A 142,377-nucleotide genomic window follows, 5' to 3' on the forward strand; every position below is an offset into this window, starting at 1 on the left:
TAGCATAGTGCCAAAATGCCGCCTTCTCCTTTCAGTTGTGTACTTAGTTTAAAGCTGAATAAATGAATTGTTTGTAAGATCTGTGCGCGCATGGTGTCTTGTTTTTCAGGGGAGAGTTTCTTCAAGATAAGCCTTTTCACCTGAGGATATATATGAAGGGGGGAAAGCTGTTAGCCCTACTGTGTATCAAATTGGTCCCTAGTAGAAAACATGCTTCCTAGAAAACACAGTTGGCTTCATTTAATACTCATACATACATTTTCTTTTAGAGCTCTGGAGCCTCTGTTTCTGGAAACAGCCAAATATCAAGATCTTGGGTTACCTTGAGCTTTTTCTATTTGTTACCAGCAGAAAATTGAGGCTACAAAACAGACCGTTGGTCCTAGAAATAAGGCACTGCCTGAACATGTTTGGGTTAAATTAGGAGGAGAGGCTATATGTAAGCAAACAATAAACGAAAGAAGTCGTAGTCAAATACATCCCTTGGACACCAGTGTACGGCGCAAACCTCTTGGTGATATTCAGAATGTGTGTGATACCCAACATGCTGGCCCAGCTCATAGCACTTGGCAAGCAACAGAACCAACCTAGAGCACACAAAGTGGAACTCAAGGTGGTGTCTCTCAGCGTCGGGAGAGACATAACCGGATGGAAAGAGACAGAAGTCGCAGAATCAGTATTTGTTGCGATGAACATGTCACCTGTCTGTTTCCAGTTGTGCAGCACATATCTCCGGGAACTTGTTTTTCCACTGGGCAGCGTCTTCTGCTCTGCAAAAAGCTAATAATTGAGTTGAGCCTAAAAAGGGATGCAATCTGGAGTTGTTTCTAAACCCTTGCAACTTCTTCCTTTTCCAGGACAGTGTATAAATGTGAAGCTCAGTGGTAGATCAGCTGCAACATGGCGGAAGGGATATGCATGGCTTGGGAAAAGTGGGTTTTCTCCCTGTCTCACAACAATAAAACTATAATAGTTGTGCAGTAGAACTTGTGCACATCCATTGAAGCTGATTTAGGACAGGTAAAGGGACCCCTGGCCATTAGGTCCAGTCGCAGACGACTCTGGGGTTGCAGTGCTCATCTCGCTTTACTGGCCGAGGGAGCCGGTGTACAGCTTCCGGGTCATATGGCCAGCATGACTAAGCCGCTTCTGGCGAACCAGAGCAGCTCACGGAAATGCCGTTTACCTTCCTGCTGGAGTGGTACCTATTTATCTACTTGCACTTTGATGTGCTTTCGAACTACTAGGTTGGCAGGAGCTGGGACTGAGCATTGGGAGCTCAACCCGTCGCGGGGATTCGAACCGCCAACCTTCTAAGCGGCAATCCCTAGGCTCAGTGGTTTAGACCACAGCAGCACCCAAGTCCCTAAGGACAGGTAAAAGCACATAGTTAAACTTTGGAACTCACTCCCACAGGAGGCAATGGTGGCCACCAACTTGATTGGCTTTGGAGGAAAAGTGGGCTAATTCATGGGAGGTAAAGGCTAACCCTGGCTATGAACCATGACGGTTATGCTTCTGCATACCAGTTGCTGGAAGCTGCTGTTCAAGTGCCAAAAGTGCAGTTGAAGCCAAGAGGACTCAGGGCGGCAAATCTCTTGGCTTAGCCAGGCTGGCATGGGAAGGGAGGGGTGAAGGGAAGAGGCTTACCTAGGCTCCTTTGCATCCTTGGCAAGGGGCTGTATCAGTGGCACCCCAGTCCCTTGCACCCTTGGCAATCACCGGCTCGCTCTGTCTTCCTTTGCGATTTTTGTGCACCCCCAGGCTCTGCGCCCATGGCAGGCCAACCTGACCAACGCCTAGGGATGCCCCCAGTCAAGGGTCTCCTGTCGCTAAATTTACTGTGTCTGAAAACCAAGACCACTGAAGTCAAAGGGGGAGCACTGGCAGAACCGCTGCCTTCTGTTTTGACCTTTCTCATGGCTCTCAGAAGCATTGCCGTGGCAAGAAATATGCGTAGGAGACCCCCCGGCCAGTTGAGAGTCGAAAGTGCCCACCCCCTGTCCCCTTGTGTCATAGGTACAGTGGTACCTCAGGTTACATACGCTTCAGGTTACGGACTCCACTAACCCAGAAATAGTACCTCGGGTTAAGAACTTTGCTTCAGGATGAGAACAGAAATTGTACTCCGGCGGCAGCGGGAGGCCCCATTAGCTAAAATGGCGCTTCAGGTTAAGCACGGACCTCCGGAACGAATTAAGTACTTAACCCGAGGTACCACTGTACTTGGAATACAACCTCTTCAACTTGTCCTGGACGGAAGTGAACAGGTCTTGGACTCATGTTCTGAACCTGTTTATGAGCAGCAGAAATGTGGGACAAAGACCCCACTATTTCTCGCCCTGTTACTTGGGTTTCACAGTACTTTCTCCGTAGAACACCTGTGTGCCTGCAATTCGGCACAGGGGCACAAATGATTCTCATTTGCTTCCCTTCAAAGGTCTGACCCCAGGTGCCACCAGAACCTGGGCAGGTGGCAGGGCCAGCTCTCAGTAACTATCCAGGCCTTCTCTCCCCCTTTCATGTTCTTGTCCAGTACTTGGGAGTTATAAAGGTAAAGGTAAAGGGACCCCTGACCATTAGGTCCAGTCGTGACAGACTCTGGGGTTGCAGCGCTCATCTCGCTTTATTGGCTGAGGGAGCCGGCGTACAGCTTCCAGGTCATGTGGCCAGCATGACTAAGCCGCTTCTGGCGAACCAGAGCAGCGCACGGAAACACCATTTACCTTCCCGCCGGAGTGGTACCTATTTATCTACTTGCAATATGACATGCTTTCGAACTGCTAGGTTGGCAGGAGCAGGAACCGAGCAACGGGAGCTCACCCCGTTGTGGGGATTTGAACCGCCGACCTTCTGATCGGCAAGTCCTAGGCTCTGTAGCCATCCTTAAAGATTTTCCACCCTGACTCAAACCCAGCCTCCTGGGGCACCTGAGGATGCCCATTGCAGCCAGAGGAGCATCCCAGAGGACAACCTGCTCAAGAGGAGCCCTCGGGAGCCTTCAATTTGGCTTCAGCTGCCTAGAGCTCAAACCTGCTGATGGATTTATTTGCATTTACACATCCCACCTTTTTCTCCCAGCAGCAGCAGGGGGCGGGGGGGATCTGCACAGGCTTCTCTCCCCTTCCTCCTCCTGCATCTCCCCCACAAACGTCAAAAACAAATCAGCGATGATGCGTGAGCGGCCTGAATCTCTGCTTTGGCGAAACCGGGTACCAAAAAGCCAAAGCGGCTCTTGGTAAGCAAAAGGCGCCTCCCTACGCGCCTAGGGCAGCCCGAAGCGTTTCTCACTCGGATACAAAAGCGTCGCTTCTGCTTGCCCCGGGTCTATTTAGAAAAGAAATGCGAGTGAAAGAGAAAGAGCGCGTCGCTTCCTCCCAGCCTCTAGCTCAGATGCGCAATCGCTGCGCTGCGTGCCGCGCGTGCGGCTCCGGTGCAGCCGCGCGCACTCCCGCCGAGGTGTGTGTGCGCGCGCGCGCGCTGCCCTCCCTTCCCCTCCCGGCCCTTGTTTTTGGGGTCGTGCGCGAGAGCGGAGGCGGGGTGGGCAAGATCCCTCGGGGGCTGCGCGGCGAGCAAACCGGAGGACCCCCCACCCCTGGCCAGGAGCCGCCGTTGCGCATTTGGAGAGCCCCAGCAAAGCGCGCGCCGCCAACCGGGCAGCATCGTGTGCGGGCTTCGCGGTGGCGGCGGCGGCGACACCCCCTCCCTCCTTTCCCATCTCTCTCTCTCTCCATCCCCCCCCCCCTCCAATGCACAAGCGAGGTCCGTCCTCTCCCGCACGTCGGCGATGACTTCAGCGTCCGCCCGCCGCCTCCGGAGCTGCCCTGGGCAGCCCATCCGGGAGAAGGTGCTCCCCGCTCCCTGCGCGCCGAGGCACAAGGCGAGCGGCGCCCGCTGCTTCCCCGGAGCCGGCGCTGGGTAAGGAGACGCTGCCTGGGGTTGGTGGGTAGGGCGGAAGGTGGGTCGCCCTGGGCGCGCTTCGTGCGTCCTGGCCAGGAGGGATGGCGGGCGATGGCCTCGGCCTCCGCTCTGGCCCGAAGCGCACAGGGCTCTCCTCTCCAACCGGACCCTCAAGGCGCATCCCGGCGCGTAATGGCGCCACGGAGCGGCTGGGAGCGTCGGTGGGGTGGGATTCGCTTCTCCCTGTCGGGGGGCTTTGGAAGGGGTTTGGCGGACTCGGGATGAGGATCCGTTTGTTATGAGAATGATAACAGGATGAATGGCAGAACCGCGAGTGGGCAAGAGGGTCGTTGCGCAGAGGGGGCCCCCATGGAGAACAAGGTACTGGTCTTGGTGGGCCTTTGGCCTGATCCAGCCCGGCTCTTCTTACAGTCTGGAGGTAGTTCTTATTCAATTCTACCCCCACCCCCAAAAGGAATCTGTGCCGCAGGAACTGGCTTAGTCTCTGGAGGCAAGCAGGTTGGGTCAGGCCTAAAGAGCTTGGGGTACAGCTCCATTTTTCCAGCGCTGCACTCTTTTCCTTAGGGATGTTATCTCAGGACACCTGCTTAACTCTTTTGAGGTCACCTGTTAGAAGCTGCCTTGGGCCTCCTTGAATGGCCATGTCTGCACTAAAGCAGTCTCATCGGCGCCAGGTTACCAAATCGGCAGAGTAGGCACTAAACTACGGGCCCCATGTCGTTTTGGGGCCCCAAGACAACAGATCTAAATAATATTGATTTAATCTTGAAAGAAAATTATGGTCAAGTATTAGGGGACACGGGTGGCGCTGTGGTCTAAACCACTGAGCCACTTGGGCTTGCTGATCAGAAGGTCGGTGGTTCGAATCCCCGCGACGGGGTGAGTTCCTGTTGCTCGGTCCCTGCTCCTGCCTACCTAGCAGTTCGAAAGCACGTCAAATTGCAAGTAGATAAATACGTACCGCTCTGGTGGGAAGGTAAACGGCGTTTCTGTGCGCTGCTCTGGTTCGCCAGAAACGGCTTAGTCATGCTGGCCGCATGACCCGGAAGCTGTATGCTGGCTCCCTCGGCCAATAAAGCGAGATGAGCGCCACGACCCCAGAGTCGGCCATGACTGGACCTAATGGTCAGGGGTCCCTTTACCTTTTTATTAGGAGATAATTTGCATGGTGCCTCCCGGAGATTTGAACTGCCTAGGGGCCTCCACAGGGCTTAATACGGCACTTGAGTACACAGCTGTTTAAAATGTGGCCTTCTTGGGTTTTCTAATCTGGCCCTCAGAACTTCCCCCACCCAAATGCTTTTGCCTGACTGCACTGTGTCCTTGCACTCCAACAATTATCAAATTTGTTCCTGGATAGGGCAGTTTGGCACTGCAGGTGCAGGAAAAACAACACAGGAGGCAGCAGGCGCTGTGATCCTCCAGCGGTTTGACTTCACCCCCAGAGGCCCACTCCAACAACAGCAAAAAAATCCCCTTGCGGAGCCTCAATTCTCAGAGTTCCCTGGGAAGAAGGATTGATTCTTAAACCATTCTGGGAATATTAGCCCCGTGAGAGAACAGGGGTCTCTTAACACCTCTCAGCACCTTTAACAAACTACAGTTCCCACGGTTTCCTTGTGGGGAGCCACATCTCTTTAAAGAATTTGCTTCTTTAAATGTAAGATGGGGCCAAACTCTTCACTGTAGATGCTGGGAACTGAAACAGGGACTTTAACGATCTTATTCCCTCCCCTTAATGTACAGAAACAATCTTTAATGCTGAACAGTGGTTCCTTCCGCCCTGCCCCCAGAATTAAATAATCAGCAGTCAAAACATTGGGTGTGAACTGTCCGTATTTGATTTTCTTTAACCAGCAAGATACATATGTTACATCAAAAACGTAACAGAGCAGTTCACATAATAGCACAGAATACTGGTTTTAAAGAATAGTGATAAATACAGGCTTTAAAAACAGCCAAAAAAGATACTATTTAAATATAGATAACACCTCTCTCTGTGTTAAAGCAGCAGTTGAGAGCAAATCAAGTTTCAATACAATTACTCTGTGAGATCTTCTGCAGATTTAGAGTGATCGAGTTGGCAGACATAGTTTCCTCTTCATAGCACATCATGGCTGTTAAAAGTACACAGGACAAGACTTGAAGGCCCGATATTAGCTATCCAGTGTCTGTTGACTTACATTTGGACGGGCGTGTGTTTCTGCTTATACAAACAGGCTTCACCCACCATGGACTTCAAGCTTCTAATGGGAGGCGATTGATTCTGAGGTGCCGGAACCGCAGAGCGTTGCTTCCTGTGAGGATGAACCTGACGGGCTGGGCTGAGGCGAAGTGGACAGACCGCTCCAATTCCTCTGCACAGCCACCACCGCCACACCCTCGGGGCAGCAATGACACCTTTTCCTTCCAAGGAGACCTCCAAGACATCATCCACACAGCCACCTTGGTGACATGCACCTTCCTGTTGGCCGTCATCTTCTGCCTGGGCTCCTACGGCAACCTCATCGTCTTCCTGTCCTTCTTCGACCCGGCCTTCCGGAAGTTCCGCACCAACTTTGACTTCATGATCCTCAACCTGTCCTTCTGTGACCTCTTCATCTGCGGAGTGACCGCCCCCATGTTCACCTTCGCCCTGTTCCTGGACTCGGCGGCGGGCATCCCTGACGCTTTCTGCTTCACCTTCCACCTCACCAGCTCCGGTTTCATCATCATGTCCCTCAAGACGGTGGCCGTCATCGCTCTTCACCGGCTCCGCATGGTCTTGGGCAAGCAGCCCAACCGGACGGCCTCTTTCCCTTGCACCCTTTTGCTCACCTTGGCCTTGTGGTCCATGAGCTTCACCCTCGCGACCCTGGCCACCATGAGGACCCAGAAATCCCGCCTCTGCCTCCCCATCTCCAGCCTGGTCATCGGCGAGGGCAAGGTGGTCCCTTACCTGTACGTCATCGACTTCATCTGCTGCGTGGCGGTGGTTTCCGTCTCCTACATCATGATAGCCCAGGCCTTGAGGAAGAACGCCCAGGTGCGTAAATGTCCCCCCATCATCACAGTTGATGCATCCAGGCCTCCGCCGTTGATCGGACCCCTTGCTGCTGGGTGCGCTGACGGCGTGCAGTGCGCCGTGCCCGCCCTCTACAGAAACCAAAACTACAACAAGCTGCAGCACATCCAAACCCACGCGTACACAAAGAACCTCAGCCAGCTGCCTGCAACTGCGGCCAGCAAGTTCCAGCTGGTGTCGACCGTGAACTTGTCGACAGCCAAGGACTCGAAGGCCGTGGTGACGTGTGTCGTCATTGTCCTCTCAGTGTTAGTCTGCTGCCTGCCTCTCGGCATCTCCCTGGTGCAGGACGTTCTGTCCCGGAACAGCGGCTTCATCCTCTACCAGTTCGAACTGTGTGGGTTCACCCTCATCTTCTTCAAGTCCGGGCTGAACCCTTTCATATATTCCCGGAACAGCGCAGGGCTGAGGAGGAGGGTCCTTTGGTGCCTCCAGTACTTCGCCCTCGTCTTCTGCTGCTGCAAGCAGAAGACGCGGCTCCGCGCCGTGGGCAAAGGGAGCCTGGAGGCCAACCGCAACAAGTCGTCCCACCACGAGACCAACTCCGCTTACATGCTGTCTCCGAAGCCTCAGAAGAAGTTTGTGGACCAGGCCTGCGGCCCGAGTCACTCCAAGGAGAGCATGCTGAGCCCAAAGGCTTCCGCCGGCCGCCAGCATTACGGGGCCCAGAGTAGCTCTACCCCTATGAACACTCGCATCGAACCTTATTACAGCATCTATAACAGCTGCCCTTCCCAGGAGGTGAGCACTCCCAACAGCCTGCAGCCCACAAACTCTCCCTTTGGATTCGCCAACTCCTACATTGCCATGCACTATCACGCGATGACGGACGTAGTGAGGGATTTCGACAGTACTTCTGCTAAGCAGATACCAGTTCCCTCGGTGTAGCTACCAGGAGCTGAGACTCTTTAACTTTCGACCGCAATGGCGGCCGACCTTTTTCTTTGTGTGTGTGTCTGTCCGTGCGGCAAATATGCCCCCACGGGTCATCCGAAGCATGATATCGTGCCCCTCTCGTACGCATCGCAGCAGGGATAGCCGTGGACTACAACTCCCATCCACACTGGCCAGGATGATGGGAGTTGTAGTCAAGCAACAACTGGAGCGTGCCAGGGTGGCTCTAAGGCATTTTTGCCTTCAGTCTGCTGAGCAGCTGGCGCATGAAGGGGCAGGAGTAGCTAGGCCTCAGCCAGGCTTCTGAGCTCTCCTGTCCTGGCCTGCTTCTGATATTTGGTTTCGCAGGTTGGCCACATGTTTTCCTACTATCTCTCTAGTTCTCTTTCCCCCCAACTTTCAAGATTTCTGGTTACTAGTCCCCAAGGCTCAGTGGGTCTTATACCCCCCACCCTGCCCAAAGTATTCCCTCCACCACCCTCAAACACAATACTGCTTTTTCTGTCAAAACAGCTGCCAACCACGAAATCACCTGTGGCAACTCTTCTTTAAGACTGGACCGGGTATCGTGTTTCCGTTTTTGTGTGTGTGTGGTATCCCCATGAAAGTGCACGGTTTTAAGCATTGACAGAGCTTTCTAAAAGTTTCTACTCTGAATTGTGTGTATATATATATATATATATATATATATATATATATATATATTACTAGTTTGATGCGGAACCTTGCTTTTCTATTTACAGTGGTACCTCGCAAGACGAATGCCTCGCAAGATGAAAGAGTTTTTTGTTTTTTGAGTTCCTTCGCAAGACGAATTTCCCTTTGGGCTTGCTTCGCAAGATGAAAACGTCTTGCGCCTTTTTCTTAAAACCGCCAATGCATTCCTATGGGAAACTGTCAATGCATTTCCTATGGGAAACCGTGCTTCGCAAGACGAAAAATTCACAAGACAGAAGAACTCGCAGAACGAATTAATTTCGTCTTGCGAGGCACCACTGTATTTATTGAAGAGTGTTTAATTGTGCTGGTTGGCAGAGCATGTGGAGTGGCAAACCCTATCCCCAAACCAGGATTGGGACCAAGACCGAGAGGGCTTTCAGCATCCTCTCCATCAGTGGACCCTCTACTGCTGATGCCTGTTCTGGACCTCCTTTTAATTTAATTCCCCCCCCCCCAGTGCAGTGGGCTTCCCAACTGTGGCAGCAACCATATCACTTCCTTCCCCCCATCCGATAGTCTCTGTGTTAACCCAACTTCTGGGGTATTGTGGGAGGGGGTGGCGGAATGGGACACCCAAGATCAGGCATAAGCAAACTCTGCCCTCCAGATGTTTTTGGCCTACAACTCCCATGATCCTTAGCTAACAGGACCAGTGGTCAGGGAGGATGGGAATTGTAGTCCCAAAACATCTGGAGGGCTGAGTTTGCCTATGCCTGCCCAAGGTGGTGGCTGGAAGCTGCTCAGCACTACCATCGTAATTATTATTATTATTTAATTAAAAGTTGTCAGAAGGTGGGCTCCTCAGAGTGTCAGGGCCATAGCTTCTGTGAAAGGATACAGCCCATGCGCCGAATCCTATCCTATCCCCAGTTGTATATATATACTCTGTCAGGACCAGAGTTTATTTTACGGTTTTGCTTCGCTGCGTTTCGAAAGAATTTCGAAAGCTACATGCACTGGGGGAACTTTACAGAAAGTGTTTTTAAATCCTTGGGTTTACTGCTAACAAGAAATGTCAACTTTTATGTATGTTGAGGACATGAGATGCCTTCTTCTCAGGCAAGATCTGCGTCAGTCTTGTAAATAATTCCAAGTTACTAGTCCACAGCGTTTTTGTGTTCGCTGATTTGTCCGAAACCTTAGCTCATTTTGATTCATGAATGACATGAAAGGCAACCACACTTATGATTTTTTGTCACTGGCGACAAAGCACATGGCTATTTACAAGCCCTTTTTAAACTATCTCTCTGCACCTTCACCCCTTCTAATATAGGCCTGTTCTCACCCTCCACTCAGAACAGTCTCTGGGAGTTGTGTTACTTTGGCAGAGCGTTCAATCCCACCTCTTAGCAACGCAACTGTAGCATATGAGGAATTCTGCTTGCTTGTTATAACTCTAGATATGGTGAGGGGTTGGGCACACACATGCAATTTTAAACTCTTGCAAATCACGGAGGCTAGAAAATAACCAAACTCCCTTCCTGCCCTCTCCCCTCCCCCCATTAAAATTTGAGATTTCAGGGGCCCAATTTCCACACTTCCCATTGTTGCATATTGTAAATGCTCTTTGCAAGAGCCAAATCTCTTCTTATTACATGATTATATGTGTCTTTTGCAATAAGTGTCTCATAATTGCGGACCAATTGTATTAGGCAAGCATCAGTGCTTATAAAATTACCATTCTAGAAAAAATATAAAGGACTGATTTAATTTTAAAAATTTTTTTGCTAGATGATCGTTGGCACCGTATGACCTAACACAAGCAAAACTGAGTACAGTATGTGAATGATGGTTGTGCAGAATCTGTTAGGGAAGTAATAATTTGCTAAAACATTTCACGTTAGTCATTTTCTCATTCCCAAAACGTTAGAGGAAGAACCTTGCTGTTAGCCCTTGTGTTTCTTTGGTATTTTAGGGTGTGTGTATTTTTATATATATAAAAATAATCTCACATGCTGTCATGATTATAAAGGGATATCTAAGGATACGGATCAAACTTTTCCTTCTATTCTGTGCCAATTCATACTTAATGTGTTCTCCTACAATAAAGGAGTCTCCGTGTTCTGTGATGTTTCGATCAACCCCCGATATTGTTTGTGGTTTGTCTTTTTAAAATGATGGTTTAATAATAATAATAATAATAATAATAATAATAATTTATTTATACCCCACCAATCTGGCTGGGTTTCCAAAGTGAGCCACCGACCGTGACTGGGTACGCATTCCTATTTACTTTGCTTTGCTCCCTGTGCTGGTTTCAGAAGTCAGTATTGGCCACAATACACATCTATCCTGTGGTTTCTTGAGAATTGCAGTGTTTCGATATGTTTCCCACCGCCAGCAACCAGCTGCGATGCAATTTGAAAGCATAAGCCACACGGAAGACATCCATGCCCCCTCTTTCCACCCTCTGGTGTGGGCAGGCAGCGGCTGACTTGGAAACCCACCCACAAGCCATACTGATCTATATCATAGTAAAGGTAAAGGTAAAGGTAAAGGTACCCCTGACAGTTAAGTCCAGTCACGGATGACTCTGGGGTTGTGGCGCTCATCTCACTCTATAGGCCGAGGGAGCTGGCGTTTGTCCACAGACAGCTTCCGGGTCATGTGACCAGCCTGACTAAGCCGCTTCTGGCGAACCAGAGCAGTGCATGGAAATGCCGTTTACCTTCCCACCAGAGCGGTACCTATTTATCTACTTGCACTTTGATGTGCTTTCGAACTGCTAGGTTGGCAGGAGCAGAGACCGAGCAACGGGAGCTCACTCCGTAATGGGGATTCAAACCACCGACCTTCTGATTGGCAAGTCCTAGGCTCTGTGGTTTATCATAATAACCATGTGCAAATATGATTTGAAATGCAGTTGTGGGTGTGTGTGGAATGACCCTGCTGTGTTTTAAGCCAGTTATGTGAACACCGGCTGAGTTAATGGACAAAGGCGGTATTTACCGTATTTTTTGCTCTATAAGACTCACTTTTTCCCTCCTAAAAAGTAAGGGGAAATGTGTGTGCGTCTTATGGAGCGAATGCAGGCTGTGCAGCTATCACAGAAGCCAGAACAGCAAGAGGGATTGCTGCTTTCACTGCGCAGCGATCCCTCTTGCTGTTCTGGCTTCTGAGATTCAGAATATTTTTTTTCTCCTCCAAAAACTAGGTGCGTCTTGTGTTCTGGTGCGTCTTATAGACCGAAAAATACTGTATTTCTTTCCCAAGATTGCTACACCGCTTGGTTCAAAACCCAAACCAAAGACCTCTAAGCGGCTTACAAAGATTGAACTGGAGGAATTGCTGGTTCTCAGCTCAGCCTCTTTCTTTCAGTGAGGTGGTAAAAACAACAACAACCAAGCTATTTTCTGGGTTGTACCTTTTCCGACCTCTTCAGGTGAGGGCTCACAGGACTGAACTCCCAACAAATCATCCACACACAGAGAAAACTTCTAGCCTATTTGCCTCCCTGATATTTGCCTCCCTGATATACTCCCTGACATCCACCAGGGTATGGTGGAATGTTCTATCGTGAGTCCCTTTTCTGTCCAGTACTGTCCAGACACCCATTTTACCTCCTCCATCAGTTGTTTCTGAGAACTAGGCCACTTGCCTTCGATGGGGGATGATCTGTGCCAAGACATACATTTGCCGACCAAGTTTGTCCCCCACCCGTTTGTAGTCTGCATTTGCAAGCCGACATTACAAAAGATCTTAGCTGTACACTGAAATAAATAACCAGAACATGCATGTACATTGGTCCGCAGGGACGCACAAGTACCCAGTAGCCAAGGTTACCATTGATTTGGGATAATGCTTCTGATTAATTTGGCATAGTGCAGAAGAGTCCTCTAAAAAGCAGCATGTTTTTGTTTTTATATCTCACGAAAGCCTCTCTGCCCACTGTCCCTGTTCTAATAACTAGGACCAGGTGATCTATTGACATATCATCCCAAACTGGTCCATATCGTGATACTGGTTTCGTAATTTTTGACCTGGCAATATATTGCGAAACAGTGTGTGTGCCTGTGCTATGCAAAAATCACAATGTGAGGAAAACCCACGAAGCCAGCTAATGCCTCTATATAGCTCCATCCCTATTTCAGACATTGTGATGTATCAGTGTATCGCGATGTTTAGCTGATGATATATTGTGATGTTGAAAACCAGATACTGCCCAGCCCTACTAATAACTGTCATAGGAAAATCTTCCAGGCTCACTTGAATTGCCAAACAAATACACCAGCCAAAACTATAGGAGCAAAACAGCAGCTTGTAGGCCTGATCTTTATAAACAAGACTTCTAGCCACCATACGGAAGAAGCAGGAAGAAGCCTAGAACAAAGGATCGCTCCTTTTTTCTATAAGTTTCCCTTTTTATTCACAACACCCTTAGTGAAGATACATACATCATATATACATCACAACTATGTCATAATCTGGGAGGGGTCTTCTGGCAGAAACCTGATCTTCAGGTTTGCCCCCATCCCTCCTGAAACATACTCGGACTTGAGTGCTGATTTCATGCTTTTTATTTCAGCTCATGGTAAACACTGAGTGAGTGCTTCCCCCCAAAACCTCTGGCTATATATGCATTATTTACACAATGGGTCCCATGTGATTGGCTGATTCAACTCCCCTCCTGGAGCCTGATTGGACTGTTCCTACAGGCCAATCAGGTTGCTGATTCTCTTCCTCCTGGAGCCAGATTGGGCGGCTCTTGCAGACCAATCAGGTTGCTGATTCACTTCCTCCTGGAGCCAGATTGGGCGGCTCCTGCAGACCAATCAGGTTGCTGATTCACTTCCTTCTGGAGTTGGATTGGATGGCTCCTGCAGACCAATCAGGTTGCGGCCTTCTAGGATCCTACCTGCCTATTGTTCTAGGATCCAAGCTCCGTACATTACACCTCCCTTGACTTCCACTTCACACCCATTAAGTGGAGTATGTACATGTTACTGTTATCCAGGTCCAGTTAAGCCCACCCTTTTGTCTTGACCAAGCTCCTAATAAACAAGGTTGGGTTTCCTATTGTTTCTGGAATGGCTACCTGTCTGGCACTCAAGGGCCAGGATGCTAGCGATTATCACCCTGGCAAGGACACTGCTGAGTACCTGGTCTCAGCGTTCAGGGATTATGGCTGCCCCTGCCCATGTCCCAGGCTCCACACATGGTAGCCATTTCCTTCCCGAGCAGAACAAAGTTGGAACGACGCAAATCCTATATGGGAGCAATTTTATATGGCTTTCTAAATGTTTCCCCATTTGCAGGAGTGTTGGTTTTGGTAGACGGTGTGTGTGTGTATATGATGTCCGCAGGATGGACAACCCCTCCCCCCAGGAAAAAACCTTTCCATAAATTCCGGTAACACAACAAAATGTTTAAACACTTGGCTGCCATTTGATAGTATTTGATCAAGTCTTTTTCTTAGCAACAGCCCCAAGCCAACATCTCAGTGTTCACCAGTCCAGAAATGTTTGTGTTCCTCATCCATGCACCCTGAATTTCCCACATACCTCCTCTGCTTCCTAGCACAGCCCATTTTCCTCCGTCAAAGCCATCGGCTCGTTTGTCGTTTTCAGAACAGCGGTCAGCTGGCTCCAGAAGAGCTTTTGTTTGTGTTCCACCTGGCTCCACTTCAAGTAGGTTTTCCTTTTCAGCAGCTTCCGGAGCTTGCTGAATTTCTGCAGGATGCTGTTGGGCGGCAGGTCTTCCAGCACAACCATAATGAGAGAGTCCTCGTTTTCGCTAAGGACCCGATGTTTGGCAAAGAACAGCTCATACTGGCACCAGCAACTGTTGACGAAGCTGGTCGACAACACAAAGAGAACTTTGTGGCTGTTCTCAATGCAGTGGAAAATGTTCCTAACAACCGGGTGCCCTGGTGTGAAGTCTCTCTCATGGTAACATACTCTAAACTCGAGGGCTTCCAGTTTTTCCAGCAGGGTCTCTTTAGCCCACAGCGCATCGTTTTCGCTGTATGAGATAAATGCGTCATACACTTTGTGTTCTGGCCTCTTCTTATATTGTTTCCTTTTCGCCATGCACCAGTACCATGCCATCTTAATGTACCAGACGCCGTCAAAACGCCAGCAAAGGCCTGTTAAGAGGGACATTGTCAAGATGGCCGCACAAGCCGTAATTGCCATTTGAAGTCTGAGAGAACAACGCAGCATCGTTAGGTTGCTGTTTTCAACCGAAAGGCCCTGTTTCTTGAGAGGAAAGCGGCACAAAAGCTCCTCTTGGCCGTTTATCTGCAATTGCCGGCTCGCAAGGTACGTGTTCGCAAACCAATATAAGTCACAGTTGCAGAAGAAATGTTTCCCTTGAAGGGTTAAGACGTTCAGGTTCGTCAACCGGCCAAAGGTCTCTTCCATAATAACGGCGATGGCATTGTTGCTTATGTCCAACTCGAGCAAAGATTCGGGGAGAGACCTCAGCTGCAAAAAAGAGATCTTGTTTCCTGACAGATTCAGATATTTGAGTTCCGGCAGAAATACTCATAGAATCATAGAATCATAGAGTTGGAAGAGACCACAAGGGCCATCGAGTCCAACCCCCTGCCAAGCAGGAAACACCATCAGAGCACTCCTGACATATGGTTGTCAAGCCTCTGCTTAAAGACCTCCAAAGAAGGAGACTCCACCACACTCCTTGGCAGCAAATTCCACTGTCAAACAGCTCTTACTGTCAGGAAGTTCTTCCTCGTGTTTAGGTGGAATCTTCTTTCTTGTAGTTTGGATCTATTGCTCCGTGTCCGCTTCTCTGGAGCAGCAGAAAACAACCTTTCTCCCTCCTCTATATGACATCCTTTTATATATTTGAACATGGCTATCATATCACCCCTTAACCTCCTCTTCTCCAGGCTAAACATGCCCAGCTCCCTTAGCAGTTCCTCATAAGGCATCGTTTCCAGGCCTTTGACCATTTTGGTTGCCCTCCTCTGGACACGTTCCAGTTTGTCAGTGTCCTTCTTGAACTGTGGTGCCCAGAACTGGACACAGTACTCCAGGTGAGGTCTGACCAGAGCAGAATACAGTGGCACTATTACTTCCCTTGATCTAGATGCTATACTCCTATTGATGCAGCCCAGAATTGCATTGGCTTTTTTAGCTGCCGCGTCACACTGTTGGCTCATGTCAAGTTTGTTGTCAACCAAGACTCCTAGATCCTTTTCACACTCCCATGTGGTCCTGCAGTTCTGTAATTAAATTGTGGCTTGCATCGAGGCTGGTGAGGTGGTGAGAATGGTTTAGATTCAGATGCGTTATGAGGTTTCTAGAAACATTAAGGAATTCCAGCTCTTGCGGAGCCCTGCATAAATGGAACATGGGTATTTGATTCTTACTGATATCCAGTTCTTTTAAGGAGTCTGGAAGATACCCAGGTGGAAGATCCTTTATTTTATTGCTTGGAATCTTAAGCACTGTCAAATTAGGGAAGATGTTAAGATTAGCTATCTCTTGGATGTTACTGTTGCTTAAATCTAGGTTCTGCAATGAAGTTGGCAGCTGGGGAAAACCATGCATGGGGTTGTTGCTCAGGTCTAGAAAGAGAAGCTTTCTCATGGTGTTTGCAAACCATTCTGGAAGTTCTACAATGGAGCAGTTTGACATTACGAGACGCCTCGCTTCCACGGGGAGGCCTTCGATGGGGCTGCGTTGTGGGAAATTGACAATCGACAAGCTTTCTATTCTGGTTTCTGGTATAGGCTTGAGGAGAGACGTCAGCGTTTCAGGGTTGTATATAAAATGGTTTCCTTGAACATCCATCTCTTCTATATGAAAGTAAGTTCTGGCAAACTCGCGTGGTATTTGGTTAATGCGTGTGAAGGACAAATCAAGGCCTTTGAGACTTGAAGGGAGGCAGATGCTTTTCAAAGTGGTAAGAGGGTTGTGGCTGAGATTTAAGAACAACAGCTCGCTGTGCTTTAAGTCACACCTGTTGGGTACAAGCACACCTGACACAGTTGTTACCGGAAAAATCCGAGGGCTCCCTTGGACAAAAAGTAAAGACACCAACCAGAGTAAATTGGAGCAAATCAGCAGCCTGTAGGCTTGGCCTTTATTGTACTGTTGCAGCAGGGTGTTCCCCTCACTCGCAGGAGAGAGGAAAGACACAGAAAAATGGTGTGCAAGACCTTATAAAAACTTTTGAAATTCCCCTCCTCTAGGTCAAGCCCACCCCCAGAAACATCCTGCATACATTACAGAAAGGAGGGGTTGAGGGAGGAGTTGTGGTGGTAACCTGAGTGTCCTGTCACCTGGCTGGTTCCCCTCTACCCCTCCCCATGAGTCATTCTCCAAAGACAAAAGGTAGTCGCAGTTTCCTGCCCCCTGAGGGGGAATCCAATCACTGTTCTTTTGTTATAGTCCATGTTGAATCCACTGGTGTATGCAGGGTTGATGGTCTTCTGTCTGAGACCATCAGGGTTGGCATAGCAACTGGGCAGGGCTCCTGTGGATGTGCTGCTATGCTCAAGGGATTATGGTGGCCTGTATCAAACCTTCCCCATTTTGTAGTCCTTCCTTCATGGAGTAAAATAAAAGTGGAACAGTGCAAATCTGATGTTTGGTTGATTTTCTATGAATTTATAACAGAAGTGTAGCGTATGTAGTGTGTGAGTGTGAGTGTGTGTGAAGTCTGTACAAACTGAATGGGGGGGGGTTCCTGCTACACAGTTATGCTGTTGTAACTCACGTCGATGGACTGAACGTTCTCCATTTTCAGGAGCAGTGAAAGCAGGCTCCCTAAATCCATTTGCAGTTTGTTGTGACTGGCATTCAGCTCTACAACCTTTCCCAACGTTGTGTTGCAATGCCTAGGATCCATTTCCCTCCTCAGATCATCCTCAGACAGGTTTCTGTCAGATAGATCAAACACCCCACTCACCGGATTGCCACAACCTGCAGACATCCTCAGCGCAGAAGGTGGAAATACTGTTCCGGTCTCACCTTGTCTTTCATAACCCAGAACAGTCCTTTTTAGTATCTAATGGACATTTAGAAGACGACTAGGTCCTTTGTGCTTCTCTGCTGGATAAAGAGACCCCACGGTGCCCCATAAGGATGGGTCAGTTTGTGGAGAATTCACCATTTCATTCATTTGTGAGAACTTAGGGAGTGGCATTTCTTGTGGTGGGCTGTTAAGTAAAACTTTGAAACTCTGATCGCTTTGAGGATATAAACCTTGAATATTGGGGCCTTCTGCTTTCCTTCCTGCAATTTTTTTCAGAAAGCTGTGTGAGAAGTTATGGCCTCTTGTTGGAGTTTGTAATTCAGAGTGAGTTGCAGAGTAATTATCTGAGGGTTTGGAGACATAGACCTTGTCTGGAAGCTGAAATCCACCTTCTCCAACACAGAAAAGAATAGAAATACAGAAATACAGTTTCCTGGTGAAGATTCCCATCCTGGAGAAGAGGAAACAACAATAAGTGTTATGATCTAATATTTTATTTCATTAAAAGTTTGATTGTTCTTTATTCTGCGCAAAGTATAGTTTTAGATACATTTGCACAATTCCTCACATTGGGAGTAACATTTACTTATGGAAAATTAAACTAAAAATTATAAGGGGGCAAATGTAATAGAAATAACAGTATTTTTATCCTGTTTAACCCCTCCACTCAAAGCAGTTAGTAATGTACAACAAATGTAAAAGAATTGGGCCACACCTTGTTGTTTGCATACCCTTGAACATTTCTCGAATGAAAATAGGGATGTTCTGTTCAACTATAATTAATTAATTATGATTATGCCCCACCCATCTGATAAGAGTTGCCCCCACCACTCTGGGCAGCTTCCAACATATATAAGAACATAAGAAAACAATAAACATTTAAAAAAACTTCCCTACACAGGGCAGCCTTCTGATGTCTTCTAAAGGTTGTAAAGTTTATTATTTCCTTGGCTTGGGGGTCAGATAACTCCATACCCTCCAACATTTCTCTGATGATAATAGGGACGTCCTAATAATAATAATAGGGACGTGGATGGCACTGTGGGTTAAACCACAGAGGCTAGGACTTGCCGATCAGAAGGTCAGCAGTTCGAATCCTCGCAACGGGGTGAGCTCCCATTACTGGGTCCTTGCTCCTGCCAACCTAGCAGTTTGAAAGCATGTCAAAGTGCAAGTAGATAAATAGGTACCATTCCGGCGGGAAGGTAAACGGTGTTTCCGTGTGCTGCTCTGGTTCACCAGAAGAGACTTGGTCATGCTGGCCACATGACCCGGAAGCTGTACGCCGGCTCCCTCAGCCAATAAAGCGAAATGAGCACCGCAAGCCCAGAGTCAGCCACAACTGGACCTAATGGTCAGGGGTCCCTTTACCTTTAAGGAAATCTTTTTGGGGATCATTCTGGGATGAAATCAGAAACCGGGATGGCTTCTGTCAATCTGGGACTGCCCCTGGAAAACAGGGACACAGAGGATCTGTTTTTGCTTCCCACGGCGGCCAACCAGATGTCTCTGGGAACCCTACAAACAAGCTGTGAGGCAAAGAGCTCTCCTGTCTTGCTTTTCACTGGCAGAACAAAGGTAAAGAATCTAAGCCCACATTTTTGCTTGTGGGATACTGCCGCTCAGTGCTCCCTGCCCCCCAAGGGGGGTACTCAAGAGCACATTACCGGCACCTCTTTTTGTGGTTGTTAAAAAGAGTGGCACTTACTGTAACAACTTCATGGTGAGTACTGGCACCTATTAGCGCTGCTGCCACAGGAAAAGGCTGTTTTTAAAGTCAGCCGATGTAGACTCAGTGGATTTTCTAAAATCTATATATAGCCTGTTGAATTCGACTTGTTGGACACTCCTAACATATGTCCAGATTGCAGCTCTCTGTATCTTCCTCTGAATCGTTGGCAGCCGCTGCAAACATCATATGACACGTGAAGAAATTTGCAATCCACTAGGCCCCAAAATGTGGGACTTGGGTGGTGCTGTGGGTTAAACCACAGAAACTCGGACTTGCCGATCAGAAGGTCGGCGGTTCGAATCCCCGTGACGGGGTGAGCTCCTGTTGCTCGGTCCCTGCTCCTGCCAACCTAGCAGTTCGAAAACCCAAAACTACAAGTAGATAAATAGGTACCGCTCTGGCGGGAAGGTAAATGGCGTTTCCGTGTGCTGCTCTGGTTCGCCAGAAGTGGCTTAGTCATGCTGGCCACATGACCTGGAAGCTGTATGCCGGCTCCCTCGGCCAATAAAGCGAGATGAGCGCCGCAACCCCGGAGTCGGCCACGACTGGACCTAATGATTAAGGGTCCCTTTACCTTTACCTTTAGGCCCCAAAATGTATTTATGTCATTGGGTTTATATCCCAGCTGTTTCTCCAAGGAGCAAAAAGTGCCATGTATGGTTCTCCTCTGTCCTCATTTCCTTCCCACAACAGCTATGAGTTAGGTTATGTTGAGAGGCAGTGACTGGCCGAAGTTGACCTAGTGAGCTCCATAGTCAAGTGGGGATTTCAACCCTGGTCTCCCAGGTCCTATCCTGACACCCTCACCAGTTGATGGAGGCAGGGTCTGTCTCTACAGTCAATATTAAGGGTGAAGCAGCTGCTGCTGAAGCCTTCTTTGGTATCCACAAGGGCCAGGATGGAGAGCTTGTGGTCCTTTAGAAGTTGTTTGGCTCCAACTCCTCTCATCCCATTGGCCAGGAGTTGGAAAGTCCAACACAGGTAAGCTCCGCTGCGGAAAATCGATCACATGACATGGCGCGCACACATACTTTGAATGACAATGCCCAACTTTTCGGGGGGCAGCCCCCTCAAATATTTTATTGGGCGACCAAGGTCCAAGACAATCGGCCCCAGGCTAACCACCCCTGCTCCAGGGGAAGGAAAGACAGAGAAATATGCAACAAAGAGGAAGATGGCAAGACAGGGACAGATCTCACAACCACATCTCACAACCATCCTCCAACTTTGAATAATAAAGAATAAGAATAAGAATAAGAATAAGAATAAAGTAATAAGAATAAATTGTCCAGTAGCACCTTAGAGACCAACTAAGTTTGTTCTGGGTATAAGCTTTCGTGTGCAGGCACACTTCTTCAGATACACTGAAACAGAAGTCACCAGACCCTTATATATAGTGGGAGGGTGGGGTGGGTTTTTTTCTCAGGATAGCAGGAGATGGGTGATTGACTCAATGGGTATGGTAAACCTGTTGACGACTGTTAATGACTGCAATTAGTCCAACAGGAAAAAGCAAGGGATGGTATGCAGATGACCAAAAATAGCTTTAGCGTATCACCCATCTCTCAGTACCCTTCTGAGAAAAACCCCACCCTAGCCTCCCACTAGGGTCTGGTGTAGGGGTCAACAAACTTTTTCAGCAGGGGGCCAGTCCACTGTCCCTCAGACCTCGAGGGGGGCCGGACGATATTTTGAAAAAAAAAACCATGAATGAATTCCTATGCCCCACAAATAACCCAGAGATGCATTTTAAATAAAAGGACACATCCTACTCATGTAAAAACACGCTGATTCCTGCACCGTTTGTGGACCAGATTGAGAAAGTGATTGGGCCGCATCCGGCCCCCAGGCCTTAGTTTGCCTACCCATGGTTTGGCGACATCTGTTTCAGTGTATCTGAAGAAGTGTGCATGCACATGAAAGCTTATACCCAGAACAAACTTAGTTGGTCCCTGGGATGCTACTGAACAATTTTTATTTATTTCGACTGCGTCAGACCAAAATGGCTACCTACCTGAATCGATAATCATGCTATTATTCATAGCCCGCCCGTCTTGCTGGGTTGCCCCAGCCACTCCTTGTCCTGAAGAGCACTTACCTGTTCATCCTTTTTGTTGTGAAAGTGGAAATCTACACTTGGAAGCAGCCTGCTCCTGCAGCCCCAACTGCAGCCCCACTGAGATTGCCTTTGCTGAGCTCTATCCCATCACTTTATCCTGCGCAGATTCTGTCGGCTAAGGAGGAAGTGTGTGGCTATGACACAGGAAAAGAGTTTTATGTCATGAACAAGGAAGTCCGAATATAGAGCGGAGAGTCCCTAAGGATGGAGGCTCATGTAACTGGAAGACAGTCAGTGACCCTACTGCTCAGGGCTTTTCTTATAGGAAAAAAGAGGTGTCAGTACTGCGTACCGTTGAGTACCTAAAGTAAAGGTAAAGGGACCCCTGACCATTAGGTCCAGTCGTGGCCGACTCTGGGGTTGCGGCGCTCATCTCGCTTTATTGGCCAAGGGAGCCGGCGTACAGCTTCCAGGTCATGTGGCCAGCATAACTAAGCCGCTTCTGGTGAACCAGAGCAGCGCACGGAAACACCGTTTACCTTCCCGCTGGAGTGGTACCTATTTATCTACTTGCACTTTGATGTGCTTTCAAACTGCTAGGTTGGCAGGGGCAAGGACCGAGCAACAGGATCTCACCCCGTCGCGGGGATTCGAACCGCCAACCTTCTGATCGGCAAGTCCTAGGCTCTGTGGTTTAACCCACAGCACCACCCGCGTCCCTTTTTTGAGTACCTACCCCCTAGGGGAAAAAATCACTGCTACTGCTCAGTCAGTAAACACATGAGACGTAACAGGCTGTGTTCTTAGATAAATAAGATGCACTATTCATAGTATCAAATTGTAAATTTCAACAGAAGTAACTCATAAAGTTCAACAAACGAACAAAGCAGAAGACCCAGTGGATCAGATCATTCTCTAGTCAGTTCATGCATAAGGTACATCCATGTAATGGTGTCCATTCCATCTGTCTGTTCATAAAGTCCAAACCATCCACATGAAAGGTTGTTACAGTTCTGCAGAATCCTTTCACAAAGTCTAAGACAAGGATTTCCGGAATATTGGCCTTGTTTCGCCGTCCTGGGCTTCATCAGTAGTTAAAGCTCATGTGTGATATTACAGGACAGCTTATGGCATAGCAGTAGCTACTGCTACTGCTCAGTCTGTGGCTACCATCCCTGACAGTGATCATCTACCTGTTGGAAACAGAAGTCTCTGAATTCCCAGTTGCCATGTTGCAAAAGTGGGGAAGAGTGCTGCTGTGTTCAGGTGTTGCTTGGGGGCGGCTTATAGACCTATGGCTGGCCATTGTGAGAACACGATGATGGAGTAGTAGGTTCAGCCTGAGCCAGTAGGACTCTTCTTATGTTCTTAGCCCCCGAGCAAATGGAAATGCGAGAGGGAAGGCCAGTAGCATCCCAGATGTTCCCTTCCCATCTTCTCTGATCATTAACTGTGCTAGCTGAGGCTGATGGGACCTGGAGACCAACATCTGGAAGGTCACGTTCCCATCCAATTATTTCCCCTGCAAATGGCCCTGAACAACCCCTGCAAAAACACCGAATCAGACCTCCTCCAGTTCATGGATGTTAACGCTGACAAGTGACTCTCCAGGGTTTCAGGTAGCAATTTCTCCCTGCTCTACCTGGAGACGCCAAGTACCGAATCTGGGATCTTCTGCAGACAAGGCAGATGCTCTACCACTGAGCTACAGCCCTTTCCAAATACAGATTATGGGAGGAACGCAACATCGCTGTAAAACAGGGCTTCCCAAGCTTGGGTCTCCAGTTGTTTTTGGACCACAACTCCCATCATCTCTAGCTAGCAGTGGTCAGGGATGATGGGAACTGTAGTCCCCAAAACAGCTGGAGACCCAAGTTTGGGAAACCCTGCTCTAAAAGAAAATGTTCTGTCAATGCAAACAACTTGGTGTGCCTGGTCTCACCTCCTCCTTGCACATTGTTCTGGTTCTCTTGACCCCCCCTCCCCAAGTCGATTTGGGGTCGTGGGTGGTGGTGGGAGCTCCATTACTAGCAGGAGCCCTCGTACTGGTACATGCCAGCAGAATTATTTAAGTTGGATCCAGCCCAGGGAGACAAGCCTCATCAAGTGCATCTTTTCCACCAATTTAATCAACATTTGTGCACACATAAAATCACGGATTTTGGGCTTCGTTATAGCAGCACTGCTGCTGTTATGATACAGTTGGTTTGTAGTTCCAAGAGTTCCCCTAGGCAGCTCTTCCACCATCGCCATGGGACTTCAAGGGTTCTTATCAACAGTAACCTTTTTGCTAGAACTCAGTTAAAGGTTATGAGATATCGTTTGCATCATCCCTCAAGTCATGTGTTAGTGTTTCTATTTTAGCCCGCTTGTGATGGAGACATCTTTTAAGGAAGTGGTTTCTCCGAGTAGCAGGTTCCCTCAAGCACTTATCTGCAGGCACCGGGAAGTTTGTGGTCCCACCATCCCACAGAAGTAATGGTGCAATACGACTGTAGCAAAGCTCGATTTGTCCCAGAATACCATCACCATTAAATTGACGCTGAATCATATGGGTGTTCCTTTCATACATCATAGGTGTGGGTGTGAGGGAAAGTCTTATAAAGTGGGAAATCCAAGTTTGCATGATGAACTGTAAGAGACCCACTATGTGTTTGTGAACATTATTATTTTACTTGAACAGGCTTGAGGCCTAGGACTTTGGTGCAGACATTGGGCTCCTTGCCTGCACAGTGAGGTGAGCTGTTCTGCCTATGACAGCCTCATAAGCTAATGCCAAACTTTTAGCCATCTCTCCTAAGGTAAGTGTGTGAAGACTTGGGGAGTTGTTTTTTTTAGAAAAGGCCATTTTGATTGAGGTGGGTTTCCTGGGTGCAGAGGTACGCTAGCAGATAAGAAGAAGAAGAAGAAGAAGAAGAGTTTGGATTTGATATCCCGCCTTTCACTCCCTTTAAGGAGTCTCAAAGTGGCTAACATTCTCCTTTCCCTTCCTCCCCCACAACAAACACTCTGTGAGGTGAGTGGGGCTGAGAGACTTCAGAGAAGTGTGACTGGCCCAAGGTCACCCAGCAGCTGCATGTGGAGGAGCGGAGACGCGAACCCGGTTCCCCAGATTACAAGACTACCGCTCTCAACCACTACACCACACTGGCTGCCACATCAATGAAGGAATTGCTCTAGAGAGCAGCACCTTTCGTAGAATCAGCTGGGACCATGGAGGTCCTCTAGTCCAACCCTCCAATGCAGGAATTTTTCACTCCACTTGGGGCTTGAACCCCCAACCCCCGAGATTAAGTGTTTGGGAGCAGCCGCCAAGACCACATAACACCGGTCTTGAAAGACCTACATTGGCTGCCAGTATGTTTCTGAGCACAATTCAAAGTGTTGGTGCTGACCTTTGAAGCCCTAAACGGCCTCTGCCAAGTATACCTGAAGGAGCGTCTCTACCACCATCGTTCTACCTGGACACTGAGGTCCAGCGCTGAGCGCCTTCTGGCGGTTCCCTCCCCGCGAGAAGCCAAGTTACAGGAAACCAGGCAGAGGGCCTTCTCGGTGGTGGCACCCACCCTGTGGAACACCGTCCAACCAGATGTCAAAGAGAAAAACAACTACCAGACTTTTAGAAGACATCTGAAGGCAACCCCGTTTAGGGAAGCTTTTAATGTTTGATGCATTACTGTATTTTAATATTGAGTTGGAAGCCGCCCAGAGTGGCTGGGGAAACCCAGCCAGATGGGCGGGGTATAAATAATAATAATCATCATCTCATTGTAGTCAGTGTAGTGTAGTGGTTAATAGCGGTGGTCTCGTAATCTGCTGAACCGGGTTCACTTCTCCGCTCCTCCACATGCAGCTGCTGGGTGACCTTGGGCCAGTCACACTTCTTTGAAGTCTCTCAGCCCCACTCACCTTGCAGAGTGTTTGTTGTGGGGGAGGAAGGGAGAGAATGTTAGCCGCTTTGAGACTCCTTCGGGTAGTGATAAAGCGGGATATCAAATCCAAACTCTTCTTCTTCTCATGCTCTACCTAAGAAGCTGTTCCTATTTGTTAAGCGATTCAAGGTCTGCTTAGGCAGTGGTAGAATTCTTGCTGAGAGACGACACTCTGCAGAAGTTTATTGATGGTGGCAGGCTTTGGTGAGCTAGCACACCAAGGCATGGGGTAGAATCACAGAACTGTGGAGTTGGAAGAGACCAGAAGGGTCCAAACCCCTGTAATATAGGAATCTTCTGCCCAACGTGAGGCAAAAGGAATGCTGGGAGAGGTATAATACTCCAACAGCACCCAGAGGGCTACAGGCTCTCCACTCATCACACAGCACCCTCCCAGCAAAGGTCCACACGGGTGATCAGTCCACATTGTATAATTCGCCGCCCTCAAAAGCAGGATGGCTCTATACCTATGCAAGGAATGCTCAACACCGTTCATCTCCCCACCTCTTTTAGGAACAGGGCATATACTCTGCATGCAGGTGTACCGGGTGGCAAAGCAGACAAAGGGACAGGGCAGGAGAACCCAATATTTCTATTTAAAACCAAAACAAAAAAATTCGCAGGGACTCAGAGCTCCACACACAGGCCCACCTCCCAGTCATTCAATGGTTGGAGAACACACAGGCTCACCCGCTTGGTGGTTTGACAAGACTGAAGGGAAGCAAGCAGACTTACAGGTACTTCCCTGATAGCTCAAGATGGGGAGGAAGGCGACCTTAAGAGGACAGGTGTTACCAGGTACATGTCATCTGAGGCAAGCATCCTCTGGCAAAGCGCGCTGCTCAATGGCTAAACGGAACAGGTTTAACACTCTCTCTGCCTTTGGGCCCAAGATATAAGCTCCAGGGTAGCTTGCTTTCATTTCAAAGCTCACACACGTACTTCCAACCACAGAGCGGTGGCGATGGCAGGGTGACCAGCCTGTGGCTCATTTGCTCCAGTTGGGAAGGAACCCGGCTCTGCTTGGTCTCCTACCCTCCCTCCTGAACTGGGTGCTTTCCCATTTTGAGTTGAAAGACATCAGTGCACCTTAACGGCTGAGTCCAGGAGACCCAGCCCTGAAGGAGCCCTTTTTCTGAAGCTGGGCGTTTCCTGAAACAAGCAGAGAGGCTGCAACAGGTGTTCTGATGTGTGTGAGGTTGAGTCCGTGTTTTAACAGGACAAAAAAAACAACCACCCCCACTGCCTTCCTAGGCCAACAGCTCCCCCACCTTGTCAGATGGCAGGCGGAGAGGTGCAGAGCTTGCGTTCCTCCGCCAAGTGAAGGAATGTCATAATAGGCTACATGATTTGATAGAGGCCGCTGGGAAACTCTTCTGCAGCAGCCAGGATTTGCATTTGGTAATCGTTTGAGCAGAAACCGCGGCTTGGCTTACTCATGTTAGAAACAGCAGTTTACTTGCGTTTCCCAGAAGATTAAGGGTAGAAGATGTTCCCAGCTTCATTCTCATCCCCCTTCCAGGGAATTGGGGAACCACTCTTTCCTTGAGAGTGACAATTTCTCCACTTGAACAGACACTGCAACGCCTTAGGGGGGAAAAGCAGACTCTGCTCCACATTACAGGGCAACTGAAAAAGTTCTTCAAGATAAGGTATTCTTTTTTTTAATTTTTAAAAGTTTATCAATAGCCTCTTATATACATATAATATTCACAAAGTGGTTCATGATAGTAGCTCTTTGCTGGTGAGGTCTTTCCGGTCCTTCTCCTTGCCGTTGGTTCAGAGTGGAGTGTCCCAGTGGTGTGCTCCTTCGTCGGCTTTCAAGGCCCCGAACTTTTAAGGAATCCCACGTGCTATTATTAGCTAGGCACTGAAAGCATTCCGTTTTCATCTGCTGTATCCAAAATTTTACAGATAACTGGCGATTCCACCTGAAGGGAGAAATACACACACAAAACAATGAGGATAAGCATCAGATGGGAGGAAGAAAACAACATCAAACCTACCTTCTATGACAGAACGGATTACAAAGCGCTTGAGTCATGGCATATGTTGGAAAACTGACCCAATATTGACAGAAGGCGAAGAAGAAATAATGGCAGGTACTCAGTTTATCAAAAAATGAGGAGGGTTACATTTTGGAATGATGATGTGCAGGATAATGGCCAGCCATTTGCTTTACTAACAGCCAGCATACAGAACTTCAACTGCAGGGAATAATGATTGCAAGCAGACAATTTATGGGCGCTATTTTAATGTAAGATGTGTCTTCGCTTTTAGAATTTGGAATGAACAAATGCCTAAAAAAGAAAGAGGAAGTTCTACAGTCTCTTGCAGCTTATGGTTCTGAGCACTTTTAAGTTCCTTGGAGCAGAGACACGTATGTTATTTTATTTCAATTTTATGGCAGACCATAACATTATATTCCATAGAAACATCTGTAGAAGCCAGAATGACGCTATGCAGATACCAGCTATAAAGATGAAAGACTGTTATCACCTGGGGACAGGGCAACCCTAAACTTTCCCCCGTATAAGAACAAACAGCTGCCATCCTTTCCTGTAGGAAAAAGGCAAGTCCAGCACCAGAAAATGAAATGAAATCTGTCCACAGCTCTGGCAGGATGTGGGTTTCACACTAATTTAGCAGGACCTCAAAAGGCACGGCATTCTCCTTGAGCTCCACTCAGGGTCCTTGCAATGTTTGGAATTAGGTTTGCTAATGTGCTTTATACACACTCTCTTCTGTGGCAGGCCTTTGGGCAGCAACGAGGCAAGCAGCCTTACCCAAAGCCCTTTGCACGCTCGTCATTATTACTGAGCATTTATCTCACAATGCCAACCCAGCACAAAATTATTTCCCTTTCCTATACCAGAGTTGGGAGGGGTTCGGATTTTTAGATCTTCAAAGGAATCCAGACTTCCAAGCCTTTCATAAGAAAACAAAACGTTAAAAGGTATGGCCCAACCAAAACTTGCATTTTCTTGTGCATCTCTCTCCACTGGCAGATCCAGAGGTGGCTTCCATAATAAATAAATAATAATAATAATAGTAATAATAATAATAATAATAATAATTTTTATTTATATCCCGCCCTCCCCAGCCGAAGCCGGGCTCAGGGCGGCTAACAACACTAAAATAGTGCAACATTATAAAACATTATAAAAAATTAATTAAGATCAAATTCAAAATTGATGGCAACCATAAACTAAAGTTTTGTAAAGATTGCCAAAGGAGGGAGTCAGGCTGCACCCTGACCAAAGGCCTGGTGGAACAGCTCTGTCTTGCAGGCCCTGCGGAAAGATGTCAAGATGTCATGAGCAGAAAGTGGAGGGGAGAGGCAATTTTGGCCCATTCCCTCTTCTCTCAGGAGCCCCTTGTGTCTCCCCATTGCCACTGTTTCAAAGAGTCCACTAACGTTTTGGAGAAGATTTTTCTTTTCTCAGTGGCAGGGGGTGGGGAGAGCGGAACAAAAATCATTGAGTCCCGTCAGGGGGAAAGGCAGGGTATAAATAAATATAATGAAGAACCTTATTTCATCTGAAACACCCCACTAGATCTGCACACACCTCTCTCCCATTTAAAGAAGTAAGGCCTTCCAAGTCTTTAACTTTTGGTTGGGTTGTGCCCAATGTTCTTAGCATTTGAAAAAACCAAAACCATTTTCTCTCAACTTTTGCCCAACCGAAAAGACAGAGAGGACATTTGCATCTCAAAACCTAAGCCTGCCTTTCAACTCTCCCAGCGTGAGGTCTAATCAGAACGTTCCTGACAAAAACATTACTCCTGCCAACAGATTTCTCATTATTTCTATCATCAGAATAACCTCGACTCTTGAACCCTTTCTCAAGCACGAAGGCTACTGGGCTTAGCATCGCATGAGGTGAAGAGAATCTGAATCGAAAACAGCAGCATCTTAGCGAGCCTCTCTGCTGATTTTGAAATGCAAAGTGCCTTTAAAGACCACTCCGGCGCCCTTGAAGAAGGGCACAGAAAATGGCTTTAATGAGCTCTCTTAGATCAATCTGGAGCCATTATCTTCCAATTAGGCCTATAAATAAAAGCTCTTGGAAAACAGCGAGTCCAGAACTGAGGGTCTGTCTCATAGGTAGGATCAGTACACTGCCCCAATATGCACTTTAGAAAGGCTCGCCACTGGGTCCTGAAGGAAGATTTTGTAGAAAATAAAATGCTCGTCTCACAGATGGAGGGGAAACTGAAATCTCTGTTTCAAAGCTTCCATGTTTTCTGTAAGTGAAATGCACTTTTCTGCAGAGAAAAAAGTGTCTTCCTAGAGGTCAGCGGGGCTAGCAGCAAGGTCAGAAATACATACCCCGAGGACGTACTGACAGGAGTGAGGCTCCAGCATGTAGACAGTGACTGCGTGAGGAGAATCAGATTCTTTGCACCTTAAGACAGAAATAGATGTTAGTGGGAGACTGGCACCTAGAGAACAATGGCTGCTTAACAGACTAATGCCCAGTGCCAAGGATGTGCCAAGTCTGTGAAGAAACCCTAAAGGCGGTGCAAGGCTTGGGTGAAATACCGGCACGATGTCACACTTCTGTGTGACATTTCCTGGTGTTGGTATATGAATGTATCGGTTTAAGCCAGGGGCCGGTAATTTTTTTTAGCCATGGGCTGGTCCACTGTCCCTCAGACCTTGTGGCGGGCTGGAGAGGCAGCATGGGCGGGGGGGGGGGGGGGTAGAAGAGACGATGGGGGCTAGTAGTCCTCCTCCCCACCCCCAGCGCTTACCTCCCAGGGGCTGCCGCTGCCACCACCACTGCTGCTTCTTGTGGGTAGACCAGTATAAAGTAAGCAGCACATAAGTGGCACACAAAACACTAAAAAACCATTCTACGTTCTAAATCTTATATTAATAATCCAAAAATTGAGAGAGCCATGTACAAGATCTACTACAGAAGCCACAAACAGAAACTCATTAAAATTGTGTCCAAAAGGAAGATTCAGTCTTTAAAGGTTCCTTTAGCCAGGCTCTTGTAGATATCAACAAAGGTAAGTTGGATCAAACAGAGTGTCGGCGATGTTACGCTCAAGGGTTAGATATCAAGGAGGATAAGTTTGATCAAACGAGTGTCAGTAATTTTACGCACAGGAGTTAGACAGGGTGTGCTGCTTATGTGCTGCTTACTTTATACTGGTCTACTACGAGAATTGGCAGCCTAGGTTCATTTCTTCAGAGCTTCTCGTAGGTAGGCAGAGAGATCTTGTCCACTCTGCTCTCTGACCCACAGGGCGGCGGCGGACGGAAGATGAGCAGTGTGAAAGGGCTGGCTCTGGAGAGGGGCTGCTTAAAATGGCGCTCAGCCAGCCCCCTTCCTCCTCTAGGCAGGGTAGGTAGAAGCCAGGAGGAGGGAGGGAGGAGCAGCCACTGCGGTGTGTGTGTGGAATGGAATGGTGCAGGGGAAAAAATGGCACAGCTCGAATGAACAGAATTCTCATGCCGATCCACAGACAGTCAGTACGCGGGCCGGATCCTGAAAGCAATTGGGCCTGATCCGGCCCGTGGACCTTAGTTTGCCGACCCCTGGTTTAAGCAGAGATAGGCAGATACGTAAAAGTTGATGGGTTGGGGATGCTGTGAAGCCAGCAGAGCAGGCATAGAGAAACACACACAGAAGCTTGTTTCTCCAGGAAAACACAAGGCAGGGATGGACACTTAGCAGACACTAGACTGCTCAGTTAGGGTTCACTATCTAGTGAAGATGGCTGAGATTTTTATCACTCTGAGCAGCAGACATGGCATTCTCTAGCAAAAGTGCTTCTGAGCGCGGAGTTATCTGAAGCGGGGAAATAATTAAAATCCCTTGCAGAGCAGAGGCAAACCTTTGGGCATACTTAAAGAAGATCTCAGGATTGTGCCCAGTTAGTAAAGATACAGTCATGCAGTTCCTTAAAAGTACAGCTGGATACATTTTTAGAGCTTTCCATTAGGTCAAAGCATATAAATCAAGTCAGCCTGGAACAGGATAATTTTTAAGGGGGCCAACTCACTTCAATTTCACTGTCACCTGTCGAGGTTTGTCAGTCAAGTCACAAAGATCTCCGTTTCCGTAGTAGTGAGACACCATTCTGCCGGAAAGTCCCAAAATTAGAGCTTGGTCAGTTAAAACGTTAAGAGCTCAAGTCAACTCACTACTTGGTACCTATGCAAGTATTACAACGCGCCCAAGCAAAAATAACAAAAAGGGCTGAATTTTGTGTGCTCCCTTCTGGAATTTGACGCTTGCACAATGTCCAACACTTGAAGGCATTTTTCTTCTGAGCTTGGAAATACCAAAGGAACTCAAAAATCAGTAAATCCCCCCCCCCCCCCGTTTTACCCTTACAACAAACTGTTAAGGCGGATCTGGATGGGAAATAATGACCAGCCAAATGATCACAAAGGGATCAGAATCTCGGTCTCCCAAGCGCAGGAGTGTGGAACATTTCTGGTTCCACGGGCCAGGTCCTTCAAACCAAATAGCAGGCAGCAAGACATTACTAAAGGGCAGTTCCCCCCGCCTTGCTTTCAAAGGGGGAAAAAAAGCCTTCCTGTTAGCTTTGCTGTCTGCTACATTCCTACAGAGAGCCCTCTCACACACCTGGACCAAGCAGGATTGCCATGGTGTTGCATCAGGTGATTCAGGAAGGGGATTCCTAGCGCTGGGTTTGGATGTGTGCAAGAACTCCCCACAGAGAGCTTGTGATGGCATCCAGACCAAGCAGGATCACCTTCCTGTTGCTGTGGCGTCTTTTTGTGTGTGTGTGGGGGGGGGGCAGATGCTGTTTGAAACATCTTGTACTTCTCCTTTAACTGTGTAGGCAGTGGTAGCAGGGGGATGGAGAAGACTCTCCGCTCTACCCTGCTGCTGCCACTGGCTTGCTGGCTTAAAGGAGAAGCACCAGCTGCTTCAAAAAGAGCTTTTGCAAAGGGCTTTAATCCTCACTCATCAGAGGATGAGCAGAGATTAAATTCTGCCTTGGCTGTACAGTCTTGTTCCCTACTGGGAACAGGGTGAACAGCCAGTGCAGGATTAAATCACATCCTCCCAAGCATAATAAAATAAAATAATAATAATAATAAATAAGTAAATAAATTATTTGTACCCCGCCCATCTGGCTGGGTTTCCCCAGCCACTCTGGGCGGCTCCCAAAAGAATATTAATAATAATTTAAAAAGCGGTAAAATATCAAACATTAAAAGCTTCCCTAAAGAGGGCTGCCTTCAGATGTCTTCTAAAAGTCAGTCAGTTTTTTATTTCCTTGACATCTGATGGGAGGGTGTTCCACAGGGCGGGCACCACTACCAAGAAGGCCCTTTGCCAGCTGAGAAACAGGTGGAGTGCTCTGTAAAAAAATGGCATCGCGGCAGGGCTTCTTATAAAGTAGATGGGTCCTCTCCTCACACCTTTTTAGGCCTGCTGGCCCAGTGAAGGGGAGTCTGGACTTTTAAAAAGCATGGGATGGATTCAAGATTTTAATTTCAAGACTAAGGCTGGACACAGTAAGCATTGGTGACTTGGAAAGCAATTCTGCTATGTAACTGATTTTAAGGACAAACTGCAATGATGAGGCAAGCCCCATCTTAGAGGTTTTATCTGAAAACCAACTCAGGCATACTTCACTGTTTGCAGACCATCGTCTTTGAGGTGATATGCTCTGGCCACATTTTTTTGCGCCCACTGAAGGTGTTCTTCCTTGTTCCACGTGCCCACAACTATGGTCGTCTTGGCATTATCTTTATCCTGAAAGAGGACAACAATTCTCCTTGTTACTGAGACGAAAATGATACAAAGAGCCCCTTTCTTCTTGCACGATCCGCTATTTTAAATGTTTTATTCTTTGTCATGATTTCCGAGACTCAAATGGGTAAGATTTGTTTGATATGTGCTGAATCTGTATAATGGCAAGTGGCTATATTATAAGAAGTGAACTTGGTTCACTCAAACTCATAAATCCTTCAAGAAGCAATATTCATGCTCTCAGGAAAGAAACTCCACTGAAATAGCCTGATACTGCAAAACTACTTAAAAAAATATAAAATGTGATTTTGCAATGTTTAACAAGACAGTGAATAAAAACATAACTATTAGAGATGAAATTCACCTAATGGAGGCTTGTCCATAGGCACAATTGCTGATGGCTTTCTATAGAGAAGGGAACTTAAATTCACAGTCAGATAAAAGGTAAAGGGACCCCTGACCATTAGGTCCAGTCGTGGCCGACTCTGGGGTTTCGGCGCTCATCTCACTTTATTGGCCGAGGGAGCCGGCGTACAGCTTCCGGGTCATGTGGCCAGCATGACCAAGCCGCTTCTGGCGAACCAGAGCAGTGCACGGAAATGCCGTTTACCTTCCCGCCGGAGCGGTACCTATTTATCTACTTGCACTTTGACGCGCTTTCGAACTGCTAGGTTGGCAGGAGCAGGGACCGAGCAACGGGAGCTCACCCCGTCACGGGGATTCAAACCGCCGACCTTCTGCTCGGCAAGCCCTAGGCTCTGCGATTTAACCCACAGCGCCACCTGCGTCCCTTTCACAGTCAGATAGCCACAAATAAATAAGAGAACGTGCAGCAGAATCTTCTCCTGCCAAGTCCCATTAAAATGAATGGGAGCTGTGTGAGGGCACTTCTGCATTTCTCCAGTTAAGCTGCCCTACACATTTCATGTCAGCAGCTTTCCAAGGCTCCAGATGGAAGTCTTTTCACACTAGAGTTGGAGGAGTTGGGGAACTTCTGCTTGCACAGCATGTGATCAACTACTGAGCTACAGCCCTTCTCCAGAGCTGCTTGCAAATAATAAATAAATAAATAAATAAATAAATAATAATAATTGTCCAATTGCATCCAAATGCAGATGAAAACTTGCTCCTTGATCCCAGGAGCTATCATCAAAAGTAGTAATAATAATAATAATAATAATAATAATAATAATAATAATAATTTATTTGTACCCTGCCCATCTGGCTGGGTTTCCCCAGCCACTCTGGGCGGCTTCCAACAATGATTAAAAATACATTAAAATGTCACACATTTAAAACTTCCCTGAACACAACTTCCTTCTGCATAGCATGAGACCATTACAGGGTCAGAGCTAGAACAGGGTGTTTTGCAACCTGAGTGCCATTATAGGAAGACTTCCTATGTGTGCATCACATGCAAAAAGCAGACTAGCTTCAGTTCTGACCATTTGGGGTTTTAGGGCTGTCGTGAAATGCCTGACAATCACAAGCATATCGTGAAACGTTTTCTGCCCCAATATCACTGAACTTGGGGATGGCACTGTGAAGCAAAGAGGGTGATCTGGAGCTGCATCTCAGTGGTAAAGCTTTCCCCAGATTCGGTCTCCGTCATCTCCCAATAGGGGAGGGAAAGGCTCTTGTCTGCAGCCTTCGAGAACCACTCCCAGTCAGTGCACAACACTGAGCTAGATGAGCCAGAGGTTCAGTGGCACAGGGCAGCTTCCCTTGTTCATGTGTTTGTTTAGCACAGGAATGGGGAAACTTTCATTACAGTCATACCTTGGGTTACAGACGCTTCAGGTTGTGCGTTTTCGGGTTGTGCACTACGCTGAAGCCCGAAGTACCGGAACAGGTTACTTCCGGGTTTCGGTGCTCGAATATGCGCAGAAGCACTAAATTGCGCTTTTCACATGTGCAGAGGCGCCGAATCGTGACCCGCACGTGTGCACACGTGGCGCTGCAGGTTGTAAACGTGCCTCCCACACGGATCACGTTCGCAACCCGAGCATCCACTGTATTTCTTGGACTAAGGAAGAAACATGCAGGAAAGTGATGGATTGAAGAGGAAGAGGAAGATGGGTGAGAGGCAGGACAGAGAGGATCTCCTAGGGAGGGAGACTGGGGGAAGAGGCGGAAGCTCCCAGGTGACAGCTAGGAGGGTTCACGCTTCTGCATGTGGAATAAAGGTTAAGATTAAATTTTCAGAGTGGGCTCTGCAATTTCCTCCTGTTCTTCTCTTCATTTCCTTCCTTTCTTTATTCTTCTTTTTTTTCTTTTCTAGATTAGTGTGATTTTTATTTTATGTTGAAAACTATTAAGAAAAAATGATTTTAAAAAGGAATGGGGAAACTTTCCAGCCCAGTGGGCCATATCTTTATGTCTCCCCCACTTCAAATGTTGGCAGGTGGGTGGGACCACAACCTGTCAATCACCTGAAGTCACAACGCTGTCATGTGACAGAGATCTTTCAAAGTCCCTTGCACAATGCTTTCTAAGCGCTGACCACCAGCTGGTTGGAAGCACTGTGCAAAGCACCTTGCAACTAGGGCTGGGCGATATATCGTCCAAAACTGGTTCAAAGTCCGTATCGTGATATCGGTTTCATAATTTTGACCTGGCAATATATTGCAAATCATGATGTGTGTGTGTGTGTGTGTGAACACAAAAATCACAATGTGGGGAAAACCGTGAATCCAGCCAATGTCTCTACATAGCTCCATACGTATTTCAGACATTGCAAAATCTCAGTATACAGTGGTACCCCCGGTTGCGGACGGGATCAGTTTCGGAGCTCCAGTCAGATCCTGAGGTTTCCGCAACCGGAGGGACCACTTCTGCACACAGTAGAGCACTTCTGGGTTTGTCGCTTATGCATCCTGAAGTTTACATAGGCAGAGGGATACGTGAGCGGAGGTAGGACTGTATTGCGATGCTTAGTCAGTGATATATCGCGATGTAGAAAACCAGATATTGCCCAGCCCTAGTTGCAATGCATTCAGATCAAAATGATCAGACAACAGCCAAGGTTGCTAGGCTTATCAAAGGTGCAATGAGATTAAGGGCCACTATCTGAACAATAATCTTGGTCATTTGATTGTCCTTTTTACCCACTGTTGTTTTTTTAATTGTATATATTGCTTGTTTTATGTTGCTATGGTCGTTGGCTAATGCGAATACAGTTTATCTATCTACTTGCAATGCATGCCCTCAGTGCTTCCCAAATGCCAAACACATCCAGCTGGTAGTTGGGCACTTGGGAAAAGACTGCGCGGTGAGGCTTGGCAGGCAGCGCTTTTTAGCCTAGCCCTGCTTTTCCTTGCCCTCACGTGCAAGGCAGGTGGGCATGGGTCTGCCCAAAATGTCCTGGTGGGCTGCAAGTTCCCCAAACCCCTTTGCACAGCGCCCTAATAAAACACAGCAGCAGAAGCAAAGGCGCCAATGAATTTTACTAACTCTGCAGCCCTGCTTTCAAGAACTTTTCTGTGCGGCAGCAAATTTGATGTTAAAAAGCTGTATGTGGCCACCTAGTGGCAGAATCTTCCAATGGCTGTTTCTACGCACCTTGTGATACTGATGCACATACTTGCCATAGCAGAATTCATACCTCCACCAGCCAACACCCTAGGAAGAAGAGAAGGCAATAAAACTCAAGCAATCCAAGTTGCTTCCAGCAAACATGACACCCATCCAGGTTTTTTAAAAAAGCGAACACAAGTCAATGTATGTTTCTAAGCCTCAGATCTCCGTACAAAGGCTAGATATAACATGAGAGCGCGGTTAGGAGTTTTGAGACTGGGGTGGGGAGCAGGTACACTTCCAAGGTCCAAGCTGAGACCCACACTCTTTACTGCTCTGCTTTGCTTAACATTTGTAGGAAGACAAAATACAAAAGTTAACAGGACTGGGGTTCTGGGTGGAATCAAGAGAAATAATGGGAGGGAGAAGGCAAAACACACGTGTGAAGTAGAGCCCAGTAATAATAATAATAATAATAATAATAATAATAATAATAATAATAATTTATTATTTGTACCCCGCCCATCTGGCTGGGTTTCCCCAGCCACTCTGGGCGGCTTCCAACAAAGATGAAAAATACACTAAAATGTCACATATTAAAAACTTCCCTGAACAGGGCTGCCTTCAGATGTCTTCTGAATGTCAGGTAGCTGTTTATCGCTTTGACATCTGATGGGAGGGCGTTCCACAGGGCAGACGCCACTACCGAGAAGGCCCTCTGCCTGGTTCCCTGTAACTTGGCCTCTCGCAGTGAGGGAACCGCCAGAAGGCCCTCTGAGCTGGACCTCAGTGTCCGGGCAGAACGATGGAGGTGGAGACGCTCCTTCAGATATATTGGACGGAGGCCGTTTAGGGCTTTAAAGGTCAGCACCAACACTTTGAATTGTGCATAGAATTGATTCCTCACCCCATGAAAGCAGTAAGACCCGCTAAGGAACTCTTTTATGAGCTGATCATCGGTCAGTTTGGAAATGTGTGTCGTTCCAACCGTTAACAGATGTGGCGTTCCGACGGCAACTGGCTTGTGGAAGGAGGAAAACTTCTCTTCCTTTGCTGAATTCACTTCTTCCTGAAATTAAAATATGTGCAGATTTAGATGGTACTGGGCATTTGATTTTAGAGAGGATAACCCTCTTAGTCTGCTACAGAACGCAAAGAAAGAGTCACATTCTATGTCAAGGATTAATGGATGTATTGTGACGTGCACTAATGTGCACACACGGTCAAATGCAGGCTGAATACTGCATGCTCACTGACCCTCAGTTGGCAGATTCACACGCTTCACACATATCACACAGGTAAGGGGGGAGGGAAGGTAACACAGTGTGGCCAAAAAGCCACAACCATGTGAGACGTGCGGCTTGTGAGACTTCTAAACCAATCTCAAATGTATGTGAGAATAGCACAGCAGCCTTAAATTGTTGCGGTAGCTGGTGATCACACAATTCTTCTAGCTTTAATAGACTGATTGAATAGCTGCAGCATGAAAGACACTACTGGTTGCTGAATGAGGTTAAGATAGTCAGAGCAGAACTGGGCAACCTGTTTGGCGGGGGGTGGGGAGAGAAAGCAGGCCACCACTTTCGGGCCACTGAAATCCCAGCATGAATTTTGTGTAGCAGAATTCCCCAGCAGCAGTCAAGCCTTGCCATCCAGAAAGGGTCGATTAATAGTGGGATTTTCCACCCTTGTGTCATCAGCAATACGCCTCTGGGCTCCTACCTCCTTGCCTCTTCTATAAGGCGGCTTCATCATTTCTTGTTGCTGCTGGTGCTCCTGCTCCAGCTGCTCCAGTTTTTGCAAGTTGTGGGGCTTAAGTGGGGCTCCTGGCAGCGACTGGCAAAATATGTCATTCACGGGGGACGCTCTGAACCTGTGCAAACAACAGCGAACTTTTATCATGGGGCGGTTCACGCACAGCCCCCGCACGAAAGGTTTTGTGGCCCCAATATAGCATATACTAAGAAAATCAAAACTGTTTTAAAAAAGAAATTTAACTGATCCACCATTGTGATGCCATTACGCTAAAAGGCTCTGTGCCTGCAAGTTTTTCCAAAAAATAAATAAATCTAAAAGATCATTTTTACTTCCTGGTTCACACTAATATTAGAAAGCTCATATCTACACCAGGTTTCTGGGGACAGAATTACACATTACACCAAACATAGGGTTGCCACTGTAAACAGAACCCCATGTCAAGTTTTTTCCCTCTCTCTCATTATAGGTAGGAGCTCTTGGGTCATAATGTCAACACCCTGTGTATTTTTCTGTACTTGCACCCAGGATGTGGAACTGAGGCAAAGAAGCACAGCAGGTGAATATATTGCAATGCTGATAGGTTATCCAACATTTTTACAGGGGAAGAGATAATCTAATACAGAAATGCCGCTTCTGGTAGCCAGCCTGTCTCAGGTAACATAACTCACTTAATGTCACACTAGAACATGGTTTAGTTCAATAATACAAGATAGGATGAGCTAAGAGAGCCATGGACCCGTACGCTAACCTCTGCCTTAGCCGTATTTACTTTTGATTTCTCTTTGATTTTGTGTAAATCAGGAATTGCGCCTTATAACAGACAGTGGTCATTTTCGGAACAAGCCAACTTCCAACAGAGGCTTCTGAAGCTGGCTGATTGCACTAATGAGAGTTGGCTATAAATCACAATCCCTGGCTTGCACACAAAACACAAGCAGAGATTCAGCGTAAATGAATAAAATTGCAGCTGCAGGACTCGCTTCGGCTGCACAGGAGAGGAGAGTGCATGAGTCCAAGGTTTGTTCCAGCCTCTGCATGATTTAGCATGATGTACAAATTTGTGTGATGTTCAGCCTGGAACCTCCCTTACGTTAACAGATGAAAGTTCTGTGAGGAGAGTGAATGAAAGGGAACTCTTCAGAAAATATTGTTCCAGGTGGCTACTAGAAGGCCTGACCTGGCCTGAATTCCTTACCTGTATTTAGGATGACTGCATAAGAGAGGGGTCAAAATGACCACTTCATATTCGCATGTAGTAACTTCAGCCACTGAAAGGATTTCATGCTTGGCTTCAGGATGGCAGACATACATGACGGAACTTGATCTGGGCAGGTTTTGCCTCAGGGTACAAGGCGTGCCATTTCCCATCCCAATGGGATAATATGGGGTCATCTGCCCTTCTATATTTTTCATAGGAATCTATATTAGCAAAATAAAATAAGGAAAATGGAAGTATTACTTTGGGTGGCTACTAAGTTTGCTTAAATGCGAATTCTTCTTTAGCATGTCTACTTTGCATTCAGTGGATTTTCTGCTCTGCAGCCGTGGTAGAAACTATCTCGCAGGGGGGGAAAAACAAAAGACAACCTAATCTGGCAATGCAGTGTATAGCATCAGGGCTAATAAAAACAGTCGCTTTCCCTTAATAGAAACAGACTTGAATCATACAATATTATCTGCAAGAAAAGGAAGAACACATCAACTTCAAAAAGAGACAGGGAGCTTCAACAATCTAGACCAGCCTTTTCTGGGGCTGATGAGGAGCTTCAGACCCAAACATCTCAATGGCATTAGCTTGCTGAAGGCTGATCTAGATACAGATATGAATTAAACTGATCACGGAGCAGGAGAGCAAAGGCAACCTTTTCCTACTTGCCTCTTTTGCGCTGTCTTTCTCATTTTCCTTCTCTTCTTGCTCTGGAATACATTTCAAGCAGGACAAGAATCACATTTTAGTCACAGTTTGCTATATAGAAACCAATACAGAGCCAGGAAGCAAATCTGCTGAAACAAAGATTCTGTATCTCAACAGACCTTTCACTCTCTGGATATAAATCTGACTTAAGAATCCAGTATTGACTGACAGATCCGACACTGCCATTCAAATATAAGCTACATGCCAGCCTGTGAATACTGAACAGCATGAATGAGGAAGGGGGACATTTTCAGGCAAGATTTAAAGGAGGACTTGGTTTCTCCATGTTGGGGTTATTTTCAGTCTCAGATGGTAGGAAAATAGCCCCGTGTTTGAAGTGCCATGACCTGTGCAGATATAACAGAAGAGTTTCTTGCTCAATCCCTATAAACCCAGCGGCAAGCGGAACTGCACCCAACTGCACTTAAGCTGCCTTTGAACTTGACTTACATGAATGGCTTGGACAAGATGTTTGACCATGCTCTATAATAGGGGGAGGGGGATAGAAAGCACACAGAGGTCAAATCTGTGTAGTCTTAAATCCCAAAAAGTGAGAGCTGAGCATTGTATGTGCTATGTGTGCTTAGGCTCTTCTCAAACTTCACACTGAATGTTTGGATGGTGCTGATTGTTGGTGAGCAATGGGGTAAATTACACAGTGCTTTCCCTAGCGAGTTGAGTGAATGGATGGCATCTTCTTCCTGACCACTGAAATTTAAAGGCAAAATAACAAACCTGGATCAAGTATCGGGCTCTTGTGTAGCACGTTCCCAAGAAAGTATTCCTGAATATTTATTTTCTACACAAAAAGAGAGAGAAAAGACATACATCTTCACTTTTTTGTTTTACAACAACCGTTTCTCTTCCAATGCTTCAATCGTTGTCACAATAACAAAACAATAAAAACGTTTTAAAAAACAATAAAAAAGCTTTATTTTACCCTTGAGGACCAAAGTTTTAATGAGACATACCTGCCCAGTTTCCTTCTCTTCATGATACTGACGAATGTGTTTGCCGTGACAAACTTCATAAGTCCAATAGGATTCAATCTAAAGAGATATATATTTGGCATTAACTGGCACACACAGTACAGGCAAATCTATTTTTTAAAAAACAAAGCAGCAGCCCAAGTGAAATGACAATCATGAGAGGTGATTATTTATTATAGCTTCACAGCAAAAGCATTTCGTTTTTTTGCATGTTTGGGGTATATATATATATATATATATATATATATATATATATGGTGATGTCAACATTGTTTTAATGTAACGAAGGAAGTCTTTATGTAAGGGAAATGTCAACCAACCGGTTTTGTCAAAGTCGACAACCACGGAATGAGCTTCAGTGCAATGCCTTTAACATTCCCACTGCAATCTGTGGATCATGCAGAGAACTGAAACCAACTCCAGCCCTTCCTATATAAACTTTGGTCTCCATTAAGTTGCATTATGAGCAGTGGCCTCGCTACTTCAGACCATGCCGGAAGTCCTTTAGATAATCCTTGGTTACTAAACGGTACTCAAGGCTGTTCTTGCGATAAGGGAACACGTCAACAAAATGGATGGGTAAGAATATTTAGATTTGCAGCCTGCCCTCCCTTCAAGGACTCAGGACATGTTGAAATGTGTTGCGTTTCCATTGCAAGCAAATGAAAAGAGAAAGGAAAAAGTAGCTGCAAGATGTAATCGGAGACTCTGTTTGAGACGGAAATTTCTCAGGTATCTATGGAATTCACTCCAGGTTAGCCCTTGGTTCTTGAGCTCGGGTTGGTGTGATGCAGCGCCCCACGGCTGCTTAACATCGCCATAATCTATCAGTGCCCCGAATTAAATGAGCTGGTCTAATGAACTCTTTCAGTTCCAAAGGACATAGGCAGACACGCTACACAACACATTTCCCACCCTGTATTCATTCAGTTAACAGGCATCAGTTGGAATTATTCAAAAACAATAATTTCCATTTTAAAGTCACAATTGTGTCCATGGTTGGGCATCCATAACGCCCACTAACTTACAGGAAAATTTGGCGCCAGACAGAAACAGCAATGTGTCTGTGTGGTGCTGGTGGGTTTACTGGAAATAAAACATGCGCTTCTACTGAGCTTATCTACTCTATAGCATATATAGTTGTCAGGGAACTGCCATCAGTGCCGGAGGGAGAGAGCAAAATCCAGAGGGATTCCGGAGAGCGTCCCGGGATTGGGAGAGACAGCCCATCTTCTGGGGAAGAGAATCAGCATAGCACCAGTGGAGAAGGGGGGCAGATGGGGTCCCATGTCTCCTTGCCGGGGACCAGCGGGGAGAGTAGAGGTCCTCCGCCCTCCTTGCGCAGAAGGCTTTCGCGCAGAGAGAGTAGGAGGAGACTAGGCGTCAAAGAGCTTCTTTGCTGGAAGAAGTTTAAGAAATGCCCACTGACGGATTCTGCCAGCGATTGAGACAGCCACGGGTGAGTGGCCGTCCGGACAGAAAAGGTTCACTCAGGCAATCCAGCCAGGTGTTTGCACCGGCTTACGCACGAGCAACCCCTAGAACCATTACAATTGTGATGTCAGGATCTGGAGCCTTTTGCCTCAAATTCAAAGTGGACATACCCTGTAAGAGCAGCTGCTTTGTTTAAAGAGAGGCTCCAACAATTCTGCAGGGCTGGGCCCTTTGTAGTCCTTTTCTTCCTCCTAAAATGAGAACAGCTGGATGTCACTATTACATGGAGGGACACAGAGCTAGGTACATTCATTTATTTTTGCAAGTCCCTTAAAAAATTGACATATACGACCCAGAACACAAAGGCTTTAATCCCCAAATAGTTTTTATATTTATGGTTCCTGCAGTAATTACTTGTTGTCAACACCATATGCTTAAACGTCCCGTTGGTTTTCTTAAAAGCCCTGGAAAAGAAACCACACAGGCCAAGACCCACAGAAATATAGAAGTAGTTCTATGGATCCAAGAGGATTTATGCTTCTCATCACTACAGAAAACTGCTTTTGAAACCAAGGGGAATTTCTACTGCAAAAAATTCTACCAAGCTACCACAAGCCACTTGCATAATTCTAAGTAATGTACTTTTCTGTGTATAAGATGAGGTTTTTTTTAATTTAAAAATGATGTTTAAAAATGGGGGTTGTCTTATACACGGTTAGTGCATAGAGGGGACATGGGATTGGTTGCTGCCGCAAGCCAGAGATTGTCAGCAGCTATTGGGCGTGTTATTGGTGGCTGCTGCAATGGCTGGTGTTGATTGGCTGTTGCTGCGGCAATTGGGCGGGTGTTTGGCAGCTTCTGCTGGTGAGTGGACAGGCAGCTTTTGCAATGAGTGTGAGTGGCAGCAAAGGTCAGACATGTAAGAGATCTACGTCAACCCCCCCAAAAGCTCAGCAACTCTGGGCTACCCCCCCCAAAAGCTCAGCAATCTCCCCTCATTTTCTTAATTTGGAGTCCCCTCAAATAGGGGACGTTTTATACATGCTATACACGGAAAAATACAGTAGCTCCTTCGATTCTGCTGATTTATTGTTGATGTGAATGTGTCCTCTCTGCTCTCTCACACATATATAAGTGTGTGTGTGCGCGCGCGTGTACACAGAAAAAGATATTCAAATTCATTAACTTATTGTTTATGTGCCAGTATTTCTGGAACAACACTGTTTTATAGTGGCTTGCAGAGTAGTAACACATCTTTTTGTGCTTAAGGCCATAAGATATAATAATACCATTAAGTATATTCAAGACAAACATGTGTCTTTATATGAATTCCAATGCACATGTATGCATAATTAAATCTGTATCCTGCCTAAGTGAACATCTGCTCCAAGCAATTTACAAAACCACAACTCATTCCTCCCCACACCCACAGCTAGGCAAATGCAAGACAGCAACTAACATACAAACATCAATTTAATACTCTCAATAATTCAGGTTATCAAATTATGAGTAATAGCAGCTTGGGATTATTATTAATAAATAACAATTACTAAAATTATTATTATTATTATTATTATTATTATTATTATTATTATTAATCTATGCATATACACTCTGCCTTTCCCCCTTAAGTAGACTCAGAGTGTCTTACAGATAAAAACAAAAATTGCTAAAAACTTTTTAAAAAATCAATAAAAACCCATTAAACATTGATAGAAATAAAACTACATACATATATACAATCTATTTAAAATATACAAGTACAGTGGTACCTCGGGTTACAAAGGGTTCAGGTTACAAACACCTCGGGTTACAAACTCCGCTAACCTGGAAGTAGTACCTTGGGTTGAGAACTTTGCCCCAGGATGAGAATAGAAATTGCGTGGTGGCGGCACGGGAGACCCCATTAGCGAAAGCGCGCCTCCGGTTAAGAACGGTTTTGGGTTAAGAACGGACCTCCGGAACGAATTAAGTTTGTAACCTGAGGTACCGCTGTAATTAAAAGTAGTCCTCAACCTAAAGCTATTGTCGCAGACCCAGGTACCGTATTTTTCGCTCCATTGGACGCACCGGCCCATAGGAGGGGGAGAACAGGGGGAAATTTTTTTTTCTTGTTCTCCCCCTCTAAAACAAGGTGCGTTCAAGGTACATTCATCAGAGCTTGTGGGGCTGGCAGTGGGGGGAAGCGCTGCTAGCCTGAAGCCTTTGGAGCACAGCACCCCGCTGCCCTGCAGAGGCTTTGCACACAGCCATCCCCAAGCTAGAGCAGCGAGACGGAGCCCCGCTGCCCTGGAGAGGCTGTGCGCGCAGCCGTCCCCAAGCTAGAACAGCGAGACAGACCCCTCCGTCTCTCTGTTCTGGCTTGGGAACAGCCTTGCTAGCTTCTGCAGGACAGCGGGGTGAAGGCACCCCGCTGCCCTGGAGAGGCTTTGCGCGCAGCCATCCCCAAGCTAGAACAGCGAGACGGAGCGCTCTGCAGTGCTCCGTCTTCCTGTTCTGGCTTTGGGCTTAGCAGCGCAGCCTGCATTCGCTCTGTAGGACGCAGACACATTTCCCCTTAATTTTTGGAGGGGAAAATGTGCGTCCTATAGAACGAAAAATACGGTAATCTGTGGCGTAGGATTGCTTATGCCCACCTCTGGCCACTCATTGGCTGGGCCAGCCTGGCGTGATCCGCTTGAATAATCTCGTTTGGACTACTGCAACATGCTCTGCATGGAATTGCCCTCAAATATGGTCCAGAGGTTGCTGGTACTGCAGAATGCTGCTGCCAGGCTGCCACTTGGAGCAATGAGGATGGAGCATACTGCTCCAATCATGGGATTTCTAAGCCACTAAACCAATTCAAGGTATTTGCACTGGTGTACAATGTCCTAAATGACCTTGGAAACCAAGCACTTGAAGGAGCTCCTAAGGTACGTGATAAGTTCTGCAGGGGAGGACCTGCTTGTGCTGCTGCTGCTGAGAGAGACCTGTGGGGTGGTGAGGTGAGGCAGGGCCTCCCTTTAGGGAACTCCCTGCTGAAGGTTACAGTAGTGGCACTTAGGCACCACCTTAAAACAGTCTTATTTTGCCAGGCATTTAATGGTTAATTGCCGCACTGCTGCTGAGAGTCTGTTTGCTGCTACTGCTATAAAGTGGCTATTAACTGGCTGCAATTTTAATTGTATTATGAGTCTTTGCAATTTGTATGGTTTGAAGGTTAGCTTTTACTTATCCTGAGCTTCAAGGAAGAAGAAGAAGAACAATAAGGAAATCAATGAAAAATAATTCAGACTAACCCACTGGAAGCCTCCTTAAAAAGGAAAGCAGTTCTATCTGGACTGACTGTTCCAAAGGTATTGGTCTGGGCTCAAGCTTATACTCAAATTCAATGTATCTATGCATCAACACCAACTGAATTGCCCAATGTCTCCTTGCTCTGACCATGGCTCCAAAAGGATATGTTAGAGATCCTCTTGTTCAAGTTGTTCCAAGGGGCATTAAAAATGAAGCTTCCATTCAAAGTCACCCCAAAATTAATTTGCCTGTTTTGTCACAGCCAATTGCGTGTGCTCTCTCAAGACAAACACACTGAAGATTTTTTGGTTACCATGTTGTGTTTTTAACGTATTTAACACATCCTAAATATTTTATAGAAAGGTGATGGTATATTTTATACATAAATTTAGGCTATAATCCCACACATTTTTATCTGGGCGTATGAGGCTTTCTTCTGAGTAGATATGCATGGGAATATTCTGTTAGTTGCTGTAGAAACTCCTGCTTTAAGAGAGAGAGAGAAGACACAGAACTTACCTCATTTCCACTGGCTAACATCGGAAGAATACACTTATATTTTTCTTTTTCTGAAGTTGTCATAATGATATAATGATCTTCTTTATACAAAACCCCAGCAGTGGGCTTAAAAAGAAAGAATGTAAGCAAATATTAAAATGTAGTCTTAAATGGGCCTGCTGACTAGTTACTAAAATAGTATTTCAATGCAATCTGTGTTTATTGCTTGTGGCCACAGGCCACTGCAAACATATTAAAATGCCTATTAGTGCAGACATCAAACATAGATAAATAAATATACGCATCATTTAAAATTCAACCGTAGCGCTTTCTGAGTTACTCGTAGAATTAGCTTGCTCAAGTCACCTTTACAAAGCTATGGTTCGAGAGTCTTTGAATTTGTGGAGCGTCACTGCCACCAGCTTACCAAGCAGTCTTTTGAGCAATGTAATGTTGAGGGACTTCTAGAAAGTTGTCCCTCTTCATTACTAGAAGACACAAGCTGCAGCTTTTTCATATCAGAGAAGAGAGCTAACCTCCTAGAAGCTCCACCCACAATGTTCACAAGAGCAGAGTTATTTGTGTAGTAAACTTGCTTGAATAATAACTTAACCTGCTTCACTCAATTCAACAGTCTTCATATCTTGTAGGCTGTCATAACTGCACGGCATAAGAACATGGAAGGGACATGGAAGCTGCTTTATAACAAATCAGGCTGTTGGTCCAGTACGGCCTGCAATTATGGTTATGTAGAATGCTGTTTAACTCCATGCAATTTTAATCATTTCCCTTCTTACAAACATTAATGATTTAATTGCTGTACACCATCTTGTAAATTCCCCCTTCAGCACAGCAACAACACTGCTAATTTTCCAATACATTAAGTTCTTTCCCCTCTTTCAGCTGTTCATAGCTTCTACACAATCAATACAATACTGATGGTGTTATCTTCTCTCTCTGCCCTGCACTTAAGCGATGTCCATTCTTGCCATAGTCAAGGCCTCTTTTTAAAAATTCACCCCTCAAAATTCCCCCAATATTCCTTTGCAGAAAGAGCTGCCTGTAACTCAAAAATGGTCAAAATTTATACTGTCTGAGCATGTAGTTACCAGTACTTACTGGTAAGGGATGAGAAGACATTATTAGTCACTTTTTTCCAGAAAGGTGAACTCAAAGTGATTTACGAGAACAAAATATTGGGCAGTCTTCTTTTACTTCTTAACAGGAACCCCTGTGGTCTACTCACATATTTTAAGTGAACAAAACCAAGAGTAAATATAGAATCATAGAGTTGGAAGAGACCACAAGGGCCATCGAGTCCAACACCCTGCCAAGCAGGAAACACCATCAGAGCACTCCTGACATATGGTTGTCAAGCAGGAAACACCATCAGAGCACTCCTGACATATGGTTGTCAAGCCAATGCTTAAAGACCTCCAAAGAAGGAGACTCTACCTGTCATGACAATTATATCTGATCTGCATTAAGCAGTCTTAGGCGTGCATTCTTGCTTAATAGCAAAAGAAATGCCCTGAGAGGTACATGTAGTTGAGCAATCCTTGGAAGAAACACAGCTGCGTGTTCACTAGAGATTGGCCAGTGGCTCCACCAGTAGACCACAGTCTATCTCTTCCCAACCCAAATAACCACATGGAGCCATCCCATTCTGGGCTGCAATAGTCCGGTATAGCAGATGCTGAAGGACAAGCATTCTTGGTCTGCTCTCAATGAGAGTAGTCTCTCCATAAGAGCATCCTGCAGGATCACATCAAAGGTTCATGAGAATCAGCACCATGTTCCAAACCGTGGCCAATCACTTGTATCTAGGGAGCTCACAAACAGGACATGAAGATGACAGCACCCTTGATCCTCTCCTGTCCCTCACCATCTTCTGGAAGGCTCCATCTTGGTTATAACATGTAACAGCTGTTGACAAGACTTACCATCTGCCAGAAAAATCATCGGTGTCTGTACGGGTCCATCAAGGGAAACAACAGATTCAAAAAGCCACAGCAAACTTATTTATAAGGGCCAACTGAAACATCACTAATTAGGGAGCACGTTTTCGAATTCTCCTGGATTCCTTCTGTGCCTGGAGAACACTAAAGTCTGCTCATTAATTTGTGATGTCCCCTCAAAATCAAACCCGCCACAATTGCTTTCTTTAAAGACGGACGTGCAGAAGATAGAATACAGCCTAATGATTGATCTCTGGGTAACCTGCAGCAATCATTACTCGCAATGATAGTTACAAAAAGTACTCTCTTCCCATAAGTTATACTACTGCCAAGGAAGAAAGAAAGACAACCTTGAGGGTGACCAGAAATTGATTTTTGTGTGTGTGTGTGGAAGGGCTGTAAGCTCAAGGTTATTTCATTCTGAGGATGTGTCTTTTGCCCCACCATTGCTGGATCTCAGGGTCATGAGTAAAAAGAAAAGACAAGACCCTGCATTTCAATATGAACAGCTGTGTCCCTTGTGTGCTGCACTCTCCACCCGCCCTTCCTGCTCTTTATTTAAACTGTGTGCTTATCCCCAGGTATTTATCGTGCAGCTGCAGGCAAAGCGGATGAGAGAAGGACTACAAACTCCCCTTCGGTTTCGGCAAGACTTTTATGAGGCCCGGAGAAAGAGACAGTCTTCAAATATCTTAAGGGCCTTCACGTAGAAGAGGCAGCAAACTCGTTTTTGTTTTTTCTTTCCCTGCCTCCAAGAAAGGAGACTTTAAATGAGGAAGCTCTTTTCATTCCTCTGCCTCACAGTAGGGGTTCTGGATACTCTTGGAGACAAGCTGTTGAAATCAAGAGCTCACCTATTCCTAAAGAGTCATTTTACGTTATGGCACCATTTTTTACATTAGAGTGCAAACACTTATAAAGTTCTCTGAAGTTTTCTTTGGCCTATTTTTATATTAAAACAGAAACCAACCAAACCCTGCACCCTCACATCTGAGTAATGTTGAAATGTCATCTTTTAATATTTTAATGTTTCAATAACTTAATGTTGCATTTTAATCTTGTTTTTAAGTTGTATTCATTCAACTTGTTTTTATTATCGCTTGTTAGCCGCCCTGAGCCCGGCCTTGGCTGGGGAGGGCGGGGTATAAATAAAAATTATTATTATTATTAATATAGCAGCTGTTTCTCGGCTAAATACAAGCAAAGTGCCGTGGAAATTGCATTACCCCGGCCGGGTAGAAGCTCTTCGGCAGGGGAACGGCCAGCTTTGGGCGGTGGTGGGCTCTCCTTTCTTGGAGGTTTTAAAGCAGAGATCATGGGTGCTTCAGTTGAGATTCCTGCATTGCAGGGGGTTGGACTAGATGACCCCAAGGGGACCCAGCTCCCTCCGGCCTGGACCCCTGGATCCGGCCTCTTCCCCGCTCCCCCCTCCTCATCGCCGCCTGGCCCTCCCTCCCTCCCCTCAGGCCGGTCACCTACCAGGGTGAATTCGATGCCCGGCCAGTTCACTCGGAAAGGGACGTCGTCGCTGAACTGAGGGAGCGACCTTCCTCCTGCCCCGGCCACCGCCTTCGCCCCCAGCATGGTTACCAGCAGCAGCAGCGCCGCCGCCGGCCCCCGACACCGCCGCTGCCCTCGCCGCTCCATCGTGTGGTGGAGCCCGGCGCGGGCGACAGGCGCCCCCACAGGCACCAAACATCGGACGCCCAGGGAAGCCGGCCACGTCTACTTCCGGAAGGAAGGGTGGTTGGCTGGTTGAAAGTCTGCGTCACTTCCTGGCCCTTTGAAACCCAACGAACGGACCAACGGCCGTCTCGCGGGCCGCTCTGTCCGCGCCTCTCTATGGCGCGCAGAGGCCCGCAGTTCCCCGCCGCGTCGGTTTTAATCCAATTGTAAAAAAATGAAGAGGCGCCCACTAGTCGCAGCAGCTGGTTCCCACTCAAGACTGTTAAGATGTGCAGAAAACCACTGGCACCTCGTATCCTTTTGTCGCCGTCATGTTTGCTAGGACTGCTGGGATTTGTAGTTCAGCCGCAGGTTACCCGCAGGCGCTGTAAAGAATTTTTTAAAAACAGTAACACGGAACCTCACATTGCCATGTGTTTGTGCCACTCTTTACATTTAGTTTCTCTATGCACTTCATCCAAACGTTCCAATTGGAAGCCCGCATTGTCACTACGGCTGGCAGTTGGCCACGCCCTCCCGTTCTTAAAGGAAAAGAGACGGGGAGGAAAAAAAATAGCAGGATCAACATCCGGGGCAGGCTCGGCCTGCGCGTTGCCTGGGGAGACGGCGCGAGGTAAAAGACCGAGGAGCGGGCGGGGGAGTGGAACGGAGGCGAGCAAAGCATTCGACCCTTCCCTCGCCTCCGCCCGTCTTCGGCTCATTCCGGAAAATTTCGCGAAGGTTAGTTTTCCCGCCTTTTCCCCCTCCGGCGACGGACGGCGTTCGGTCGTTCGGCGCTGTTTTGTGTGGAGCGGCCGCATTCCCACCGGAGCATGCGCAGTGCGTTCCCAGCTCGTGAGGGAAATGTTCAGTTTGTGAGGCGGTGGAGCGAAGCTGCCGTGTTATATCTCCAAACATATTACGTAGTGCTGTGTGTCACATAAAAATACCAAGCCGGCTTACAAGGATACATAAAAAAGACAAATACAACAAAAGCCGGAAATTAAAACAAGACGTCAGTTGACCGTTGTGGGGAGGATGTATAGTGTTAGTTGTCTGCACAGGCCTTGGGGAGACAGAACTAAGTTTTCCTCAGGGTTTACAGAATTCGCCTTCTGAATCCGTCTTGGCAAAGTATTCCCCCAAGGCTGGGCTGGTGGCATTTTATGAAAACCCCGAGCGTAGGAAACCAGGCTCCCAAAGAGCCTCTCCGTTTTCTCAGGATGCAAAAACACATTTTATGGGCCTTCAGCCAGCCAGGCTAGGCCCTGAATGCAGAGATTTCACAGCTCCATGGAGCTCCCCTTCTCCACGAAATGTTTCAGCTCAAGGCCAGTCTTGTGCCTTTGAGAAATGATGAGTAAACACCTGTTTCCTGCTTGAGGATTTTTTTTTTTAATAAACGTTTCCAGCTCTCTCCTCTTGCAAGGTGGTTGGGTCGATGTAAGTTGCGCTTAACTTATTAAAGTATGTTGTAAATAAAAAATTGTCCTTTTCCCTTATGGGGTATCCAAGAGCCCATATAGAGTCCTTACATAGGTTCCCTATTGGTAGGAGAAAATAACAGAGGCCAACCAGAAAATATTGAGAAGCAAAGCACCTAGTAAGCTTGATCTTTATTGATCTGTTGCAACGTGGTGCTCCCGCCACAAGCAGGAAAGGAGGAGGACCCAGAAAAATGGCGTGCAAGGCCTTATAAAGACTTTTGAAATTGCCACCCTGTAGATCAAGACCACCCCCAGAAACATCATGCATACATCACAGAAGGGGTGTAACCTAAGACCACCCCTCAGAACATGTAAATGTTGTTTTTCTTTTGTTGTTTATCTCCTGTCTGGCAGGATACTCGATTGGATTTCCTGGGGACCCTGGCCAGTCTTTTGTAATGATAAATACTTAGTTCCTGGGCCATGTCACAGGCTCACACCCTATTCAAACAGAGACATACCCTTAAGACAGGATTTGTGAAGGAAAAGACAATGGGGAGGCTTTTCCAGTTTGACCTTGCAGAGAAAACATTTGCTCAGTTTAGGAATCAAAATGGTTCCAGGTTGGCCTTCCTGTGCTGATCTATGTACGTACGGTTATGAACATTGCCGTATATCTAAGACCATAAAATTCCTATTACAAGTACGTACACAATCTTCTCCTTGCCCAATGAGGTTTAAGCCAATTCGAGCATTTCGTTTCTTGTATCTTATTTTGCACGGTGTTGATGTCACACGAGCCGTATTTCCCCTTGGAAGAACATACGAATTGCCATGCCATGAAAAAAAAAAGAGATTACAAGGGATCATGTGTCTGGAATTCCTTCCCTTCAAGTTGTTTCGCAGCGTTTTGTGGAAGGGAATAGCGTTCCCACATAAGTGGAACTTGGCCGCTTCCCTAGAAAGGCAGATTTGGGGGTCTTGCTGCAGTTCAGCATTATGGTGCGTAGCTTGCACAGAAGCAGAACTGTCTGTTTTTCCTCTTTCCTGTCAGGGAGAAGTATGGCAAGCAGCAAGTTAGCCCATTCCTGCAGACACAATTATTCCCCCCCTTAAGCAGAATCCTAGATGGAAGACATGCAGCCACAAAAGTCCAAAAGACGTCATGGGAGATGCAAATGTATGCAATCGTACCCTGTGAATTGGCTCAGCTATAATTAGGGGCATATTATATCGGCTGGATTTCCCTTCTGACCATCTGTGCACAGTAATTCAAGCAAATGTTTAATATCTCCTCTCATGCAATCTTTTCTGTGCTTTATTTCAGATTCCCTGGAGTTCGCCTGTGACTGTTGAAGGTGACATATGTTAACTTAGCATTTGTGTGTGTCAAAGCAGGTAGGGACTCTTTTCTTACAACTCGGTTCTTCAGCAGAAGAGAAAAAAATACACTGTGCTTGATATGTTAGGTCTGCTGTTCTTCTGAGACATATAATAAAAATTGCTGATCCCATAGTGTGTCTCGTAAATTTTATAGTGATCTAAGATTGTGGATAGGCATTCGGTTGCTTCTGAACTTTACTGTGTGTGATAAAAATAATATACCATGCATTGTGATTCTGGATACATGAAAATACAATGCACCTGATCCAAATCATGTTTATTGAGATGCAGACCCCACTTGATTTCAGGGGGAATGACTGACTTGGAAGAGTGTTTTAGGACTGACCACTTAGGATGTTTTTCATGTGACATTCTGTGCTTGCGCCCAAGTCAGATACAAAAGGCACATTCATTGTATCAGTTGCTAATGGTGCATTTAGATAATCATTTTTATGGGAGCCTCACTGAGGATTAAACTTGACTATTCAATTCTTAACTGCTGTAGAATGTGAGAAATCGGCTCAAAAGTATTGCAAATTGAAATGGCATCAGAGAATATGAAAGTTCTGTCTCTGATGCCAAGGTCTGTGATGGCTCATTCACACAAGCATGGAAGCTCATTGAGTCATTTCTTCTGTATCTGATTCATGAAAACACTCTTTGGAGCTGATCCAAACACCTATAATCAGTGCACCTAATGAAATTTTTTATCCCACCCCTTTTGAGCAGGAGACCCCCGCACCATACCACAAACTGCTTTTAAAACTCCTTCAGCTAGGGAAAAAAATAATAGTAGCATGGTGTTTGCTACTTTAGAAGCTTCTTAGGATATATACTGCTGGTTTAATTGTTTGCTGGACCATGGTCAAAGATACTGTATTAGCATAAAGTCCTCATCCTATAGAAATCAGTGGTAAAATCCCATTGATTTAAGTGGAAGAGATTGTAGCCTTAGTGGGTAAAGACTAACCTATAATACCTTCTTGTGTAAATGCTTTTATAATGACTGGAGTGGTTATCTACCATCATCCTTACATAATCTGTAAGCAATTTTTTTCATGTAATTTGAAGAAGCCATTTATGGTCTGTAGTAAGATAGTTCTCATTAAGAACAACTCCCCAACAAACATATTTTTCTCAGTCTATTGAACAGGTGTTACATTCTTCCTCTTTCACACACAAAGGAATGCAATGGAACATTTTACAAGCAACTAATAAAAAGGAAGAGAGATGGTTTATGGACACAAAACATAAATAATTGTTCTGTTACTGATGCAAAGTCTTACAGGCTTCAGTATGAACAATGGAAAGAAATACAGAATCACATTTTGTTATGAGAAAATGGAATAGCACTTGACACTTGGAAGAGAACCTTTATATCTATATATATATCTATATATATATTAAAATACAAAAATATGCTTCTGTTGAAGGCTTAAAGAAAATAACTTAAACTATGAGAAGCAAGGAAATTCACAGTTGGGACGGAAACTCCTTTGCGAATCTATTGCAATAATGAGGCCATCATTTATCCCTTAGAAAAGTTAACACAGCGCCCATCCATTTGGGTGGAGGTTGTGCAGACAAAGGATGGCAAATGGAGTAGAAATTTCAGAAGTGCCTAAATGATGGCTGAGATTAACCTGCTATGCAAGTTGGATCTCAATCCCAAACATAATAGTCTGTATGCAAAGAGGTACTTTAGGCAACCCCAACAGTCTACCTGTGCTTACCCAGTGGGAATTTGAAACCAATCCCCCATGACACGTTAAAAGTACTTTTGAAACTTCACCCAGTTTCAGAAGTGTTTTGGCATGCACCATAGGGGTGGGTGGGGTGCTTGTTAAGAAATGTAAGTACAAAGCACCACAGGCTGCAAAGAACAGATCTTTAAATCCTTGCCACTGACTTGAGAGTAAGTGCTGCTGAAAGTCGGTTTACTAGTAACCTGCAATCTTCAAAGAGTTTATTCTGCAGTGTTCCCTTTGAAGTCTTTGGTCTAGTGCAGACATAACACTGCTGATCTCTTACCTATGGATAATGGATTGGGAGTGAGCTGTGAGCTTCTGCACTTCTTCCACCTGTTTGCTTTTTACCATAGTTCAGCATTAAATCTGCACCATAGTTGCCTAAGGTTCCCATATTAATCGGGGATTGCAAATCCTGGTTTGGAGAAGGTATAGTTAGTGCTAATGATAATTTAGTGTTGATAAATATGTAATACAAATCTGTGATTAAGCTGACAAGTGACCGGACCCAAGATAGACCCGGGGGGGGGGGGGATTCTTGCACACTATTGTGTGTGCACTTAGTCATAGGATAGTTGTGAAAATACTATGCCTAGTGATTAAGTATGGGAGTTTCTGAACATTCTTGCTATTGTAAATTCAAGTCATATCCCTAACTTGTTTTCAAAAAGGTATTGTGATGAAAATATAAGGCACCAATATGTTTTGAGTTACACATTGCTTCTATAGGTCTTCCTACATCCTAAAAGGAAAGTGCAGTTTCCTTCACATGCAAATATTTGCTCATTTTATCAAAAGGCAGGTAGTTTATATATAAACTAACTGCTGACTCATGAACGAAATGAAAAATATCCTGTAGTAAACTTAAACTGGGCATTAAAATATCCTAGTTTTTGCATAGGAATAACTGCTGCTTACAGTGCAATCCTATGAAGTTTACTTTGAAATCAGTTGAACTTCCATGGGACTTATTCCCAAGTAAGTGTACATAGGATTTCCATGTCAGTGCTATAATCCACAAACCATTATAGACTGGTCCCACTGGGATTGCTCTTAAATAAGTGTAGTTGAGGTCTAATGTAACACATACAGCTCAATCCTATGTAAGTTTACTCCCAAAAGCAGGTCTAACTTTGTTTAAGGCAGGCATGGCCAAACCTGGCCCTCCAGATGTTTTTGGACTACAATTCCCATCATCCCTGACCACTGGTCCTGTTAGCTAGGGATGATGGGAGTTGTAGTCCCCAAACATCTGGAGGGCCAAGTTTGGCCATGCCTGGTTTAAGGAGACTTGCTCCTGAGCACATATGTATAGGATTGCATCTATAGTCTGTCTGAGTGCAGGATCTAGTCCCAAACTATATTTTTTTAAAAGGAAGAAAAATCTAAATAACTTGAAATCAATAAAAATTTCCCTCAAACTTAAATTGGGCATAAATTATTTCTTCATATCTGAGAAACTGAGAGAAATGCATTCTTTAAAATTTTACCAAAATTCAAAGCTCCTCCTCCCTTAAACTCCTGAAGACATAGCTTTAAACATAATTTTCTACTGATCAATGACAGTAGCGCCCTGAATGAAACATGAAAATTAATATATTCAAAGTCCACATGGAGCATCTTGAAATCATACTACTGTCATCAGTGAAACCGTTCTCCTGATGATGAAGAGACTGTTTGAAACCACAAGGTGATTATTATATGGAATTGACATTTTTGCTTTCTTCCTGTTCTAAGAGTTTCTTTACTAGTTTCTCTAAAGTAAAAAGATGTTCATCTACATCTTCTGGCACGAGATCCCTGAGGGAGTTGCAGAGTTCAAACAGGTATTCTGTGTTTCTTCCACTGGGACCAACTGCATTAAAAATCTGTTTGGCAATTTCTTCTAGAGGTGCTGGTCCAAGGTAGTTAGGGTTTTCGCAGGTTCCGATATATAACAGCACATCAAATGGTTCCACTGAGGGATCTTTCGGATAGAAAATGACAGTTGTAGTCCTGTAGCCACCTTTCTCTCGGAAATCAAGATATGCTTTTACTTCGCCTTCTTGTCCTGGTGGCAGTTTGTATGCAACACCCCATACACAGCCCTGTTGAAGAACACAACCAGGAAGGTAAAACATACTTCACTTTAATGGTGCAAAAGGAAGCAATTTAAATCAGGGATGGGGAATCTGGCCCTCTGCATGTTGGTTGACTACAACTCCCATTGTCCCCTGGGATCCTTCTTGGGGCTGATGGGAGTTAGAGTGCAACAACAATATTTGGAGGGTCACAACCCTGCTTGAAAGGTTTTCAGATGAGTTTATATCCATAGTGCATACATGCAATGTCTCCTTCATGAAATGTCCAGGAAATCTGGGTGTAAAAGTTACAACTACATGTTCCAAAACCCCTATTTCCTGGGTAATCCTGGTGACGACATGTCAGGTATTTGTAGGGGAAAATGGAGAGCCTACACCCCTCTATTCATCCTGTTTTTCCTCCCACATAGGCTTATATCAGGGGGGAAAAGCTACCAGAAGGAAGGTGTTACCTGGCAAAGATTTATTTATTATTATGTTTATATTACACCTTTCCTCCAAGGAGTTCAAGGTGGTGTGCTTAGCTCTCTCCCTCTGCATTCTATCCTAACAACAACCCTGTGCGGTAGATTAGGCTGAGAGACAGCAACTGGGTCAAGTTCCCCCAGTGAGTTTCATGGCTGGGAGGGAACTTGCACCTGGTCTTTGCAGCCACAATCCAACACTACACCACACTGAGTTATTGCCATGTACTATCTAGTCCTGGCCTAAAAGAGACCTGTGCTTAAAAGTGACTTAGTCAATTATCTGGTGTGTGGTTAGTAACTCTGTTAAATATTAGGAAATCCCCCTTTCTTGTTTTTTTCCAGACTTGTCTTGCTTTTTCACCCTGCTTAATCTAACATGTAACCCTGTAAGTACTGTACTGTTGAAACAGGTCTGATTGTGCTAGTGTAGTGATATTTAAAATGAAATAAGAAAATTGCTAGTTACAAGTTTTATTCCTATTTTTACTGCACTTTTAGTGGTACACTAATAATTGAAGATTGTTTACAGACTATAGATATAAAAGTTGTTATTTGCATTGATCTGAATTAGTTTGTTTTACCAGGACAAATGCAGTAGAGGGAGAAAACACACACAAGCTGAACTATTCTTTGCTTATAGAGGAATCTGTCTGTTAGCATAATGGGGTCCCAACTGCACAGCAGTGTGAAAAAACATACCAGAAAGGTACAGAAAATTCACAATGGCTGACACTATGCTGTATTTTGCTGGCCTTGTCAACTACAAAAAATGGTTTAAGTCTATAGCAGCTATTACATTGATCTCAATTCAGTGTTAGCATTACAGGGAAACTTTCTGAGATTCAAGCAGTTTTTTTCCGATCAAATGGAAAGTTCCATGTTTCAGTTTCTAAGCTGTGTTGCACTCAAATCTGCTCTTAACATTTAGAAATGAGTGGTGTCACTGCCTACAGTGAAAGTGGGTAAAGTCCAGGGGAGAGCAACAATGGCTGGTTATGCAACACCATCCACATTACAAAAGGAAGATTATGATTGACGAATATGCTAAAATATTAAGAACAACAATACTGCTATTTTGAATTTTACACCTTTGACATACTAAACCATGATTTAACATGGCATGCACAAGTGGCAGCAAACACCAGGCTTGTGTGTTCCTACCTGGTGGCCCAGAGGACGAGTAAAGCTTTTACTTTGCCTTAACCTTAAGAGTGGCTGGGGAAACCCAGCCAGATGGGCGGGGTATAAATAATAAATTATTATTATTAACCATGGTTGTATGGCAAACTGGTTGATACAAACTATGAGTGTTGTGGTGAGACCTACTTAATTAAGATAATGCAGGCATGTTCTTTTACAAAGCTAAGTTATGATTAATTTCAAACAAACAAACTTCTAAGTCTGGTTTCTGAAGCTGGTTTGTTTAAATTAACCACGAGTAGCATAAGCCACATTTCTTGGTTTAAATCACACAGGGAGTTGTAGTTAATTGGAAGCAAGAACTTCCCAATTCTTGCTGTTAGCTGCACAGGATGGAAGCATGCAAACCCACAGCTTGCTGTGGTTCATACAGTGTCCAAACCATGGCTTAGTATGACATGTGAATGCAGCCATTATCTCAGTAACCATTGCAATAGTATGGTAAAATGGCTCACCCTTCACCTTCATATTGCAAGTGGAAAGATGGGCAGAAAACAGACTGAAAGAGGGGTTTAAGCTCACCACTAATTTGAAATAGAAACTTCATGGCCCTTGTTTTTTGTCCTATCTTAGGCATGTTTTCTTGGAATAAGTAGTACAGTGTTCACCAGGGCTTATAATGGTGCAGAGAATTATAGTCATAGCTACTACACTGCACCTAATTCAGCAAGTCATAGGGAAGGAACCTTTCTGTTCATTTCTTCACATTGTATTCCAAGCAGATTTTAAGAGATGTAATAAAAATAAAAGCATTGTCCATTGGCAATGATCGAAAAATACCTTCAAAGCACCATGCAAATTCGCAGGAGGTATGGATATCAAAGTTCTTGCATAAAACTAGATAGCTATGCTAGGAATGGGGAAAGAGTTTAAAATGAAGAGTGTACCTAACTATTAAAGTGTGTGTTGGAATTATGGGTCAAAAGTGTATTTTAGAGGGGGTGTTGAATCTGCCTTGGATACCCAGTCGTCTCTGAATATTGCGAGTGTATCTTGCCATCTCTTCTCCCCAGTCCCCTCTGAAATCTACAGGTAGAGCTACACATTACAAGAAAAATAAAGGGTGAACTGGCCATTTTTATTGTTTGTTTTCCACATTTTTATTATTTGTAGAAGAGGAGATCACTTCTTCCAAGCCAGGACAGTTACACTATATATGGGCAATGGTGTCTAGTGTGGGCCGGGCTGTCTTTACCTTGCTGGTGTTAAACAACTGTTTGTGGCTTTTGTTCATTGGCTGATGGATGTGGCCAAAGCTTTCTTTCCCTTTCTGTATAGCAGTGGCCAGGTTTGGGTCAAGGAAGCATTTTTTGAAGTTCATCGGTGTTAAACACCCCTCCCTCCCTCCCAGGGCAATCTGAACAGCAGTTTGCTGAGATAATGTCCCAACCATGATGAAAGAGGGTCATTAGCTGCAATATAATGTATTGTGGCTACACAAATCAGAGAGAAGGGAAGGTCATAATTGCTTTTGGTGCAGTGTCAAACTGTTAGGTTTACTGCAGCCACAAAAAGTCACTAGCCTGCATTTTTTTTTTGTTAGCTTTAGCCTCTTAAGAGGCTAGTAGCTGATGTTGCCATGCTGCCTTCAGAGGAGAGGAAGTACACAGGAATTGATTTATTAGAGGCCAACCTGTGTGAATCAAGAGACTCCTCTTCAGGGACAGATGAACTACCTTCCTCCGGGAAATGAGTTAAACTGTGTGGTTGCCACACAGCTCGCCAAGGCCTTCCCAGGCCCCCTCATCATCCTGCTCTGCATTGCAATTAAGCTTCAAAGAAGTCTTCTGTAGCCAATGGAAAACGTACTTGAAGCATAATTACAACTCAAGACAGGATGATCTTTATGGAGATTGTAGCTGGGGAGGGGTTAGCCCTCTCCAGCTGCATTTCCCAAGCAAATTACACTTTCTTTCGGGCCTAACTGATGGTGGAGAAGGCAGGGGCAGGCAAAGAATGTTGTGTGCCTGGGTATGCTGCCCATTATAATTTTTCCAAATATGCCCATGGGCTCCAAAAGGTTGGTTACCCCTGGTTAAACAGTCTTGCGTACTGTTGGGGAGGAACATATCTCTGAAGAAATGGGTTGGGCTTAAATAAATAGTTCTTGAGTTTCTTTGGATAAAAATTGTAAGCTTTATTAACTATAAAATTATATGCATGTTTACTCAGAACTAAGTCCCACTGTGTCCTGTAGGGCTTGCTCCCAGGTAAGTGCATAGGATTGCAGCCCAGGTTACTTTTTTCTGTATTTCAAAATTAAAGAAATACAGCTTTACGGTATTATCAAAATATGCTTCTGAGTTTTCCGGAAGAATGTATATACTAAATGGTATATAAAAACAGAATCTACTATACCTCAGGATCTTCAATAAGTGTCACAACTCTTCCAGGCTAAAATTAAAAGAAATATCACAGTAAAAAGTTTTTATTATTAAATCAGTAGCAAAAATGGAAATATATATATATTTAAAAAGAGGACCACAAGACTATCAAACCAATACAATCCATTTGGAAGAGTGTGACCTTTATTTCTGATGTTGCGTGGTACTGTATCAAATCTGTGCTTAGGGCAGACACACTATGAGCCTGACAACTGCATGGCCCAGTTAAAGGCTCAACACTTTCTCTAATGATTTACATAACACGACCAAAAAGTTGTGTCTTGAAGCTAGTGCAGATGCGGTGCAACTCAGAAGTTAATTGGGGAGTAAAAACTTGGAATGGACTACAGGATTGAATGCTTCCTCCTCTTCCCAACTATGGATTGGACTTACTTTTTACCGTTCTAACCAGGGATAACAGAGCTAGTATGGTTTGGTTGTTACAGTGTCTGATTAGGACTGGGGAGAACTGGGTTCAATCTTGAGTCAGAAGTCTTGTGTTTAACCTATCACACATTCTTGTTATGAGGATATAAGAGGGTGGGAAATATGTAAACCACATTGAGAGCACTGGAAGAAGGGACAGCTAAAATGAGACACATACAATATGGGTAACTATATCCAAACTGGGGCGTGTCCTTATTCTGGATTAGAATGAGCAGGCCTACCTTCTCCCTGTGGAGCATTTGAATACAAGAGGAGAGAAAGGAAAAGGAGAAGATAACCCTAGACTAGAGCCAAACTGCGTATTACTTAAACCAAAAGTGACTAAATTCTGGTCCTCCAGATGTTGTTGCATTCCACTTCCCATCAGCTCCAGCCGCCATGGCCCATTGTCAGGCATGATGGGAGTTGTAGCCCAACAGTTGTCTGGAGAGCGGCAGGCTAGCTGCCACAGCTTAAAATGTCGGCATACATGCCCTGACCCTTGTTGCAAACAGGGAACAGTTGAGGTGGGTAGCAGCCAGCTAGCTGACCTACGATCATCTGTTTGCTGCAGAGCCCATATTGCAGCTTGGCTGGAACATAATGGTAGTGAGCAGGAGGACATAGATGCACCTGAAGGAATTGTGCCCTATGGTGTTTGAAAGGGCAGCATCATGGGATAACACGGTTGGGCACATAACTAGGGTCTGCTGCTAACCCAGGGAGTCCCCTGGACCTGCTGTACTTCTGCCTGTTCACCCGTCCCTTCTCTGTAAGTGAGCAATGATGGAAGGCAGGGCAGCAGCCTTACTCTAGACTTCCTATCATTTAATACTCTTTCAGTCCTCTTCACAGCAACTGAAAGTGCCTATCAGAAAGAAAAAAATGGGCACGAGTGGAAGAAATACCAATGTGCCTAGAGCCAAATCTACAAACTGCTTAGAAGTTAATTGTTTGGATTTATTTCTATTTAATTTGTTAACCGGCAGTTAACAAATTGGAAGTAAGATTTTTTAAACTGCAATGCTCACCTATGTTTCACATGTACTTAAGGAATCTTTTGAACTATATGTGAGATATTCAGCACAACAATTTCTGACTTCTGATTATTATGCAGCTGCTGGAGTTCCATTAGGGAAAAAATAAGCCAAGATAGAATTGGTCACTGGAGAAAACAGAATACTGAACTAGATGGACCTTCGATCTGATGTGGTAGATATATTGCAGCCTGCCCCCCCCCCCCCGTGGAATTATTATTTTTACTGCTTTATTTAGTGCATTACCTTTTAGGAGGCAAGTGCATTGCACTCTTAAATACAGATTTTGTGGAATTCATATGTGCTAGATAAATTGGTTTAGTGTAACTGATTATTTTTCTGTGTTTATATTGGGAGGGGGAAGCAAGAAGCTGTTTTTTTCCTTTTTGATATGAAAAAGTATTGTTATTTTATTACCCATTTCAGAAGGTTTTTTTTTTAATGGAAACAAAATAGGAGAGCAACCCAAGTCCAAAAAGAAAATAAGGCTTGTGTGAACATTTTCTCTCCTGAAAGTTTCAGCATTGCCATAGATCATTTTTTATTCTCCCATTTTTAGGTTGTATCATGCTTGTTTAAAGCAGTATTGGAGTGCAACAGATTTTTGTTTTAACCTTTAAGAACTACTAGGCACAATGCATTTTTGAGCAGCCAATTACTTGCTGTTGGATATTACTAAATCTAGAAAAGTTCCAGAATGTAAAGGGCTCAGAACCCAGCTTCCTGTATTTTTTTAAAAGTAAAATTCTAGCCTTTATGATGGAAATACGATTGGAAGTGATTGAGCAATACCTGCTGAAATCCTACAAGCGAGACAGAATGTGTGTGCATGTGTGTGTCAATGCCTTGTCTATGACAATCAAGAACCATAATGATTGATCTAAAATGACAGACATTGCAGAACTGTACACAAAATAAAACTGCGATTTTTCTCTGGGAGCAAAACTAAAAGTGCCTGGGTGCAGAATTTTAATATTTTAGCATCCAGTTAGCATACAGTTTAGCACACACAGTTCTGAGCATGGTCTATAAAAGAGTAAACCAAGTACTTTTAAATTTTGTCTTTATCACCAGAAACATTTTTCCTCTTAGTTGCGGACATCCTGATTCCTAGGTAATATTAAAGCTTTGTGCAGACATGTTGTTTGAGAACAGGTTCATTAAAGTAATCTCAGTATGCTAACTTCATTCACTGGTGGTATTTGCATGTACAGTATGTTCCTGAGAACTGGGTACCCTCCCCAGGTATTTAGCAGAGGAATTTAGCACCAGCTCTTATATCTGAACCAGTCCTTAGAATCGGCCTTAAATAGTTATATTGAGCTGATGTCGAACCTCAGTTATGAACTCACTATGTGACCTAAGGCTGTTGTCAACAAAATGGAAATAAGAATGAGGTACACTAGAATTTGTATGTAGTTACTGTCTCCCTGCTCTTCTAAAGAACAGTTATTTATATATATTTTCTGATCATCAAATACTAATCAACACTTGGCTCAGTTTAATTCAATTGGCTGTTTAAAGAAACAGTTTTACCCAGAGTAGTCATTAATAATGTTTTGTACAATAAATTGAATTGCATGTTGTACCTGTTTTTTCTTTTTAAAAAACAAGCTGTTGTCTGTTTTGCAGTTTTGAGTCAGATTGTCAATCTTAATCTTTGTTGCAAACTTCTTGTTCATGCAGAACAAAAGAAAAAATGCAACATACATTATATCAATTTAGCATTTTTCTGTAGATTTATGGCTGTGTTTTCACAAAATATTATGATGCACCTAAAAATGATTTACAGAAGTTTATCTTAAGGACTACAGGTTAGAGATGTGAATTTGGTAAATGTAAAGTAAGGGGTTCTGAAAGGCACAAGCTGTAATAAACAACAATATGGCATATTCTCATTCACAAAATAATGCCGATTATTTCTAAGTGTTGCTTCATGTATGTTGACAGTCAGCTAAGTACTTCTGATGACTGAATAATTTGCCGCATATGCAGCTGTAAATAACATAGCCCAGCCCTGTCAATGCCATTCTCTTAGATTTCTGGACGTTTCTGGATCCCATTGTTTCCTTAGCTCAACAAATGCTATTTAGAATTATATAAGCTCTATAGCCCTTGTATAGTGAGAAGCACATCGGGTTTCAAAGTACCGTACTTCAAAGTACTTTAAAATCTATTATTTCCATTGAGGTAGCTTTAAAAATGCACTTTCCATGAAATGGAACAGTTTCCGAGAGTTCCTCAGAAATTTGGGATGCACATACGTCTGATGGGTGGATGAAATATTTATGTTCTTTATACTGCTAATAGCATACTGAAACTCATACAAACACTAGCTATAATGGATGCGAGTTGCTTAGATATTTTTCTAGTAGCTAACAGCCTTAATCAATTGTGACATGAAGCTGAAGATAATGCTACAAATATAATTATGGCTATGATTCTAAATGCACTTTAGTATTAAAAAACATGAAGACACTGTTATTGGGCCAATGTTTGCTAGAGAGAAGGAGATCTCTGAACAGTGATCTACAGTAAAGTAGACAAGTTTGTGTACGCTACCAATTTTTCCTGGATGGTGAAATCCCAAGCAAACTCTGAAAAGGATCTCTAAAAAAGAGTGAGGGGATTAAGAAAAACATGTAGGGGTGGAGAGACATGATAGTAGCTTATAAAGGTAGGGATGGTGTAGATAGCGTATACAGAAATTATTTTCCTCTTAAGACTCAATACTTGAAGTTGAAGTCATTCATGAAATTGATTTGCAGTGGGTTCAACAGTATAGGCAGGATTATATTCATATTGAATGGAAAATAAGGAATATAATACTGTAGGAGAAGCTGTACTGATAACTGGATTAGCGACATTATCTGGTATGTTAGTAACCAAGTTTAGCTATTTGGACAGGTAATACAAAATAAAAGAGGATGGAAGATCTCTGTCTTCACAGCAAGCTCCCCATGTAAAGAAATAAAATTGTTTGGGAACCACCCACCCCCATCTGAATTTTTGACAACAGCAACCTTGACAGAAGAATGGGAAAATGAGAGTATGGGGTGTGCTTTAAGCAGAGTTTTAGGGGCCAGAACTACAGAATCGTTGTGTTGGGCCTCAACAAACTCCAGCATCATAAGAAGGGAAACCCATATACCTGCTTATGTCACTTGTAATAAAATATTGGGGAGGCAGGGGAGAGAGTTTAGCCAGGGAGTAGCTTGCAATTCCACATGGGATTCAACATAGCTATTGTTTCCAATATTCTCGGTGTAAGTACTGAGTTGCATGTTCAGAAGAATTGCATCGTATTTTTCTGTTAGCATGCCACTTTGGGAAGCCAAAGCTTGCTTTTCCAAATCAAAACATCTCTGCACAGAAAGAATGAGTATTTTAGGGATGAGACTAGGCTAGAACCTTCCCTAATGTGCTAGGTTTCCAGTTGGGGGGAGTTTTTGATGAGGGAGAGCATTTCCCCCTAACTACATTGCTCTCTGTGATTCTTCCAAACACATACATCAACCTTATATTTTTATGCCTAAGAAAAGGAAGTTGACCTAAATATTTCCCAACATAACCTCTCTCCCTTCTATCCGAAATATCTCAGGAAATACCCCATTGGATTCAGCATGACTTACTTCTGAGAAAACATGCACAGGATTGGGCTATGAATCTATAATGTTCTTTGAAAAACAAACAAACAAACAAACAAACAAACAAACACTAGGACTTCTGTTTGTTTACCCTAACAGATATACCCAGATTAAAACTCCACTTTTTCCTGACAAATATTCAAGAAAAAGTAGGTGCAGTAGATGCTGACATAATGCAGTGACACATGACTGAAGATGGGAAGCCCCCCATCCTTTGTGCTCCCCAAAATAGGGGACAAACCTCAGACTTGAACAGGGCCAGAGTCTTCTCATTCAAAGGTTTGCAAAAGTTGCTTAACTTTGTGTGTGTGTGTGTGTGTGTGTGTGTCTCAACACCCACCCTGGTCTTTTAAGAAAGTTTAATAGTAACCCGCCCTGTTTGGTGCCTAGCATAACCGGCTGAGGGTGTATAGCTTATGTAAGAGGTGACCCAATGTACAGCAATTAAGCAAAGGTACACAAGGAAGAACCGTCTTGGGAACTGTGCCAACATCCTCAAATGTTCTCTCTAATGTTCATCTACTGTCCTCTCCTACCGGCTTCGGAAATGAACCGTGCCCGGCTCAATTCCACCCCTTTCAGCACAATCAGGAAAACGCGAGCATCTTGCATCGGTGGTTGCACTGATTTGCCAACCGGCTTTTGCGTGGCATGGAGAGTGAAAAGCATGCGTGTGTGTTTGCGTGGAAAATGTTTGCAGGAAAGTGAACGGTTACAAAACCCACATGGTTGTGCGTTGACAGGAGTAAACCCGAGCGGTAATAAGCGCTGGGATGTAAGTGTGAAAGCGCGTCTGGTTTCTGGGGACTTCTCTGCGCGCGGGGAAAACAGACAGACACTCTTATTGTGAGACAAGCCGTCTTGGCGCTTGTGTACCTGCGGTGACCGGGCAAATGGTAGCGGGGCTAGCTGCCCAGCGCCTCTGCGATGAGTTGGCGGCGCAATTCAGTCCTCTGCAACTCCGCCAAACTCCAGTGCGCCCTTCCCACGGAAGGAGAACCGCGAGGTACCCCCGAGTCCTGCCTGCCTGCCTCTTTCCCATCCTCTCCCAAACCTCTCGCCGCTCACCTTGCCCGGCACTCCGCGGTGATCCGTGCTGCCTTGCCAGAACCTCCTGCTGTAGCCCGTGATGTACCCGACCATCTTGTCCTCGTAAGGGAAATCCACCTTCCAGATGAGGGAGCCGTAGCCAAACACCCACATGCTTCTCGCGCCGCCGCTCTCCTCTCCTTCTTCGCTCTCCCGGGGATCGGGAGGCAGGGGGCGGCCCTGCTGGGGGCTGCCGGAGCTCTGCATGCTCTCCCCTGCCAGCGATCGCTCAGCAAGGCACCCTGGGGCTTGTAGTGCAGCTTGCTCGGCCGAGCGACCGAGCCCAAAGAGAGCCCCCAGCCTCCGCGGCTCCAGCGCCGGCTCCCCGATCGAGCCACGTGCCTCTCCTTCGGGCTGTCGCCGCTAGAGGCGGCTGAGCCTGCGGGTCAAAGGCAACGCAGGGTTGGCCAGCCTGAACTACAGCTCCCAGCATCCTTTTCTGTGCTGGGGGGGAGGCGATGCCGGAGGGCTGGGCTTCATAAGGCCGTTGCTCCCCCCCTTCCTTCCTTTGAAGAGAAACGCAGCTGGTCAGCAGCGGATGCTTTTAAGGAGAGGTGACCCATACGGTAAATTGCAACGCTCTCCTCCCTTTCCCCTTGTCCTCCTCTTGCAAGCGCGGTGGAAAGGCATCCGCTTTGCACGCAGGTGGATGCATGTCCGAATAGGGCTGGGAAAGCGCCGCTGCCTGTCAGTGCGAGCCATGCTGAGTTATATGGGCCGCTGGTCTCGGTATAAGGCAGCTACCAGTGTTCCCAGCCGCGGCTATACCACGAGCTCTAGGGGGCCAACCAAACCAAGACACAGAACATTTAAATTGCAGTATTCTAACATAACTTCATCATGTCAATTCATAGTACATACAAAGGTGCATCTATTAATTTCATATATGTGTGTGTGTGTGTGTATATATATATATATATATATGCGCGCAGCAGGGACACAGGTGGCACTGTGGGTTAAACCACAGAGCCTAGGACTTGCCAATCAGAACGTTGGCAGTTCGAATCCCCGTGACTGGGTGAGCTCCCGTTGCTCGGTCCCTGCTCCTGCCAACCTAGCAGTTCGAAAGCATGTCAAAAATGCAAGTAGATAAATAGGTACCGCTCTTGCGGGAAGGTAAACGGCGTTTCCGTGCGCTGCTCTGGTTCGCCAGAAGCGGCTTAGTCATGCTGGCCACATGACCCGGAAGCTGTACGCCGGCTCCCTCGGCCAATAAAGCGCCACGACCCCAGAGTCGGCCACGACTGGACCTAATGGTCAGGGGTCAGCAGCCAGTGCCTCTTTTTGCCTATAAGAGGAGCCCTGCTGTATCAAGCTAACAGGCCCATCTAGTCCAGCATCTTTGTTCTCACCTGTGGCCAATGAGATGCCTATGGGAAGTTCACAGTCAGGACCATATCGCAGTGGTTCTAGCCCTTCACCAACAGGGAAATGTAAAATTCAGTGTAAACAAGTGTAAAGTGATGCATGTCAGGGCAATATATATATATATATATATATATAATCACACACATGTTGTTAATATGTTCAGAAGGGGGAGAGAGGTTGCTATTTACAATTTTATTGTTAATGGTCTCTGACAACAGTTGCGGATTGGCTGCTTTAATTGCAAGATAAAAGTGGCATTTTATGCATGCTTAATGTAATGTGTTGTTTTGCCCTCAGTAGAGGTGGCAGTGCAGTTATGGTGCATGCCTACCTATAAGTAAGAATTTCCGGAGTAGTAGCCCTGTTAGTTTCTTACAACAAAACCAATAAAATGAGGCTTGTGGCACCCTTAAGAGACTGTACTATCTTGCAAATTTCAAAACTTCATGCCATAATAGATTTCTTAGTCTTTGAGAACCACAAGACTCCTCGTTTTACCTGTGGGTAGGTCCACTGAGCTGAACAACACAAATATTTTAAAACCCTTGAAAGTAACGGCTAAAAACTTGGATAAAAATGGAAGGTTTTGCCTGGCACCTAAAACTAGATAAAGATGATGTCAGATAACCTCCTTTGGTTGCGCTGTCCACAAATGGGGATTCCACCACTGAAAAGGCCCTTTCTTGTGTTGCCATCCTCTGGGAGGGTTTCAGATGAGAATTTCAGGGGAGAGTTGTTCCTTGAGGTATGTAAGGTTCCCTCAGCCGTGTAAGGTTTTATAGGTGAAACCAGCACTTTGAATTGAGCCCTGAAACTAAAAGGTAGTCAGATTGTCTCAGGTGCTCAGATTGTCTTGCCCTGGTGAGCAGCCTGGCTGCTGAATTCTGCAGCAGCTGCACTTTCTGAACTGTCCAAAAAGCAGCCCCATTTATAATGCATTGTGGTAATCTATCCTGGAGGTTACCATAGCATAGATGGCAGATTTTAGCCTATCCCTGTGTAGATACAGAAGTAGCTGGGCCACCATCGTCCTGCACGCTATTCCAGCTTCTGTTAAGCCTACAAAAATGTTAATTCGTGAGACATTTGAAACTTGTGTCAGTCAAGCATAATTGTAGAATTTCACTCACCTTTTTCATCTGAGGCCTGGTTTGTCCATGCCAGTTCTCAGCCATCAATGCATTTTGAAGCAAGACTTCAAATGTCAACGAGATCCAAAGCAATATCTTTAACACACAGGCTTCAAAACACTTTCCTCAGATTAGTTTATAAACGGGATAAGTTTGAGATTTCTACTTCAAAAAGTGTAATTTTTTGCTGAGATAACGTATTGTCGACATCCTGACCTGCGCTAACTTTGTCAACGTGTGTTTTCATTTTCTCTCTTATTTTCTTTTGCTAGGATTCTGTTCAAATGGATTTCACGGAAGCCTACTCCGACAGGTGCTCTGCGGTTGGGCTTGCAGCGAGAGAAGGCAATGCCAAGCAACTGAAGAAGCTTATCAAGCAGGGGTATAGTGTTGATGTCCCCGATAACAGGGGCTGGATGGCAATCCATGAAGCAGCATTTCACAACGCAAGTGAATGTCTGAAGCTCTTAATTCGTGCAGGTAAAGAAAACAGGGTCTTATATGTTATGTACTGAAGTTCTCACCCTGGGCCAGCAGGGGGATACTGTAGATAGTTTTCACTCAGGTCCACGTCAGTTATTTTAGGCTGGAAACCCTGGGTTGTTGTTGATACAATGTTGACAGCCGGCTCCTATAAAAGCAGGCCGGCTGAGCTGTTTGCTGTTCAGTCTGTCCAGCTTACAATAAAGAGCTGCTCTGGAGAAATCACTGTGTCGTCTGATATGTTTGCCCACAACTTAACACTATACAAAAACAGTGCCTTAGGATCCACTGTTCTCCAGTAATAATAATAATAATAATAATAATAATAATAATAATAATAATAATAATTTATTTATACCCCGCCCTCCCCAGCCAAGACCGGGCTCAGGACGGCTAACAACCAATAATAAAAACAAGTTGATTCAAATACAATTTAAAAGATTAAGATACAACATTAAAACAATTAGGGAGCAATCTCATCATAGGAGGAAAAAGGAAAAAGAAAAAGAAAAAGGGGAGGGAATCAAACAGATTCTGAGCCAAAGGCCAGGTGGAACAACTCTGTCTTACAGGCCCTGTGGAAAGAAATCAGATCCCGCAGGGCCCTGGCCTCAAGAGACAGAGCATTCCACCAGACTGGAGCCAGTGTTTAGAAGGCCCTGGCTCTGGTTGAGGCTAATCTAACTTCCTTAGGGCCCGGAGTAGTACAGTGGTACCTCGGGTTATGATACCTTTGGGTAACGTAATTTTGGGTTGCGAACACGGCAAACCCAGAAGTGTATACTTCCGGGTTTCGCTGTGCGCACATGTGCAGAAGCGCACTATTGCGCTGCGCATGTGCGCAGAAGCGGCGCCTGTGGATACAGACTTTACGGGGTAAGTACGGACCCCTGGGACGAATTAAGTTCATATCCGGAGGGTCCACTGTGCTGGAGTCCAGAAATTCAGAATCTACAATGTATCTGGCATCTCCTACTGGTAAATGCTACACAAATTATGGGCTGTGCATTCTTAATTAGGGAGGGAACGTAGGAAGCTTCCTTATACAGAGCTGAATTGTTGGTGCATCTAGTGGAGTGTTGTCTAGAGTTATTGGCAGCAGTTTCCTTGGTATCAGACAGGAGCTTTTTATCAGCCCTGCCCAGCTTTAGGAACACAGGAACTTCTGCCTACAAGCTCTAACCAGGAGCTACAGTCCTTCCCCAACTAGCAGTAAACAAAGGCAAATTTGCAGTGGACCTTTTGCCTTGCAGTATTCATGTCCAGTAGCAATCGATAGCTGGTGTAGCATAATAGCTAATGCTTCAATCCTAATCTCATTTAACCTGGGAGTAAACCCTGTTGGATTCAGTAGGATTTACTCGGTGAGAATGGCTGTGTAGGAAACTGGTAATTCATGAAGTCCCTGGTTTAAAATCTCACCTCTGCTGTGGTTTTCCAAGTCAAACTCCTATGTGATCAGTCACGTGATCAGTCCGCTTTTCTTTATGAACAACTCTTGCCGTAATAGCTTTGTTGCGGGTTCAGCATAGGGAGGCCTTGTGGAATGCCCAACATTGCATTGGGTTTAGTTATTTGTTTGATGCGTGACCTGCTTTTCTATGTAAATTCACCCAAAAGACGGCATAAAGTACAAACCGCAACTAGCAGTCATCTTAAACTTGCACAATAGAACCAAGGAAAGTAATAATTTGTTAAAACCCTTTTAAAAGCTAGAGCTAGTTAGGAGTTTGCGATATACCGTATTTTTTGCTCTATAAGACTCACTTTTTCCCTCCTAAAAAGTAAGGGGAAATGTGTGCGCGTCTTATGGAGCGAATGCAGGCTGCGCAACAATCCCAGAAGCCAGAACAGCAAGAGGGATTGCTGCTTTTACTGTGCAGCAAACCCTCTTGCTGTTCTGGCTTCTGAGATTCAGAATATTTTTTTTCTTGTTTTCCTCCTCCAAAAACTAGGTGCATCTTGTGGTCTGGTGCGTCTTATAGAGCAAAAAATACGGTAAATTGCAATCCCAAAATCATAATCGTAATGATAAGCAACTGTTAATAAACAAAACAAAAAGAGCTCCACAGATACAAAACCCTGACAGAACCATGCAGAGGAGATCTTTGGGAAAAGGCTGTGGTTCAGGGGTAGATCACCTGCCTTGTGAAGCTGAGAAGGTCATCAGTTGTCCTAGCTCCTTTACATCCAGCCCATCAAAGCCAATATAAGCTTATCTTCTCCTACTGCTTCCACTCCAAAATGAAGGATTTCCTGTTTTCTAATGCTATTTTGCAATGCTCTTTTTTATTTTATTATATCGTCTCCAGCACCCTCTGATAGCTACATAAGATCGAAGACATTTGAGGGCACTTGCCCATTGCATCTTTCTGCAAGTCGAGGAAGTTTGGAGTGCGTTGCTATTCTTCTAGAATCTGGAGCGGATCCCGATGAGCTTACTAATGATGCAAGCACACCATTATTCTTAGGTGAGCACACCCCATTCTGAAAATACCCTGACCCCAAAATAATTGAAATAATTTACTTAAGCTAAAATTAGACAGTATTTGTGGAGAACCGGCAGGTGTCAGTGTTACTCAAGGAATGGCAAAATGCTGCAGTGTTTTGAAGCAGCTTGTATGGAGGTATATTCTCCTAGGGGCTGAGTTGCTGTTTGGGTCTTGGGCTGGAGGTGGGGAGAGGGGCTATAAACTACGACCTTTTCCCCAATCTGTATTCATGGATCCTGCAACTGGGGGATATGACCGCTGGTGGGGATGGACTGCAACAATTTTGGTATACAAATGACTGGTAGGAGTGGTTGGCTAGAACTGGGGAGTAATCCGCTGGGAAGACTGAGAGTTCAGTGGCTAAGAATGTTTCACAGAAGCAGGTGCACCCTTGACCATAGTCAGTCTGCCTGAGGCTGATGGGCTGGAGTTCAACATTGGGAGGGCCTCAAGGTTCCCTGCTCCTGGAGTCTGTGCTCTGTGCCAGCTTAGCAGTTCGAAAGCACACCAGTGCAAGTAGATAAATAGGTACGACTGCGGCGGGAAGGTAAATGGCGTTTCCATGTGCTCAGGTTCCCGTTGTGCCAGAAGCGGTTTAGTCATGCTGGCCACATGACCCGGAAAGCTGTCTGCGGACAAACGCCGGCTTCCTCGGCCTGAAAGTGAGATGAGTGCCGCAACCGTTCACCGGACTTAACCATCCAGGGGTCCTTTACCCTTTACCTTTTAGTGTCTCGTTCAGCTGTGTTTGCAGACTGTAACATTTTCCTGAACCATATTTATGAAAACATAGCATGCTGAGACAAGGTGTTCTGGCATCTACAGCCTTTTTTCTTTGCGGCTGGAACGCATCTGTTTAACATTTTCTACTCTTTGGAGTATTCCCAGGAATATTTTTTTCTTCTAAAATACTCCCTTTTTTATGTGGTTTGTTGACAATGCTCTCCGTTGGGTCTGCTGTGTAAACTGGAGTATCTACGCATGTCCGTTTCTTCAGTAATCTTTTCTTCTTTACATGTTGCTGAAGAAATGATTCTAAATAGGAAGAAAATGTTTTAAGCATTAGTGCTAGGAGCGGCAAGGGTCCACAAATGCAGTTGCGCTTTCTTAGCTCATCGCATACATTTGTGGGAAATGCAAAGGGAGAAAAATATGTGGGGTCTCATTTCTGACCTCATGCCAGGCTTCAGAGGTACAGTGGTACCTCCGGTTATGGATGGGATCCGTTCCGGAGCTCTGGTAGGATCCCAAGGTTTCTGCAACCGGAGGCAGTGGCGTAGCGTGGGTTGTCAGCACCCGGGGCAAGGCAAGTAATTTGCACCCCCTAACCCGTGGATTTGCGCCCCCTAACCCTAACCCCCAGATGTTGCGCCCGGTGCGGCCGCCCCCCCTGCACCCCCACGCTACGCCACTGACTGGAGGGACCGCTTTTGCGCATGTGGCGAAACACCTCCGGGGTTGCCACTTTTGCAACCCAAAGTTTACGTTACCCGAGGGTAACGTAAGCCGAGGTGCTACTGTACTGTGCTCTGAGCCCGGCTTTGGCTGGGGAGGGCGGGATATAAATAAAATTTTATTATTATTACTGAAGCCAGAAGGTTTCTGGCCATGAACAGCCCTTTGGTCATGAGACTCACTCGTCTTCCAAGTTGAGGGAGATTCAGGATCAGCGGCTACCACAAATTTTGGGCCTGCTACCCAAGCCAGCCAAAACCTCTACAACCTGATAGAGCTAGACTGATGATAGATTTGAACCTGCTGCTGGATCTCTGGGTAATTTGTAGTAGATCAATAAATGTAACTGGCTCCCAGTTGTAGTAGCAACTTAAAGGCTTTCCCTCCCACCTGAGTTTGGCTATTGGAATCGCGACTGTTGTAATTCAGATAGTGTTTTATAAGCAGGTCTTCCCAGTGCATAAGACAGGGGTTGTGGTAGGCAACAAATTCTTGAGCCACTATTTTGCATCTGGCTCTGGTACAAACAGAAGAGGCTGTAGGATCAGGCCAGTGGTCTGTGTACTCCAACTTGGTGTTCTAACAGTGGCCAACCAGATAACAACAAGAAGCCTGTGAGCAATACCTGGCCACAACAGCTCTCTATCCACTTGTAATTCCCAGACAGTCGACAACAGAGCTGGGACATAGTCATTATGGCTAGTAGCCTTAGACCACTGATGGCCAAACTTGGCCCTTCAGCTGTTTTGGGACTACAATTCCCATCATCCCTGACCATTGGTCCTGTTAGCTAGGGATGATGGGTGTTGTAGTCCCAAAACAGCTGGAGGCCTAAGTTTGGCCATCACTGCCTTAGACCTTCCTCATAGTCTTCTGGATCACTGGAAGAAGTGTCAGTAGTGAGAGTTTTTCCTATCTTCACAACAGCTTGTTGTATCTCAGCTTCAAAGTATAATGTCCCTAGTTCCTGAATCAGGAAGTCCCTTTGTTGAGTGCTCACCAAGAAAGTGCCACCTATGTTATTATTCTGGAGAGGGGTCATAGCTCAGTAGTTGGGTCAGTTGAAGTCCAAAAGGTTAAAGGGCTGTTTAGTGGAGGTGGCAATAGAAGAAAGAGATTCACTTGGTGGCAGTGGTGAAGTTAATACATTTGTACAACTCCGAATTTTGCAATTCAGGTTTCTGGCTGAGTAAGGTGTATGGAAATGAATATACTGTGGTACAGTGTGCATGAAAATAACATACAAAAATTTCATCTGTTGGTTTGCAAAAAATGTGCATGTGAGGGAAAATTGCATAGAAAAATGTGTATATTAGGTGAAAATTGCACTAAAGCGTTGATGAACTCTCATAAGAACTTTTTATTTTCAATCGCTAATTGGTGTCGAAATACAGTTAACTGAATCAAAGACCGAAAGAAACCAAAATGCACCTTTTCATTTTCTGTCTTAAGATTACAGAAAACAAAGAAACACCTTCCTCCCCAGATCAATCTTTATTAATGCTCGGTTTTTTAAAAAAATGTGATGGTGTTATTTGGCTATAAAGTATGGCCAAGAAAAAGAGAACACCATGTATTTCGGAAAAATGGTTTGTATGCATATTCTCAAAAGGCTCAACAGATGTCTGTTGGAAAGAGAAACCTCTTTTTCAAATTTGCTGCTCTGGTGAAAAACCAAGGCAAAAGCCACAGGCTTTCAGTTGACCTAGGAGAAACTCCTTTTTGAGCGCCACTGCAAATCCTGCTTCACGTCTCTTTGCTATTCTTGGCTTTGTTGTTTGATTTTTGTTTTGTTTTCATGTCTCAGCTGCTATTCTGTTTTCAAAGAATTTCTGACTCTCTAATTTTCTGATTTTGGGTTGTAAGCTGGCAGAGTTAATAGATCAATGAAAAGAGTCAAGTCCACTGAGGAAGTTGAGAACAGTCAAGGCAAATTCTTGGCTTAATAGGGAGAAGAAATCTGCTTGGCAGTTCTGTGAGATTTCAAGAATCAGAGAAGCAAAAGCTTAGAAAGGTGGCGTGTTCTGAGTTTCCTTCCTTCCTTTATTTCAAATAAATACCTCCACAGAGACTGTTCCGTTGAAGTACCTGTCTTTAACAAGAATGTGCATTAGTAATTATAAAATTCATTCAGGGTTACAAAAAAATATGCAGTGCCTTCAATCTGCGTGCAGTATCATGTTTTATTTCCAGAGGGGTAGTTGTGTGAGTCTGTGGCAGAATTTGGAGGGAGTGCTGGGGCGCCGGTCACAAAATGGCTGCCGTGGAAGAGACAGGCGAAAACACAAAATGGCGGCATGGGGAAGATTTGGCAGAACACAAACTTAGAGAGACAACCACCCATGGCAAGGTTATGCTTACTAGAGACTGACTTATTTTAAAACAAAAGCTCAGAGTTTGCCGTTCCTGCCAAGGGACACTTCCTTTTTTTATAAAAAAAATCATCCTTTATTATTTTATTCACATGTTATACATTCTTTCCAACAAACTCCAAAATAAACAGACAACTCCAAAATAAAATCATATGTAACAAGACCATAAGTCTCATGTTTTCATTTACACTGATCTCCTCTCCGATACCTTTACTTGATATTTCTTGCTGCTTTCTGCTTTCCTTATAGAATCTTTATGAAAATTTAAATCTCTTAAATCCTATACCAATCTTTAACAATTTCAATTAATCTCTTCACCTCCCTCCCCCACAGCCCAGTACTTCCCTCCACCTGTGTGCGATCTTCTTTACCTACTATTATTTTTGTTATTGTTGCGTTATTCACTTTATTTGTTATTCCACCCTTAATATATTATTCTCCTATCTCCTTGTGCCTTTTAAACTTTTAAAGGCTCCTGGAAGTTTTCATGGGCAATATGGCACCCACGGGTGCTGGGTTGGCAACCCTGTTCAGTTAATTTTCACGGAAGAAAAACCAGAATAGACATTTTGTTCCCCTCCTCTCTTCTGTCCTCTCTCAGTACTTTTTGGTCTTAAGGCCATCTGTTCTTTTTTAAAAAAGAAACGAAAGATTGCCGTTATTTCCAGTAGGAAACTAGCTTTGCGACTGGAGGGCTGTAACTCAGTGACGGCGCACATGTTTTGCATTCTATTATTATTATTATTATTATTATTATTCAGAAGGTTCAGTCCCAGGTGTCCTCAGGTATGACTGAGAAAGAGCCACTGCCTGTCGCAATAGAAAATACTGAGCTACATAGATTAACGCTCCATCTTTCTGTCTTCTATATTTCCACACTCAATTAAAGGAAATTGCTTTATTCACGAATAACACTGAATTTTGCTAAAAAACAATAATGCTGTTGTTGTTGATTGCATTAAACACTTGTTGGAAGGGCAGAGTTAACTTAACAACTAATGATTTTAAATTATGGCTCTGTTGTAGGTATTTCTGTGAGATCAGGGTCATCCCCTACGATGGATGGGCATGTGTATTTTGATGAAGGGAACAGAGTGAAAAATTATGAGTCATGCAGGGGGAGAGAAATGTACGTGCATAAACTGAGCAGTGTTAAACTTACATTTTAGTTGCTCTTTTGTTTTATAGATGCTTTTTTGATTTGTTAACCCTATAGTATGGCTTAACACTGTAATTGTGATATTTAGCTTGTTTTTTAAGTTGCTGGTTTGTTAATAGTGGTTTACAGATTGTAATTGTTTGGCTGATGACTTGTTAATTGTATTATATGATTTATGCTATACTTCTAATGCTCTGCTCTGTTAATGTTATTTATTGTTTGACCACTCTTAGAATTACATCTCTCCCCCGCCCCCCCATCATCCTTGCTGCTATCAATAAGTTTTCGTCCTATTCCTAGAATTCCGATTTAACACAGTATTTCACAAAACCTAATAGCACAGTTAATGCTGCAGTTGGAAGGGCATAACCCACAATTTCTTTCATGTTATTTATCACAGCTTTCCTACCCCCCCCCCACCTTGAAGTTTTAGTTTACAGTGCTGCCAGACACACATTGATTTTTATTTTTATTACTTACCTGTGGCCTTTTCAGACCGACTTTTTGATTTCTCTCGGGAGCGAAGGACTACTGAAGTAAAATGTTAAAGAAATCGCTCCCCAAGCCAGGTTTACATATTCTATTAAAAAAAAAAAAATGTTACAGGAGAGACTGTCATTGTGTCTGCCATCTGTAAAAGGTAGGCTTAAGCTGCCGATGAAGCCGCGGAAAATGATTGGACACGACTCTGATGTTTCCAAAGTCCCCTGGGAGCAAAGGAAAAGCGATCACATTTCTTCTCATGGAGATGGGGAATCTGCTGAGAGAGATAAGATGATGACGTGCCCCTTCTTCAGCTTTGTGGTTGTTAAAATCCAGCAGTGGTCAAAATTGTTGTTTAGTCATTTAGCCGTGTCCGATTCTTCGTGACCCCATGGACCAGAGCATGCCAGGCACTCCTGTGTTTCACTGCCTCCCGCAGTTTGGTCAGACTCATGCTGGTAGCTTCGAGAACACTGTCCAACCATCTCGTCCTCTGTCGTCCCCTTCTCCTTGTGCCCTCCATCTTTCCCAACACCAGGGTCTTTTCCAGGGAGTCTTCTCTTCTCATGAGGTGGCCAAAGTATTGGAGCCGCAGCTTCAGGATCTGTCCTTCCAGTGAGCACTCAGGGCTGATTTCCTTCAGAATGGATAGGTTTGGTCTTCTTGCAGTCCATGGGACTCTCAAGAGTCTCCTCCAGCACCATAATTCAAAAGCATCAATTCTTCGGCGATCAGCCTTCTTTATGGTCCAGCTCTCACTTCCATACATCACTACTGGGAAAACCATAGCTTTAACTATACGGACCTTTGTTGGCAAGGTGATGTCTCTGCTTTTTAAGATGCTGTCTAGGTTTGTCATTGGTTTTCTCCCAAGAAGCAGGTGTCTTTTAATTTCGTCAAAATTAGGAAATGACAGTTATGCACCAGGGGTTAGCCCTGCTCAGACCTTGAACCTGAGGTCTCCTCAGATGAGCAGCAGGGGGAACAGGACCCTCCAGTCAAGGCTGTCCGTGAGCCTGAGGAACCATCACATCTGGGCACTCCTGACCAAGGACCGGAGGTCCCCAAAACACCTGTCAGCTCTCAGGTTCCACCACCTTCATCTCCTCCATGGGCCACAGAAGCAGAGGATGATGGACCAGTTGGGCTGTAACAGGAAACCATGGTTTCGTCTTACTGCCCGAGCCTCCGGCTTGCCCGTTTCCCTTCCCTCTTCCTTACATAGCCACAGGGCCAGATTTAGGTTTGATAAGGCCCTAAGCTAGTGAAGGTAATGGGGCCCTTTATATTTCCAGCTGTCCTTTGTCAGCAACAAATTGTCATTTTGTGTGTGTTGAATATATGCTATATGCTAATTTATGGACCTAATAGGTATCTAAAGCCAGTTGCACATGCAGAATGCAGGCACCCTATATATGGAAATGAGCAAACCAGTGATATTTTAGGGAGCTGGCAACAAGGCGCGGCCCATTACTTACATCATAGGAGCGTACACAACACAAAACACTGTTGCTGTATGTAGGTTTTATTTTATTTGTTTTTTATTTTATATTTTGGAAATGTACGTCCAGTTTTTTTCCCTTTAAATTTTTTTGGGGGGCCCCAAGAGAGTGGGGCCCTAAGCTATAGCTTGTTTACTTTATACGTAAATCCGGCACTGCATAGCCACAAAGAAGGAACCAAAAGCTTTTGTTTCCACTTTAAAATTAAGCACTATTTCCCATTACACCTGAACGTGAGGAACTGTGGTTTGTTGGAAGAAAACCAGGATCAAGCTGTGGTTTCAGACCCTGGCCTGCTCAAACAAACCACAGTTTCCCGAGTTCGGAGGTAAAGTGGAACAGATTGTTTTAAAAGTGATAGCAAAAGGTTCTGATCTCATCCTTGTGCACAAGAGTGTCAGTATATGGAAACATCACTGCTGCAGACACACAGACTGTTGACATCACATGATGCGCCTATCTGTGGGAAAGAAGAGTTTCCCAGGACGTTCACAGGCTGGATAAGTCTTTGTGACGAGTGTAACTTGAAACCTTCTGTGTGCGCATGTTCAGGAAGTTTATCTGACTTGCTAGAAGAACTGAACTGAATGGACGTGTTTTTCTCTAGTGCTGTAATGTCAGAAATAAACATCATGTAAATAGATTTCTGACTTATTTTCTTTCCCCTGCAGAAGCAGGAGGGAGGGGTTGTGCATTTTACCCACACTTGGGAAAATGTTGCCTATCAAAATCTCCCTGGTCTGTCTGGATATCAGCCAGAGGAGGTTACTGGTAAGCAAGCTCCGAGGACAGTGAGAGGGGCCAGCCTCTATGGAGGGGGCTTGCAAATCAACAGAGAGGAGGATGGTGAAGGAAATATGTTGAGCTCAACACTTCCATGTTGTTGTTGTTCTTCTGTCATTGTTATTCTTGTTGTTTCTGTATTTATTACCTACCCTTCACCACAAGGTCCCAGGGTGGATTGCCAGTGTAAAACACAACATTAAAAACAGATAACATGCACAGCCAGAGTGAGTCTTAAATATACTGTATTTTTCCGTGTATAAGACTAGGTTTATTTTACTAAAAAATAATGCTAAAAAGGGGGGTAGTCTTATACACAGGGGCAACCTCTCCCCATTTTCTCCCCCAAAATAGGGGGCATCTTATACAGGGGGGCGTGTTATACACGGAAAAATACGGTACATATTTCAAATGTCAAAAGGCCGGGGTAAAGAGGTGTGTCTTCACCATACGATGAAAGCTGATAATGTACAGTTCACTGGCTGCCTAGGAAGTTGCAAATCTTTTGCCTCCAAAGCAGACATCTCTTGGAAATGATTTTTTTTTTTTACATTTCCTTTTTATGCAGAGAAGTTGAGGGTTGTGCAGTGCTGCACGACTACTTAAGAGAATTAATTCTGACTTCAGTAGCGGATGGAAAACAGCATTCTGATGATGGTGTTGATTAAGATGAACGTATGTGGTGCAGCTGATAAGAATAATGGTTTTTAACCCTCTGTTTATAGCTGTTCAAAATGGACACGTTGATGTGATAAAGCTTCTCCTTCAACAAGGAGCAAATCTTAATGGTCCCCACTGTTGGTCTGAATGGAATTCTCTGCACCAAGCTGCTTTTCAGGTAATCTATAAATCCATAATTTCATTTCCATATAAATAAAGTTTTACTCTTTCTCCCTCTCTCTCTTAAAATGGCAGCTTTGTGTAGTCTTTGCATGCCGTTCCTTTTGGTGATTTATGACAGCCGGGTGCAGAAAAGTCAGTTTAAATGCAAATGATCGTTCTGAATACGGCAGGAATTGTGCCGAGCGTTAAACACAGCGAGCATGTTAAAATATTTAAAGTATTACACGTGTTTTAAGAAATGATCAGGCAGAACATGGGTGATAAATCTGTTGTTGAACATTAATTTGCTTGAAATAATTCTTTTGTCCCGATGCACTGGGGCTCCTCAAACAACAGGCAGAGGAGTTTCAGTATTTAAAAGGTAAAATACAAGCTTGGAGAGTTTTATCGTCTGCAGTTTCCTGCCCAAGCCAACCTCCCAAGTTCTTTGGCACAGAATGCTCTCTGAACTGCTAGAGCAGCGGACGTTCTGGGCTGGGCCTTGCAGAATCCCATGACTTTGACAGAGTAGGCTTTAAATATGTACTGAACTAAATTTCTCCTACATCCCTATTTTCGGAACGTACAGAGTGGTCGAGGGAGGGAGACACTACTAAGCGCTGGGAACCACGAACAACGGCACGGTACTCAATGCAAATACACGTCAAGAACTCGCTCTGTTTTTAACAACAACGAACTCCTTTTTTTACCCACTTTCAGAACTACCCGGAGATATTGAAATTACTCCTCGACAAAGGAGCCGAAAAAGAATGTGTGGATGATTTTGGGATCACCCCTTTATTTGTTGCTGCACAGTATGGGAAGCTGGAAAGTTTAAGGATACTTATATCATACGGTAACCCTTTTCTGTTTCTGTGAAGCTGCTGTCTTTCAGCAGATTTCCTTCGTGTAAGCTGGGGGGGGTGAATAACAGTATTGCTATTGTTCAATAGTGGCTTATTAACAAAGTGAATGTTTCAAGGAGAAGAGCTGTGGCTCAGGGTTAGAGTACCTGCTGCAGGTAGTAGCAGAGACCTGTAGCTTAGATAGCTTTTAAAAGATTTAAAAGAAATTTATGGAGGGATTTGTTGTTATTTTGTTGCATTATAAAAAGAAAAGTAATAGATTTACATCTCCATAAAATGCAAAACTAGGGATGCGGGTGGCGCTGTGGGTTAAACCACAGAGCCTAGGACTTGCTGATCAGAAGGTCGGTGGTTCGAATCCCCGCGACGGGGTGAGCTCCCGTTGCTCGGTTCCTGCTCCTGCCCACCTAGCAGTTCGAAAGCACCCCTAAGTGCAAGTAGATAAATAGGTACCGCTCTGGCGGGAAGGTATACAGCATTTCTGTGCGCAGCTCTGGTTCGCCAGAAGCGACTGGTTCACCAGATGCTGGCCACATGACCCGGAAGCTGTACGCCGTCTCCTTCGGCCAATAAAGTGAGATGAGCGCCGCAACCCCAGAGTCGGTCACAACTGGACCTAATGGTCAGGGGTCCCTTTACCTTTAAAATGCAAAATGGTTTAAAAAATAATGACGGCATTTAACTAAAACATTGCACTAATGCAAGGATTAGCTATAGTGTAACCAGGTATCCCTTTTCTCCTCACCTGTGCATGTCTGCATCATCCCCAAATCTGCTCTGGAGGATTTGGGGTAACCCCCCCCAGAACAGGTTTAGGGGGCAAGTGATAAGAGGAGAAGAGAAGAGAAGAGTTGAGAATAGAAGAGTATTCTACAGTGGTACCCCGCAAGACGAATGCCTCGCAAGACGAAAAACTCGCTAGACGAAAGAGTTTTCAGTTTTTTGAGTCGTTCCGCAAGACGAATTTCCCTATGGGCTTGCTTCGCAAGACGAAACGTCTTGTGAGTTCTTGCGAGTTTTTTTCCTTTTTCTTAAAGCCACTAAGCCGTTAATAGCCGCTAAGCCGCTAAGCCGTTAATAGCCACTAATAGCTGCTAAGACGCTAATAGCCGTGCTTCGCAAGATGAAAAAACCGCAAGATGAAGAGACTCGTGGAATGGATTAATTTCGTCTTGCGAGGCACCACTGTATTGCAGAGGGAGAAATCTGGGCACTGATGGACTGACATGTGTAACACGATGTTGACTACTATCTTAAAGAACAAGAAATATAAGACCAAATTCCTAAAAAAACCCATATGACCAATAATACTCTAGAAAGAACAGATCCAACCCCTCCCCATGAGAAAATGAGTACCATAGTAAAGGCCAGAGTCATTTCAAGGTGCAATTCAACGTTAAGAAGCTTGGGCAAGAAGGGTAGTCTTAAAGCTGGTGTCTGAAAGCTGACCATGTTGATGCCAGGTGTTTTTCCCTTGGGAGAGCATTCCACAAATGGAGAACCACTTCGGGGGGGGGGGGACTCGTTATTGCATTGCCATCTTCTGTCCCTCTCTCAAAGGAGGCACACAGAGACGGGCCCCTGGTGATGACTGAAGGGCCGGGGAAGTTGTAATGAAACTTCCACATTTGTAGGCAGTGATCAGATATTGAGGGGATATTTGTTAATGTCATAGTCTGCTTTTGAGCATTCATTTTTTTTTAGTTTTTTTTATTCACAATTACAACAAGACATATTATCCAAAAACATATCATCCTTGTTCTCCCCCCCCCATTTTTCCTCCCTCCCCCGCTCCCACACAAAACCCACCCGCCCCCGCCCCCCGACTTCCCTCAGTTCCAGTCTTTGGTTTCTCTGAGACTGCTGTTTTCTGCATGTTACAAAGTTGTATACATCCTTAAACTATTTAGCTGATTGTTATCGATAAAAAGTTTGTGAATGTTTATTCAAAGCCAGTCAAGGAGTCCAGTTCGCTTTGTTGCATCTTCAGATACTTTGTAAAGGGTTCCCATTCATCCTTAAAGTCACAGTTATCCGTAGCTTGTATGTCAGTTTTGCCAGTTCTGCATAGTCCGTCAATTTTTCTTGCCATGATTCTTTAGTTGGGGTTTCTTCAGGCTTCCATCCTTGTGCTACCAGAACTCTCACGGTCGTTGTCGCATACATGCTTTCAGTGCATTCAGAGGCAAGACCAGATGGGCCGTTAGTTTGACCCTACTGTGTACTTCATAACTCCCTGAGCGTGCATAGCAAGCATACGCAGTAAAGGTAATTTACAGCGGTCCTATTGAACGGCAGGAATGTTTGCAAGGTGCAGAGCGCTGGGCTTTAACCACCTCTCTTATTCATTAATTACTGGGTTCTCTGTTGCCTATCAGGAGCAAACGTCAACTGTAAAGCCAAGGATCGGGCTACTCCGTTATTCATCGCTGCGCAGGAGGGCAATGACGAATGCGCGGAGCTGTTGTTATCCAGCGGAGCAGATCCAAACCTGTACTGCAATGAAGATGAGTGGCAGTTACCTATCCACGCTGCAGCAGAAATGGGGCACAGCAAGTAGGTTCTAGAAGAAGCTGCTACAATTTTCAAGGAAACAAAGTTGTCACTAGACTTACCTTGTACTCCAGGGGTAAGAAGGTAAAGGACTCCTGGACGGTTAAGTCCAGTCAAAGGCGACTATGGGGCTGCGGTGCTCATCCAGCTTTTCAGGCCGAAGGAGCTGGCGTTTGTCTGCAGACAGCTTTCCGGGTCATGTGGCCAGCGGGATTAAACCGCTTTTGGCGCAATGGAACACTGTGCTGGAAACCAGAGCGCACGGAAACGCCGTTTACCTCCCTGCCGCAGTGGTACCTATTTATCTATTTGCACTGGCGTGCTTTCAAACTGCTAGGTTGGCAGGAGCTGGGACAGAGCAACGGGAGCTTACTCCGTCGCAGGGATTCGAATGTGGGGATGCGGGTGGCGCTGTGGTCTAAACCATTGAGCCTCTTGGGTTTTCCGATCAGAAGTTCCAGGGGTAGGAAGTTCCACTGGCTCAGAGGCCAGAACCCCACTTGAGCTGAGGTGCGGGGCTTATATCAGTGGATCTCTGGCTGAACTGGCATTAGGGACATGTGCTGGCACAGCCCTGGCTGAGCCTTGACTCAGCCAGCAAATCTGCTGAATGCAAAGTCTCTCATCCAGGTAGATCTTAGGTTTGGATTGTGCTTCAAATCTATGTAAACCAAGATTTAACTGCATTTTAATTTCAACGCTATATTTTAAAGTAATTTACAAATGTGTGAGCCTCCCCTCCGCTATCCATTAAGGATCAACCCGTTTTAAACCCTGGAATCACTGTTTTAATATTTATGTAACATTAAAGGTGGTTAAGTTGGGTTGCTGGAAAGATTTTGCTCTTGCACTGAAACCTGTAGCAATAACAAGCACTTTTCATATCCTTAGTATACTACGCTTGCTCGTACCCGTTACTGACCGGCTTTGTGGCATTGCCGAAGGCAAAGTGAGCCCTGTCTACTCTGCAGTCCTAGGCGGTCATGAAGATTGCTTGGAATTATTGCTTAAGGAAGGTTACAGCTCAGATGCCCAGGCTTGTCCAGTCTTTGGCTGCAGATCACCCATGCCCTTGGCTTTCCAAAAGGGGTAGGTATCAGCAGGAACTGGCAGGAGAGGGTGGACAAAAAGTCGGTGGCAGTGATCACTCAGAACCTGACATAAAATAACTTGTTGTTGTTGTTTAGTCGTTTAGTCGTGTCCGACTCTTCGTGACCCCATGGACCAGAGCACGCCGGGCACTTCTGTCTTCCACTGCCACCCGCAGTTTGGTCAAACTCATGCTGGTAGCTTCAAGAACACTATCCAACCATCTTGTCCTCTGTCGTCCCCTTCTCCTTGTGCCCTCCATCTTTCCCAACATCAGGGTCTTTTCCAGGGAGTCTTCTCTTCTCATGAGGTGGCCAAAGTATTGGAGCCTCAGCTTCAGGATCTGTCCTTCCAGTGAGCACTCAGGGCTGATTTCCTTCAGAATGGATAGGTTTGATCTTCTTGCGGTCTATGGGACTCTCAAGAGTCTCCTCCAGCACCAGAATTCAAAAGCATCAATTCTTCGGCATCAGCCTTCTTTATGGTCCAGCTCTCACTTCCATACATCACTACTGGGAAAACCATAGCTTTTACTATACGGACCTTCGTTGGCAAGGAAACTTACTGTGTTTCATATTGCTGTGTAATATATGAAGCTGTCTTCCCCCCTCTGTAGAGCTAAACTCACGTATGGACTTTTTGAACTTCGGTGCTGGAATTCCGCATGTGCCCTCGGCAGGTTTAACCAACGTGGTACCTTCCAGATGTTGTTGACCTTCAGCTTTGATCAGGCCCAGCCAGCAGGGAGAATAGTCTAGGTTGATAGGATCTGTGGTCCTGCAACATCTGGAAAGAACTACATCGACTATTTCTGCTCTAGGGCTTTCTTCTAAAAACAGGGGTTTCCTCTCAGGCTGCAATTGTGTAAACACTAACCTGGGAGTAAGCCCAATTAAATCCACGAGGCTTTCTGATGAACAGGCGGCCACAGAATTGCACTTCTGCCTGGTGTATACCAGTTCTGGGTTGTATCCAAAGAACCTGGCAAGGATTTCCTTGGGGAAGTTTTCCTCTTTGAAGCAGAGGCTTGTCGAACACACATTCAGTCTAATTTCCCTGCTTTCAAAGGGTCTTTATCAGCAATCTCTGTCTCTAGGGAACTTGACATGATTTTGTAATTGAGTCAAGTATATTCTTAATTAGCATAGAACTCTCTCTCTCTCTCTCTCCCCACCCATCTCCTTCTGCTTGAAATGGCTGCTTGATTCTCTCCTAATATCAATCTCTCATTTTCCTTAAAAAAAGAAGAAGATAATGTTATTAGCATGGATTCTGCTGGGGTTTCCTTTCTATATTACGCACGGAGGGTGCAGGAGTAATGCTGCTTGACGCAGTTTGATTTCCCCCCTCTTCCAGCTTACAGGAAAGGAGAAATTCTGAAATGCCTTAAAACAGAAATGCATTTATCAGTCCAGAGTTTCTCAAACGTGATATGTGTATCTGCTGCTAGTCTTAAAGTCCTTTGCCATATTTTATTGTGTATTTGTATCATTCTTGCCTTTCTCAGTCTTATTGCAATGACTTCTGATGAACCCTAAGAAAACAACTCAGATAAACTGAATTTCTTTTAAAACCCTAGTTATAAGCCCTGTTTGGTGTGGCAAAGGTTGGGGTTTTTTCCTGTTAGCATTTGCTAATGTTAATATTTTACCTATTTTGAATTTCATTCTAATGGTCTCTCTCGAGATATTTTTGCTTTTATCACAACTCACCTTGAGCATTCAGGAAGGCATCACTCTGCAGATGTTCTTTTTATGAAATTATGATAATTAACAACCTTGGTAGAAGTAACAGGGGGAAATGTCCAGGCAGCCTCAGGGAACTGTCCTACATAAGTTACAAGAGACTTGGTTTTCCAAAAACAAATTCTTTTTACGTAGAGAGGGATCAAACATACAACCCTAAGCCCAAATTATGTGGACACCTGCAGAGAAGATTGCAGCCACTTTGCTCTTCCTCTGGTCCTGTGTCTGCTGCACTGCTGTGAGCTAAGCCATGGTTTGGCTGAGCAGGCTTGTGGTTTCTTCTGCTCCAGACAATAACCAAGGCTTATAACCAAGGTTTTTTCCTTCGGCTTATAGCTTGTGGTTTGTCTGGAGCAGACAAACCAGAAGCCCAGATTCAGACAAGCCAAACCATTGTATATACCATATTTTTCGCTCCAAAAGACGCACCAGACCATAAGGCGCACCTAGCTTTGGGAGGAGGAAAACAAGAAAAAATTATTCTGAATCCCAGAAGCCAGAACAGCAAGAGGGATCTGGCTTCTGGGGCACCGTGTGGCTGTTCTGGCTTCAGGGTAGTGGGATGAAGGCTCCCCCTGCCTGAAGAGGCTGCGCAGGGCTAAGGCAGAAGCCAGGACGGCACGTAGCTGAAGGGGCGCTGCGCAGTTCTCCCTCTCTGAGAGGGAGAACTGCGCAGCGCCCCTTCAGCGAAGCTGGAGAAGGAACAGAAGGAGACCCTTCTATGCCTTCTAGGACAGGCATGTCACCGCGAAGCCGGAGGAGGAACAGAAGGAGTCCCTTCTGTTCCTCCTCCGGCTTCACAGGACAGGCGCGTCACTGAAGGGATTCTGCGCAGTTCTCCCTCTCTGCGCAGCGCCATTCGCTCCATAAGACGCACTATTACTTTTTAAGAGGAAAAAAGTGCGTCTTATGGAGCGAAAAATACGGTAAGCCAAACCATTGTTTAGCTCGCAGCAACAGCAGCAGGACTGGAGGAAGAGCAAAATGGCCGCGGTCTCTCTAGGAACTTGCATGCTCACGTATTAGCAGCAACCCATGGTTTGGCTTTGAACTATGCATGAACCGTGTTTTCAAAACCTGGAAGCTTTCAATGCTTTTTTACTTTCTTCCTTTCTGCTTAGTTTCAAAAGCTATTTAAACTTCCAGTAATATAACTAGACGCTGAAGGAGAAACAGGAGGGTAACCAGTGAGAAAGACATTATCCCAGTTTGTAAAGAAGGACATACTTGCAGCTTAACCAGTACCCCATACTAATGGAAATGGCTAACGTCTGGCAAGAGTAACATGGCTTGTCACAGATTCAATAAATACTATTAGAACTTCGGTGATATATCAAGGAAGTCAGCAATTTTCAAAGTGTTGTGGGGGACCCAGGGCTTCCTCTGATTAAGGACCTGCCTTCTCAGACAGTTTGCCCACCACTGTGGATCTTCTCCTGAAATGTGTGGTTGCAGGGGAGCACGCATGATTTCATTTGTATGCTGCTTTCCCACATTTCAAACCATGCTCAGGGTAGCTTACAACATGGGGGGGGGGGGAATGCCTAACTGCAACATAATAAAAGTTGTGGTGGTGGTGGTTTAGTCGTTTAGTTGAGTCCGACTCTTCGTGACCCCATGGACCAGAGCACGCCAGGCACTCCTGTCTTCCACTGCCTCCCTCAGTTTGGTCAAACTCATGTTGGTAACTTCTAGAACACTGTCCAACCATCTCGTCATCTGTCGTCTCCTTATCCATGTGCCCTCAATCTTTTCCAACATCAGGGTCTTTTCCAGGGAGTCTTCTCTTCTCGTGAGGTGGCCAAAGTATTGGAGCCTCAGCTTCAGGTTCTGTCCTTCCAGTGAGCGCTCAGGGCTGATTTCCTTCAGAATGGATCGTTTTGATCTTCTTGCAGTCCATGGGACTCTCAAGAATCTCCTCAAGCACCGTAATTCAAAAATAATAAAAGTAGTCATATGCAATTGATAAAACATAAAAAAATACACAACCAAGCTGAACAATTCCTATATGAATCACAACACCTAAAATATAGATACGAAAACCAAACAGCAAGCACTCACCCAACCACACCCTCCCACCACCACAAACAACACTCCAGTGTGATTTGCAGTTGTTCCTCTGTAGGCCTTTTGGTGCTCAAGTGCAGACATTTTGAAAAACAAAACTGCATTGACGAATGTGTGTTTTTTGAACATTGGTTGCAGGTCTGGCTTAATCCTCATTCTTCTGAAGTATGGGATCACGCTTTCCGAAGCAGATTTAGGCCTCTGTCTACATGATGGAAGGTTCTCCTTATTTCAGCATTTCTTGAAGCGAGGCTGTAAGCTTCCACGCAGAGAGCACCGGACGGAATTTACGAAGAATGCAATTCTTGCAGGAGACAAGCACAAAGAATGGTTGCCGTCCCTCCTGTTGGCTGGGTTCAATCCGGTGCATCTCCTCAATGAATCATGGTAAGCAAGATTACATACAGATTACACCCCCCCTCCATATGACATGCACCTTCACCTATCGTTTTCAGTGCATGTGAAAAATGTATTTATTCAGGCAAGCCTTTGGGGGAAGGGGTTAACGTTTCCTTTTATTCTGATTTTGTAGGTCTTCCACATTTGTGAATTTTCTCCGTGCTGTTTTATACCTTGTTCTGTTTTTAATCAAAGTTTTTTATTGGTCTCTGCATTATTGGAAATAAAATACAGTGTGCAAGTGTGAGCAGCATACACACATGCATGTATTCACTTGTGTGTACAGGCATGGATATAGATGCACATCCACCTTGTCTATTTGTGGTTTTTTACTTTGCAGATGCGCTGCACTTAATAGCTCTGGGTTGTTCTGTCGGCACAAGCATTTCTTTCTTCTTCTTTTAAAAATAATTTTAAGAATTGATTTTGTTAAGAAGAAGTACAATCGTAACAAAAAGAAAGAACATCGCAGCCTGGAAGGGCAAAAGTACAAATGTACAGTGCAACTCCGAAGGAACAGTAAAGTATTAACTCCTACGAGGATTCCCTTTACAAATAAAACAGATATGTAAAAATGAAAGTTTGCCAATGAAGGCTTTCCCCCCACCTGTGAGTTGTGTTATCATTTAACATGAAGGTTCTAGAAAGCCTTAGATGAGACAGTCATCTGCATATGTAGTAGACCCGCAATGTACGCACATTTAACTTGTGTGCACTCAGCTTTATGTGCTTGACAAAAAAATTAAAAAGTGGCTGGAAAAAACTTTGACAGTTTCACCTGCTGTTGTATCCAATGTGTCTTGACTATATGCAATTTTGGCTTTATGCGCTATTTTGGAATATGGTTCCTGTTGCAGGTCATGCCAATTCTCTGATTCAGTTAAATAAGCACAGTACAGTAATTGGAAGCAGACTTCTCTGACTGTAGCCTCTTTCTCTCAAATGCTCTCCTTTCCCATGACAATTTCCTCCCCCTTTTAGCCATGGTGTGGTGTTACGTCAGCACCAAGGCCAATTCTAACCATGGTTTGTGAACCAGCTTCAGATCCTCTTTTCAAGCTACTCGTGGTTGGCATGAATCTCAGGGCAGATGTAACACTACACAGTGGTTAAATTGACAAGGAGTTCACATGCATCAAAAGGGGGAGTGAATGAGTAAGGCATTCCTGATCAATTAACCATGGTTACGACTGAGGAAATACTGCCTCTAGTGGACATCCTGGTTAGCATTTAACTAGAGTTAAGTTCAGGTTTTAGCCTTGATTAGGACTCACAATGGGGATTTCTGTGGGGGAGAGATTAGGGGCAAAGGAAGGGCATGCTCTTGCAGCCCGATCCCTTAACCATGGTTTCAAGAGCGTTATGTCTGCTCCAGCCCCAAGTCTGAAAAAGAAGCAGGCTGGGAATAGAAGCGAATAATTGTTGACAGACAGTGAAACTGGAAGAGAAGCGACGGCAGACCCTCCTTACAGGGAGAACATAGTGTGGATCTTTCACAGAATTGTGTTCAGTGTGGAATTCCAGCTGTGTTGACTCATCACCGAGGGCAGGAGGTCTGTCTCCGTCAAGTGAAAGGAGAAAACGAGCCGTACGCTGTGTTTCTAAAGGTTTCAGCAAGGGGGCAGGGAAGGCATGTGCAGACCCGCTTCTATGGGAAAGGGGCACAAAATGCCTTTTCTGTGCTGTAAAAGGGCAGGAATCATCTTGTTGCTGAACACACAAGACTTGCAGCTGGGTTAAAATAATAAAAAAAGAGCCCTGTATTCCGAAGCAAAACATTAAAGGTCACTGGATGCAGGCAGTATGAAAGAGGTTCTTTTAACTGCTTCGATCTCTAGGAAAGACCCCTGTACCTTGAAGGCTGCTTCCTTAAGGGAAGCAAAATATAAATCCTTTAATTATGGCACTTGGACAAGCTTATGGTTTCCAACTGGCAGCCCGCTTGCCGAGTGTAATTTAATACTAAGGGTGGGCGAGCAGAGTAAGTATTGCTGAATTCATCAAGCCGTTGAGAACCTAAGTTTACAGGCCCCTAGTGCAGCTCAAAGCTGTTCAGCTAAATGAAATGATGTTCTAGTTGAAGGATGATTTCTACCGGGCAGGAGAATCCATATGTACGTTGCACCTTCGACAAGTTTAGCAAGCCCTGGTTCAAACTGCTTGTGTGTGTTTCATCTTGGGTGTGTTCTAGGGCAGGGGTTTGGGGAGCTTGCTGGATATTGTTGGATTTGAGCTCCCATCATCCCCAGCCAGCATGGCCAATGATCAGGAAGCCCTGCTCTAAGCTTCATGGACATATCCATCCCCATGGACACCAGCTCTGACCTTCTTGGGTTGATCAGGAGTCTTACTGGATGAGGCTATGGGCCCAACCAGTCCAGCTCTCTGTTCTCAGACTGGCCAACCAAGCAGGACTTGAGTGCAACCGTACTGTTGCGGTTTCTGGGACCTGGTCTTCAGAAGCATATTGCCTCCAGCAATGGAGGAAAGGTCTGCAGTGACTTTTCTTGTGTTCACCTGGAACACAAGTAGAGTGGCTGAGGGTCCCCCATCCCAGAGGGAGTTCACACAGTCAAGTGAAAATGTAAACGCCCCCTCCAAATGTTCCCTGATCAACACAGGTCAGGCGAAGCTCAGGGACTGAGTAGACAGGATGATGTACAATGTGATTTTGGAGATGAGACTTTGGGGATGCGGTTTCTTCCTGACACATACCGTATTTTTCGCTCTATAAGACGCAGCAGACCACAAGACACACCTAGTTTTTGGAGGAAGAAAACAAGAAAAAAAATATTCTGAATCTCAGAAGCCAGAACAGCAAGAGGGATCGCTGTGCAGTGAAAGCAGCAATCCCTCTTGCTGTTCTGGCTTCTGGGGTAACTGCGCAGCCTGCATTCACTCCATAAGATGCACACACATTTCCCCTTACTTTTTAGGAGGGAAAAGGTGAGTCTTATAGAGCAAAAAATACGGTATTTGCATCTTCAGGCAAAAGCTCTCCTAATAACTGAGTTCTGCTCGATTGTAGGGTTTCTTCTGTAAGCAGTGACACTCTCAACTTCCTTCTGGAGTTCACTAACTGGAAGAGGCTTCCCTGGGACGTGGAGCAGATCCTTTCCGACCACAAAGAAACCTCCGCCTGGGTGACTTGCAGTCACTTCGGTAAGTGACTCTATGCAATCTGTTTTATTTCACGGCATAGGTGACAAAACTGCTTTTGGGGTTGATGTGCATTACAAATGCTTGGGCAAAATAATGTGGAGCCTGTAAAAGAAGCGGTACGGATCTTGATCCAGAGTAATTGTGTTTTACAAAAATCCGTGCTTCGCTGTAGAGGGCTTCGTTGCCAGGCAGACCGCGAAACCTGCCATGCTGGGTGGAGGTTAGGATATGGCAGAGGCTTTACTCTGATGGCAGGGGCCTCTAAAGCAGAGGGCACCCACTGAAAGTGTGTGGGGATGGGGGTGGCGGTGGAAGCTGTATCCCACCAATGGTAGTTTATCTCCCCCTGCCCCACAAATGGCCAAGAGAGGTGGTGGAGTCAGACTGGCCAAAAATCTGTTGCATCCTAAGCTGGTCCAGTTTCTTGGGGTCCCTTCCAACTCTATCATAAGCCTGATCCAGGCTTCTGGGCCGGGTTAGCTTGGAGAGGTGAAAACCAGCAGTTTTATTGCCATTCTGCACTCTGGTCAGCACAAGGTCTATGGGTGTGGTAGGGCTTCACTGCACCATTTAGCCTTGTTGCTCCCAGCTGGGAGTTAGAATTCAGGGATGGGGAACCTGTGGACCTCTAGATGTGGACTGAAGGATGATGGGAGTTGTAGTCCAGTCCAGTATACATGAAGGAGCATCTCCACCCCCATCGTTCTGCCCGGACACTGAGGTCCAGTGCCGAGGGCCTTCTGGCGGTTCCATCGCTGCGAGAAGCCAAGTTACAGGGAACCAGGCAGAGGGCCTTCTCGGTAGTGGCACCCGCCCTGTGGAACACCCTCCCACCAGATGTCAAGGGGAAAAACAACTACCAGACTTTTAGAAGACAACTGAAGGTGGCCCTGTTTAGGGAAGTTTTTAATGTTTAATAGGTTATTGTATTTTAATATTCTGTTGCAAGCCTCCCAGAGTAGCTGGGGAAACCCAGCCAGGTGGGCGGGGTGTAAATTATTATTATTATTATTATTATTATTATTATTATTATTATTATTATTATTGTTATTATTATTATTATTATTATTATTATTATTATTATTATTATTATCATAGTCCAGCAACACATGGAGAGCATCTTGTTAATTCTCATTGCCTTTCAATGTAGGGTGTTGCTGTAAGTTTGAGGGCTAAGAAGGGCTGCAACCCAGAGAGCCATTGCCAGCCGGAGTAAATAATTTTGAGCTAGATGACTGGTGGACAGACTCCTTCCTATGCAGTGCAAGCTGGTTTCAGAGCCGAGGCGCCCATACAACGCGGCTCTTCCAATTAGCCTTCCAAAATCAGTGGGTATATATAAATGATCCTGTCGTTCTGCTTGATCCAGCTCTGGAGATAAAGGTCAGCCAATTACTCCTGGCAGTGGTGAAACTCAGGACCACCCGCCAGGGAGAAAGAAAAGCGCAGATACAGTATGTTGCTAACTAGAGACTCGGGAGAGTGAAATACCATTTTTTAATAATAGAAAGGTTAGGCTAGACTCTGATCAGGAAATGTCTTTCTTTTTCTCTCCTGTGTACAAGGCCAGCAAACGTATCAGGATGGTTCAGTCTGAATATTTGCTTAATTACCATCTCTTCGTGGTCTCCCTTCAATTCACTTACTCGCCCTCCCCTGCCCTCAATATTTTCATGATTTTTCTCTCTTGTCTGTTTAAAAGATCTGCAGTATTATTATTATTTTAAAGAATAAGGCAGATGGTGCTATTTAGTAGAAGGGAGCTGGTTTCAGTCTTATATTTTAAATTTTATAAACAAAACAAACAAACAAAAAACCCAAGACCATCCAGTTTGCACTGAATTTGCAAAGCAAGTCTGTGGGCTCAGGAACTCTTTATGCAGATTAGATATGTCTTGACTGCTAAGTAGATTCAGGGCAGAAGGAAGAAAGGATTCCACTCTCTAAACAGCGTATGATGCATTTATGGAATTCGCCGCTGCATGGTGTGACGATAGCTGTTCGATTAGATGGCGTTAAAAGGAGCCAAGACAAAGTCATGGAGGGGCAGCCTGACCTGTGGTTGTTAACTATGATGGTTTTATGGAACAATTGCAGAAGGGAGCTTGAAGTCCTCTCAGTTGTTGTGCCCCATATAATTCTGTTTTATTTTTCTGCGACAGAGCACATCCCTCCCTTGTCTCATCTTTGCCGTCTGGAGATCCGGTCACTTTTGACGAGCGATCGCTTACGGTCAGACCAGTTTATCCGCCAGCTGCCATTACCCGCTTGCCTGCAGGACGCCTTGCTTTACAAAGACGTGTTGAGAAGCTATGCCGTTTCGGAATCTCAGCTTAGACTGGGCGATGTGTACCAACAGAATGCCTCGCCACCTCTTTCCAGTTCGGGAAACACAGAGAGAAGAGAAAACACGAGAACTGAAGCAGGCTGCTCATAGTGCTTAAGGCTTCTGGGTGTCATAAGAACCGTGTTGTGGTGCTCACTGCAATGATAGACCTCTCCACCGCTGCCCGTGTTAGGATATCCTCTCTTCAGAGATTCTTTAAACTCTTGCTCAGAGGCTTTCAGATAAGCGTCCAAGCGCCGTTCTCTCTCAAAGGAGTTCAACATTCAAATGGATAGAAACACTTGCAAAGGCATAAATATTGGCACAGATCATTCCAAATAAAGACGCATTCCCTGTAAAGTTGGTTGATTTATTTTGATTGTCGTTGATTGTTTTTTTTTTCTTACCTGGCTTTTTGCCAGAAGGTCTTAGGCTGTGTTACAACAATATACAATACAATACAATACATTACAAAATACAATACAATACAATACATTACAAAATACAATACAAAATAATACAATACAATACAATACAATACAAATACCTTTATTGGCATTAAAGACATTTCAAATCCGAGGGATAAATTTAAAAGGGACAGGAGTGAGGCTGTCGAGGGTCACAAGGCACTCAGTTGTTCTGCTTCACACCTGTCTATTCCCTAGAGCAGGCAAACATCGGCCCTCCAGATGTTTTGGGACTACAACTCCCATCATCCCTAGCTAACAGGACCAGTGGTCAGGGATAATGGGAGTTGTAGTCCCAAAACATCTGGCAGGCCGAGTTTGCCTATGCCTGTTCTAGACCCCTGATGGCCTTCAGTATTCTCTCTAGGCCAGACACCCCACAAGACCTCATTTGTACCTTTCTCATTGCCTGGCTGGAATGCTGGTTATGTTCAAATAAAAGGGGTAGCCTTTTAGCCTCAAGGGTTACCTTTGACCAGTGGTGATAGTCTCCTGTCCAGCCTCACTGGAGAGCCTCGCTTACAGGCAGCTACCCTTAGGGCTACATCCTCTGTGCATGCCCTTTGACACAGCCACCAGTCACTTCTGTTGCTCTCAGGCAGTGGCCTGAGAAGAAGCCAGTGCCCTGCTGGCCACATTTTGAGGGCGTGGGGGTCTGCCGTTCTTCGTGCCTCCTCCCAGGGAGGCTGGCAGAGTGCCGGTGCTGCTGCAGCTGAAGGGAAATGGGAAGGAGGTGTAAACGGCTGCCTGCATCTCTGCGACCCCTTTCCCTCCCCAGCCACTTCTGCTGGCTCCAACCATTTCTTATGAGGCATCTTCACTTGAGACTTGGGATGTGGGTGGCGCTGTGGGTTAAACCACAGAGCCTAGGACTTGCAGATCAGAAGGTCGGCGGTTCGAATCCCCACAATGGGGTGAGCTCCCGTTGCCTGGTCCCTGCTTCTGCCAACCTAGCAGTTCAAAAGCACGTCAAAGTGCAAGTAGATAAATAGGTACCACTCCAGCGGGAAGGTAAACGTTGTTTCCGTGCGCTGCTCTGGTTCACCAGAAGTGGTTTAGTCAGGCTGGCCACATGACCCGGAAGCTGTATGCTGGCTCCCTTGGCCAATAAAGCGAGATGAGCGCCGCAACCCCAGAGTCGGCCATGACTGGACCTAATGGTCAGGGGTCCCTTTACCTTTACCTTTACCACTTGAGACTCAAGAGCGTTTCCCTTGACCTTCCCATTCTCCTCCTCTTGCAGTCTTCAGTTCCTTAGCACAGAAAGGTAGATTTGCATGGCAAATGGCTCCCAAATCCCTGAATTTACAGAATGGCTCCTCTTACGCTGCAATTCCACTCTGGGGAAAGACAGAAAAAATTGCAATGAGAGCAGTTTTCTGCTAACAGGAGTGAGCATCAATATTTCATACGCCATTCAGACTGAGAGGATGAGAAGATGGGAACCTAGATGGGAATAATTTCTTCCCTTTTTCTGTACTTGTGGTGCCACGGTATTAATTTATGGTGCTGCGGAAATTCTGACTTTCTCCTTTAGGATAGACTTGATTTATGACTCCTGCAAAGGGGTGGGGTGGGGGAGAAATGAAATAAAATGTAGCGTATTTTGGCTTTTTATAGGAATGGGGCCGATTGCGTTTGACATCACCAAAACAGCATAGTGCAGGGGTTAGAGCAACCTTGTAAATAACTCCTCAGACGTCACTAGCCTACCCCCCCCCCAAAAAAAAACACTGCTCCCTGGAGTTTGGGAGAGGAGGGATGAATTTCTTCTGGTTGTTTTCTATAAGCCAACTTAGTTTTGGTGCTGCGCATAGAAAGGGACGCGGTACCCTATTCCTCCTCTACCAGCCCATTCACTCACATGCATTTCCTGGTCAACATTGCTTGCCAGGCTAGTGCTTAAATGCAAGGGTGTATTAAAGAGTCTGATCAGGGCTACAGAGAATCAGGTTCAAATCTGCCCTAAATCAGGAACCTCATTGTGGTGTTTGTGACCTTGGGCCAAAATTGCTCAGCCTAGCCTGCACCTGCATGCATCAAGGCGACATTTTTCCACCTTCGCCGCATCAAGCAGTTGGTCTCTTACCTTTCCCGCCCCGACCTGGCCACAGTGATCCATGCGACGGTCATCTCCAGGCTTGACTACTGTAATTCGCTCTACGCGGGGCTGCCCTTGAAGCTGTCCCAGAAACTCCAGCGGGTACAGAATGCTGCAGCGAGGCTCCTCACGGGGTCTCTGCCATGGGAGCATATTCACCCAGTGCTTTCCAAGCTGCACTGGCTCCCGGTGGAGTACAGGGTCAGATTTAAGGTGCTGCTTTTGACCTTTAAAGCCCTTCATGGCCTAGGACCCTCGTACCTACGAGGCCGCCTCTCCCGGTATGCCCCACGGAGAGCCTCAAGGTCCATAAATAGCAACACCCTAGTGGTCCCAGGCCCTAAGGAAGTTAGATTGGCTTCAACCAGAGCCAGGGCCTTTTCAACACTGGCTCCAGCTCTGCCTCATGAGACCAGGGCCCTGCAGGATCTGATTTCTTTCCGCAGGGCCTGTAAGACAGAGTTGTTCCACCTGGCCTTTGGCTTGGAGCCAATTTGATTCCCTCCCTCCCTCTCTTTCTTTTTTCTTTTCCTTCTCCTCCTGCGATGAGGCTACATTTTGATATTTTAATGTTCCATTATTTTAATGTATTTTATTTTTGTTTTTAAGTTGTAATCATTCATCTTGTTTTTATTATTGCTTGTAAGCTGCTCTGAGCCCGGCCTTGGCTGGGGAGGGCGGGGTATACATTAAAAAAATATATATATTATTATATTAACACTGGTTGCCTATTTCTCCCAGGCTAGTGCTTAAATGCAAGGGTGGGTTAAATAGTCAGATTAGGACGACAGGGAATCAGGTTCAAATCCCCACTTGACCCAGGACCTAACTGGGGTGCGTGTGACCTTCGGCCACCATTTCTCAGCTCAGCCTCTGCCTAATTGCATTCACAGGGTTGCTGGGCGAGCAGGTTGGGGGTCCTGAATATATTCTATAATAATAATAATAATTTAGTAATTTATTATTTATACCTCGCCCATCTGGCTGAGTTTCCCCAGCCACTCTGGGCTGCTTCCAATCGAATGTTAAAAACAATATTGCATCAGTCCTGGGACTAAGGGATTAAAATACAGGAGGTGTTATGTACTGAAGTTCTCACCCTGGGCCAGCAGGGGGATACGGTAGATAGTTTTCACTCAGGTCCACGTCAGTTATTTTAGGCAGGAAACCCTGGGTTGTTGTTGCTACAATGTTGACAGCGGACGAAAACAAAGATCACCACAGCCAATCACAAGCAAACAATCACACCCTAGGCCAACCCCAACCTCTCTCACCACCAAAGGAACACAAGTGAACAACACAAACATCGCTGATCCCAAACTCTACATACATTAAACATAATAGAAACACCGCCACCCGACCCCACCCCCTTCCATCTTCCCTCTCTCCACCCCCCCTTTCTTTTTTCTTCCCCCCCCTTTCCTTCTCCCCCTAATGCCTCAACAAATGAAATGGATTTGTAAAAATGTTACATGGAAAAACAACAACGAGGCATTACACTTACTTCTGTAAAACAAGAAAATCCTTAATAAAACATCAAGATAAATAAAAGCAGGGCGGCTGAGCTGTTTGCTGTTCAGTTCTGTTCCAGCTTACAAAAAAAAAAGAGCTGCTTTGGAGAAATCGCTGTGTCGTCTGCCATGTCTACCCACTATTCAACAGGAGGAATGGACAACTCCCAGCAGCCTTGGCCAGGAGGCCTCGAGCCTTTTAAATCACCTCATGATGCCCCTCGTGAGAGCAACGAAAGATGGCTCCTTACCACTTTGCCGCCTTCCTAACACTGCAAGTCTTTTGCATGTTGAGAAATCATTTACTGGCACGGGGAAATGTTTGTTTTTATAGTTTATGGGGGAAACGCAGCTGGTTATTGACCAGCGATAAATTCACTTCAGAAACCAGAGTTTAGGACAGTTAAAACCAGTGTTCTCGCAGCTGAGGGACGTTCGACATTTGGCCAGGGAATAAACTTCACAGGCTGTTTATGTTGAGCCAATAAAGGTCTGCTCTGCACATCTCTGCATCCCCCTATTAATACTTTTGCTCGAGTGGAAGGAATACATGCTGGCATCTTTTCCTTCTACGATGAAGAGAGGTTGGAATGAGTTGACACTTGGTAACATCACCGAGAACTTGTTGTGGGAGGAGAGGACTGCAAATTAATGAGATAATTAGCCCTGAAAACCATTACTGCTCACAAGACGCTGCTGTCGTTTTCCAAAGAGCCATTCATTGTTTGTCTCACGGTTATGGGGGCTCTGTGTGTGGCTGCTTTGGAGGCAGAATCAAATATGCAATGCGTTTAACGTGTGAGAAAAATGCTTTGCTTACTGTTACTAACATTTCTTTTATATATATATTTTAAAAGGTTTTAATTCCACCATCCTACTCTCACCATCTGATTGTCACAAGAACCATCTGACTGGGTTGCTCCAGCCACTTTGGGCTGCTTCCAACATATAAAAAAATATAATAAAACATTATTAAAAAACTCCCCTCTGTATATGAAAACGTAAAGGACCCCTGTATGGTTAAAAGGTAAAGGTAAAGGTACCCCTGCCCATACGGGCCAGTCTTGACAGACTCTAGGGTTGTGCGCTCATCTCACTCTAGAGGCCGGGAGCCAGCGCTGTCCGCAGACACTTCCGGGTCATGTGGCCAGTGTGACAAGCTGCATCTGGCGAGCCAGCGCAGCACACGGAACGCTGTTTACCTTCCCGCTGGTAAGCGGTCCCTATTTATCTACTTGCACCCGGGGGTGCTTTCGAACTGCTAGGTTGGCAGGCGCTGGGACCGAACGACAGGAGCGCACCCCGCGGTGGGGATTCGAACCGCCGACCTTTCGATCGGCAAGTCCTAGGTGCTGAGGCTTTAACCCACAGCGCCACCCGCGTCCCTGTATGGTTAAGTCCAGTCAAATTTGGCTATGGGCTCATCTCTGCTTTCAGGCCGAGGGAGCCGGCATTTTTGTACACAGACAGCTTTTCCAGGTTAACTTTTTTTTAATATAAAATTTTATTAGTTTTTTAACATACCATTTTCAACAATAATTAAACATACTTTTACATCTTATTCAGTTTTTTGACTTCCATCAGTCCTGTCTGAAAATTTTCAAATCTAATCTCTTACTTTGCATTTCTTACTTTCCCTATTACCGTACATTTAAAACTCATAACCAATATCTCTATCTTTTTCTACTTTGTAACACTTCGTATATTTCTCCTTACAAAACTTCTTGTAGCCATACTAGTGTAATTTGTTGGCTACAATTGCTCTTCAAATAGTTCATATACTTCTTCCTGTCTTCTGTAAATCTCTGGTCCTGCAGGTTTTGAATCCTTCCTGTCATTTTGTCCAATTCTGAATAGTCCATTAATTTCGTCTGCCATTCTTCTTTCGTCAGAATTTCTTCTTGCTTCCACTTCTGGGCTAACAATACTCTTGGGGGCAGCATAACTAAACTGCTTCTGGTGCAATGGGACACTGTGACGAGTGCCAGAGTGCATGGAAACGCAGTTTACCTTCCCGCCGCAGCGGTACCTATTTATCTAATTGCACTGGTATGCTTTTGAACTGCTAGGTTGACAGGAGCTGGGATAAAGCAATGGGAGCTCATCGCATCGTGGGGATTCGAACCGCTGACCTGATCAGCAAGCTCAAGAGGTTCAGTGGTTTAGACCACAGCACCTGCATCCCTTTTTACCTTCCCTATACAGGGCTGCCTTCAGATGTCTTCTAAAGGTTATGCAATTACTTATCTCCTTGGCTCCGGGGTCAGATAATTCCGTACCCTTCAACATTTCTCTAATGAAAATAGGGACATCCTAAGGAAAAGTGAGACATTCCAGGATCAAATCAGAAACTGGGATGGCTTCTGTAAATCCAGAACGGTCCCTGGAACACTTTGGAGGGTCTGTGCATGCTTGCTCGGAAGTAAGCTCTGTTGAGGGAATGTTCTTTCATATGTGGTGGACTTGTAAAAGGGTAAAAGAGTACTGGGAAATGATTCATAATGAATTGGAAAAAAAGTTTACCCCCAGCGTCCTTTCTGTTGGGGATAATTCAGACTGAAATTCCCAGGTGCCAAAAATATATATTTATGTATGCCATTACTGTGGCCTGTGTTTTATTAGCCCCAAAATGGAAAACGAGCGAGGTCCCATCCAAAGAAGAGTGGCAACTTAAGTCGACAGAATATGCGCAGCTTGCAGACTTAACATATAGAATAAGATTACTGCATAACGTTTAGAGAGGATTGGAAAACGTTTATGGGAAATAACTGTGTACAGCTGAAAACCCTGGCAGTATTAAAATAAATTCAACTGTGTAAATAAGTCATGATGGATGTAATAATGGAACAGTTTCTGTAAAATATGCAGGGATTTATGATATGTAAAATGAACCATCGAAAGAGAAGAAGGGAAGTCATTGATATCTTAAGGATGTAAAAGTGAGTACTTTAAATTGTAAAACAGAAAATTTAATAGAATTATATATATGTGTATAAAGGAAGCAAGCTCTGTTGATTTCAGTGGGACTTGCTTCCAATGGAGTGAGCATTTCAGGGTTGGGGAATCTCCAAGCCACGCCCCCTCTATAGGCACCATTAGAATATCGTCTACTTCTGCTTCATTGACTATGCAAAAGCCTTTGACTGTGTCGACCACAGCAAACTATGGCAAGTTCTTAAAGAAATGGGAATGCCTGATCACCTCATCTGTCTCCTGAGAAATCTCTATGTGGGACAAGAAGCTACAGTTAGAACTGGATATGGAACAACTGATTGGTTCAAAATTGGGAAAGGAGTACGACAAGGCTGTATATTGTCTCCCTGCTTATTTAACTTATATGCAGAACTCATAATGCGAAAGGCTGGGCTGGATGAATCCCAAGCTGGAATTGCCGGAAGAAATATCAACAACCTCAGATATGCAGATGACACAGCCTTGATGGCAGAAAGTGAGGAGGAATTAAAAAACCTTTTAATGAGGGTGAAAGAGGAGAGTGCAAAATATGGTCTGAAGCTCAACATAAAAAAAACGAAGATCATGGCCACTAGTCCCATCACCTCCTGGCAAATAGAAGGGGAAGAAATGGAGGCAGTGAGAGATTTTACTTTCTTGGGCTCCATGATCACTGCGGATGGTGACAGCAGTCATGAAATTAAAAGACGCCTGCTTCTTGGGAGAAAAGCAATGACAAACCTAGACAGCATCTTAAAAAGCAGAGACATCACCTTGCCAACAAAGGTCCATATAGTGAAAACGATGGTTTTCCCAGAAGTGATGTATGGAAGTGAGAGCTGGACCATAAAGAAGGCTGATCGCCGAAGAATTGATGCTTTTGAATTCTGGTGCTGGAGGAGACTCTTGAGAGTCCCATGGACTGCAAGAAGATCAAACCTCTCCATTCTGAAGGAAATCAGCCCTGAGTGCTCACTGGAAGGACAGATCCTGAAGCTGACTTTGGCCACCTCATGAGAAGAGAAGACTCCCTGGAAAAGACCCTGATGTTGGGAAAGATGGAGGGCACAAGGAGAAGGGGATGACAGAGGACGAGATGGTTGGACAGTGTTCTCGAAGTTACCAGCATGAGTTTGACCAAACTGTGGGAGGCAGTGGAAGACAGAAGTGCCTGGCCTGCTCTGGTCCATGGGGTCACGAAGAGACAGACACGACTAAACCACTAAACAACAACAACAAGAGAATATCTCCTTGCATTGTAATACCTTTTGCCACTGTTTCTTAATATACAGCCAGTCCAACTGGTGAATAAATTTATTGGTGGCAATAATCTTGGCTTTGCTTAGTGGAGCGGGAATTACGAGTGGGTGTCACCTCTGCTTTCCTCCAGCCAAGAAGCAAACAGCACACACCATTCAGGAATGCATTTTAGGGCTGTACAGATCAATGCAATGCAAATAAATTAGGGAGTAATCCTTATAAATCTGGGAAGAAAACTTGAAGGGAAGAATATTCAACGACCAGCCACCAGAGGGAGCTAGTTAACATGCTATCGCTAATGAACACATCTTAACCCTCCCCTCTGGCTCAGCTGTTTGGACCAGCCTTAAGAGATGCTACTTTTAGGGAAAGCAATAATGGAGGTTATCCTATTGATTCTTTTTGGAATGGGAAAGAGACTTTCAATTAAGTCTGTCTAATGAGCAATGGTCCTGTGTGTGCATGAATGGTTTCAATTACTCTCTGGGTGCCTATGCAAAAAAGGGTATTTGTAGAAAACACTATATATTTCATTTTCTTCACTCCGTTTGCAATAAGAAGAATGCATGGTTTTTACCACTGTGAGCTGCTGACATTGAAAGCAGCCTCCTAGCATATTGGGTGGGCTTGTAAAGTAAAGGTAAAAGTACCCCTGCCCGTACGGGCCAGTCTTGCCAGACTCTAGGGTTGTGCGCTCATCTCACTCTAAAGGCCGGGAGCCAGCGCTGTCCGAAGACACTTCCGGGTCACGTGGCCAGCATGACAAGCTGCATCTGGCGAACCAGCGCAGCACACGGAACGCTGTTTACCTTCCCGCTAGTAAGCGGTCCCTATTTATCTACTTGCACCCAAAGGTGCTTTCGAACTGCTGGGTTGGCAGGCGCTGGGACCGAGCGACGGGAGTGCACCCCGCCGCGGGGATTCGAACCGCCGACCATGCGATCAGCAAGTCCTAGGTGCTGAGGCTTTAACCCACAGCGCCACCCGCGTCCCTTAGGTGGGCTTGTAAGTACATATAATTTTGAAGGGGCCGGTTGACATTGTTATTATCAAAGACAGTATTGCTTATGTACTGATTTAGGCAACCAAGATTGCTTTGAGTAAAGAAAGAATATCAGAGCTTGGTTGGGAATCCCTTTTAATTTGTGCAAGCTGCCTTGGGTCCTCACATGGGGGAAAGGCGGGATATAAATAAATATATTTATAATATAGAATATTATTATTATTATTATTATTATTATCATCATCATTATCATTATTATTATTAACAACAGAAGCATGCATTTCAGTTGCCCAGAGAGGTGGCAGGGGACAGGAAGAAAAGACATGATAATTTGCCTTTTTCAAAAAAATAAAGAAGTCTACATCTAACCATGTCAATTATTAAAAGGTAAAGGTAAAGGGATCCCTGACCATTAGGTCCAGTCATGACCGACTCTGGGGTTGCGGTGCTCATCTTGCTTTACTGGCCGAGGAGCCGGCGTACAGCTTCCGGGTCATGTGACCAGCATGACTAAGCCGCCTCTGGCGAACCAGAGTAGCGCACGGAAATGCCGTTTACCTTCCCGCCGGAGCGGTACCTATTTATCTATTTCAACTTGGATGTGCTTTTGAACTGCTAGGTTGGCAGGAGCAGGGACCGAGCAATGGGAGTTCACGCCGTCACGGGGATTCGAACTGCCGACCTTCTGATCGGCAAGCCCAAGAGGCTCAGTGGTTTAGACCACAGCGCCACCCGCGTCCCATGTCAATTATTAGCCTGGCACATTTTAAGAAATACCGTAAATGTAGCAAAACAGGCACTCATCACATACGGGTTGAATGGAAACTGTTTATTATTCTTTAAAATAAATATATTACTGGAAGAAAATTACATCTTTTGGGAATTTTAAGCAGGAAGGTATAAGCAGTAGAAATAGGGATTTGTGACTAAGCTCTCTGTCATTTTCTGTAGGCATAATCTCTCCCCCCCCCCAAGTAATTAATTTAAGGAGATTGCTGTTGTTCCATGGTGTGGCAGCCTCTTTCCTCTCCTTGTTCCTTTGGGGGAAATGCTCAGCGACTTACAGATCGATGCTTATACTGTCCACACAGTTTAGGTAATTATAACACGTTGGTTTTGAAAAGAGATTCAAGGAAATCTTTCAACTTAAGCTGGTCCGGGTAATGCTGTCTATATGAGTTCTTATTCTTGCACTGCATATAAACTCATCAGGGTTATCTATTGCACACCTTCCAACATTTCTCTGATGAAAATAGGGATGTCCCCTTCCATAATGATAATTGTAAGTATTTATACCCCACACACCTGACTGGGTTGCCCCAGCCACTCTGGGCAGCTTCCAACATATATAAAAACATAATTAAATATTAAAAAACTTCCTTATACAGAGCTTCCTTCAGATGGCTCGGGAGTCAGATAACTCCGTACCCTCCAACATTTGTCTGATGAAAATAGGTGGTGCTGTGGGTTTAACCACAGAGCCTAGGACTTGCCGATCAGAAGGTCGGCGGTTTGAATCCCCATGACAGAGTGAGCTCCCGTTGCTCAGTCCCTACTCCTGCCAACCTAGAAGTTCAAAAGCACGTCAAAGTGCAAGTAGATAAATAGGTACCACTCCGGCGGGAAGGTAAACGGCATTTCCGTGTGCTGCTCTGGTTCACCAGAAGCGGCTTAGTCATGCTGGCCACATGACCCAGAAGCTGTACGCCGGCTCCCTCAGGCAGTAAAGCGAGATGAGCGCCGCAACCCCAGAGTTGTCCGTGACTGGACCTAATGGTCAGGGGTCCCTTTACCTTTACTATGTACTGCTTTTCCTTATGGTAAAGGTAAAGGGACCCCTGACCATTAGGTCCAGTCGTGACCGACTCTGGGGTTGCTAGGGTTTATGGCTTATTTACAGAAACAATGCAAAGAACTGGACTCCCTAGCAGGTTTTGAGTAATCACTTACAATTAGTAGAATTGAGATAAACTATAAGATCACAACCTTGATGGCAGAAAGTGAGGAGGAATTAAAGAATCTTTTAATGAGGGTGAAAGAGGAGAGCGCAAAATATGGTCTGAAGCTCAACATAAAAAAAAAAAAACGAAGATCATGGCCACTAGTCCCATCACCTCCTGGCAAATAGAAGGGGAAGAAATGGAGGCAGTGAGAGATTTTACTTTCTTGGGCTCCATGATCACTGCAGATGGTGACAGCAGTCACGAAATTAAAAGACGCCTGCTTCTTGGGAGAAAAGCAATGACAAACTTAGACAGCATCTTAAAAAGCAGAGACATCACCTTGCCAACAAAGGTCCGTATAGTGAAAGCCATGGTTTTCCCAGTAGTGATGTATGGAAGTGAGAGCTGGACCATAAAGAAGGCTGATCGCCGAAGAATTGATGCTTTTGAATTATGGTGCTGGAGGAGACTCTTGAGAGTCCCATGGACTGCATGAAGATCAAACCGATCCATTCTTAAGGAAATTAGCCCTGGGTGCTCACTGGAAGGACAGAACCTGAAGCTGAGGCTCCAATACTCATGAGGCTCCACCTCATGAGAAGAGAAGACTCCCTGGAAAAGACCCTGATGTTGGGAAAGATGGAGGGCACAAGGAGAAGGGGATGACAGAGGGCGAGATGGTTGGGCAGTGTTCTTGAAGCTACGAACATGAGTTTGACCAAAGTGCGGGAAGCAGTGGAAGACAGGAGTGCCTGGTGTGCTCTGGTCCATGGGGTCACGAAGAGTCGGACACGACTAAACAACTAAACAACAACATAAGATCAAATATTAAAAACAAATGGAATGAAAATATGCAGGAAATCATACCATGTTAAAACAAACCAGGGAAGGAGGTTGAGGAAAGTCTGAGGGGGGAGGGGAAACTCTTGAAGTAGTGAATTATTTGTTATGATGCAATACTGGAAAAATGGGAAATTAAAAAAAATGATTAGAAAAATAAATAAATTCCTAACTGCAGGCAGACTGGTACAACCCACCATATATTCAAAGGAGTTTACCACCCATCCAGTGTGATCCACCAACAGGAGAAGCACATTAATCCCAGATCCCCAAACATACTGACGTGCAAGTTTTATAATCTTACATGCTGCAAAACAGACCGTGTCCCTTAAATGCTCCACTTCCTTCGCAGTCACAGACGCAGTGAAAACATGGAGGGGAGGCTGGCTATGGTAGAACATTGATTTCCATCACTGGAGTGACAACTGTATTGAGCTAAGTACAAAAGGGAACTTGTAACAAAACGTTGCAGTGTAGGAAAATAAGAGGTGTCTTAGCCCTCCTAAGGGTGAAATTTCCCCCCTTACCTCAGAGTAAGCCCTATTGAACTCAGTAGTCCTTGCTTTCGAGTAGTCATACGTAGGGACCCGCACTCTGAGGCATTTAAAAACACTGAAATGTAGGAGGCAAAATAAATGAGATTTTATCAAGTTCCCCTCCTGGGGCCAGATTTTGCTACAGGTATTTTTTATTAGGGTTCACTCTGTGCTCAAGAGACAAGCTTTTCATCAGATTTCACATCAAAGCATCCTCTAAGCAGAGGGCAGTACTGACGAAGCATTTACATGTTTTTAATTACATCCCTTAGTTTAGCTTGTGAACGAGGGCTGGCTTTTCTCTTCTGAGATGCATATGTATGGACGTTTAAAGTTCCCTGTACGCCTTTGCTTAAAAACCACTGTGTTAGACCAATGAGTGTTTTTGTTTTCCCTGCTTTTTAATTCTATAGGAGTTGCGCCTTGGAATGTAATTAAATCTGATCTCTCTCACTTGAAGCCGGATGAATAATTCATAGGCTTTAGTCATAATCAGGTTTTGTGCTTTGTGAAATTCTCAGTTGATATGCAAAGGTTACATCCCCCCCTCCTCTTCTCCCTCTGTTTCTTCTTCTCTCCCTCAAAAAAAGTTCAGACAGTTTCTTTCCCTGTGTGTGTGTGTGTGTGTGTGTGTGTGTCTGTCTGTCTGTCTGTCTGTCTCTATCTATACAGTCATACCTTGGGTTACAGACGCTTCAGGTTGTGTTCTTTTCGGATTATGGATGCGCCGAAAACCAGAAGTACCGGAATTGGTTACTTCCGGGTTTCAGTGGTCATGCATAAGCAGAAGCGCAAAATTGCGCTTTGCACATGTGCAGAAGCGCTGAATCGCAACTTGCGTGTGCGCAGACACGCTGCTATGGGTTGCAAATGTGCATCCTGCACGGATCACGTTTGCAACCCAAGCGTCCACTGTAAATGCAGACTGGTATGGAAGTGAGAGCTGGACCATAAAGAAGGCTGATCGCCAAAGTATTGATGCTTTTGAATTATGGTGCTGGAGGAAACTCTTGAGAGTCCCATGGACTGCAAGAAGATCAAACCTCTCCATTCTGAAGGAAACCAGCCCTGAGTGCTCACTGGAAGGACAGATCCTGAAGCTTAGGCTCCAATACTTTGGCCACCTCATGAGAAGAGAAGACTCCCTGGAAAAGACCCTGATGCTGGGAAAGATGGAGGGCACAAGGAGAAGGGGATGACAGAGGATGAGATGGTTGGATAGTGTTCTTGAAGCTACCAGCATGAGTTTGACCAAACCGCGGGAGGCAGTGGAAGACAGAAGTGCCTGGCGTGCTCTGGTCCATGGGGTCACGAAGAGTTGGACACGACTAAACGACTAAACAATAACAACATGGATACCACATCAATGGGTAGCAATGCTTAGGATGTGTTTGGGTGTACAATCTGTGTACATTTCAGTTTAGGCAGGGTAACTAAACAGAGCCCCTGAATTGCAACCAAAGACCTACCCAAGCACTCCAGCACCATTGTGCAGTTGGGCAGGCACAGTTGGCTTCCCATGAACACCTTGGTTGGCCACTGTGAGAACAGGATGGTGGGCTAGATGGGCCACTGGCCTGATCCAGCACAGAGGCTCTTCATTATTCAGAGACAGTTTGCAAAAGGAGGCAGTGGCGGCTTCACCCCTGCCTGCTCACACACCCTCTGCCTTGGGAGACAATGGAGGAGTGCGCCTTTGTTCAAGAGTTGCAGCGCCTGCTATGGCTGTCGAGACCGATACAGGAGAGACATGTTTTGAAGAGATGGGGCGGGCTGGTGTGGAGGACTCCCTGGTCCTGAATGGGGTAACTGTGCCCCTGAAGGACCAGGTGCGCAGCCTGGGAGTCATTCTGGACTCACTGCTGTCCATGGAGGCGCAGGTCAGTTCTGTGTCCAGGGCAGCTGTCTACCAGCTTCATCTGGTACGCAAGCTGAGACCCTACCTGCCCGCGGACTGTCTCGCCAGAGTGGTGCATGCTCTAGTTATCTCCCGCTTGGACTACTGCAATGCGCTCTACGTGGGGCTACTTCTGAAGGTGATTCGGAAACTGCAATTAATCCAGAATGCAGCAACTAGACTGGAGACTGGGAGTGGCCACCGAGACCATATAACACAGGTCCTGAGATATCTGCATTGGCTACCAGTATGTTTCCAAGGACAATTCATAGTGTTGGTGTTGACCTTTAAAGTTCTAAACAGGTCCTGTATACCTGAAGGAGCGTCTCCACCCCCATCATCCAGCCTGGACACTGAGGTCCAGCGCCGAGGGCCTTCTGGTGGTTCCCTCGCTGCGAGAAGTGAGGTTACAGGGAACCAGGCACATGGCCTTCTCGGTAGTGGCGCCTGCCCTGTGGAACACCCTCCCAGCAGATGTCAAGGCAATAAACAACTATTTTGCTTTTAAAAGACAACTGAAGGTGGCCCTGTTTAGTTTTTTCTGTCTGATGATGTATTGTTTTTAATATTCTGTTGGAAGCCACCCAGAGTGGCTGGGGAAACCCAGCGAGATAGGCGGGGTATAAATAATAAATTATTATTATTATTATTATTATTATTATTATTGCTGGGGTTAATGAAAGTGTCCAGTTGTGCTGCTGCTGGAGATGCACCATAGCGTATCTCTTCTCTTCTCTTCTCTTCTCTTCTCTCCTCCCAGCTGTCATTTCCTCTCTCTCTGGACACTGTTGTGGCTACATGACCTGACTGTCTTGTCTCCAGGCACTGTGGGCACCTGCAAGGCATTCCCAAATGGTAGGCTTCTTGCTGCCAGCATTCACGTCACCTTTGCAGACTGTCTTTGTAGCACAGAGTTGGTTTGCCAGTGAGCCTGGTGCCTGAAGCCAGTTCCTCATAAAGCATGTCCCTGAGGATCCTTCCATCTTCCATTCTGCGGACATGACTAAGCCAGCATGGACATCACTGAGGCAGGAGTGTGAATTTGTTGGGAATGTGGGCTCAGGAGAGCACAACGCTGAGACTCTGTCCTGCCATGGGATGTCCCAAATCTTCCTGATACAGCACATGTGGAAGGTGTTCAGGTATTGCTCCTGGCAGTTGTAAGTTGCTACAACTCACTTCCATAAAGCAGCATGATCAGCACACACTATTATTATTATTTCTATTACTGCCTACTTGCCAAGATGATTTCTAAGTGGTTTATGATGTTGCTGGACTCCCAATTCCCATCAGCCACAGCCAGCCAATGATCAATGGTGATGGGAGTTGTAGTACAGCAACATCTGGAGGGCACCATGTTGGCTTCCTCAGGTGTGGAACAATGAGGCAGGTCAACGGAGTTGTCCAACCAGGTGCTGTTAGGCAGGAGATGGAGAGACAGAGAAGTCTTGGGACCAGAGTGTTGAACAATTTGGGAGCTGTCCAGCACAAGGGCTCCTGAATTCTCCAGTAGGCTAGTTTCTATGCGGCACTTTACAGAGAGGGAGTCGGATATCTGTGCTAGGATAAAATTCATCAGATTTATATGCCACAAATCCCCCAAAATAGTGCCCGAGATGCATTTCTAAGATAAAAACCAACAACACAAATACCATCCAAAAAAACACAAAATACAAAACCATCAAACACAAAACCGTCAAACACAAAACCATCAAACAGCCACACAGAGTTAAAAAGGTCAAGTGTCTGGGAAGGGAATTTCGCAGCCACATAAAAGGCCTTCCTCTGATAACCAACCGTTTAACATTTGGAGGCAGTACAAGTTAGGTAGATTTTTATGCGAGACAGCATTCCTGTGCTGGTCCTGGGGGGGGGGGGTGTTACCGTGAGGTGTGGTCAGAGTCCGGTCCTGGGCCGAGGGTCTGGAGACTGTCCACCAAGGGGGAAGCTGGGTTCAAAGCACAAAGCCGGGCGTGGTCGGGAACTCCGGAAAGACAGGTCTGGGTGCTGGCAGAAACAGGTTTCCAACGACGTTGCTCCTGCAACCTGGGACAGGGCTGACTGGCCTTTATCTTCTCTGAGGACAGGGGCGGTCCCGGCCCACAGGTGACCCGCCTCTTCTGGCCTTAAAGCGAGCACTCCTCCTGAGAGAACCCAGTTCCCTCCGCCTCTCTGCCCTGAGCCTCTGCAGCTCAGGAGAGGCTGGAGGGTTACTGGACCCAGGGGGAGGCTCACCTTCCCCTGACAGGGCTGGGAGAGGCGCACCTGCAGGCAATGGGTCCTCAATCACCTCCAGAGCCAGAGTGGATTCATCTGGTGTCTGCTCCTGAGGATCCGGCACAGGTGAGGGCCCTTCAGGTTCAAGGCCCTGCCCCAGCTCAGCCGGCCCTGGAGGCGGGGACTCCTGTGCAGGCTGGGATTCCTCCGGTTCAGCCTCTGAATCCCAGGCCATCACAATTCCTCTAGGGTTCCCATCCTTGAACTGTCTCCCGAAGTTGTGGGACATCAGTCCCTTGCCAGCATGACCAATGGTAAGGGATGTTGGGAGTTGTAGTCCAGCACCACCTGAATTTCCACTGGTTCACCAGCTGTTGTTTGGGGCTTTGGTAGGTTAACACCAACACATTTAATTGTGTCCAGAAACAAACGTCATGCTGCTGTCAATCTTTAATGTTTCGCAAGAAGTTATCAGCCAGGTGGGTTCCCATCCACATGACATTTCCAAGGGGTCTTCAAGGGGAGCCCCGTGCGCAACATGTTGCCATCGAGATCTAGGCTCGATGTTATGAGAGCCTGGCCAGACCTTTTCTTTGTAGAAGGGTGTCCTGCTGGTGAATCAACAGAAGCCTCTTCTTAGGTTGCGACAAGCAATTGGCAGAAAGCTTTGATCTGCCAGCTAAGAGAGGCAGTGTAAAAACAACAACAACTATCTCCTAAATCCTCGCTCATTGCTTTGGACATTTTCAGGTGCCCTGCTACGTCTTTCCTACAACAAAGGTGAAACAGCACGACAGGCTGAGGATAAAAGGCTCACTTTGTGTTACTTGTGCGCTGAATAACTTGAACCTAGATCTTTGAACAAAGGAGCTAGTATCTCCCCAGGCAGCCTGTTGGTGATGATTTATGCAGAGATTATGAAGAAGGAAGAATGCACCTCTCCATTGCTTCACATATTCAGGACCAACAGAGATGCGATGTTGATTGCATGAGTGCAATTAATGTGGATGTTATTTTGTTATGTAAACAGAAGCCTGAGCAGCCTTGCAACCAAGCAGGGCATGGAGAGGAAGTTTAACCCTTTCTCTTCCTGCCATGGTCCCAGTAAAAATAGCCTCTCCAAAGCTGCTGTTTGCATTTCACGGAAGGCCTCCATTGGTGACAGGCACATTGAAGCTTGGGAGAGGGTTTTTTTTTTGTCAGGGCGGCAGCAAGGAGAAGAAAAATGCTACCGTCCCCTCCCCATGGACCTAGGTGGGCTCAGGCTTCCCCACGTCTCCATTTGCATAAGGAAGACCATGCGTATTAATTGGATTCATGCAACTAACGTCATGTCCAGCTTGGCCTTTGTAAGAACATAAAACATTGGAAGAGTCCTGCTAGATCAGAATAACCATTCTGAAGGAAATCAGCCCTGAGTGCTCACTGAAAGGACAGATCGTGAAGCTGAGGCTCCAAGACTTTGGCCACCTCATGAGAAGAGAAGACTCCCTGGAAAAGACCCTGATGTTGGGAAAGATGGAGGGCACAAGGAGAAGGGGACAACAGAGGACGAGATGGTTGGACAGGGTTCTCGAAACTACCAGCATGAGTTTGACCAAACTGTGGGAGGCAGTGGAAGACAGGAGTGCCTGGCGTGCTCTGGTCCATGGGGTCACGAAGAGTCAGACACGACTAAACAACAACAGATCTGAATAAAGGTCTATCTACAGTAATCCAGCATCTTGCTCTCACATTGGCCAACCAGATGCCCGTGGGAAGCCCTTGAGCTGGACCCTCAGATTTGGAGACACGCTCCAGATTATTTGGTGGCCAACTCCCAAGAGACTGCGATCTACTTACTAAACTAAAAACTTGCAGTGATCTATGGGGGGGTTTCAGGTCAAAGTTGTTGAGCTTTTTGTAGGGAGGAGAAAAGCCCCATTTTTGGGGGAGGGGGGCACAGAGCAAAATTGATGACCTTTTTTTAGGGAGAAGGAAAGCCCCATTTATAAGGGTTGTTTTTTTGTGGGGGGAAGAGGAACAGCCACCCACAAACAAATCGCTGTGGAAACAAACAGCCACAATGAGTAAGCTCTGTCTTCCGCTCTGCAGATCATGCAACAACAGAGGGCGGGGTTGAATTTGATTTTACCAACAGTAAGGAAAGGGACCCAGCGTTCAACTGCGATCTACCCAAAGCTCCCAGGGATCTACCAGTAGATTGTGATCGACCTGTTGGACACCCCTGCTCTACACTATAAAGGCAGAGGAAGGCTTGGTTCCATGGCCATATGTGGACAAGTGGTGGCTGTGAGGAATGCTTGCATGCTGTGACACCACCACATCCACCCAGAGATTGCAGCTTTTAGCTTGTTTTGAGAAGCACCGTCTTCTAGTGCTTCCTCATGCATGCCGAAATCTAAGTCCTGCAGGCGACAGTGTGTGCATGTGTCTATAACTCACCAGTGGCCGCTGTTTGCAAACTTTACAAGAATTCCCCCCACGGACTGTCATGCACCCATTAGCTCTATGAACAAATGAGCGGATATTAAATTTCTCGCTCCTCCACAGATTGCTCTTGTGGGATGCATCTAACGTTTTCCTCTGGCGTGGAAGCGAAAGAGCAGAGGTCTCTAAGAGACACAGATGGAGCTTTACTCCTGCACCACAGCGAAAGTGCAAGGCACACATTAGGCAGCTGTGTTTATTCATCTTGCTGTCAAAAGACAGAGCAAATGGCATCCTAGTGAACATCTGGCGTCTGTTGCTGCCGCCGTTCTGAAGCATTTGAGCCACAGTGCAATTCCTACTGCCTTGGAGAATCAGATATGGACTACTGACCCCATGGGGACTGCAGATCAGTCTCGACACCAGAGTAGGGAATTTGTGTCTGCCCAGATGATGCAGAACTCCACCTCCCACCAGTGTAGGCAGTGGTCAGGGATGATGATACTGATTTATTATTATTTATAAAAATTCTATACCGTCCTTCATCAAAGCATCACACCGAAGTTAATAATAATAAATAATAATAATAATAATAATAATAATAATAATAATAATAATAATAATTTATTATTTGTACCCCGCCCATCTGGCTGGGTTTCCCCAGCCACTCTGGGCGGCTTCCATTGAAACAAAAAATACAGTAAAATATCACAGATTAAAAACTTCCCTGAACAGGGCTGCCTTAAGATGTCTTCTAAATGTCAGGTAGTTATTTATCGCTTTGACATCTGCTGGGAGGGCGTTCCACAGGGCGGGCGCTACTACTGAGAAGGCCCTCTGCCTGGTTCCCTGTAGCTTTGCTTCTCGCAATGAGGGAACCACCAGAAGGCCCTCGGCGCTGGACCTCAGCGTCCGGGCAGAACGATGGGGGTGGAGACGCTCCTTCAGGTATACTGGGCTGAGGCCATTTAGGGCTTTAAAGGTCAACACCAGCACTTTGAATTGTGCTCGGAAACGTACTGGGAGCCAATGTAGGTCTTTCAAGACCGGTGTTATGTGGTCTCGGCGGCCGCCCCCAGTCACCAGTCTAGCTGCCGCATTCTGGATTAGTTGTAGTTTCCGAGTCACCTTCAAAGGTAGCCCCACGTAGAGCGCATTGCAGTAGTCCAAGCGGGAGATAACCAGAGCATGCACCACTCTGGCGAGACAGTCTATGGGCAAGTAGGGTCTCAGCCTGCGTACCAGATGGAGTTGGTAGACAGCTGCCCTGGATACAGAATTGACCTGAGCCTCCATGGACAGCTGTGAGTCCAAAATGACTCCCAGGCTGCACACCTGGTCCTTCAGGGGCACAGTTACCCTATTCAGGATATAAAAACACAAAAACACACACCATAGTAACAAATGAACACACACACACAGTTTAAAAGGCCATAGATTATTCAATTGGGAGAAGAGGAAAGTTTGTGTCTAAAGATATGTAACAAAAAGGCACCTGGCGAGCCTCCCTGGGGAGACCATTTCACAAGCGAGGAGCCACTGCAGAAAAGGCCCTTTCTCATGTTGCCACCCTCTGGACCTCTCATGGAGGAGGCACATGAAGAAGGGCCTCTGATGATGATCACAGGGTCCAGGTCATATGGGAAGAGATGGAACTTTAGGTATTTGGATCCTTTCACCATTACTTGGTTCTGTCACCTCCTTTGGGCCAGACTGTAAAAGGCCCCACTCTACCCAGAAAAACTCTGCTGGATAGCACAATGCGGATGCAATCTTCATTGCCACTAGGTAGGCTCAATGATGAGCCCTTAGAATCATAGAATCATAGAATCATAGAGTTGGAAGAGACCACAAGGGCCATCGAGTCCAACCCCCTGCCAAGCAGGAAACACCATCAGAGCACTCCTGACATATGGTTGTCAAGCCTCTGCTTAAAGACCTCCAAAGAAGGAGACTCCACCACACTCCTTGGCAGCAAATTCCACTGTCAAACAGCTCTTACTGTCAGGAAGTTCTTCCTATGTTTAGGTGGAATCTTCTTTCTTGTAGTTTGGATCCATTACTCCGTGTCCACTTCTCTGGAGCAGCAGAAAGCAACCTTTCTCCCTCCTCTATGTGACATCCTTTTATATATTTGAACACGGCTATCATATCACCCCTTAACCTCCTCTTCTCCAGGCTAAACATGCCCAGCTCCCTTAGCCGTTCCTCATAAGGCATCGTTTCCAGGCCTTTGACCATTTTGGTTGCCCTCCTCTGGACACGTTCCAGTTTGTCAGTGTCCTTCTTGAACTGTGGTGCCCAGAACTGGACACAGTACTCCAGGTGAGGCCTGACCAGAGCAGAATACAGTGGCACTATTACTTCCCTTGATCTAGATGCTATACTCCTATTGATGCAGCCCAGAATTGCATTGGCTTTTTTAGCTGCCGCGTCACACTGTTGGCTCATGTCAAGTTTGTGGTCAACCAAGACTCCTAGATCCTTTTCACATGTAGTGCTCTCAAGCCAGGTGTCACCCATCTTGTATTTGTGCCTCTCATTTTTTTTTACTGGGTTAGTAAGACCAATAGCCATTCTAGGAGGAATTAGTTCATTCAGATACAGGTTTCAAATGAGAGTTCTGAACAGGTGCTTAAATATCTCTGTTAAGAGCTTTCGACTTAAACACAGCATTTTGAGTTAACAGAGTACCGTATTTTTCGCTCTATAAGATGCACCAGACCACAAGACGCACCTAGTTTTTGGAGGAGGAAAACAAGAAAAAAATATTCTGAATCTCAGAAGCCAGAACAGCAAGAGGGATCGCTGCGCAGTGAAAGCAGCAATCCCTCTTGCCGTTCTGGCTTCTGGGATAGCTGCACAGCCTGCATTCGCTCCATAAGATGCACACACATTTCCCCTTACTTTTTCGGAGGGGAAAAGTGAGTCTTATAGAGCAAAAAATACGGTAACTATTAAGCTATAAACACCATCGAGTGTATAAGGAAAAAATATCTAATTTTGTTCCAAAAGTGCCTCATTCTTACCTTGATCCTCTGGGTGAGGATCAAGTGGTCACAGGCTTTCCTTTTACACAGGTAAAAAGACATCGTTGCTGAACATTAGCAAACAAGCACAGTTCACACCAGACCTCTTAAGTGATACTTCAGGTGAGAGTCTAAGCTTTAAAAGCACCTCAACCCAGTCATATTATCTGACTTCCATCTTTGCTGAGGGAGTCTGCAAACAAGCGACTTGGCCATTTTATATTGTATATCATTACAGAATCTTGTAATTTAATGCATTTTACTATCTGGTGGGCTTTTTTTTAGATGGTTATCAGGGGCGGTCCATCGAAGAGGCGAAGTGAAGCCATTTGTGCAGTTGTGGTGCCTGAGCATTATGTATATGCTTAATTCTTACTACAGTGGTACCTTGGTTCTCAAATGCCTTGGTACTCAAACAACTCAGAACCCAAACACTGCAAACCCAGAAGTAAGTGTTCTGGTTTGCAAACTTTTTTCGGAAGCTGAACGTGCTCTGTTTTGAGTGCTACGCTTCTGTTTTGAGTGTTATGCTTCCGATTTGAGCACCATCCTTCTGTTTTGAGTGTTACGCTGAGGTGCCTGTTTTTGCTATTTATTTTGTGTTTTTGTGTCTCTTTTTGTTTTGTTTTTGTGACTGTGTGGAACCCAGTTCAGCTACTGATTGATTGATTGTGTGACTCCAGTACATCGTTTCTTGCTTTCATTTTATGGATCAATGGTCTCGTTGGACAGTAAAATTCATATTAAATTGCTGTTTTAGGGGTTGTTTTTAAAAGTCTGGAACAGATTAATCCATTTTGCATTACTTTCTATGGGAAAGCATGCCTTGGTTTTGGAATGCTGTGGTTTTGGAATGGACTTCTGGAACAGATTAAGTTTGAGAACCAAGGTACCACTGTATAGCGGTTGTTCTTTCACCATTTCTCCCACACACCCCTTTGGGAACATTTGTCGGGAAGCGGTTTATATATATATTTTTAATAAAATTTATTAGATATTTTATAATTATAAAAAGAAAAACAATGAAAAAAATACATAAATTCGACAAACAATACATCAACAATAAAAAAGAGAAAAAAACAATACAACAATACAACATAAGAAAAAAAAGTAAAAACACACATCCAAATTTTGTATCTAAATCTTTCATTAGCTTATTTCCTCGACTTCCTCGCACCTCCCTTTTTTGTATTCTAGTTCAAATTATCTGGTTCAACAAATCCTTTCCCTTCTCTTCAATTTTTATTCTATAATTTATCCTAATACAATTTAACTTTCAATTTTCCAGTTTAACACATTAACACTTAATATTCATAAAATTCTTAATAACCCTTCTGCTAAAACCATTAACTTCATTCCAATATACTTCTAACATTCATTAATTTTGCAATATTTCTGTAAATATACTTTAAATTTTTTCCAATCTTCTTCCATCGACTCTTCTCCCTGGTCTCGGATTCTGTCGGTCATTTCCGCCATTTCCATGTAGTCCATCAGTTTCATCTGCCATTCTTCCCGGGTGGGTAGTTCTTGTGTCTTCCAGTACTTTGCGATAAGTATTCTTGCTGCTGTTGTAGCATACATAAAAAAGGTTCTATCTTTCTTTAACACCAATTGGCCGACCATGCCCAGGAGAAAGGCCTCTGGTTTCTTCAGAAAGGTATATAAGCCCTTAAATAAGTGAGCCAGGTGCTAATAGCTTTTAGTGTGACACTTTTGCCGGCATTTGCTGTATGCCGTCTGTAGAGCATGAGACCCTAAAACTCAGGGTCGTGGGTTTTTGAGCTCCATGTGTTGTTTTTTTGGGGGTGGGGAGGTTGGACTCGATGACTCTCGTGGTCCCTTACAACTCTACGATTCTAAGACTCCTACTAATCTTTCTTGTCCCTTGTCCTGAGATTCGCTTGGCGGAAGGGCTGTTTATGAGCACTCTAAAGAAATTAAGGGACGCGGGTGGCGCTGTGGGTTAAACCACAGAGCCTAGGACTTGCCTATCAGAAGGTCGGCAGTTCGAATCCCCGCCACGGGGTGAGCTCCCGTTGCTTGGTCCCTGCCCCTGCCCACCTAGCAGTTCAAAAGCACGTCAAAGTGCAAGTAGATCAATAGGTACCACTCGGGCGGGAAGGTAAACGGTGTTTCTGTGTGCTGCTCTGGTTCGCCAGAAGCGGCTTAGTCATGCTGGCCACATGACCTGGAAGCTGTACGCCGGCTCCCTTGGCCAATAAAGCGAGATGACCGTTGCAACCCCAGAGTCGGCCACGACTGGACATAATGGTCAGGGGTCCCTTTACCTTTAAAGAAATTAATGTCAGGGTGAGGGAATCCAGCTGGGTGAGAAAGTCTCAGGAGGATGCAGAGAGCATCCTGTGACTGTTAAAAGGTTGGCATGTGGAGATGTCTCAGGTAGGTAGAAACAGGAGAAAGGAGAAACAGCGAAGATCCAAGGTGGAGGTGGGAGAGAGATTTATGAGGGAAGGAGGAGGAATAGGGGGAAGTGGGGGAAGGTGAGATATACAGAACCCACCTTCTTTCTAAGATTTTTAAATAATATTCTGTTTTAATTGTTGTAACTTTCCCTCAATGAAGGATGGGCAATCAATGATGAAGATGCTTTGGCTCATCCCATTGTGAGTTTTTGAATTTATTTTGGATAAAGATGGCGGCTGCATGTGATAAAGCGGGCTACACGTTCCCTCACACGTTCCCTGTGTCTACACTCATCCTCTGAGATCAAACGGGCTGCGGTTTGACTTAATCCTCTTTTCAAAGATAATGCTAGAAAGATTCTGTACCTAACCCCCACCCCCCCACACTTATTTTCCCTGCTTTGAGGTTGGGTGCATTATATATGAAATAAAACATTTATGTGTGGAAATGTATTCAGTTCCCCAGTATCTTATCCACCAAGGAAGCCCAGATAGATGCTTCACGTAGGGAAGGGTGTATAAGATGATGGGAACATCAAGAGGCTCTGATAACATCGCGGCGAACGCAGCCACAAAGCGCAAACATGTGTTACAACTTGCAAGGCTTTGATGTGCATGTAACTCTCCCCATCCCCCCCCTTTTGGGGACCCCCACCCTGATTTTTCTCCTCATCATACCTCTGTTTTGAATATCTGGTTGGGGGGAAAATGTTTTTTCCGTGCGATATCCCTCTTGGATGTTTACTCCTTCCTCCCCATCCCCAACACACGCTATCAGAGATTTAGGATTCCTTAGAAGGCACAGCAGGTAGCACTGCCGTGTGCTGAAGCAGGATAAGACAAGGAATCTCATTGAAATAGGATTTCAATGACCTTTGTCTGTTTCTTACCTTCAGTCTTCTCCGTGTACCTACAAGAGTTCTGTTGGCTTTGGTTGGTTTGAACCTGGGGGAAGCCAATGTATGTTGGCCCCCTTTCCCTTATTCTGCCCTCAAAGCAAGTGTAGGGGACATTTTCAGCCTGAGGGCCACAATCGCTTCTAAGCAACCATCTGGGGGCCACATCTGTTTCTTTGCAATGCACACCGTAATTACAGTGGTGCCTCGCAAGACGAAAAGAATCCGTTCCACGAGTCTCTTCGTCTTGCGGTTTTTTTTGTCTTGCGAAGCAAGCCCATTAGCGGATTAGCGCTATTAGCGGTTTAGCGGCTATTAGCGGCTATTAAAGGCTTAAGGGATTAGCGGATTAGCTGCTAAAAGGCTATTAGCGGCTTAGATCAGCTGTTAAGCGGCTTAGCGATCAGCTGTTAAGCGGCTTAGCGAACAGCTGTTAAGCGGCTTAGGGGCTTGGGAAAAAGGGGGGGGGGAACCCCAGGAATCGCAAGACAGTTTCGTCTTGCGAAGCAAGCCCATAGCAAATTCGTTTTGCGAAGCACCTCCAAAACGGAAAACCCTTTCGTCTAGCGGGTTTCCCGTCTTGCGAGGCATTCGTCTTGCGGGGCACCACTGTAATTTCTATACAGCAGACAGTGAGACAAACAACACAGTTTTTGGTGGAAGACAAATTGCAGTGGGATGGAAACAGTTCTGCATGCGATGAATGCTCGGCTGAGCAGAAATGATGCCTTCTTCCATCCTTGCTCTAGATGTCAGGTTATGGGTGCTGATGTCCTGCAAGATCTGGAGGGCATCACATTGACTAAACCTCCTCTCGTTTGTCAATGTCCTTCTCATAACGTAGTAGCCAGAACCTGAAGCAGAATTCCAGCCTCTGTTGCATTGTTGTTGTTGTTTAGTCATTTAGTCATGTCCGACTCTTTGTGACCTCATGGACCAGAGCATGCCAGGCACTCCTGTCTTCCACTGCCTCCCGCAGTTTGGTCAAACTCATGCTGGTAGCTTTGAGAACACTGTCCAACCATCTCGCCCTCTGTCGTCCCCTTCTCCTTGTGCCCCCCATCTTTCCCAACATCAGGGTCTTTCCCACCTTCTCATGAGATGGCCAAAGTATTGGAGCCTCAGCTTCAGGATCTGTCCTTCCAGTGAGCACTCAGGGCTGATTTCCTTCAGAATGGAGAGGTTTGATCTTCTTGCAGTCCATGGGACTCTGAAGAGTCTCCTCCCACACCATAATTCAAAAGCACCAATTCTTCGGCGACCAGCCTTCTTTATGGTCCAGCTCTCACTTCCATACATCACCACTGGGAAACTCTGTTGCATAGCTTCCTGCAAATTTTCACACACACACACACACACACACACACACACGCCATTTTTGGCCCTACGTAGTTAACAGCGTCTGTATATACACTAACCTCGGGGAATGAACCTGCAAAGGTCTAAATTAATAGGGGTTGACTGGCCTCTTGAACCTGTCAGCAGCGGGGTCCACTCAGCTACTGCAAACATATTTACTATGTTATAATTTGGCAGCAGTCGCTGTTGTTTTGCTTCTGGCAATGCCCCTTCCACCTCATTTATCCGGTAATAAGTCTGGTGCCTAACTGTTGAAGCCTCCAGGAATTGCCTTTCATCTTTCTTCTTTAACTGCTTCAGCCAAGAACAACACTTCTGAATTACAGCACCTCCGTTTTTCACTAGGCCCCAGCTTCCTCAGACGTTTTGTCTGCTGACCGTGCTTCTTGACGTCTTTATCATGGTGGTCAGCCAAGGTCAGGTTGGAGCGGGTGGAGCTACTACCTGGATTGTGCTTCAGCCATTGGCAGCTGTACTGTGGCTGACAAATCAGAGGATTGCACTAGATAGCTCTGGTTCAAGCCCAGGATATCAGGGCCGGCCCTATCATTAGGCAGAGTGAGCTATTTCCTTCGTTGATGGATGCTGGGGTGTGTGTGCGTGCATGGGAGCATTGAGGTGTTGTAAAGCATAGTTGTGTTTGCTGTATGGCCTATCCTGAATCCCCAAATCTAGCTTGCTCCCAGCTGGTGCCCATTGGTAGGGAGGAAGGAAGAGAGCCTACAAACAGTAGGTGGAGCCATAGCAGACCCATCAATATTTCTCCAATGTAAATAGGGACATCCTAAGGAAAAGTAGTGATGCATGGAAGTGAGAGCTGATCACCAAAGAATTGATGCTTTCGAATTCTGGTGCTGGAGGAGACTCTTGAGAGTCCCATGGACTGCAAGAAGATCAAACCTATTCATTCTTAAGGAAATCAGCCCTGGGTGCTCACTGGAAGGACAGATCCTGAAGCTGAGGCTCCAATACTTTGGCCACCTCATGAAAAGAGAAGACTCCCTGGAAAAGACCCTGATGCTGGGAAAGATGGAAGGCACAAGGAGAAGGGGACGGCAGAGGACGAGATGGTTGGACAGTGTTCTCAAAGCTACAAACATGAGTTTGACCAAACTGCGTGAAGCAGTGGAAAACAGGAGTGCCAGGCGTGCTCTGGTCCATGGGGTCACGAAGAGTCGGACACGACTAAACGACTAAACAACAACAAAGGAAAAGTGAGACATTCTGGGATCAAATCAGAAACCAGGACGGCTTCTCTAAATCAGGGACGTCCCTGGAAAATAGGGACACCTGGAGGGTCTGCCATAGCCAATGACAAGTGTTCAGAATCGCAGGCCAAAGGTGAACTTGTGGGAGTGGTCTGGTGCAGGTAAACCAAAGGAGGATGTCAAAAAGGGCAGAGTGATCTGTTCTAGCGATTTATGATCAGATGGTGTAAGCTTGCCATGAATCAGTTTGCAGGGCCTCGCTGCCATTACAGACGCAGGATGCAACCCACACCAGTGAAAGCTTGCCATGACTTGTCCATGCCCAAGCAAATGTTCATAAAGCCAGGGCTTTTATTCAGCCGGAACTCACCGGAACTCAGTTCTGGCGCCCCTCAGGTGGGCACTATTGCCATTCTAAGAGATCGAAGTTCATGGTGAGTTCCGGAACCTCTTTTTCTAGAAAAATAGCACTGCATACTGCCTTTATGCACAAAGCTGCACACATCAGTTTGCCCGGAACCTCCTATGACACCTGGTAGGTGAGGCCATAGGTGGCAGCCATCCACCTCTTCCTCTCTCTGGGCTGAGAGCCCAGCACCCCAAGGTCCACAGAGAAGCACAGCAACAAAGCAAGCCCATTAGCATATATCAAATCAAGGGAATGTAAACATATACAGTGGTACCTTGGGTTACATACGCTTCAGGTTAAGAACTTTGCTTCAGGATGAGAATAGAAATCGTGCTCCAGCGGCGTGGCAGCAGCAGGAGGCCCCATTAGCTAAAGTGGTGCTTCAGGTTAAGAACAGTTTCAGGTTGAGTACAGACCTCCGGAACGAATTAAGTACTTAACCTGAGGTACCACTGTATTGAGCTCATTCTCACAACAAATACCAATTAGTTTGGGGGTTATCTTGACTACCAAGATGGTGTTCACAGGCCTTCCAGAACATTTTATTTTGGTTTGACAGACAGGCAGAGCCAACTAAGTCTAGATTTGTCCCCTCCTCTTGCCTGCTAATAATGGTAATAATAATAATAATAATAATAATAATAATAATAATAATAAATAATAATTTATTTGTACCCCGCCCTCCTCGGCCGAAGCCAGGCTTAGTTGTGCAAGGAAGACCAAGGAAGAGGCAGTTGACAGGAAGCAACCCCACGGGCTGGCATACCCTCCAACATTCCTCAGATGAAAATAGGGGCATTTCTTACTCCCCCTCCCCTGACCCTCCTCATAGAATCATAGAATCATAGAGTTGGAAGAGACCACAAGGGCCATCGAGTCCAACCCCCTGCCAAGCAGGAAACACCATCAGAGCACTCCTGACATATGGTTGTCAAGCCTCTGCTTAAAGACCTCCAAAGAAGGAGACTCCACCACACTCCTTGGCAGCAAATTCCACTGTCAAACAGCTCTTACTGTCAGGAAGTTCTTCCTAATGTTTAGGTGGAATCTTCTTTCTTGTAGTTTGGATCCATTGCTCCGGGTCCGCTTCTCTGGAGCAGCAGAAAACAACCTTTCTCCCTCCTCTATGTGACATCCTTTTATATATTTGAACATGGCTATCATATCACCCCTTAACCTCCTCTTCTCCAGGCTAAACATGCCCAGCTCCCTTAGCCGTTCCTCATAAGGCATCGTTTCCAGGCCTTTGACCATTTTGGTTGCCCTCCTCTGGACACGTTCCAGTTTGTCAGTGTCCTTCTTGAACTGTGGTGCCCAGAACTGGACACAGTACTCCAGGTGAGGTCTGACCAGAGCAGAATACAGTGGCACTATTACTTCCCTTGATCTAGATGCTATACTCCTATTGATGCAGCCCAGAATTGCATTGGGTTTTTTAGCTGCCGCATCACACTGTTGGCTCATGTCAAGTTTGTGGTCAACCAAGACCCCTAGATCCTTTTCACATGTACTGCTCTCAAGCCAGGTGTCACCCATCTTGTATTTGTGCCTCTCATTTTTTTTGCCCAAGTGCAGTACTTTACATTTCTCCCTGTTAAAATTCATCTTGTTTGTTTTGGCCCAGTTCTCTAATCTGTCAAGGTCGTTTTGAAGTGTGATCCTGTCCTCTGGGGTGTTAGCCACCCCTCCCAGTTTGGTGTCATCTGCAAATTTGATCAGGATGCCCTTGAGTCCATCATCCAAGTCGTTGATAAAGATGTTGAATAAGACCGGGCCCAAGACAGAACCCTGTGGCACCCCACTAGTCACTCTTCTCCAGGATGAAGAGGAACCATTGATGAGCACCCTTTGGGTCCGGTCAGTCAGCCAGTTACAAATCCACTGAGTGGTAGCATAGTCAAGACCGTATTTTGTTATCCCGCAGCAAAGCATTTCCTGTTGAGTGCCACCCCCACTACACCATTGAATTGAATGGAGAATTGCTTCCCAGTCACTAGGAACTGAGCAGTGAAACTGACTAGGCCAGAAGCAGCTCTTTCATTTCTGGACCAATCAATTTAATTCCTCCTTTGAAGTGAATGGGATGGGGGGAAGGATCAGGCATATGCAGATAAGAGCTGCTGGGATTTGAAACTGCACAAACGCCCCAATCCTGCTAGCTAATATCTTCATCTTTGCATCTAGGCTCACAGTTTCCAGATGGAGACGTGAAGGAATAATTTTCATTTCACTTCCGAAAGGTGTCTGTGTGCTACCCAAGTCTCACCATTATACAGGCCTGCTTTTTACCTATGCTAATTATTTCCCACTTAGCCCTCGTATAAAAAGTTCCAAATAAATGCAAAACAAAAAGGCAAAAAAATGATTTGCATTCACAATTAGATCGCAATCAAGGCTAATTGTAAAAGGGCGACTTTCTGCGAACGCAGGGGAAAAAAAATGAAATTCAAATGCACTTTAATTGATTTTCTCTCTCACACAGCATTCAACGTTGGAGTATTACCTCTTTCCCGCATTACCCCCTCTTAAGCCGCTTTCCAAATAAGATTATTGTATGTTAGAGAAAGGATGTGAAAACCTGCCGTGTTGGTTTGATTTGATTTGTTCAGGATCTTGAACTAAAACCTTTTCAGCAGAGGAAGTGTATCGGCGGCTTTCGGTTTCCTGGTGGGAAGTGTGTTTACGATGCCTGGTTCATTGCGTTAAACGACCAAACAGATAAACTGAAATTAAAATGCACCGGAATGGATGGCTCAGAGGAGACTGTGGAAGATACCGCAGGCTTTCCCCCTCGGTAACTGGAGAAATATTTTAACTGCTGCTTTCATTGCGGCCTCTGGAGAAATCTCAGATAGCAGGGGAGACACTCAAAAATGGCAAGGGGAGTGGGGTGGGAATTTGTTTTCCTTTTACGTATGAGTGCTTGCATCTTGGGAAGACGGAAGCTCTTTGGTTGGATGGTTCTCAGGCAAGTCACCTTTGCAGGTGTGTAGCTTGGAAGCTCCAGAATTGGATCCTTTCCACCCTGCTAGGCTGTGGGATGGAAGAATCAGCTGCAGTCAAACACAACATTGCTAGAGTAGACATGTTGTCTCAGTCCTCCAGCCGGAACGTCCTGCTTTCCAGGACTGAGACAAAAATTCCTATGTGTAACTTGAGATGGGCATGGCCTCTCCTGAAGTAGAAAGAACCAGAACCACAGGCTGGCGACCATCTTGTCTCTCATGTCTCTATCGATGCCATCTTAACAACAGCACTACTGAGATGCACCCTTGGCTCCAGGCCAAGAATGGGTGGGGTATAAATAAATTATATTATTATTAATTATTATTATTATTATTATTATTATTATTATTATTATTAATTATATAGACGGGCTTTCTCCCATAAGGAGATAGCCACCACATTTAAACTATGTTCTAACCTTTTAAGTCTGCCTTCTGGGAACCTTTGTGTGAACAGATGATTACTTGTGAGTAAACGTTTTATACTTTACAGAAGACTGTGTAGTGTCTTACTTAAGGAGGGATTAAACGGGGGAAATACCAGGAAATATTTACAGAGACTCTAACGAGTCTGAGCAAGCTATCTGCTGTGTGTGTGTTCAAAAAGGGGGAATGTTAACTCTGCTGATTTTGTTGAACTTGTAAAGACAAGCTGGGATAGGATATCTTAGACAATATATCCTCCCCCGCATCCCTAAACATTCCCACATAGGTGAGGGCAGTGCTCCTCTCTGCTCCAGCCTCAAAACAGAAGCCTGGATGTAAATCCAGGATGTCCTGCTAAAAATGGGGCAATTGGAGGGTTTGGGGGTGTTAAAGTTTGTGGGTCGTAAATCCTTTGACCCACTGAGTCTGCTGCAACGGGCCTGTAATGAATTTGACTTATTGCCACTCCGACAAACTTCCAATGTCGTCCCCACGCTTCCACTCGCGCGCTGCCACTCTTCTCAGTTGCCGGATGATAGCAGAGTTCACAGGCAGCGTAAAATGGCTTGTCTGTGTCGACGTGGTGTCTCCAACAACTCAGCTCGACGCCAGTGCTTCTATTCTAACACTTTATTTAGAAGCATACAAAAACAGAAAAGAAAAACCTACAGAATCTAGCTGCATGCTTGCCACTTTCTGTCTCTAACAAAAACGAAACTACCTCGCTCACATACTCAGACACTGCTCTCCAGAGAGAGAGCTCAGCCCCCACAGAGCACAGATCAAAGGAAAATGCCGGGGTCATGTGGACAATGCACCCAGTTTATCAGTTTAACGCTTCTGGAGTGTTAACTCTTGGCTGTCCAGAACCACAACAGGGGTACTGAATACTTGTGTGTGGAGGTCCCCAAGCCAGCCCTCAAAATAATTCACAAATCACACATAATTTTTGTTTAAGGTTTTTGGCATAATTTTGGCCACAACTTTATTAAAATACATAATCTGTGAGTGGTTGCTTAGGCATTGGTTATGAGTATCTGTCCCCCCACCTGGGACAGAACTGACTTTCTGAACTCCCTCGGAAGCCAGTGAAGGGAAAACAATATTGGGGAACAATGGAGCTGAGTCACAGGCCCTCACAGCTCACCCAACCTGCTCCCCAAGGCTTGCCGGCCCTGGTCCCATTTCAGGGATTAGACGAAATCGTGGCAAGCCCCTGGATTCCTTTAACGGAATTCCCTTCCACACCACCATTGGAGGGGCAGGCCCAGCCTATCCTTACCACTCCTCCACCAATTTTTATATCCAATGCCTAATAGCAACCTTACAAGTTGTGATGAATTGCTAAGTAATAGGCAAAAACCAAATGGCACCAGCCAATCAGCCAAATGGACAAAATTCCTACTAGGCCCCTGCCCCAACGGCAGACGACCCCATGACAGGCCTAGCAAGGTCAACCGGAACTCAGGGCGGAAAGAGAAAGCAAAAGCTGAGTGCCCCCAATATTTAAAGCCTTTGGTCCCACCCACCAAATTGCAACATGCAATTTGCCCCAGCAACCTGGCCATCCAATCGTTGCCCCAGGCCATCACCATTTTACCTGCCTGGCAACAGAGGGTTGGCCTGGCAGACCCCACCGCAACACGTGCTCTCATTTCAGGGAGAACACGCTATGTCTGTTATTAAGAGGCCCAAATGTTATTAAGAGGCCTTTTACTGTTTTCATCTGGTTCACCAACTATGGCTGCTCCTTGACCACTGTAGTCCATGTGTTGGTAACCTTGAAGCTGGACAACTGTAGTGCGCTCTGTGTGGGGCTGCCCTTGGGTCTGGTTCAGAAGCTCCAGCTGGCGCAGAATATGGCGGCCAGATTGTTGATGGGAGCTTCTGGTTGGGAACATGCGACACCATCATTGAAACAGCTGCACTGGCTGTCCAGGTTCAAGGGTCTTGTATTGATTTACAAAGCCCTAACAACTTGGGTCCAGGGTACCTCAGGGATTGCCTGAACCCTTATATCTCACAGCTCCGTTGGTTATTCCCTGGGTTGGTGAGGCCCATTTGGCCACAATGAGAAACGGAGCCTTTTATGCCATCGGTCCAGTCCAGTGGCCTGGTCGGTGCCTGCTTTTAAATGCCTGGTGAAAACTTTTCTATTCTTCTGCAGGCAACTAAGAAGACATCCTTCCTCAATAGTTAATCGATGTCTTATTTTAATTACCTTTAGGGTTTTTATTGGATGGGTTTTTGCGTGGACAGGCAGAGTCCCCAGATCCCAAGCGGTCCCCCCCGTCATGTGGAATAACGACTCAAGACAACGTGCTATGGGATTAAACTGGTCACAACTTTATTATATTTCAGATGTGGGTAGACCTTGGCTCAGGCATTGGGCGTTCTCCCTCCCCAGTCCCCAGCCGGGGACCTAGGGAACATCAGGGTTATCCAGTGTTTTTGTGGGGGATGGGCCGGCTCTGGAGAACATATGTTCAAGCAGAGATAGCCGCCCCCGTTACGCCGCTGCCGCAGGGGAGAGCAATGACGACCTTTCGGCGTACGGTCAAAGCCTCCCTTCAGAAACCCCTTTAACGGGGAACCCTGGTATCGCCGCCGCAAAGAGGAAGATGGACTAAAGGATTCCGCCCAAGGCCTGATACCACCAAAGTTGTGACATTTTGCTACGGGAAAGGCGAAACCTGCCAATGCAGGGAAATTCCTTTCCGGCCCGTTAACAGCGACCTTAACGTAGCAGCGCCTGCATACCTGTGAAGAAAAGTTAACCTGCAAAACCTGTGAAGGAAAGTTAACCTGCAAAATAAGACATTAACTGAGGGTGGGTAGGGTGGGAGAAGCTCTGGAGCCAAGTGAGGATTCCCAGGTAAGATCCTACCTCTGTTGTGAGGGCAGGTAATCCCTCCCCTACCTGGCCTCGTCTCCTTGGCAACGCTTTCCCCAGGTGGGATTGGACAACTGACTGAAGTAGGCGGAGACCTCCAGGTATCCCACCTGAGGGAAGGCAAAGCCAAGCCTATGCTGATGGAGCATGCTCCTGTGGGAATTGCGCATATGTGGCAGCTCCACACAAACAGGGAGGAATGACCAAGGTCTTCCGTCGCTGAGAATCAGAGACAAAAAAAAAAGGCGGGAAAAATTCACAGAATTTTCCAGAAAGAGCTGACAAGGAAAAGAAAGAGGACTGAATTTTCTGCTCAGCTCAGTTCTGCTTCCCTGCCCAGCCTTGGTCTGACCTTACACCGTTTTTCCTTTAAGAAAGTGAGGCGTGGTGACCACTGCTGGCCACTGTTATGCTGTGCACAGGCACCAACCGTAAGGGGCCCTGGTGCCTAGGCTCCCACAATTTTTTTGCGGGCGCTCAGCACCCACGGCTCTGACGTGAATTCCAGTTTCTACCGGAAGTTGCGTTGGGAGGCCGGACGTGACCTCCCAGGCGACTTCTGAGGCCCTACGAAGCCACCGACTTGATTTCCAGTAGAAAAACAGAAGTTGCGTCGGAGGTCTTGGAAGTTCTGCTGTGGTACGCCAACGTAATGTTACATCATGGGCGCCATAGGGCATCCATAATCTGGGGCCCAAGTTGGCACCCTTGAGGCTGTGGGCTTCCAATTAGAACATTTGGAAGCCAAGAACGGGGTCTTGGATGTTAGAATTCCTGCTCCATGTTTGCAGTCATGGGATTTTTGTCTTTCATATGACGGTGTATGTTTTGACTCCACAGTGTGGGAAGTGATGGAGACAGAATGTTTGTGTTACTGTGTTCCGCGAAGTGGGACTATTGTCCTTTGTTCTTTCTCTTTGCTGTCTGATGCTAGAGAGAGAGGAAGCCATGTTGCAGTGTTCTCTGTGTGTTTATATGTAAATAAAGTAGATTAGCCAAAATGCTGAGTTGCTGAGGTCTGTCACGCAAGCTGCAAAGACTCTGCGGATCCCTAAGTGTGCCAATGTCTGTTGGCATCAGTTGCTGTGATGTTTGGGCTGAAGAAAGCTTTTGAAGTTCCTGAACGATTGACCAGGAGGGAGAGAACATGCCAGTCGGGCATGTGTCTCTGCCAGGGTCCTACTCAGGTATAGGACGAGCTCCTGACATTGACGTCCAGGCAGCCCAGGACCTCCATACACACTGCCCAGGCTTGCGCCCCAGGAAAGTCACTTGGGGCAGCTAATGCGACAGTTTGACTTTACCCCCCCGGAGGCACACTCCATTGTCTCTTGAGAGAGAGACGGGTGCCAGCAATATATATTTAAATATACAATTCTTCATTAAAAATCACAATGCAGTTTAGAGCCCGTGAATGCCAATATAATAATACCCCCCACCCGTGCATTACACAGTAAATGCAGCAACAACCACAATAGCTAGACAATTCTCCATGGCTGTCGAGTGTGTGTGTGTGTGTGTGTGTGTGTGTGTGTGTCTGTGCTGGGCTTTGCGCTTTGAATGTAGAAGGAAAAGGTCAAACTTTGAGGTGCATATGCTCAGGAAGGTTTGCTGTATGTTCAGAGGGCTTCCTAGATTCTTCTTTCTCACACACTGGTTGCTGTGGAAACGAGGCCTAGTTGGGAAGGACTGAATTTTAAACCCATAACTTCCACCCTGCTTTTGAAATATGTATAAATGGCTTAACAAAAGTAAACAAATCTCCTAAGTGGTGATCAGAAAATCATTTAAAATAATTATAGGTAATACCCTGATAAAATCAGGAAAAAATAAAAATAAAACATGTAGGCAAAACTAAATTATATGTCTGAGTGGACTTGTAATAATAATAATAAAATATTCTAGCAGGCGTCTAAGATGGAAGAGTGACCATATGGATGGAAAAAACTATCGATTTCAGTTTCTCTGTTTCTCATTTTCCCAGTTGAAGCCTCCACATTTCTGCACCAGTTTGCATTATTTTTTAATAAAAGCATTTTCATGGAAATTCACCTGCATTTTACAACAAATTTCTCCTAATACACATATCTTTGTATGCAATTGTGCGTGATATGCATGTACTTTGCAAGCAATTTCCCAAATGCAATGTATTTTACGTGTTATATTCATTTTTATGCATTCTTTCCACTCCTCCTGACATATACGTTTATGGACACACTCTTTTGCTGGAGAGCTGCATCAAAAAAAATCAGAAAAGTGTCAATTTCAAAGGATAGCTGTTCTTCGGTTTGCAAAGTGCTTCAGAAAGTACAGATTTGGTAGGTTCCCATTAAGATCTGAACCAAATTAATTTTCTCCTCCATTCCTACTCAATGCCTGCTTTATGTTAACAGGGAGTTCCTAGAAGATCAGCTCCTTGCATTATTATTATTATTATTATTATTATTATTATTATTATTATTAGTAATTAAATTTATATACAACCCCACCATTTGTATATCTTAGAGCGATTCACAAGATGCTAAATGAACATTATATGGCCATGAAACCTGCATGTTCAGAAGCAGTCTACCTCCCAGTACAAAATGCTGGGATAAACCTTAGAGGAAGACTATTACTTTTGAATTTCAAGTCCGACAGCGGTTGAAAATATGAGAGCTTGACTAAGGCTGCATAAACAAGTACCCAGCCCCAAAAACTTGAGAACTGTACTCCATCCCTCGCAGAGCTCTAGTTCCCACAATCCATAATGAACTACAGTGGTACCTCGGGTTACAGATGCTTCAGGTAACAGACACCTCAGGTTACAGACTCCGCTAACCCAGAAATATTACCTCGGGTTAAGAACTTTGCTTCAGAATGAGAACAGAAATCATGCTCTGGCGGCGTGGCAGCAGCAGCAGGAGGCCCCATTAGCTAAAGTGGTGCTTCAGGTTAAGAACAGTTTCAGGTTAAGTACGGACCTCTGGAACGAATTAAGGACTTAACTCGAGGTACCACTGTATAGTTTCTAGGATTTTTTTTTCTTTTTGGGGGGGAACCTTTGGCCATTCAGATGATGTTAGACTCCAGTTCCATCAGCCTTAACCAGCATGACCAATAGTTAGAGTTGATGGGAGTTTGGGTCCTACAACATCAGATCACCATCCTCACAGGTTCCCCACCCCCAAATTAGGCAAACCTTGGTCTGACCCAGAAAGGCAATTTGTATGTGTGTGTCGGCAGGCTAATATCCCACATATTTTGTTACATGGGATTTTATTCCACCGCTGAATTTTAATTGGCATTTAGTCAACCACGGCTGCTCTTCAATGCGCGGATTTTTTTTTTTTTTTTTTTTGCTATTTTCAGTGCTGTCTTCCTCCTGCAGTCGGCTTTGTTAGAGACGAGCAAGAGAAACTCAAAACATATTTATGAACGTGCGCTATATTTGTGGCAATCAAATTATTCTGTCTTTTAAAATGTATTTATACCTTTATCTAGTCTGCCTCTCAAGCTATTAAGTTAGCGTGTCATCAAAATTTCATGCGCTATGCATATTTATTGTTTCTTATATTTAAAAAGTTGGTCTCCATCCTGTTGTTTTTTAAAAAAAACAGATTAAATTTTCATGAGTTATTCCCCCCCCCCATGGAACTTTTGTTACCAAATTCTTTTACAGAAATCTGGTTTAAGTTTGCATAATGCAAATGGATTCCTGAACACCCATATTTCACTATCCTTATTCATTGAGACTTTAACCTGTAAGCTCTTGAGGCAGGTAGTGGTTTTTTTTATGCAAATGTTCAAGCTGAATAATGACAGTCATGTTTATGAATGATGGGAGGGCTGGCGTAAAAACATAAAAGTGCTGCCACAAAATATTAAATATGGAGGTTTGGCTGTTTCGGAGATTATAAATCGTCAGCCTTATGAAATGCTACCTCCTTGCACTCTTTGGGTGGTTTGCAAAATGTAAGAAGGGAAAGAGTATAAAATAAGAGAGATCTGGTGGATCACAGCAAGGACGTGGCTTGTCCAGGAATGGGGAACCTGCTGTTGCCCAGGCACTGTTAAACTAGAACTCCTGGCAGTATATTTACAATGCAGTCAAACCAACAATGCATGTTTGCTAGATAGGCACATGATAGGAGCTGGAGCTCACAGAATTTCCCTGTAAGATTGCTAGCGAGAACTCTGACAGGCAGGGGGAGTTGTTGTTTAGTTGTTTAGTTGTGTCTGACTCTTCATGACCCCGTGGACCTGAGCACGCCAGGCACTCCTGTCTTCCTCCCGCAGTTTGGTCAAACTCATGCTGGTAGCTTCGAGAACACTGTCCCACCATCTCGTCCTCTGTCGTCCCCTTCTCCTTGTGCCCTCCATCTTTCCCAGCATCAGGGTCTTTTCCAGGGAATCTTCTATTCTCACGAGGTGGCCAAAGTATTGGAGCCTCAGCTTCAGGATCTGTCCTTCCAGTGAGCACTCAGAGCTGATTTCCTTAAAAATGGATACGTTTGGTCTTCTTGCAGTCCATGGGGCTCTCAAGAGTCTCCTCCAGCACCATAATTCAAAAGCATCAATTCTTCGGCGATCAGCCTTCTTTATGGTCCAGCTCTCACTTCCATACATCACTACTGGGAAAACAATGGCTTTAACTATACGGACCTTCTTCTCACCTGGCTGGGTGCTTCCTCTTTGGTCTTTGACCTTGTTCCAGCAATGTGGAACACATGCTAAATCTGAGACACTGCTCAGACTCCATCTTGAGCTAGGCTAAAGCATGTGTTAGTATAACTGAATTACCATTTTAAGCCTGCCTGAACAAAGCTGCTGTGTCTGTTATCCTTCAACCAGAAACACTGAGTGGGTAAATGTCATTTTTACCATTTACAAGACTGCTTGTGTGATTATTGTTCTAAAGGGGAAATACCAGGAGAATCCAGTCTGCCTTAAAGCGTTCTGGATTACTTAAACCAAACGGCTAAAACTAGCCTACCTAAGATTCCCTTTTAAGCTGCAAAGGGATGGCCCTCTGCTGAACTCACAAACGTGAGGAAGGATAATATCAAATAAATATATCCTCTCCTGGCATCTATACACATTCTTACACTCCCAACATCCCTGACCCATAACATCTGCAGGGCACCATGCCGTCTACCCTGATATAGATCAAAATTTTAAAGTTAAAGAGACGTTCAATTGCAAGTTTTGAATGAACATTGGATATTTTTTACACTTACACCCCAGCTTTTCTCCACGGTGCTAAAGGCACATGCTTCTCTGGTTTATTCCACCCCCCCCTCAAAACAACCTTCTGAGGTAGGTTAGGCTGAGAGGCAGGGGCTGGCCCCAAGTCACTCAGTGAGCTTCATGGCCAAGTGGGGACCACAACCTTTGCCTCCCAGTTCCAAGTCCAGATCTCTAACCACTACACCGTGCTGCTTGGCCTGACTCAGCTGGAAGCAGTCCTGCTCCTGAATGGAGTTTGGAACAGGGGTGGCCTATGCAAGCTTAAAAGGGTGGCGCTGTGGGTTAAATCACAGAGCCTAGTACTTGCCGATCAGAAGGTCGGCGGTTCGAATCCCCGTGACGGGGTGAGCTCCCGTTGCTCGGTCCCTGCTCCTGCCCACCTAGCAGTTCAAAAGCACGCCAGTGCAAGTAGATAAATAGGTACCACTCCATTGGGAAGGTAAACGGCGTTTCCGTGCGCTGCTCTGGTTCACCAGAAGTGGCTTAGTCATGTTGGCCACATGACCCAGAAGCTGTACGCCGGCTCCCTCGGCCAATAAAGCGAGATGAGCGCCACAACCCCAGAGTCGGCCACGACTGGACCTAATGGTCAGAGGTCCTTTTACCTTTTTATGCAAGCTTAGCTCACTTTGGATTCCTCTGTCATTGCCCTTTTGACCTATGGACGTTGCTTTCCCCATGGCATCGCTTTACCAACACAAGACGCCTTCGCTGATACGTATTATTCCCTAAGACTTGAAGGCTCCTGAAATGCCGGCTTTTAAAGGCTTCTTTTTTTATTATAGCAAAGGGGAAAGCCGGTGCGAAGAGGTCAGCGCTGATTTTAGGGTACAATGTTCCGATCTCTGTTATGAAATCCATTCTGCCACTTTGCTTTCAGGCACATGACTTGGCGTGTCAATCAGCTTTATGAAGACTTATCTTCCTTCCAGAGCGGCCCAGAAACCTTTGAAATTGCTGGCTGAGAAAATGCCTCACCCAAGGTAATAATCTAAGTAATAGACCAAAGCTTGGCATTCTCCTTAGAAACCTCCAGTAATTTCCTTTGGCTCCTGGGGAAAAATTGCTCCTATTCTTTGGCACCGAGTGAGGAAATATTCTAAACTTCTGCCGGATTGAAATGTCAAAAGTTCCCTTCTCTCTTGGTGAGGTTGGGTCAAGCTTCTTTGAAAGGCAGTGCTGTTTCTTGCTGTGGAAGGTGGTTTGAGTGATTTCTTAAGGATCATTCAGCCACACCACAACCCTATGACGCTGCTTGTAGAGAAACGGCTTAAAGACCTACCGTATTTTTCGCACCATAAGACGCACCTGACCATAAGATGTACCTAGTTTTTAGAGGAGGAAAACAAGAAAAAAATATTCTGAACAAAACTGTGGATGTATGATTTTTGTGGTTCATGCTGTGGCCACAGACATGTGATCTGATGGTGAATTTGGGGTGACCGAATGCAAAAATCCTGAGGATCCATGTGGATCCGTGCTTTGTAACCACATTTTTGCACCATTGCAGCCCCAGGAAACAGTGGATGTGTGATTTTTTTGGTGCAGGCTGTAGCCATGGACATGCTATGTGATCTGATGGTGAATTTGGGGTGAGCCAATGTAAAAATCCTGAGGATACATGGGCTTTTACCTCCCTCCCTCCCCGGCAGCCTCCGCTAGCGTCCTTTATCTCTCTCCCAATCCCAACAATCAGCTGCTTCTTTTCAACACTCCCTTCCCTCTTGTTTGCCTTAGTGTCTTTTCCTTAGCTGAAGCAGTTTTTTGCTCCTCCTTTTCTTCTAATCTCTCTCCTTATTGCTTTAGTCTTCCTGTTTCCTCCCCTTTGCAAGTTTGCTGTCTTTACCTTCCCCCCTCTCAGGCAGCCTTCTTTATCTCTAGCGTCCCTTATCTCTCTCCCCGATTGGCAAAACGATCAGCGGCTTTGTTTCAAAAAAGCAAAAAGCATGATCTGCTTTTTGCCCCTGTGCAATTCAGCTCTGGGGACCACGCATTCGCTCCATAAGACGCACAGACATCCCCCCTTACTTTTTAGGAAGAAAAAAAGTGTCTTATGGAGCGAAAAATATGGTAGGTTAGCTGCTGACTCTGTTTAGCTCGGGAGATTCCCTTTGGCTGGGAGGATGGGCGTTTGCATGACTAAAGAGAGGGCCAAGAACAGGTGACTTGTTGCCTTAGGAGCTAATGGTTGGTGATCATCCTAGAAAGGTGCATGTCTTTCCCCACCTCCTTCCCTGGCTAGATATCACTGAACGGTGTGCAAAAGAGGGCAATAGATTGGCAGTCCCAGGACTGAGTCTTAAGGGCTCCTGCAGTTGATCTGCCCCTCACAGAGCTACAGTCTCCAGAGTGGTTTAACAATAGATAATTATTAAGAATTATAATTCTTCCCAGGGAATGCTGGGAACTGCAAGCTTTGTGAAGGTGATAGGGATCCCCTAACAACTCTCAGCACCATTAACAAACTAGAGGTCCCAGGATTCTTTGGAGGAGGCCATGACGGTTAAAGGGGTATAATAGTCCCGTAAATGTATGGTTCAGAAAACAAGCTTGCTCCATATTCCATGTGACAAATATATTTAGGGCTGTCACATGGAAGATGGAGAAACCTTGTTTTTGTTAGGATATTTCCATTCCACCTTAAAAGGGAGCAGGCTTTGTGAGTCACAGAGTCTGCGTATTTCCTGTTCACAGGAAGTTTATGTTGTGTCTTTGCTTTTGTTTCTCTCTCTGTGCCTGAACACTGAAGCAGGCAGTCATGTTTTCTCTTTGTTCTGACCAACGCTGAATAAACTTGTAAATAATGCTCTCCTGAGTGCATCTTTCGCTGTGCATTACCTGCTGATAGAGCATGCATCAGCTCTGGAATGTGGCAAGCTATTTCTGGAGCTCGTGTCGCTAATTGCTGATACTGAGTGTCTACGGGAGATCGATGGACATCCGGAGACGATGTGGAGTCATGATGGACTTTGTCTCCCTGGCAGTATCCCAACAGTTTTCTCCTGCCCTGGAGGATAGGACTCCAACCAATGGTTTCAAGTTACAAGAAAGGAGATTCCGACTAAACACTGGGAAGAATTTTTTGACAGTAAAGGTTATTTGACGGTGGAGCAGACTCCGTCAGAAGGTGTTGGGCTCTTCATCCCTTGCAGGTTTTTAAGCAAGAGGTTGGATGGCCATCTGTCATGGGTGCTTTAGCTGAAATTACTGGATTGCAGGAGGTTGACCCTCAGTTTCCTTTCCAACTCTATGATTCTAGGGTTCAGATGTGGCCTCAGTGTTCTGAAGTATAAAAAGGTAAAGGTACCCCTGACTGTTGGGTCCAGTCGTGGATGACTCTGGGGTTGTGGTGCTCATCTCACTTAACTGGCTGAGGGAGCCAGCGTTTGTCCACAGACAGCTTCCGGGTCATGTGGCCAGCATGACTAAGCTGCTTCTGATGAACCAGAGTAGCACACGGAAACGCTGTTTAGCTTCCCGCCGGAGTGGTACCTATTTATCTGCTTGCACTTGACGTGCTTTCGAACTGCTAGGTGGGCGGGAGCTGGGACCGAACAACGGGAGCTCACCCTGTCATGGGGATTCAAACCGCCGACCTTCTGATCGCCAAGCCCTAGGCTCTGTGGTCTAGACCACAGTGCCACCAGCAATTTAGGATCTCACCAGGAAATTATCACACACCTAAATATGCTTGGGTGACTTTAAAATATCTGCATGGTTTCTGCTGATCCTGACTGGTTTACTTTGTGCTCTCTTATTTCCTTCTTTAATATTATATATATGTCCAGGATTTTTTTTGTGCATTTTGTGCATTTCAATCACAGAGAAGTATGCTACAAAGTGTGACCAGCTGAGATGTTTCATGGCGAAACGGAGTCTTAACTATAAACATACCCAAAGCCAGTCCTTTGCTGTCCCATGAAAGGGTTTAACATCCCTCTCTCCTGGAGGAAGAAGTTTGCATTCACTGAGGTGCAGAGATAAGATGCGATCAGATGGTGACATGGAGCCTTTAACGGCTAGGAAACAATTAAAGGGGTGTGGGGTGTGGGGAAGCAAGATCTGGGCTTTTAGAATCTGATCATGGCGATAATGAGTCTGCTGAGGTTTGCACTGAAAATTCCTGAGTTGAAGTAAGTGCTTTTGGACAAGACTTGTTATTGATTCACCCCTCCTGCTCCCCCCCCCCAAATAGGAGCAAATGCATCTATTGAGCCTGCTCAGTGTCACGAAACTTAGTGCCAAACCCTTAGCTTCCGCTAATTCCATCTGGAAAGCCAGATCAGATAGCAGGATTTTCAACATGGACCTCTCGGTATGGCTTGCATTAAACAGAAAGGCGGGCAAGGGTAAGGATGGTCGAAACACAATGTTCCATGTAATGGTTCTAGGGGTTGCTCGTGCGTAAGTTGCCGTTACTCCTGGCTAAGTTGCCTGGTTGAACCCTTTCTGTCTGAACAGCCTCAAGTTCCGTGGCTGCCTCAGTCGCTGGCAGAATCCGTCAGTGGGCGTTTCTTAAACCTCTTCCAGCATAAAAGCTCTTTGACGCCCAGTCTCCTCCCCCTTTGCCTGCGCGGAAGTTTTCTGCGCAAAGTGGGTGTGGGCAGCGGAGTACTCGTGCCCTCTCCGCTGGTCTCCGGTGAAGAGTCCTGGAGCCACCTCTCCGATTCCCCCATCTGCCCCCCTTCTCCACTGGTGTTACGCTGATTTCCTTCCCCAGTGGATGGGCTGCCTCTCTCCCTGCTGGGACCCTCTCCACCATCCCTCTGGAGCCTCCTCTCCGCTTCCAGCTCCGATGGCAGTTCCCTGACATTCCAGCAGCGCGGCATTGCAAAGAGAGCCCAGCGTGATGCTTGAAACAGGAAGGGTTTGTCAACAAGCCAGCCAGTGGGTTGAAAACATCACCTTCTTATAATGGAGGTGACGACTGAGCAAGCCTACTCTCCCCAACACCTCAGCAAATGTGCTGTCGTAAGATCAGTATTTAATCTATGAAAGGAGGGGTGAGAAGCCTCAGGCCTTGGGGGCCAAATGTGGCCTCTCTATGTGGCCCTTGAGACTCCCTGCAGGCCACCCTCTCCCCCTCCCCAGCCCCACCATCTCCCCACAGGCCCTGCCCCTCACCGCCCCTGCTTTAACAAAATGGCAGGTGGGATCAGGAATGATGGGAGTTGTAGTCTAATAGCATCTGGAGGGCACCACATTTACCTTTACACAAGCACTGACAACCAGACCTTGGAAGGCTATGGACTCTCTTTCACTGGAGGTTTTTAAGCAGAGGTTGGGTGGCCATCTGTCATGGATTCTTTAGCTGTGATTCCTGCATAGTAGAAGGTGGACTAGAAGATCGTTGGAGGTTCCCTTTCAGCTCTAAAATTCTAGGAGCTCTTTGTATCCACGGCTTTCAGTGCAATCTACTTAGAACACTGGCCAGTCTAATTATGCCTTCAATCTTCTCTGAAACTCCAAACTTTTTGGTTGGTCCTGCCGATCAGAAGGTCGGCAGTTCAAATCCCCATGATGGGGTGAGCTCCTGTTGCTCGGTCCCTTCTGCTGCCAACCTAGCAGTTTGAAAGCATGTCAAAGTGCAAGTAGATAAATAGGTACCATTCCGGCGGGAAGGTAAACGGCATTTCCATGTGCTGCTTTGGTTCGCCAGAAGCGGCTTAGTCATGCTGGCCACATGACCCGGAAGCTGTACGCCGGCTCCCTCTGCCAATAAAGCGAGATGAGCGCCACAACCCCAGAGTCGGCCACGACTGAACCTAATGGTCAGGGGTCCCTTTACCTTTTTAATACAGTGGTACCACGGGATACAGACGCTTCAGGTTACAGACGCTTCAGGTTACAGACTCCGCTAACCCAGAAATAGTACTTCGGGTTAAGAACTTTGCTTCAGGATGAGAACAGAAATCGTGCTCCAGCGGCGCGGCGGCAGCAGGAGGCTCCATTAGTTAAAGTGGTGCTTCAGGTTAAGAACAGTTTCAGGTTAAGAACGGACCTCCGGAACGAATTAAGTTCTTAACCCGAGGTACCACTGTAAAGCTATTCCTCCACCATGCCACAGTCTTTCACTTGATACATTCTCTTCTAAGTGTCATAAAAACGATCACATTTCTTCCAGCTTCAATTTAGATTATTTTCCCTGCCTTGCTGTTTATTTCTGCATTTACTTCTGTTTATTATTGTATTTATCAATGTGCGTGCCTGTGATGTTCCTGCTTTTATTCTTGCTGCTTTTATCGCTGTTTTTATTATTATTATTGAAGATCTATTGTTTTCCTCTTGGGTTTGATGGTTTGATTCCCCACTTCTAGCTGCCTCAGAAGCATTTCATTATAATACTTAACACTTAACATTTGGTTAGCACTTTCAAAGCCTTTCACACACACTGTCTGGTTTTAATCCCTACACTATCCCTGCATGGTAAATCAGAATCATTACTTGATGCTGAAAGGCAGGATATAATAAATCTTCTGAATCCATCAATCAGCCATTCAAAGAATCAATCAAATGGTCATGGTTGTAGATTGCCTTTGTTCTGGAAGATGAGTTCTGAAGATGTTCTGGATGGGGAGAGTTTAGCTTTGGTACTCTGTGATCTGGCAACCTCTAGGTCAGAATACTGCAATGTTTTGCATGGTGGGCTGCTTTGGACTGGTGCTGGGCTGCCTGCACTATTGCAGATTTTAATATTGTACAGTTTGAAGTGACTGGATTAATAAGAACTGACTCCTTTTGGAATAAATCCTTGTCCAGACCCATAAAAATATTACTCACATTTATTCTTGCAGAATTTTCTTCATAACAGAATTATGAATGTACACCTAAAACATCCATATAATGTCTTGTGCTGCCCAGCACAGGCTCAGCTCCTTAGAAATAAATAATAATTCCAAAAAAATTCAAACTGTGTCTCTTTCCCCCATTCCAGCCTGCCTTACCCTGCCTAAGGCTATGCAGCTCAGAGAAAGACTAAGCGCTACCACCCTTTCAAGATGGCGGATTTGCAACTCAATACCTTTGTCACCTGATCTAAGGTTATAACACTCACATGTTAGCTAGCAGAAAACAATTAGTTAATAATCAACTCAGCAACAGCTCAGAATCCACCTAGATAATTACTGTAGAAAACCCCAATGTTAGCAATACACATTTAGCTAGGGTTGC

The 142,377-nt window shown here is 45.5% G+C and overlaps 7 protein-coding genes across 15 annotated transcripts in view; 3 read left to right on the plus strand and 4 right to left on the minus strand.

The window, feature by feature from the left end:
* Positions 1–81, plus strand: part of PSME4 (proteasome activator subunit 4) — an 85,816-nt gene extending 85,735 nt beyond the window's left edge. Inside the window, 1 exon segment of the mRNA XM_083432428.1 lies at positions 1–81. This exon segment is cut by the window's left edge and continues 1,591 nt beyond it. The gene's annotated coding sequence lies outside the window, so the exon portion shown is untranslated.
* Positions 82–2,897: 2,816 nt separating this feature from the next.
* On the plus strand, positions 2,898–8,567 carry GPR75 (G protein-coupled receptor 75). Of its 2 annotated transcripts, none has more exons than XM_083432666.1 (2): positions 2,898–3,238; positions 6,141–8,567. In XM_083432666.1, the coding sequence occupies exon 2, from the start codon at positions 6,227–6,229 to the stop codon at positions 7,871–7,873; it is 1,647 nt and encodes a 548-aa protein (XP_083288792.1). In that variant the 5' UTR covers positions 2,898–3,238; positions 6,141–6,226; the 3' UTR covers positions 7,874–8,567. The 2 variants fall into 2 exon arrangements, with proteins under 2 accessions (XP_083288792.1, XP_083288791.1); XM_083432665.1 differs by lacking the exon at positions 2,898–3,238 and adding an exon at positions 3,472–3,918.
* Positions 8,568–13,101: 4,534 nt separating this feature from the next.
* LOC310673734 (toll-like receptor 2) lies at positions 13,102–15,722 on the minus strand (the record flags this gene model as incomplete). Its single annotated transcript, XM_083432325.1, has 2 exons — positions 13,102–15,083; positions 15,710–15,722. The coding sequence occupies 2 exons, from the start codon at positions 15,720–15,722 to the stop codon at positions 14,113–14,115; spliced, it is 984 nt and encodes a 327-aa protein (XP_083288451.1). The 3' UTR covers positions 13,102–14,112.
* Positions 15,723–15,759: 37 nt separating this feature from the next.
* LOC310673735 (osteomodulin-like) lies at positions 15,760–16,554 on the minus strand (the record flags this gene model as incomplete). Its single annotated transcript, XM_083432326.1, has 1 exon — positions 15,760–16,554. A coding segment is annotated over one exon (795 nt), but the record flags the coding sequence as incomplete, so codon positions are not given.
* Positions 16,555–26,903: 10,349 nt separating this feature from the next.
* Positions 26,904–50,009, minus strand: ERLEC1 (endoplasmic reticulum lectin 1). Its single transcript, XM_083432685.1, has 14 exons — positions 49,840–50,009; positions 46,424–46,528; positions 42,796–42,876; positions 41,174–41,251; positions 40,938–41,001; positions 40,164–40,204; positions 39,483–39,706; positions 38,252–38,402; positions 37,437–37,598; positions 36,575–36,634; positions 32,892–33,016; positions 31,284–31,361; positions 29,599–29,674; positions 26,904–27,196 (listed from the first exon to the last, which is right to left on the minus strand). The coding sequence occupies exons 1-14, from the start codon at positions 50,005–50,007 to the stop codon at positions 27,125–27,127; spliced, it is 1,485 nt and encodes a 494-aa protein (XP_083288811.1). The 5' UTR covers positions 50,008–50,009; the 3' UTR covers positions 26,904–27,124.
* Positions 50,010–50,620: 611 nt separating this feature from the next.
* ASB3 (ankyrin repeat and SOCS box containing 3) lies at positions 50,621–95,530 on the plus strand. 6 transcript variants are annotated; one of them, XM_083432669.1, is made up of 12 exons: positions 50,621–50,766; positions 52,507–52,632; positions 52,780–52,850; positions 69,685–69,892; positions 72,208–72,366; positions 80,867–80,979; positions 81,684–81,819; positions 84,208–84,385; positions 85,274–85,471; positions 89,422–89,670; positions 92,711–92,844; positions 95,007–95,530. In XM_083432669.1, exons 4-12 carry the CDS (start codon positions 69,697–69,699, stop codon positions 95,279–95,281), a joined length of 1,638 nt encoding a protein of 545 aa, XP_083288795.1. In that variant the 5' UTR covers positions 50,621–50,766; positions 52,507–52,632; positions 52,780–52,850; positions 69,685–69,696; the 3' UTR covers positions 95,282–95,530. The 6 variants fall into 6 exon arrangements, with proteins under 6 accessions (XP_083288795.1, XP_083288794.1, XP_083288798.1 ...); XM_083432671.1 differs by lacking the exon at positions 50,621–50,766 and adding an exon at positions 51,061–51,468; XM_083432668.1 differs by lacking the exon at positions 52,507–52,632 and having other exon boundaries at positions 50,626–50,766.
* Positions 53,965–67,271, minus strand: CHAC2 (ChaC glutathione specific gamma-glutamylcyclotransferase 2). Of its 3 annotated transcripts, XR_014509261.1 has the most exons (4): positions 66,894–67,248; positions 60,690–60,725; positions 55,860–56,670; positions 53,965–55,741 (listed from the first exon to the last, which is right to left on the minus strand). XR_014509261.1 is itself a non-coding variant. In XM_083432802.1 (3 exons), exons 1-3 carry the CDS (start codon positions 67,119–67,121, stop codon positions 56,281–56,283), a joined length of 654 nt encoding a protein of 217 aa, XP_083288928.1. In that variant the 5' UTR covers positions 67,122–67,268; the 3' UTR covers positions 53,965–56,280. The 3 variants fall into 3 exon arrangements, 2 of the variants coding, with proteins under 2 accessions (XP_083288928.1, XP_083288929.1); XM_083432802.1 differs by having other exon boundaries at positions 53,965–56,670; positions 66,894–67,268; XM_083432803.1 differs by lacking the exon at positions 60,690–60,725 and having other exon boundaries at positions 53,965–56,670; positions 66,894–67,271.
* Positions 95,531–142,377: the final 46,847 nt, after the last annotated feature.

Source organism: Podarcis tiliguerta, assembly GCF_965153285.1.
Source record: "Podarcis tiliguerta genome assembly, chromosome: 3".
NCBI lineage: Eukaryota > Metazoa > Chordata > Lepidosauria > Squamata > Lacertidae > Podarcis > Podarcis tiliguerta.

Coding starts and splice junctions, on each gene's coding strand:
- CHAC2 (XM_083432802.1), bottom strand. CDS start 67,121: ATGCAGAGCTCCGGCAGCCCCCAGCAGGGCCGCCCCCTGCCTCCCGAT. Junction 60,726..66,893: donor ACCGCGGAGTGCCGGGCAAG/GTGAGCGGCGAG, acceptor TTTTAATTTTAG/CCTGGAAGAGTTGTGACACT. Junction 56,671..60,689: donor CACTTATTGAAGATCCTGAG/GTATAGTAGATT, acceptor GTTCTTCAACAG/GGCTGTGTATGGGGTGTTGC.
- ERLEC1 (XM_083432685.1), bottom strand. CDS start 50,007: ATGGAGCGGCGAGGGCAGCGGCGGTGTCGGGGGCCGGCGGCGGCGCTG. Junction 46,529..49,839: donor CGGGCATCGAATTCACCCTG/GTAGGTGACCGG, acceptor TTTCTTTTTAAG/CCCACTGCTGGGGTTTTGTA. Junction 27,197..29,598: donor CCTGTCAGTACGTCCTCGGG/GTATGTATTTCT, acceptor TTCTCCCTTCAG/GTGGAATCGCCAGTTATCTG.
- GPR75 (XM_083432666.1), top strand. CDS start 6,227: ATGAACCTGACGGGCTGGGCTGAGGCGAAGTGGACAGACCGCTCCAAT.
- ASB3 (XM_083432669.1), top strand. CDS start 69,697: ATGGATTTCACGGAAGCCTACTCCGACAGGTGCTCTGCGGTTGGGCTT. Junction 81,820..84,207: donor AAGGATACTTATATCATACG/GTAACCCTTTTC, acceptor GTTGCCTATCAG/GAGCAAACGTCAACTGTAAA. Junction 92,845..95,006: donor GGTGACTTGCAGTCACTTCG/GTAAGTGACTCT, acceptor TTTCTGCGACAG/AGCACATCCCTCCCTTGTCT.